Source organism: Lissotriton helveticus, chromosome 7 (genome assembly GCF_964261635.1).
Source record: "Lissotriton helveticus chromosome 7, aLisHel1.1, whole genome shotgun sequence".
NCBI lineage: Eukaryota > Metazoa > Chordata > Amphibia > Caudata > Salamandridae > Lissotriton > Lissotriton helveticus.
Genome location: NC_136068.1, coordinates 1,401,823,160 through 1,401,967,338, shown reverse-complemented (window position 1 = coordinate 1,401,967,338; position 144,179 = coordinate 1,401,823,160). Strand labels below are relative to the sequence as shown.

The window sequence follows — 144,179 nt, the reverse complement described above, 5'->3', positions numbered from 1 at the left end:
CATATAGTGTGAGGCACCAGGGGGCCCGTAGAGACCCCTTTGTTTCCTCACAACCATGAAAAGTGTGGTGGTTAGGAAACTTGAAATGTGCTTGGCGGGGCCGCAGCGGCCCACCAAGCATATTGTGGCCTCAAGACCGATGTGCCACCGCCAGGGATCTCTGAATGTTTTGGACACTATAGGGGTGACATTTACCATTCCCAATCCAATCTAAGCCATTTCAGTGATGGTTTTGGACACTAAAGGGGTGATATTTACTATTTACAATGTTGAAAAACCTTCGAACACTAATCTAATCTAATCTACATTTAAGTAAATATAGAATTTCTTCTAAAACATAATAAACATTGCAAAATAAACACCTTCTTATAAAAATATTATTTTAAATCGAACATTTTAATTTTTGTAAAAATAAAACAAAAACAATTTGCAACTTTTATTACTTAATGCTATATCAAATTTATGAAAGTATGAAATAAATTACAAATATCAGTATAAAAATGTAAAAACATATTTCCAGTAAATTAGAAAATATTAAATTTCAAGTTACATCTTAAAATTAAAAAATTTCAAATCATAATTGAGACATCAAATTTTACATAAACATTAATACAAACATTTAGATAATCTCCCCACGCTTTTCTGCAGAAACCCAACATCCTGCTCCTGTAACATTATAAAACTTATAAAAATACAAAAAGAATATTTAGTAAATTAATTATGATGTTTATTTATTACATGCAACACTAATTAAATTAACCCTGGGCGTAGTTCATTTAGTAGCGCGACGCGTAGCTACGCAAAGTGCACTTCGCACTACTAGAGCTACGCGAACTGCGTAGTGCACTGTGCAAAATGCTGTTCGCACTGATTGCACAGTGCCGGATGCTTGTCTGCACTGTGCAATCAGTGCAAACCGCATCTTGCACAGTGCAAGCGGTCGTTTTCTGCCGCTCGAGTAAGTTTCTACTCGACCGGTAGCTTTCTCAACGCGGACTGGTATTTTCTCATCGCGAGCGGTCGCGAGCATACGCGATCACTCGTAATGAGAAACCTGACATCCCCGCGTTGAGAATTTTGCTGGGAGGTTTATTTTCCACACTCGCAATTGGCAACTCGATGTTGTTGATAGCGAACGAGGAAAAAGTTCAGCTGGGATGTCATTTTGCTCGCTGGCAGTCGCCAGCTTGACGTTGAGGACCGCGAGCAAGCTAAAAAATGACCGCTATGCCACACTACGCATGTTTGCACTGTGCTACATGCAATTCGTGTAGTGTGAAGTAGCGCAAACTTCGTAAATTACACGTGCGTAGCATAGTACGTCGCCCAGGGTTAAATTAAATACTACAAAAACATAATAAAATATTCATAAAAACAATAATATAAACAATGATAATATAGGAAACAATATGTTTTACAAATATATTAACAACTATTTTCTTACCTTCCATACTTTATATTTTGTCTAAACACTGCATTAAGAAGTCCCTTTGAAAAACTGAGTGGGAGAGGTTGCAGACATTGCTTAATCTACCCAGATAAGAAATATGTTCTTGGGAAGGATTACATTTTTGTTTTTTGATGGATGTTGTTAGACACCATTACTGGTTGCTCCTTGCTATGGAGGGTAAGGCAGTAAATAGTTAATAAATATTACTGATACTGATGGAAAGATGGGTACTGCTCAGCCTGAACAAGCCATTAAAGGATTGGAGGGTTTTGCATAGTCATAGTCAGTTTTCTTACACTGGTTGCAGAGGGTGTACTGTATTGCAGTAGGTAAGGTAAGTAAGTAACCTACTTTGCAATACATCACAATGAAGCTCACGAAGTGAAAGACAAAAGACTAGAGTGAGCGAAGACGATGTACTCTCTAGGAAAATTGTTTTGCAATGAGACAGTTATGGAGGACAGCCTTTGTCATCACTATGTTGGTTGAGCTTCCTATTTAATTAACAATGATGCCTCAATAACTAGTTCTGCAAAGACAGATATTCATGGGAAAAAGACATTTATTTGTACACAAAAAAACCTCTCATCTTCTTCTCTCACAACAGGCCCACCCCTCACTGTAAAATCACCCTAAAAATCCAGAAAAATAAAATAATATCTGTTGTCAATTCTCCTTCCCATCCTCTTCTCCCAAAACAGGCCTATCCTCCCAACCTAAAAACCCTGAAAGTCCAATAATGAAACAACCCTTTTGCCAACTATTCCCACTCCACCTCAACAACAATCCCACTGCCCTATAAAACTGATTTCCACAACCTCCATCCTCCTCATTGGTTACTGCTGACTCTACTTAATTTCTAATATATCTCAAGTGATTTGGTGGAGAACAACAGAGTCTGTGGTTGTTAGGGGTAGTTTCAGTGGCTCGGATCCATGGCAGCTGTCCCATTCTCCTTTTCCTCAAGGACCACCAGCCGACGGAATTTAACTGCAATTGCCTCCATTTTCTGGAGACACAGACGAGCAACTGTCTCCCATCAGTAGTGGGCCTTCAGATCAGGTCCTCCGGAAGGAGTCCCTAGATGATTCAAGGAAGAAGAATAGAGCATTCATTGTAGCACTCCATGCAAACACTTGCTTTTCACGTATTAGAGTAGCACAACATTGCTGGTCCCATAGGGCCATTACAAATTTTGATGTGATTCTTTGTCACAGAGCCAAGTTTTTCACATGAACGCTTCTAATAATGCTTCTAATAATGCTGGTATTTTTGCCGTTGTCCGCAGGTCATAACATCTGTCTTTGTGGTACTGAGGTTTAGATGGTTATTCATCTTCCATGTGTTTACAATTGTAGAAATCTCCCCAGATCATCCATTTAAAAAATGTGTGTCAAATACATAATTGTAAAATGTGAGGTTGAATCATTTAATCAGGTTTAGTAAGCAGGTGAATTAGATGTTGAATAATAGAGGGGATATGAATGACCCCAGAGGAGCTGATATGAAAGGTGGTATCAAAACTAATTTGCTATCACAGCTAAGAGGCCAATAATTCAATGAGCATTATCTGAACTCCCTTTTCATCTCATACATATGTTATGGCAAAGAAAATTGTTGTATGTAGAGATTGCACAACTGTACAGCACATTGAGTCATGTTGTTCTTAAGCCGGTAACTTCCATGGCATTCTTTATTCCTGATACATAGGGGGTTGTCACTGCCTAATCCTACTTTTTACTCAAATGCAATGTCCAATCAGGAAACTCCAGATTCCAATTAGGCATGCTGCTTTGATTAACGTTTAGTGCTGAAAGTAGGTATTTTCTTGCTTAGCCATCCTGTGTGCCTCTGCTAGTTTTGCGTATTGACTGTCAGGCTTTGGAGTGACAGGGGATGGGGATGTGCATTCCGTTCAGACATCCACTGGGGGGGCTGTCCTGCCTTTCCAGGGTGAGTCAGGGCTAGGCTTAACAGACCTGGGCTGCATTCAGAGTAAGGGGAGGAGATTTCTTTCACACCTGAATGGGCCTGGTCTGCCTTTGACAATGTTGTCTCCACCTCCTGCCAGCAAGCTGCACCAGAGAGGACCTAACTGTTTTTGGCTGGGCAAAGAGCTTCTCTGCCACCAGATAACAAAGAGATTTGTGCTATACAATTTGGAGCCCAGACCCCTGATCTTTAGATTACTTCTGGAATTCAAGAGGAACCTTTGCCAAGGAGAAGACCTGGAGAAACTGAGGAGAAGTACTGCCCATTTGCTGTGTGCTGTCTGGGGTTGGCTGCAATGGCTGTTTCTGCCAAGAAAAGGACAGGGACTTTTCTGAGTGCTGTGTCCGCTTAGTGCAAAAAAACTCAGCCGCACTATGCGGAGCTCCACAAGCAGCGGAGTGCGATAGAAAAATGCTGTTCGCAGTGATTGCACAGTGCCGGATGCTTGTGCAATCATTGTGAACGGGACCATGCACAGCGCAAGCGGTCCCTGCTTTCCTTTTCTGCCGCTCGAGTAGATTTTTACTAAAGCAGCATTCCAATTATTATCGCCTTGATACTGTCAAAAATTGATTATGCTGAAGCAATTTATCTAGGCCTCCCGAGTGACCAAAACAGTTGATACAAAACCAAGCTGCCAGGATCATCTATCAACAACCTAGGCACTGCCATACAAGGCCACTGATGAAGGAGCTTCCCTGGCTTCCAGTGGATTAGTGTTCAATGTTCAAAATAGGTTGTATCATTTTTTCAACGCGAACGTCAAGTTCTCAATGGGAGCTGTTGGGAGCATACGCGACCACTCGCAGTGAGAAACCTCCCCCCCTATGTTGAGAAATCTTGCTGGGATGTTGATTTTCCATGCTCGCACATGCCAACTTGATGTTAACGATCGCGAATGAGGAAAAATCTTGACGGGAGGTTGATTGTCCTCGCTCGCGGTCGCCAACTAGACGTTGACAACCGCGAGCGAGGAAAAAAACTCCGCCCCGCGTTTCGGAACTCCGCGAGCTCCGCGTAACACGAAGTGCAGAAAACTTTGCATACTCCGCGAGCGGAGTTCACCATCCAGGCTTATTCTGGCGGTTTCTCCTGCTGTTGGGAGCTGGAAAAGCAATGCAACTAAGCAAAGTGCAACACATCTGCACTTGTTTCTGACGCATCGCTGAAGAAGCAGATGTAGCACCTGCCCACGGATCGAGAAATCGCCGCACGCCGCATCGAGTGCACCGATCTATGAAGGCTAAGATCACCGCACCGATTCTGACACAGGTCCTGCTGTACAGCTGTAGGAACTATTGCATCATCCTGAAATCGTCACGCATCGCATTGAGACACCAGGTCTGTCACATCGCTGGGGGACGCAGTAAGAAATCGACACATCAACTCCCCCCATAGTAAGAAACCAACATATCACCTCCTCTCCGGTATGGAATCGATGCATCACCTCCCCTGTGCAACAGTAAGAAACCGACGCATCACACCTTCCGGAGCAAGGAACGATGCACCACCTTCCCTGTGTGTAAGGAACTACCGCATCACCTTCCCTTTTTGTTTGTGTATGTGATGAATCCAAGGTACTTTGTGTGAAAAGTGTTGCATCCACAAATTCCAGTGCTTTGTCCATTTCCTGGTCATTCTGCCTTTGAATTTTGAGCTGGAAAGATCACTCTTTTTGTCTGCTGCATCATTGCAATTGGATTTGAGGATTTTTTATTTGGATATTTTACAAGTAAGTGGTTGTTGTGTCTGTTTGATTGGGGGCATTGCAGTTTTTGCAACTGCAATTTAATTTTGGTAACTATCATTCCTTTTTTTTTAAATGTTGTAGGTAGTAGTAGTCATAGTAGGCCAGAGCTAGTCATGGCCTCATGGGTGTGTGCATGAGGAAGCAACTGTTCCTTTGGTGTTATTTTAATCTATTTAATTTTCAAGCATGATTTAGGGACTGGATGGCATTGGATTGAGTTGGGGAATGTGTTTTTGGGGTGGACTTTCTGTTGTTGGGCCTGGCCTTGTGGCTGGTGGCCATTTAGAAGCCTAGGCCTGCAAGCTTGTCTGGCCGTGCCTGCCAACAGGCCTGCTTTCATCCAGTAGGCTCAGAGCAGGTAGCCACAGCTTTATTAATCAAGAGTTTCTGTGTGTGGTCTGTTGAATTTAGACATCATTTAGGGCATGGATGGCACTGGATTGAGTTGGTAAGTGTGTTTTCTTTGGGTGGGCTTTCTGATGTTGGGCCTGGCCATGTGGCTGGTGGCCATTTTGAAGCCTAGGCCTGCAAGCTTGTCTGGCTTTGTCTGCCAACAGGCCTGCTTTCATCCAGTAGGCTCAGAGCAGGTAGCCTCAGATTTATTAATCAAGTGTTTCTGTGTGTGGTCTGTTGAATTTAGACATAATTTAGGGCATGAATGGCACTGGATTGAGGTGGGAAGTGTGTTTTTTGGGGTGGGCTTTCTGATGTTGTTGGGCCTGGCCATGTGGCTGGTGGTCATTTTGAAGCCTAAGCCTTCAAGCTTGTCTGGCCTTGTCTGCCAACAGCCCTGCTTTCATACAGTAGGCTCAGAGCAGGTAGCCACAGCTTTATTAATCAAGTGTTTCTGTGTGTGGTCTGTTGAATTTAGACATCATTTAGGGCATCGATGGCACTGGATTGAGGTGGGAAGTGTGTTTTTTGGGGGTGGGCTTTCTGATGTTGTTAGGCCTGGCCATGTGGCTGGTGGCCATTCTGAAGCCTAGGCCTGCAAGCTTGTCTGGCCTTGTCTGCTAACAGGCCTGCGTGCATCCAGTAGGTTCAGAGCAGGTAGCCACAGCTTTATTAATCAAGTGTTTCTGTGTGTGGTCTGTTGAATTTAGACATCATTTAGGGCATGGATGGCCCTGGATTGAGGTGTGAAGTGTGTTTTCTTAGGGTGGGATTTCTGATGTTGTTGGGCCTGGTCATTTGGCTGGTGGCCATATTGAAGCCTAGGCCTGCAAGCTTGTCTGGCCTTGTCTGCCAACAGCCCTGCTTTCATCCAGTAGGCTCAGAGCAGGTAGCCACAGCTTTATTAATCAAGTGTTTCTGTGTGTGGTCTGTTGAATTTAGACATCATTTAGGGCATGAATGGCACTGGATTGAGTAGGGAAGTGTGTTTATTTTGGGTGGGCTTTCTGATGTTGTTGGGCCTGGCCATGTGGCTGGTGGCCATTTTGAAGCTTAGGCCTGCAAGCTTGTCTGTCCTTGTCTCCCAACAGGCCTGCTTTCATCCAGTAGGCTCAGAGCAGGTAGCAACAGATTTATTAATCAAGTGTTTCTGTGTGTGGTCTGTTGCATTTAGACATCATTTAGGGCATGGATGGCACTGGATTGAGTTGGGAAGCGTGTTTTTTGGGGTGGGCTTTCTGATGTTGTTGGGCCTGGCCATGTGACTGGTGGCCATTTTGAAGCCTAGGCCTGCAAGCTTGTCTGGCCTTGTCTGCCAACAGGCCTACTTTGATCCAGTAGGCTCAGAGTCGGTAGCCACAGCTTTATTAATCAAGTGTTTCTGTGTGTAGTCTGTTGAATTTAGACATCATTTAGGGCATGGATGGCACTGGATTGAGGTGGGAAGTGTGTTTTCTGGGGGTGGACTTTCTGATGTTGTTGGGCGTGGCCATGTGGCTGGTGGCCATTTTGAAGCCTAGACCTGCAAGCTTGTCTGGCCTTGTCTGCCAACAGGCCTGCGTTCATCCAGTAGGCACAGAGCAGGTAGCCACAGCTTTATTAATCAAGTGTTTCTCTGTGTGGTCTGTTGAATTTAGACATCATTTAGGGTATGGATGGCACAGGATTGAGTTGGGTAGTGTGTATATTTTGTGGTGGCCTTTCTTTGTGTAGGGAGTAAGTAGTGTCCTGCTTTTGGCATATAGGCCTGCATGGTTTTCCTATTGGCTTAGTGCTTGCATCCATCTATCCCCTTTACCAGCAGCAGCTCCATGAATGATGTGACGCTCTAATAATGTAATGGCAAATAGGGTCCACCCCACTTCCATTACATTTTTCATTTAGTGGTTCCTTTTCTCTTTCCTATCCTTCCTGAGAGTGTAGTGTGTGTATACACAGTAGCATAACATAACCCTTGTTGACAAAGTCTCAGAAATGGCTAGACTATATCTTTTGTACAGTAGTAAGTAACTTAACCACACAACAACAAATGCAACATTTCACTGATGTTCTTCTCCTGGCTTATTTGCTTTTAGGTGCACAAAAAGCCAGAGGAGGAGGTGTCATCATCATCACCCGTTGTTCTGCTAGCCAGACAGAAGTCCTGCTGCGCATCACGTCCATGTGTGAACACAACTTGTTGTGCATCTGCGTCCTGCCTGACATCTGAAGAACATGTCCCCAAAGAAAGGTCCCAGGTCCAGTACCAAGAAAGTTGCTGGTGAGAAGAAGGGACAGAAAAAGGAAGTACCATTAAGCACGACTGGTGTGCCAGCCAATGTTTTTTTTGGGAGCAAAAAAGTTACGCCTACAGCAGCGTTGTCTGGGACCAAGCTGGGAGCAGCACCTCTGCACCAGAGGTAAAACCCCACCAACCTAGGCCCAAGCCCTTGAGTGTCTCAGAGGTAGCCAGTCTACTAACGAGCAGCGATGCTGAAATGTCATCATCGCAAAGTAGTACACAATCAATGCAGGCAACTCAGAAGATAAGTGTGCAGCAGCAACAACAACAGCAGCAGCAGCAGCTGCAGCAGTAGCAGCAGCTGCAGCAGCAGCAGTCACAACAACAGCAGCAGCCGCAAGAACAACAGCAGCAGCCGCAAGAACAACAGCAGCAGCAGCCGCATGAACAACTACAGGAGCAGCCACAAGAACAACAGCAGCAGCAGCCGCAAGAAAAACAACCGCAGCAGCCGCAAGAACAACAACACCAGCAGCCGTAAGAACAACAATAGCAGCCGCTGCAAGAACAACAGCAGCAGCCGCCAGAACAGACCACAATAGCAGTTGTTGCTCCTGAAATAGGGGCATTTCAGGAAATCGAGCTTCCTGCAGACAAAGTGGAGCAAACCATTGTTCTGGAAGATCTATTGTCTTCCAGACTACCAGCAAGGAAAAGGAGGCTTAGTCCATCATCTTCTTCTTCAAGCCCCGCTTCTGATGACCGTGATGCCACTTGGCAGCCAGCAGCTCAGTCTGAGAGTGATGCACGCCACAAGACAATGCTTCTGAAAAGGAAGGTTCCTAAAAACTTACAGTTATGGAGGTAGATGTAGAAGAGGGGGATGATGTTGATGAAGAGGATGAGCTAGTCATCACGCACATCACTCCCACCCCAAAGGGGATGGAGACCAACATTCTCACCCTATCCAGAAAGGCTGCTACTGAGCGGGATGTACCACGGATACCACCAATGCAGATTACACCACCACGACCTCCAGCTGCCATATTTTCCAAGGCCCGGCAGGGACCTACATCCCGCTCAACCATCTCAGAAGGTAGTAGTAGTGAAAGTCACAGTGTAGCTGCACAGAGCCACATTCCAAGCACACCCTCCAGTTTATTTGGAATTGAAAGTGGCACATCCAGAAGTGCCAAAAAGTTCTCCTCCCCAGTTAGGGACTTCTTTTCTGTTAGCACCAAGGAGGAGAACATTGCATTATTCTCAATTTGTCGCTCCGTTGTTCGGTGCGGTAAGATTGGTGTAAACTATGGTGCGAGTGTCCAAGCAAGTCATCTCAGAATACACCACACTATTGTGTGGGAGAATCACCTATTTAAGTTAAAAGAAAGTAGAAAAACTCAAGCCATTGAAGTTGGTCAGGAAGAATCAGGGGACGATAACATGGCTGTGGAAGGTGGAGCGGAAGGCATTTCTAGCCCTGTCCCCAGTAGTGTAGTGGTACCGCCCACATCCTCCTCAGTAACATCTGAGTGGCACCGCAGTAAGAGCCATACTCAGAGTCAGGCTGAGACACCAAGGCATCCGAGTACCGCAATGAGGCAAACTGCATCATTGAGCCTAAGTGGGTTAATGAAAACAAGAGCACCACAAAGGAAAGTAATCCAGCCTACCATTGATAGAGTGCATGCTTAGATTGGAGGGGCAGTTCCAACGCAACCACCCAACGGCACTGTTGTACAATGCAAAGCTCGCTAAAATGTTAGCACTGGACCCTCTCCCTTTTTCATTTGTGGAAGGGGTAGGTTTCCTTGAATTTGTGTCAGCCATCTGCCCTAAATGGAAGGTTCCCAGCCGTTCCTATTTCGCAAGAATTGCTGTTCCGGCACTACATCATGATGTGCTGGAATTGGTTGGACAAGCTTTGCAGCAGAGTGCTGTTCACAATATCCACCTGACTACAGACATGTGGAGCAGTTGTCAAGCCACAGATTACATGTGCATCACTGCACACTGGGTCTCTTTTGTGGGGGTTAGAGATAAGCTATCTGAACGAGGTGCTGTTGACAAAGCTGAAATTTTTAAAGCTACCCGGAAACATGCAACTGTAGCCATGTTCGCCATGGAGAAATCTCATACTGCTGTAAACATTTTGCAAGAGTTTCGCAGCAAGGTTTCTGAATGGCTGCGCCCAAGAGGGCTTTCTATTGGTTTTGTTGCCACAGATAATGGCAGTAATATACTTAAGGCCATGGATCTTGGTTCCTATTTCAGGGTTCCGTGTCTGGCGCACTGCATAAACATTAAGACTTTCTGAAAAAAGAACCCCAAGTCAGCAACTTACTGAGCATCTGCTGAAGAATATGCACTCATTTCAGCCATTCTCTTAACCGCATGCGTGCGGCATGATTTCCGCCCGTACGCTGGATTTTGCGGATTCACACTTTACATGACGAGCTGGGCTCATCATGAGCGTGCGAGGAGGCTACCTCATGACAAGCCCAGCTCGTCATGAGCGTCGAAGGGGTTAAAGCTCAGAAGCAGCTGAGGATCATTCAACGTGAATATAGGATGCCAGTCAAAGCACTCATCCAGGAGGTGGCAACACGTTGGAAATCAAAGTATTATCATCTGTTTGAGCAGTACATGCCACTCAAAGAATATGTCATGCAAAGAGGGGATGCTACTGTGAAAGGCATGACCCTTCAGATGGAGCAATGGGGCCTAGTTAAATGCCTGACTAAGATACCTTGTCCTTTTGAGGTCTTCACACGTGAAGTCAGCAAGGACGACTGTACAATGAGCCAAGCTATCCCATTATTGCAAATGCTAGAGCATCAGCTGAAGAAGGTGTCTGAAACATACAAAGGTGTATAGGACAAAAAGGAAGCTTTTGACTTGGTGGAGAGCTTAGCCCGTCGCTTAGCTGAAAATACAAGGATACAAAATAACATTTTGTCACAAGAACATTACATTTCTGCCACAATTCTGGATCCACGGACAAAATTGGGACTGAAGACATTCTTTCCTTTTCAGAGATTCATGTTGCCCACTACAAAACTTGGATAGCTGAGGCAGCGAGTATGTTGAAAAATTAATGGCTGTTAATTGAAAGCCCGCAAGATCAACCCACAAGAAGTGCTGCAGAAGGGCATGCAGCATCATGTGCAACTATGGAGGCTGAGGGCAGTGCGTTTGGATAACAACACTCACCATCACTATCGACAACAGCAACAATAACTGGATCATCATTAGGCCCAGTAGAATCGTTAGACGATTGGTATTTACAGTTAGGCATTAATAAGCGCAGTGCTGATGCACAGAGAAAAGAGCCTGAAAGGTTAGCAGCAGCACCCCTGAACTTTGAGCGGATGGTCCAGGCCTATCTGGACGACCCAACAGAGGTGTACATTGATCAAAACCCATTGCAGTATTCGTATAGGAAAAGGTCTGAATGGCCACTGCTCAGCAGGCTGGCGATATGCTATCTGGCTTGCCCAGTCGCAAGTGTCTCTTCCAAACGGGTTTTCAGTGCTGCTGGTTCCATTGTAACAGTGAGAAGGACCAGTCTCTCGCCAAAAAACGTAGAGAGGTTAACAATGATCAAAATGAATCAGCACTTCATACCACCGAATTACATAATACATGAAGCAAGAGAGGAAGATGAGGAGGACAGCGGAAGTAGTGTGTCCATGATGATTACCTACTACTGGCTGAACCACCAGAGTTTGAGGACGAGCTATACTTCCCTGACAATTTAGCTTGCATTTACTGTCTTCCTCCCTTTTTTCCTTTGTTTTGTGTATCTGTTGCTCCGGTTACAAACTTGTGAATCACAACAAATCCATTCAATTACCACTGTCTTCTACTCTTCTTATTTCAATATACAACTTTCAGGTGTCTGTATTTGACAGTACAGTCCTCCGAATCCAGCTCCTCCGCTCCATCATACTGAATCTCCCGCCTATAACCATTGCCCTCATGATGATTGGATGAGTGATTTTGCTGTTGTTTGTTGTGCATGAAGTTATGTCATTGTGCACTAATCATCTTTCTACAGTACACACTAAACGTAACTCAAGGTGAATTTACCGCATCTTGCAAATAAGAAATTTGTACTTCTACTGCAGCTTGATACAATCTTTTGATTGAATACAGGAAGGGGACTCAATCTGCGCACTGAGTATGACAACAGCACCGTCCATGATGATGATGGCGAAAAAGACGGCCCGTTAACTTGATGAGAAGGAACAAGTAATGAAAATGAATTGCATGCATTGGACACCTGACTCGAAGCGATTGTTGTTTTTTTTGTTTGTTTGTTGTGCACGAAGTGAAGTCAAAGTGTACTAGTAGTCTTACTGTACACACTAAAGAGTGACTCAAGTCAATAATAGTTCTACTCTTGTTGTGTATTAACATAATGTTACTTCTACTGCAGGCCGACATTCACAGTCAGTCAGTACAAGTAATGGAGATGATTGATGGAATAATAAGAAGCCAGGAGGACGTTTCACGAGTGGCATAAAAGCCTAAAGGTAAACACGTCAATAACAACCACAGCAGACCCAAATGTCTGTGTAGAAGTGGAGTCGAGTGTAGTGGTGGTATGACTGCGGTGCTTTTCATTCATTCATTTGATCTTTATTTCGGCACATTTTGGCCATAAAAGATGCATGCAAGAAACAATACATATTACACAGGGAAAAAATTTATACATGATAACCAATTGGGATAGCAGAAATACAATACAATTCATCCAGTTAAAAAGGCACATAAAATATTAAATTAAATTATAATTAAATTTAAAAAGTAACTTTTGTGTGGTTCCAAAAGAGAATGATCCAGTAAAGCAACTCATCAGTGTACCACAAGTAATCAGAACAAGCCTAACATCTACATGATAATACACCCAGACTGAACATTTATAGGTCCAAGCCCAAGTTCTTACGAGAAAAGCTTACTAGCAGTAAAAATCTGCTGACACAAAACACAGTAAGTCGACTAGTGTCCGTTTTAACGATCCTATATGCTTCCACATACGATCGTATACCTAAAGTATTACACAAAGGCTTGATCCATCGTCTCCTTGCTAAATCATATGTGGTACAGAAAACCAGTATATGGTTGTCATCCTCTCAAGAATTTAATCTGGCAACACATTCATTTTACACTTTTCGGTTGTCCTGTAGACCTTTCCCATCTTGCTAATGATACATTCATTTTAAGTATTCCATATCTAAATTTTAGATATAGACTTTTTGCAAGTGGGGGTCGTATCTCATCTAGGAATTCCTCAAAGTGTGGAGAAACTTTAAAAGCAAGAAAACTACTTGTGATGTAACCACATGAATGGTCATTGGGGGAATTATGAGATATGTAACCCCAAAATCTTGCCTTTACATGTTTTTTACAGCTTTGTGTCAAACACGACGGGTCTTCCCATAAGTGAGTGAGCCCTATTCTATAGAGCCAAGTTTGAACATGTTTCAACCAAGGATTAGAATTATAAACGTCAAGGTTCTTCACTTCTAAAAGACCATCTTTGTAATCTGCAAGTTCGGGAGTACCCCAAAGTCTCACCCAATATAGGAGTGGACGTAGTATTGCAAGGTGGTCTGTGCGTTTCATGCTTAAGTCTAAAAATAGCGATAAAAGTGGGGTGTGTTTGGGCAATCTCAAAATACTCCTATAAAAATTATTTTTGTTTTTCACAAAAAGATTCCCAGCATTCATACCCCGGATTTCTGCACCATATAGAGCACCAGACTGAGCCTTGAATTTAAACACCTCAAGTGCTGGTGAAATAGATTTATTTAGGCTCTCACCATGTCGCTTTATAATAGGTAGGTTGTTCTGAGTAAAAATGTTTTACTTTTTTCAATTTGTGTTCTCCATGAGTGAAAAAAGCGTGGGAGCCAACACGCACCCTTGGCGGACTCTCCGCTTTATAGGGACAGGTTTGGTTAGTTTCCCATTTGGACCCCAGCGCACTCTAGCAAAGTTGTTATTATGCAATCTTTTAATCTACTGGAGTAAACAAGCTGGTAATCCCAACGCAAACAAACAATCCCATAAACGATCACGCAAAACTAAATCAAAAGCTGCCCTTAGGTCAACAAAAGCTACGTAGATATGCCCCTTTAATAAAAAAACATATTTCCAACAAAGACAACAAAATCTAAAAACTTGGTCAATTGTACTAGTATTGCTTCTAAAACCTGCTTGGAACTTTGTAAAGATCTCATTCTCATCAATCCACAAATTCATACGAGTTAAAAGGTGCCTCGAAAATATTTTTTGTAAGATATCTAAAAGACAAATGGGACGATAGTTAGATGGATCATTTCTATCTCCCTTTTTAACAATTAAAATGATTTCTGCACCCCTCCAGCTATCAGGTAAATTTACACCAGTAACTAATATATTAAAAAGCTGGCTAATATATGGTGCCCAGACTCTTATCTCGTGCTTGTACAAATCCCCAGGTATTTTGTCTAGCCCTGGTGCTTTACCATTTTTTAATGAGCTAATAACTTGCTCAGTTTCTTCTAGGCTAAAAACTATGGTATTTGTACCTGATACAAGCCATGGGCAATCTTGAGTTGCTAACTCCATATTTTCTGGGTCTTCATATAGGTGGGTAAAGTGGTTAACCCAAGTTTGTTCGTCAATGAACACATCATCTGGTGTTTTACCTCCAAGTTTCTCATTTGCAACTAATTTCCAAAAACCCACATTATCCTTGGACTTTGCAGCTAGTAACATGTTCTCCCAACAATCCTCGTCCCAGTTAATTCTAGCGGTTTCCTGAATCCTCCTATATTCACGCCTTAACGTCCTTATCACATCCGGTGTTTTATTTTTAATTGCCGCTAAAAGTGAGGCCTTACATAATCAACAATCTTTGTTATACCAGGGTTTGGTCCCAACAGAATTAATTTTTTTTAACCGCTTTTTTTAGGCATTTTTGACACTTAGGGTACAAGAGATGTAAAAAACCCAGTATGCAAATCAATAAAGTCATTGCCCTCTACCGGTTGGTATAGGTGACTTGCAAATGTATCAGCAAAGAGTAAGTAAATACTTGATAATGCATCCCCATTTCCCAATAGGCTAGCCCATTGAAGTTAGCGCCTATTGTTACTCATTAATGGGGCATCGTGATTATTATTATCCAAGGTATAATGCTTCTTCACTGAACTAATGCTTGGAAACAGTCGATAGGCTATTGACAAAACTGGAGAATTGGATGGGAAACGGCCATTACAGGCCCTCAGTCCATGTACTGTTATTAATCTCATTATTTGGACTGCTAAAGTCGTGCATCGCACTCTGTCCATATAAGAAAGGGATGGAATATTATTAGCCCTATCCTCATCTCCAAAAGCATCACCAAACCCTATAATGGGCTCGAAATTACAGTTAAAATCTCCACCAATTATAATACTTGGTGTGTCTACACAATTGGTTAGGAAGTTATCTAATTTTTTCCAAAATTGCAGACTCTTTTGACAACCCACAAGGTCGGCTGTATACATTAAATAAAGAAAAACACCTACCATCCTTTAGTTTAACTACTAGCCCCAACATGTCAGCTGAATCAATATTTAATAGCGTAATGCTTACATCCAAAGACACTTTGACCCATACTGTAAGCCCCCCTGATGGCCTACCTCTGGCTGATGATACTGTCTCTATATTAAAAGTCCTTAATCCTACTCTGTATGGTATATCAAGGGCCCAAGTTTCCTGTAAAAGGCAGATATCACTGGAATCTATATAGTTGGACCAATCGGGATCACAAAGATTTTTGGTCAGACCCGCGATATTCCAGGATATCAATGTTAAATTGGGATGTATGTTTGGTGGTTTTACTACTATTGACATCCCCTCATTTAGAACTTCACAGCTACATGATCTTACAGTAGGAGATATTACTGAAGAGTGATAAACGGCATCCTCCAGGCTTAAGGTCAGAGCACTTCTTACATAGGTGTCTGCTCTCACATGGTTGGACCCAACTAAAGTCAGTTCTTGGGTGAATGGCTTCAAAACAGATATAAGTGCTGGTGATTCTCCCAAAAACCCAATGGTAATAGCAGATTCCAGATTTAATTTTAGACCTACTCCTGATGTCTCCATCAGCAACTGTTGTGAGTTTACAGTAGATTTATAGCCACTAACAGAGTTCACCTTGCATAAATTGACCTTATCCTTAGAATCTAAGACCAGGGACAAAGGTTTAGGTAGTCAATCAACCATCTCTAGGGATTACAAATCCTGAAATCTATTCGAGGTAATGATGGGCACTGAGGAATCCGCCCTGGAGCCCGACCCTTGAATTGGCGGGCGATAAAAGTAGCCCAAGGAGAGGGCGTGTATGTTAGTATGGGCCTTCTGAGTTTCATCTCGTACACTCAAGAGGTTCTTTTAATTAACTAACTTAAATTGTAAAATGCTATGTTTGGAATGGATATGTGCTTTGCCTTTGTCCAACTCTTTAAAAAAAAATACTCTAAACGGAGGATGTGCTAAGCAATGTGCCGTTAGGCCTGTCGCTGTGGGCCTGCTCTGTCCTGTTGTTGTTGAAGGTCAATGCTGGAAACAGACTAGAGTAGAAATGATGCATACATGCCGCTTTGGAAAGTGTTCTTGTGTTGCACTATGACTACACCATAACTTGTGCTGTCATTTCAACTTTGTTTCTCAATATCTCCTTTGTGTTTCCATCTACAAAACAGGCCGGGCCTTGCCCTGTACTTGGGAAAACATTACAATGCACACTTACCTTACCAATAAATCTAATTTTTTTCCAGGCGGGCAGTGGACGAGAGGACCAAGAGGAATGCCGAGATGCAAATCCAGTCCACATTTTTGACCAGGATAACACAGTAACAGTATCAACTTTCACCTTTTTTAAAATAATTTGATTCATTTTTTTGTCTCCGATCTTTACAACAGTGTGTTCTTCTTGTTTTTGTTATTATAATTAGGTTTGCTGTCTGTTTATTATTCATCCCTACCAATATTTAAAAATTCAATTTGCTATCTGTACAAGTATTAAGCCCAGAACAACAGAACAAGAAGTGTATGTAATCCAGGTCTCCTTATCAATCATCATCATGCATGCATTTCCTTTTTCTCCCTTAACATATTGATATGGTAGACTTCAAAGATTGTTGTTTGTTTGTCCATGCGTCCAGTTTTTCACTGTCAAATGTTCCCCAAACCCCCTTCCCATCCATTCAACAAACCATAACCCTCTTCCTCCGGGCTGTGTGACTAATTGAGGTGTGACTAAATTAAGTGTACACCAATAATTAATCACACGCTTGCTGGGGCGGATGTGGCGAAAGCAACAGTACTTCAATTTCAAGGCAGAGCGACGATCTTCTTCTGCTTGCCCACCCATGAGCAGTATATTTTAGAGGTGATTTTTATTTACCAATGGAACATATACCTCAGCATTGATTGGATTTGTTGGCATTCCTCATACACAGCACTAACTGTTCCGCTGTAGTCCTAGTCAAGTGACTCGACACCACTATAGTTTTTGTAACTCTGTCTAGTAGGCTATGCCCACCACCATTAGGTTTTGTTGTAAAATACTTAGCATATTATTGTTGCTCGGTAAGTTCTGTACCGTACTTCATTCTACTACTCCTTGAACAGTCTCTCAAAGGCGACTGACTGTCTCGTTTCCTTTTTTTGCAAATGCTGCTGCCCTGCCAGTGTCTACTACTACTACTACTACTACCACCACCATCCTAATCATGGCATGTTAGAATAGAAAAAGGAAACCATCTTCACCATGCACCCATCGCTGTGCCTAAGTTAAACATCAAGCAAAGGTAAGAGAAGTTTGGGGGAGGCATAATTAATAATGGACATGTTTTCAATGAATTCACACACCCCTTTGAGTGCAGATAAAGAAGGCATATACTAGAAGAGAGAGACAAAGTACTGGTAGGACAACTCAATCAGTGAGGGGTGTCGCATCTATCTGTTTGTGTCTTACACAGTCAGCCAATTATTTAAACCAAACATTGGCTATGGGCGGACCTGCACCAGCAAGGAAACAGTGTGATGAAAAACAGTAACCCCACCTACAAAACATTAACAACATTACATGTATAGTATAAATATTATATTTAATTTACCCTAACAAAAATAAACTATGGAAATGCACAAAAGCTGACCCACCCCCCTCCCTAACCCCAACCAATGTCCGTAAGAAACTGAAATCCAAATGTCCAAAAATCCCCAACGCCCAATTCCCACCCACCCAACCAAGAATTAAAAAAAGTGGCAGAACTAAGACAGGGACTGGCGGCGGGATTGGAGGACGACACGCATTTGCTCCTCTAAACAGCGGACACGGCGCTTGAGAGTGCGGCAGCAGGAGCAACAGTGGTCGGGGGCACCAGAGATGGTATTGCGGCTAGGGTGGAGGTTCTTCCTTCCAGCTACCCATGGTGCAAGGCTCCAGCACCAGTCTTCCTCAGCAGACCACACCCCAGAGAGAGCTCCTCTTCCTGTGCAAGTTTTTTTTAAAGAATTGGGGATGGAGCTGGAAGGAAGTCTCTGGTTGCCCTATCATAGAGCGACACATCATTTCTCTGCCCCTGCTCTATCCTTCCTGCCCAGGCCTCTGGGTTTATTCAAAATGGCTGCGTCCGGGGGTCTCATGCCACATACTCTCTGAGAGCCCCTTCCCCCCTCGCTGCCTTCTCCAGAGTGACTTGGTGCCTGGCACCAGATGTCAGCTGCTGACGGATGAGCCTGTAGCTCCACCCATCTTCTCTTCTTGGAGTGGAGGCCCTCACCCCTGGAACACTTGCCGTACAGGGCTGGACCTCTGAGGCTACAGCATGGAAAGGAAGGTCATTAATTCAGCCTGGCAGGATCAGCCCCCAGCCAGGCCCTGGTTGTGAGCTGACTCAAGAGAAACATGACATTTTTGGATGACCCAAAAGCAGTACATATATGACTTTGGACTCTGCAGAGTACTTCTTCTCATGTAAGTTACAGTGGACTTTAGTGAGGGTCTGGAATTTGTAGGCCTAGGAAAGTGTGCACATGCATGTACACATGTGTACCAAGACTGGTGCCCCGTACTCCAGCTGCAATGTAGAGGCCTAGTCAAGCCAGGTGGACACCAGTAAAATGCACATGCAGTCCCTTTCATCATGAGTTCACTGTGGTTTTAGTACGAACTTATGAGGTTCTCCACACAGTAAAAGCTCAACAAATAGGTGTTCAAAAGTGAAAAATCCAGGCGGTTCTGATGGTCAGACCTTCTAACACTATGTATGCCAGATTTTACACAAAGTACCTGTAGATTGCTTCAAAATTCACAAGGTCAAACAGCTGCAGGGATTGGAAGCATAAAGAAACAAAGAGATACATCAGTTCCTGAGATCTTGGGGAGGCGATGTGACAGTTCTGCTGCATGCAGGTGAAGTGATGCTTGGAGTCCGGTTTGTAGGGGGAAGTGATGTGTTGACTCCAAGACGGTTCTGGTCTACAGATGATGCATCTGTAAAACTTGCAGCACAGGTGTGATAGGTGGAAATCCGGGATGTGTTGGCAATTGATGCTGCACCGACAAGCGCTGCTGCGGTGTCTTCAGCCGCGATTCCACATTGCTTCGGTTCTTGCAGCAGAAACAGGCACTGCGTCTGCTCCGTAGCGGTGAGGTGCGACGATGCTTGGAGATCCTTCTGCACAGTGGTGCTGCATCGGGAAAAACAGTTGCAAGAAGAGTGATGCATTGGTTTCTTTAGTTCTTTGTGTTTCGTCCAGCGCCCAAAAGCAGGAACAACCTCCAGAGGCCCACAACTGGAATAGGCAATAAGACCTCCTGACAGGTCAAAACTCTCAGCAGCAAAGTTCAAGGAACTGTGGGTGAAGTCTTTGTGTCCCTGAGTCTTTAGGACATGAGGCCAGCACTCAAAGGCCCTTGGACATCTTCTTCAATCAGGTTGAAATAGAAGTTCCAGTCTTTATCCTCTCCTTGGCAGAAACAGCAACTTCAGGCCAACCCCACACAATACATAGCATAAGGGCAGTACTCCTCCTCACAGCTTTTCAGCTCTTCTCCTTGGCAAAAGTTCCTCTTGAGCCCATTCAGCTCAGCTCTGGGTCATCCAGGAAGGGCCAGCCAAACATCAACCGCCCTAGTGGCTGTCTACATTGAATGCACATCCCCAGGCCCTGTCACTACAAAACCAGACAGGCAATAAACAAACAGGCAGAGGCACACAGAATATTTAGACAAGAAAATGCCTACTTTCTAAAAGTGACATTTTCAAACACACAATTTTAAAACCATACTTACTAAAATATGTGTTATTAAATTCTGAGTTCAGAGAGCCTAAATTTTATTTGTCTAACTTGTCCCAATGGGAAGTTATAAAAGTAATATGCTACAAAGTATGTCCCATATATGGGATAGATAGCCTTTCAATAGTGAAAAATAAAATTGGCAGTCTTTCACTATCAGGACTTGACACACATACCAGTAGATGTCCTAACTTTCACATGCACTGCACCCTGCCCATGGGGTACCTTGGGCCTACCATAGCGGTGTCCTACATGTAAGAAAAGAGAAGGGTAGGGCCTGGCAAGTGGGTGCACTTCCCAAATCGACATGGCAGTTAACAAACTGCGCACATACACTGCAGTAGTAGGTCTGAGATACCTTTTCAGGGCTAATCGTGTGGGCTGTGCAATCAGTGCTGCAGGCCCACTAGTAGCATTTGGTTTACAGACCATGGCACACTCAGTGCACTTTACTGGGGACTTACTAATAAATCAAGTATGCCAATTAGGGAGAACCATTTGTAATACAATTTACCCAGGGAGCACTTGCACTTTAACACTGATCAGCATTGGTAATGTGGCTAAAGCATCCAAGCCAGCAAAAATATAATCCAGTACAGTATCAAAAAAACAGGAGGTAGAGACAAAAAGTCAAGGGAAACCACGCCTATGATGCCAAGTCTAACACCACCTTTTGCACAACCTGCCTGTAACCATGAGTCGTGTATGCCAATGTCGAAGCATGCTTGAAGACCATGCAATTTTGACTGTTGCTTTTGATTACATATAATTGAAGTATCAATCATTTGTCATAACCTTATAGTAAAATTTATTGTGGAACCTTCCCAACATCCCCTGTAAAATGACATTTAAATTCTATTTAGTTTTCACCAATATTACATCCCTAAACTGTTTAAAACACATTGTTCACCACTAATTTCTCACAATGTTCTATATGCTCCAAGATTTCTGTAATGTTCTTTTAAATTAGTGGTGAGTTAAATTAAAACATAATTTATGAAGTTAGTCAGAATTAGGAAACTCTACACTTTATGAAGATGAAGTTTCCTAAATGTACATAAGGTAAGGCATATCCTTTTGATCCTTTGAGGTGTGATAATTTCCTGATTCAGAATATCCATGGTCGGACCTCTGCAGCAAAAACATTTTCGGTGTGGAGGATGGGCATCCACCACTTCAAGTAAGAGGTGTGGAAGGGAGAGCTCTGAGCTGAGGCCGGCTTTTTTCTTGTTTTAAGAACTTGATACGTTTAAACAGTTTAAAAAAAATACACAAAGTTGAGAGTCAGCCTAATTTACACCCATCTAATTTAATTGCCCTCTAACTGATAGGGGTTAAAGTTACTTTGTGGAAAGTTAACTCAGTGTGCTTTAATGTGTACCTTTGAAAAATCCCCATATTCCTTCATATAGACTCACACGGTGTGCACCTGAATACTGAAACCAGAATATCGATGGCACAGAAATATACAGCATGTCAGCATTTCAAATCCAAAATATCAACAGGTAACTTGTAGTCTTTCTATATCTTCCTCCACATATATGTACCAATGTAATGTACATATCTTCAAGGTATGTGGATGTTGAGTTAGGAATAGTAAATCTACACTTACCTATGTGCACTACCATTTCGGTATTCTTGTAGCACGGTATTCAGGCGGCCAATATTTAGTAGTACAACAGTATTTGGAAAAGAATGCACCTTTAAAGTCCATCTTTAATGTTTGGTAAAAGCTGAGGGCCATGTCCCCAAAAATATTCTTCTAGCTATGGCTCTGCTTTGCACTCCAAAGTTAATCCCATCGTCCAGCGCGTACCTTCCCTTAAACACCTCTGTAAACATGTGCGCCTTCTGGCTTCGTGATGTGTAATTGGCTCCCTGGGAGTGTAGAAAGGAGCAGCTGGATGGCAGCTGGCCTCAAGCGCCTTATTTGTCTGAACATCCTTCCTGTAATCTCTCTTCATCTGCGATGCCGGCCGGCATTGCCTCGATTCACACCTGCATTTAATACAGGGATCAAACAGTGCTGTCAAAATGTACAAACCTCGCCCTTGTTAAGGCTTGCACAAATCCAGGGGTCATGTTAAGTTTTGAAACTCTGTCGTCACGCCTGCGACTTCACCAGGGCATCATCTTTCTATTTTGAAATGCTATTTGCAGGTGCCTGAAATACATGCCACACTGTAGCGTTGGGCATTACCAGCAATTTCACTTTCACGGAAAAGCAAAAAAAATACAGATAATTTCAAAACTGGCGGATTCGCTTTTTGAGTTACCTATAACCTCTTATTTTCCGTCGAAATTAGCTCTGCGAAAACTATATTGATTGGTTCCTCTCGCAGCTATTGCCATTCCACATATTTTCAGACATAAAAGGCAGTGGCTACAGTAGAGCCATTTGTTGAGTTGTGCTATAAATTTTGCACCTAGACTGTGTGCATGTCAGGTTTTTTAATGTGTGAGGAGCCCTTTTTCTGTGTGGAATGTTCCAGGAGTGTCTACCTCTGACATTTTGCTATAGAAAGTGCACACATCTAGCTATATTGCACATATCTTGGCAGTTTTTGTGAAGCGATGAGGTTTCCCAGAAGGGCCTTAATGCAGAGCTGCGTAATCAAGTAGTGGCCGAATGGCTGGTCTGACAGGTCAGTGCATGGGCGGCTTCTGTGGCTGTTTGTCATCCTGTTTTATGGGCTGCTGGGCTGGTTTTTACTCTTGATATTACTGATAATGCTACAAACAGGCATGCAGCGCCCATTGGGCTGAAAGGGCTTTAGGCCCCACGACCCAAACCCCGTCCCCCTCAGCCTCCCATCTCCACCGTCGTGCTCTGTAGCCTGGGCTGCTGCAGCCTCCAGAACACAGGATCCCTTCAGCATATGTGTACGCTGGACTATTGTACATTGGAGGTAATCCAAACACTTTTTTTCTAATTTCATCATTACCCCCTCCCGACCCCCCCGACCCCACCCCAAGGTGTTCGCCATGTCTCAGCCAATTTGCAAGGGGTCAAATACATGGTGGGGACAGAAGAAAGGCCTCCATTAATATATTTCTCACCTCTCCCCATCAACAAATACACTGCAGCTTTACTTTTTGAGAGGAGAAACAACATACATACCTTTGCTTTGAAAGGTAATTGAGCAAGACAGTTATATTGTTATATTGTCATTTCTGAAGTGCTTTCACAATGCTTGTGAGGCCAAAGGAGCTACTACATCAGAAACAATTTAAGAATAATTTTACATTTCAATTAAAATTAAAATATTAATGATATTAGAATATAAATGTTAATGAACGTTTTTTGTTAGTGCCTTGAAACCACTTCTAAAATAAGGCACTATTAACACAGAATCTTAAAGAAAACGTTGCATTCTGTCATGAGGTTCTAGGAATGATTGTAATAAATGGCCCAGCCCTCCACGTCCATCCGCTCTTCTCATTTCTTTTCATTGTTGCTTTCAGCACAGTTTATTGTGGGTGCAGTAGGTTTGGTTATACTGCGAAGTACATCTGGCATTTTCCTTCCACAGAGGCTGCTTTATCGGTAAAATGTGTATGCCCTTTAACAGCTTGAATCACTATCTTTGCGCCTGTGAAGGACAGAACCCTTCATCTCATACCAAAATATTCCAAACATAGGCCACAGTGCGCAACACCCTTCTATTCATCCATGCATTAGAATTAGACGGGAGCACCTATCTCTTCAAATTCATGCATAACAGCAGCACAACTAGAGGTGGGCAAGTCAATGAGAGCTGGAGCCAGACTAGAGTCTGAACACTGGCTCTGGCTCACCTAATTGTTCTGTTGGAACCTCAAGCCCATAACGAGCCAAGCTTTCATGCGGCTTCTGCCTGTCTTTCGCAGTAGCCAGGATGTGGTGTTACGGCCAGTGCTTCTGACTTTGAAACTGTGGAACCGGGTTTGAGTCTAGGCGTGTGAATGTGATCTTGTGCAATGTAACTGAAGGTCACCTAAAGCGCTCCAATGTAGTCTTTGGGTGGAGGTTACGAAGAGGTAAAAACCAAAGAAAAGACAAAGAGATACCAATTTACCTGCTGATTGTACAAAGTGAAACCAGAAAACCTGGATAAATCATGGCTTCACTGCTTAAATTGTGTGATATTAAGAAAATATTTTGGTTCACCAAAACACTTTTTTTCATTGTATCTTATAATAAATAGTTGTCTGTGCAGTGCTAAAATGTGATATAGCAATGTCAAACCTTCACTTTTTCATATTTTAGGATATTTGTTATGTGACATTGCAAACATTTTCATGGCTCAGTTCATGCATGGACTCTAAGATCTGAGCCAGGCTTTGGTTTAGCTCTGCTCAGCTCTCCCTGTAAATTTATTGGCCACTTCTAGCGACCACCCGTGGCATAGGCATAACTCTAAACATCAAGCACAGCATGTACACAACCCTTATAGGTCGCATGCCAAGCATACTCCATCCATAGCACTCTCACAGAGCAGCGAGCTTCAGTGTCTCATAAGGAGTATTAGGCCTTAAAGAAATACAATTAAAATTCAGTCCAATATAGTTGAACCCTACATCACTACTGGGCTGTAATAATGGCAACACAGACAGGAACAATTCTCTAAGATAACCTATTCCTATCTGCTATACCTTTATGGACTCAAGCCCTGATTTCAAGTTGTGTTTTAATTTCCATCAGAGTGCAAACAGACCTTTGAGCACCGATTGGATTCTTATTTGTATATCTATAACTATACTGTACCATTTTCCCTTGACAGACTTTGATGCGAAAAATCAGGCGAAATATGTCAGGAGATAATGCTCATAGATAAATAAATGCTAAACATTAATTTCTTGGTGCAATAAATGTTGATTCCACATGTTGGGCCTCATTCTGAAGTGAACTCAGAAAAGAAGGTAATATAATCACGCAGATAATAAGCTACACCAGGATAACATTGATTACGGGAAGCTTTAATTGTCACCCAAATTCTGCACAACTCAGAATCAGGGTTTATATCTCCAACTCTGTCTTTATGTTTGTATTATGGTGACATATTTAAGGTACACATCACTACAGATTTATATTTTATATGAGGGTTTACGGGCCACAGGGGCTGTTCTGAGAATGACCACAAACCCTGCCTCATGGTCTGGCAAAATTGTAATTAAAAAATAAATAAATAAAATGGGGGTTCCCTTTGGGGCCCTCCACCTGAACCAGCAGGTCAGGGGATGCAGTCCCATTCCGTTACCCTCCTTCATTCTTTCATGATGCCAGGATTGAGTCCCATGTCCTGTTATGACAGTTGCAATATTTTTGTTCAAGTTGCACCCATCAAGTCAGATAGTGTTGGGTTGGCAAACCCAGCTTTAGGATTGCAGACCCAAAATGGACAATGGGAGAAAAGACTACTTGTCAAATTGAATTTGGTTTACATTTTTTAATATGGATCTTTCAGATGTTTTGCGAACCCAGATTCATTGACTATCCATGAACAAACAGTCCAGATTAGTCTTTGTTCCAAATATTGAATGATAGGCTGGCTCAATGTGAGGCCTTCAAAATGAGTTTCCTAAGAATAATTTCTCAAAAAATACTGAATGGATTTGCACCATTAACAAATGTAATTCCTTAAGTAAACTTCTACTTTCATACCAAGTTTGGTGTAATTCCGTTCAACTGTTTTTGATATCCGTCAACATCTTCCTGTAAGAATTAAAATAAGAAACATTAATATTTGTACTTTTTTGGACCCCCTTCCATTTGATTTGTCCTCAATTGATGCACCAGCATGAAACTACAATGCCAAACCCCAATGGATATAGTTTTTTCTTTTTAAAATGGAAAGCTCATGAGAGATGCAGCAGATTTCAAATTACAAATGCTTTAAACTTGGAAACAAGTCTTGAATGGTCTCTTCACTGTGATTTCACCGTACAGCACGAACAACCCCTTGCATCCTGGTTTTGTTTATTTTTTTTAACACAAATAAATATGTAAACATTAGGTACTAGCTTCATAAACTATGCCAAATTTTGTTTTAGAGAAAATTACACACACTTTGGCATAGACGAATAGGTAATTTTGTAAGATTTAGAATCCTTTGGTTCTATACCTTTTTAAGATGGACACCATCACAGAATGTTGCATTCGTTTGTTTGAAGAAAGGGCATGGGCTATTACTGCAGTGAACACAGTTTGCTGGAGAGGAACAGACTATTACTTCAAATATGACTTAAATGGACCATACTATTAGTGTGCACGTGGGTTGAACTAAATGAAAGTAGGGGTGTTAATCAATACCTGTATTAGATCAGACTCTGCATTACAACTTTTTGCAAACATATTAGTTCACAAAAAGTGTGGCTGGGTTATTTAATGCATCAGCTGATGTAAAACTCATAATTAATCTCTATAAAATGTTGATGTAGAAAAAAGCAGCAAGTGTCTTCTTGGTCTCTTGAAAAAGAGAGTCAGTGGAGGTGGTTGATTTTTTTTATACATCTCCTAAGTGCGGCATTATTTGGCATTTATTGTTTTTCACTGGTTTTATGGTGCCCACCAACCCCCGGTGGATACAGCACAGGTGGATGATTTCAGAAGAAATTTGAGGAAAAGTGCAGTGTGCAGTTCATGTCTCTTCCTGACAATATCTAGCGCTAGTATACTGGATACACTGGACTCTGTTACCAAGCCATAAATGTCTATATTAGGCATACTGTAAGAAGTTTGTACAGTAACAGATGCCCATAGCCATGATTTATTGCCTTGTTGACTTTGCAGAAATGGACAGAATTGTTAAAATGGTGACACCACCCCATAGTCCCCCCAACACTGGAGTATACTTGTAGTAAAGGACAACAAATATCTGTGTCCCCTGTTATGTGGATTTGAAGGGCACATTATAAACTGGGTAAGAATATAGCCCCATCTAGTTCTGGTGGGGTTATTCGAAGAACCAGGCCTTCACCCTATTGCAAAACTCAAGAAAGGGCAGAGGCTCTAGGAGAATGCCCGGTCTCTGCATCTGTTTCTGTTTATGCATGGGATGTGTGCCAGTAGGAGGCTGGTTGACCAAACCTGTATGGGGGGGTTGTGGAAGGCGATGCAACTGTGTAAGTAGATGGGGCCAATGTTATGTAGTATCTTGAAAGAATGAGTAAGGACGAAGGATGAAGTGTAGTGTGGTGTAGGTACCATGTGGGAGCTTTAGGAGAGTCTGGCTGCCATTTTCTAGATACTTTGAAGTCCTATGGTGAGTTGCTTACTGATTGCTGCATAGATGGTGTTCTTGTTGTCTAGTTTGAAGGTGATTATGGCGTATATGACAGTCTTCTGGGTTTTGTTTGAGAGCCATTTAAAGATTGTGTCAGTATCAGTATGTTGTGGGCATGAAAGCAGGATTCAATGATGATGTTGACTAACACAATCATGTCCAGTTTGATGTCAAAGATGATCCCGAGGTACCTGGCATGGACGTGGTTCTAAACTTGAACACCCACTAGGTGATGTGTTCTTGCTGAAAATCACAACTTCTGTCTTGTCGGTGTTTAGCATGAAAAAGTTGATTTCATCCAGCTAGTGACTTTGGTAATGCAGGTTGTGAACGTTTTCCCTCTGTTGTGGGTAATGTGCGAGAGGGACGTTTTGAGTTGCATGTCATCCACGTAAGATAGGATGTTGCTGTTGTGGACATGGAGGACCCTAGGTAGAGGGATCATATAAGCACTGAAGAGGGTAGGGCTGAGGTACAAGCCTTGTGGACCTCTACACAGACATATTTGTGTGTCTCCAATGAGTATGTGGCTAGGCTGACAGCCTATGTTTTGCCTGTCAAGAAAGAGCAAATGTAGCGGAGAACAGGTCCTTGGATGCCAATCTCCTACAGGTGTCAGATAAGGATAGGATGGTAAACTGTGCCAAATGCTGTAGAGAGAGGTCCAGCAGGATGAAAGCCTGCCATGTCTCCTCTGTCCAGGAGCATCTGTATGTCTTCTATGGCGGTAATGAGCACTGTTTCTATGCTGAGGTCCTCTCTGGTAATAAGTAGCATGCATAGGTTCTCATTGTGTTCAGTGCAGAGCAGGTGGCAAATTGTGTAATAAATCAAGCAGTAATAGTGGGTTGTGGCTGTTGTCATTTGGTGAAGAAGCATTGTTCTGTGAGGAATTTCTCAGGTCTTTGGAGCAGGACCTCTGGGTAGACTGAGAGACAGCTTGGCTATGTGAATGCTGTATATACAATGTATATGTAACCAGGCGCAAGCCTCCGTTGCCTAAAGTAAGAACCACTTCATAGGGCAAACAAATGTTTCAATTGCTGGAATAGTTTCTTTGGAGAGGCAGTGCAGCATACCAGCAGCACTTCCCTTCTATAGGAATTGCATCACTGTGTCGTGCCTTTCTAACTCTTGTGCTGTCAAAATAAACCATGGGCTGTCAAATTCAGTATAACTCTGAGCATGATAGGTTACCAATACAAAAGCATTACACAAAGAAAATACACCTCTTTGTGCACAACACGTTCCAATGATTCAATGTTTACATCACATTTTTTCTGTAATTACTACAGACGTTTAAGAAACACCTTTACAAAGAATATAGTTACTCTCCCAGAAGGCGGTGTGAAGAAATGAGAAAAAATGACGCATTTTATCAAGCAAATTTCCCATCCAAGATTTAACACTAATATATTTTAGTGTTTTTCACACTGCATGTTCTGTGGGTCTTAGAAGAGAATTGAAAGTTGGTTGTTATAATGTACACTATTTCTGTTCTTTTCAGAGTGACGTAGACACAGAACAAAGCACCACCTTATTTATGGCTTACTGCAATGATGGAGTTCGATCATGCATTACATATAAAGACTGCTCAATGCGATGTGCTAACAACATCTATGTTTTTTTTTCAAAAGTTTTATATACCGCGAACTTGACCTGAAATCAGGTATCAGAGCGCTTTACATGAGCACCAGTTGCGTTACATGAGGACACATTCATTATTGTAAGGCACAGGAAGATTAAGTGATTTGCCCAGAATCACAGGATGTTGAGCGTCGTTTCCGAGACTCGAACACGGTTGCCCAGATTTGGGGTCGACCGCCCTAGCTCTTAGGCTACATCCTCTTACCATGTTCTGTTTTTGATACTACAGATTCAGGGCACGGCAAATAACATATTATAATATTGGCAATTGAGTGTTATTCAGTCTATTTCATGAGTAATGAACGATGAATCAGGAATCAAGCCTGTCACTTGACAGTCAGACTCCCCAACCAGGTGTGTTAACCCACTAAGCACAGTTTTTTTTAAACCTGCTCATGAGTGCAGCATCCTGATGAGAAGAATGGAAACATACCTTTGGCCAACAATCAGGCAAGAGTGCCTTTCTGGAAATGCAGAAATAAATATTTAATGAGCACATTATCTTGCTAGCAAGTAATTGCTGCGGTTTTGCTAAAAAGGCCCACCATTTTGAAATTACTTTACGAAAACTTGTTTACTGTGTTTGGTACTGAAATCTGTTCAAAATTCTTCTTACTTCATTTCGCTCAACCCCTCATTTAAAGTTCTGAATAAGTAGTCTATGAACGTTGTCAAATACACAAAATGATATTTGTTCTAACAGTATTGGCTTTGTCCAATATGTTTAAAATAAACAGGTTGTCACTATTTTGTTGTATTGGCTCTGAGCATAAGTCTGCTCCCAATTGTTTGAAGTAGTAGCTCCACCTCCATTGCTTGGTGTGTCAACCCCCCCAAAGTTCTGCTCTAGTTGTGCCTCTGACTACAATCATAGTCTGCAACAACCACAAATGTATCCTTTCTCCCACACCTTGTAAAACACTTATGAAGTGTGTCTTACACGTTCAAAATTGCAGCAAATTTGCAAACATGAGGTACTTTCTTAGCCATCTAAATCACGAATTGGGGCCACTTTCATTTTGGTTCCTGGTTCTATTTTCTGTCCCCGACCGACCCTGCCTTGATGTTGTTCACATGTAAAATATTTACTGTGAATGCCCATTACCATTGTCATCTTTTGAGCCTAAAAAGGTCACTGAAACTTCTTTGCAGCTGCTACCACTGGACAACACAGTCTTCAACTGGTCCTCAACCTGTCGCTTCTTCCTTCTTGTATGTGGTGCTCTGGAAATTGGCTTTTTGGCTTGTTTCAGCTGATTAATCATAGTGACATTATAACTTATGAGCTGGTGGCTTTTCTGTCAGATAAACTTTGCTGCACTTGATTGTGATTGATGGCTACAAAACTATCTGTTGTGCACAGCACAATCATTTTATTACATTGGTTAGGATTAGAAGAAGGTGGGAAATTTTCAGAAATTTAGCAATACTGCCTGTGAGACAGACTGAATTAAATGCTTTTGGTGAACTAACAGCAAATTTGATCATCTGCACACATCACCAACTTTTATCTTATTTTAAATGAAATGTATGTTTTTTACTCGAAAAGCAGATTGTTTAGAAGTTGTCACTTTTCAAATTGCCCCCTCCAATGTGAGATCACTCATCACTCCTTGCCTATCATATCTCTTCTGTTAATTGGTGTAAATCAATTAATCCATTGTGTTCACATCAAAATGATATAGTCAAAAAATATTCAAAGGACTTAAATTTTTCTTAGGCATGTGTATACAGCACCATACTGGGAAGGGTGGATAAGGAAAACCGTAAAAGGACATACTACACAGATTTATATTTACCTAGAATGGTGCGAGGATCAACCGCTGGCCAAGGGTTGGAAAGAAAAGGAGCTCCTGGGTGATCAGGAGCCAAAGGATCAGGACAGGTGCATGACAGGTCAGGTAACCTCTTCTAAGTGCAACACCAGCGGCACACCCCTCTCTGCAGCTGCTCTCATTCCCCTTGTAGATAGACAGAGTCTTCTCCCTCAGAAAATCTCCTGATTCTTCTTTCAGAGTGCTCGACCAGCCCTCTAAGCTCCGTGGCATTAGCGATCTCCTACAGCAGACGTTGGGTCAGTGACAGGTCTGTGACAAGTCCGACAATCTAACTAACTGAGCCTACCTTAGTTACACCATTTCCAAAGTATGTACCACCCCTCAATGTTGCAAATTTCGTGTTTTCCCTTCATTCGATTGGTCAGTGGGATGGGGAGAGGTCATCGCACCATACTAATGTGAAGTCATCTTCATTTAGATAATTTGTTCTATGTTCCCGCCCCTAAATTTACTTTCCCATGCTTTTATTCCACTCAGCAACATTCACATTATTTTCTTGTAAAATGTATATACTTTAAGCAAATCTTCTTCCCCTCTCCGGGTCAAGAGGTAAAGTTCCCAAGCGTTTTGGTGGTCAGAAAGTCCTTTGCAGCAGTTCAATGTCGCGGCTCAGAGTTTTTCATGAATCAAGTGCGCATATGTAGGGTTCAGACAAGATGGAGAATCCAATCACCCTCCAGGCCCAAATATGTGCTAATAGTAAAGTCAAAGAAAAACAGATTAGAATACGAAAATAAATGAATGCACTGTATACCACTTACTTCTACTCTAGTCCCATAACTTTATTTTAACTATGGCATTAATAGTTTATTAGAACATGCGAGGTTTAGTTTAAGCAAAAGCATATGCATTAGCATGTGAGGTTGAAAGCAGCCATTTTACGCTTTACTGCGCAGCTGCAAAGAATTCCCACCAAAAGCGAAAGACGTCATACTACGTAGATAAAGTAGACGCATGCGCAGAAGCGTTCCTACGTTTTCAGCAGTCCTTTTTAGACACTCTAATTACTGGTTACTAAAGCACATAAATAAACTTCCTCTATAAAAAGAAAATGTCGTGTGGTACAATTATTAGTCTTCACAAAACATGTTGGTTAATTTGTTACATGTTATTTCAAGAGGATTGAGTCCAAGCAAGTTTCTTTACGAATGAAACCTTGCTCCATCAATCCCCTCTTTGATGGAACTCTATGCCACCACTAATTACTGAACCAGATGCCAACTTTAGCAATTTCCCAATTTTATTTCCTCTATTACTTTGGAATTTCCTTTCTTTTCTCTTTTGAATTCTTTTCATTCTTTTGTAAATATCTCCTTTAATTTCTTCAAGCTGAATTTCATCATATTTTCGTTTCTTTCCTTTTTCATTTACTCCATACCATTTTCTATTTCTGCAGCATTTACACCAAATCATTATCATTAAGACTAATAATGTTATTGCCATTATAGGCATCAGAACTCGACCTACAATGTATCTCCCAACATTAGAAAACCAACTACCTACAGGAGAAAGACTATCATTTAGTCTCTTCCATGCACTATCAACTTTTAGCGGTTTCCATTCTTCTTTCAAATTCGTGATATTCCTGACATATCTCTCAATTTGAACACTTTTTTCAGGAATATAGGTGCAACAGTGTTGTGCCTTCAACATTTTACAGACTCCGCCCTCTTTTGCCAATAATATGTCAAGAGCAAGTCGATTTTGCAAAACCATAGATCTTATTGCAACTGATTCGGTGTTGATCATTAAGAATCCTCCAGCAGTGTCAGTCGATAAACGATCCACTACTGTAGACAATTTACAAATTCTTTGCATATTCAGAATTACTCCCACTGAAGGTATCAATGCACTAAATATATCTCCTACAATGTCTGAAAAACTATCTCTTTTCTTTCGTTGTAGTCCATTATTTTCTTCATTGCTTCCAGTGATTCCTTTTATATGATATACCATTGGGAATGCTATTCCGAAATAGCAACTCCCATAACAGTGATCAGGCAGCTTAAAATATGCCTTAATTCCACGAATATAATAGGCTCCAGGAAATACTGGATCAGTTTCCCCTTTAAGTCCCCAACCCCCAATTATCAGGAAATTGTGCTCACATTCACTGGAACCAATGAATACATTGTTATACTCTGTTTTCAACCTATGGAGACAGATTTGACCCTTCATTTCAAGGTCCAAGGACATAGCAGCATGAGTCTTGCCAGGTGCAATAAAATATTCCCTCTCAGTCCATTTAGGTATCTGAGGTTTCGGTTCAGTGGTCCTTCTATGGAAATCCTGTCTCCTTTTCTCTACTAAATTCTAAAATATATTTTCTTCTTCATACAACCTACATGTTAGATTATCCTTATGTGCTTCAGCTATATCTATTGTTTTCATTGTTGGAAAATATTCACCCATGAATTGTGAATCTCTACTGCTAAGGACAGGGTTCATATTCTTACGCAAAGGAATTGCTGAAAAAATCACATCCATGTTAGAATAATAATATTGTAACTTTCCAGTTCTATAAAATAAACTAGCTAAAACACTACATGAAATACCATAGGTCAATGATGATATGTCACTCCTTCTGCTACTGATGTCGGTAATTTCATAAATGCCTAACAATCACTAACTTCCATGATTTCTACATAATGTACTAACAAGTTAGCGAAAACATTCAAATCTGTCTCATTTCTATTTATACTGTGGTGTAATTCTGTCTCATATGGTGCTTTTAATTCTACTCTATCCAGCTTAATGTTAGCTACCTTTCCATGCTTACTAGTGTCATTCTGTTTATTTGCAGTCATTAGATAGGGAATGGCTATTGTCGGTCCTAACCATACTATGCACACTAAAAATGGACTACATATGCATATTCTACAGTTTCGTTTTGGTTTTCCAGCAGTTCTATTATCAGCCATTTTCTGACTAAGAAGAATGTATTCCCCTCTTTGTAACTTTTGTACAGAATACAAACTATGGGGGTCATTAGGATCTAGGGCGGATCGCCACCGCCCGCATGGTAGTGGCGATCCGCCCGAGATCAGTCCCCGCCCGCCACCCATTTCCCCCGCCATATTGCTATGCCGGGGACGACCACCGCGTTTCTGCCCGGTCAACAAGTTGACCGTGCGGAAAAGAGTTTAATATGGTGGCGGTGCCTAACCGCCAGCCATTTTACTATGCGGGCGGAAACATGCCTTTCCGTGGCGGCATTGCCGCCATGGAAAGGCATGCGGGAATTGCGTGCGGGGGCCCCTTGCGGGCCCCCAGGGACTCTGAGGGGTGGGGGTGCACATGGGGAATCCTATAGTACCCCCATGCATTTCAAAAGACAACATGGCAGGCACCGTGCGGTGCCTGTCACGTAGTGTATTGGAATGCACAACATGCATTTTTAGCATTGCGGTGGCCGCAATGTTAAATATGCGGGATGGGCCCGCCACTGTGGCGGGCACATCCTAATTGCCCCCACGGGACCCCTGCCCTTATGGAGGGCGGTCCCTCTTCACATTGTCCCCCCGCCATCCTAATGAGCCCCTATAACTTTAAATTTCTCAAGTTGGTCTCACTTCTTCATCAATTCGATCAGCACTCAATTCTTCATCACTGTCTCCACTTACTTCCAGATTCTTGAAGTCCTCAAGAATTACATATCTCCATTCAGGACCCCTGAATTCATTATTTAGTCATTGTAATCGCAAGCTTCTCCTTCTTGGCTTTTCAGTAGACTGTCCAGATTGGCTTGTTACCTCATTTACTTGGTCAGGTTCTTCATTTATTTTCTTAAGGCGATATTTCAGTCTTTTGATAATACAAGGCCAAGTATCACCTTTTCTGTGTCTTTTAGCTGGCATTGTGCTTTCAGTTTCTTTAATTGCTCTTTCATTTTCGCTGATTTATGGCACAATTTGATTAATTTCGTCTCTGAATTCCTCTCTATCTGACCTTGTCCAGGGCTTAGTATCTTTGCAGTTTCTGCCTGGATGCGTTCTTCTACACTATTCTGGCCCTGTTCAGGTATTTATTTGCTTTGAATTTGTTTACCTTCTTCTTCCTGAACTTGTTTTTCTTTACCTAACTGGTCCTGCTCAGGTCTTATAATTTCTTTATTGTCTTCTACCTGAACGTTTTCTCTAATACCTATCTTTCCCTCCTCAGACGCACAGGTATTGCTTCTATTTTCTTCAGTCTGAGTACATCTTTCTTTTCTTATTTGGTCCTCCTCAGATTTGATTTTAGTTTTAGTTTCTGTAATTTGAGTGTGTTCTTCTATACCTGTCTCGTCCTCACTATCACTCTGTCTGTCTAAGTAGGTGTTACTTCTTGTTCTTATGATGCTTTCAGGTGCTAGGTTGTTCTTGGTCAACTACTTCAGAATCTATTGCTTGTGATTCTTCAGCTGTGCAACCATCAGCCCTCTCAACCACTTGAGCTTCTTGTGATTCTGTTTCGTCAGGTGTTGGTATATGTTTTGTGTGACTGACATGTATCCAATTAGGCAATCATGTACATTTTATAGCTGTTGGTCTAGCCAATATAACCTGCTGTGGCTTTCCCAACCTTGGTGCTCGGCGCGATTCTCGAGTGTGCTCTTTCACTACTACCCAGTCACCAGGATTCAGCTCATGTGCATGGTTTGGCTGCTTGGCAACAGCGTCTTCCCCAACCTGGGGAGAGATAGAACGGACTTGGTCAGCCAACTCTTTGCAATATTCCAGTACCAAATCATCAGATATATTCAACAGCTTGTATCCTGGTATACGCGCTTGCCTCATTGCCCTTCCCATGAGGTTCTCATGGGGACTCACGCCTGTATTCTTGTCTGGGATTCTTCTGAGTCCCATCAGAACAAGACGTAAAGCATCAGGCCACTCCAGTGGGTTGGATGCACACACCTTTCCCAGTCTTGACTTAATTGTGCCATTTAGTTGTTCTACCACTCCAGAAGCCTCTGGACGGTATGCACAGTGCAATTTATGTTTGAATGCTTCACAAATTAATCAACTTATTTCATTATTAAAATGAGACCCTCGTTCTGACTCAATAGTTACTGGAAAACCAAACCTAGGAATCAGTTCTCTTAATAGGAGTTTGGCCACAGTTAAACTGTTATTTCTTCTGGTTGGGTATGCCTCCACCCACTTGGAAAATAAACAAACAATGACAAGGACACATTTTAATCCTCAACAAACAGGTAACTAAATGAAATCAATCTGATGTCTTATAAATGGCCCCTCTGCTTTCCCAATCCTCCCTGGACAGACTACAGTTTTCTAGCCTGGGTACATTTGTTGACAAATTAATCATCTCTGGCAAAGACTCTCTGCGACATTTCTGAACCTTGCATTAAACCAGTCTTGTCGGAAAAGTCTAATCATTGCATCTCTGCCTGTGTGTGTCTCCATGGTACATTCTAGCCATTGGTACACGCATAGAGTCAGGTAACACAGGTCTCCCATCTAAGTACATTATTACTCCACCATCAGTTCTTCTCTGACAACCTATTTTCTCCCATTCCTCCTTTCCTTTTGTTTCTGCTTCATTTGTAATTCTCTCACTTCTCCCCATGTTCCTATGCCCTCAAGTACCATAAGTTGGCAGCTGATTCCACATGTATCAATTTCCTTGTTTACTGCTATTTTGTATTTAACACATTGTTGAGCAACTTGGTCAGCATAATGATTACCAACTGTCACTTTATCATTTCCAGATTGGTGAGTTGCACACTTGACCATGGCCACTTCTTTTGGTAATTGAATTGCTCCAATTAATTCTTTTACAAAATGTCCATTTGAATAGGGGTTCCTGAAGAAGTCATGAAATCCCTTTGCATCCAGAGCTGGCCAAAGTCATGCACAACCCCGTAACCATACTGACTGTCATTATAAAATGGTTACTCTCCAATTTTTCGCAATTTTGCAAGCTTTGATTAAAGCTACCAATTCGGCTACTTGTGCAGACTTGACTCCTGGTAAACAGGATGCTTTGACTATTCCAGCCAATGTACACACAGTGTAAGCAGCACTCAATCAACCTTCCTCATGAAACATACACAAGCCATCTACAAACAGCTCATGTTCTGCATTCTTTCAAAGTTCTTCCTGTATGTTGGAACTTGGTTTGGTACTTAGTTCAGTAACATCAAGGCATTCATGTTCAACCTCATCTTTTACTTTCTCAAAAGGTGAATCAGGCAACCAGAGTTGCTGGGTTCAAGGCAGTACATCTGAATATCGTTACATTTTCTGCACCGAGTATAACTCGCTCATATTTAGTCAGCCGACTAGGAGTAAGATATTGAGTGCAAGTGTGCGTCATGAAAATCACAACTGTGTGTGGGACATACACTGTCACAGGGTGGCCCATTACAATGGATTCACTTTATTCCAGACTCAGGAATTTATCAGCTACCAGATTTTAAGCACCCTGGCAACGCAGATGCCACTGGGTCCAAAGTGGCAGAGAAATATGCCACAGGTCGTCTCACTACGCCATGGGTCTGTGTAAGTACTGAGAGAGCACAATTGTCTCTTGCATCACAGAATAATGCGAACTCTGTGAAATAATCAGGCATACCTAATGCAGGTGCTTCACACAAACAGTTTTGCAATTTTACCAAGGCTGTCATGCTCTCATCATCCCATGCGACTGGATCTCTTACTCTTTTCTTTGTCAATTGTATCAATGGTTTAGCTAGCACTGCAAATTTCACAATCCACTGCCTGCAATATCCTACAACTCCGAGAAACATCCTGATTTCTTTCTGAGTCTTAGGTAATTTCATATTTCTGATCATTTTGATTCTTTCCGAAGTCACTCTTCTGACCCCTCAACGAATTGCACCAAGACGGACTGTCTGGGCAACAACATAGATTCAAGACATTTTTTCAAAATGTGATTAAAGATTGATGGACTTTCGGTGTACTCTTGTGGAACACGATTCCAAACGTAAACATGCTGATCAAATTTGAACGAAAATAAAAACTGGCTGTCTGGATGCAATGGAATAGAGAAAATAGATCATAAACCATCCCGCACTCCATGGTATCTGATATAGGATCACTGCTGGTATCGGTACTATTGGCCAACATGGCACAACAATTTTATAAATTTTGCGTAAATTTTGGACCACCCTATATATTCCATTTGGTTTCTTTATGCCAATTATAGGTGATTTACAGGGACTTTTAATATGCCTTGCTCAACTAAAAGTTTGATTTCTGCTGCAACACCTGCTTTTATTTCTGGACTCATTTTGTATTGTCGGGTATTTGGATAGACTGCAACTTCTTTAACAGTTACTTTTACTGGGTCGACATTAGCCATCAATCCCACTTCTTCTCCAGTGAAATCCCACACATCAGGGTTTACTGTATTTTGGACCTCCTCTGGTAGCTCATCTGGTGTCATCTTTTAAACCGCAGTTCCTTGTCTAGCTAACGTGATCTTGTACACTCAGTCTTCATCAGGGGTCTGAATTGCAACACCATCCAGTGTGCAATATATTGTGCAATTCATTTTGCACAATAAATCCCTTCATAACAAGTTCACAGGACTGGAGTCGCAAAAAACAAACTCATGCATTTCTTTGAATTTGCCAAAACATACCTCCATTGGTTTGGTAATTGGGGTCCTAATCTGTTTATTAGAAACACCCACTACTTGGATCGCTTCTCCTGAGAGGGGTAGGTTTGGAACGTCTGCTATTTTCACAGTAGAATGGGTAACACCAGTGTCTAACAAGAAGGTGACATAATTTCCCTCAACCTTACCTTCAATGTATGGACCTGACTGATCTACCTGCAAGGATGGGCCAAGTACGCATTCCTCTTCCCCCCTCCCAGGCACCATCATAAAGTCTCTTTGTCAAAAAATGTGTCCTGCAAAAGAAACTATGGTGTTACCAACTTTTTCTTACCACTTTCCTCCCGGAATCCAGTGTCTACACTGTACTTGGCTTGACTCACAAAATCTGGCATTGGGGCAGGTGGCAATTGACTCTGTCTTACCTGTTGCGGTTGCCTCATTAACACCTCATTCTGCGTCTTCTGTGGATTTAAATTTTGAGTTTGGACATTTTTATTCTGTACAAGTTTACACTCCTTTTTCAAATACCCCAATTTTCCACACCCATGACTGGGAAACTTTTTCTTTGCCTCTTCTTTACTCATTCGCTCTCTGGGTTTGCCCGCACTACCTTCACCGTGTCCCTCACCTTTCCCTTGATAATTTGCCTGATTACTTAGCTGAAGATCTTGTTGCTTGTTATATGGCCCCCATTACTTTTTTTTCTAATTTCTTTTGTCTATTATTAATTTCATCTCCACAGTATTTTGCATACTTGAGGATCTCGTCGATAGGTTTTGCCTGCCAACACAGCTTATGCTCTTTAATCATTTGGGATATATCTGTCCTTAATCCAGTCACAAAACGACATACAAAATGTGTCATGTCTTTATGATCAATATTTTCTAACCCAATGTACTGTTTGAATACCTGTAAAAGGCGCTCATAATATGCATGTACAGATTCATCTTTTCTTGGGTTGTTCTGTCTAATTTTATCCAATCTGCCCGGTTTTCCCTTCTGTTCCCCTTGCTGCCCCATGCGGCTCTGCCTGTTCTGCCTTCTGTTCTTAGCTGCCCCTGTATTTATGTATTCTGTATTTTGCCTATGTGCCAGTCGTTTTTCCAGTATTTCTGTGCCCTTTTTTGCCTTCCGTGCCACTCATTTTTTGCCCCTTTTTGCCTTCTGTTCAACTCGTTTTTTGATCCTGTCTGCTTTCTGTGCCACTCGTTTTTCCCTCGTTTTTTGTGCCCTTCTGCCTTCTGTTCAACTCTTTTTTTGTGCCCTTCTGCCCTCTGTGCCACTTGTTTTTCCCTCGTTTTTTGTGCCCTTCTGCTTTCTGTTCCACTCATTTTTTGTGCCCTTCTGCCCTCTGTTCCACTCGTTTTTCCCTCATTTTTTGTGCCCTCCTGCCTTCTGTTTCACTCATTTTTTGTGCCCTCCCGCCCTCTGTTCCACTCGTTTTTTTGTGCCCCTCTGCCCTCTGTGCCACTCGTTTTTCTCTTGTTTCTGTGTCCCTTTTTCCTTCTCTTACCTTTGGTGTCCCTCACCGCCATCACTGCTGCGTCCCCTGCTGCCCTGCCCCCCTGACTGCCCACTGCCCATTCGCTGCCCCCGCCTCCCGCCTTCCAGATGCACCTCCCTCCCACTTCCCATATATGCCAGCCGCTGCGTGGCCACACCGCTGGTGCACCTAAGGCGCGCCTAAGGCAAACCCGTCTGCGCCTATCTGTGACCTTCTTCACCTGGACCATGCCCAGCGCCAGAACCCCTGGCCCCCGCACCTGCCACGATGAACACCACCACTATGGCACCAGCACTCTGCACGCTCTCAACTCCGGATGGAGCGACACCTGCTTCAAGGCCACCTCGAAACGCACACAAAGCCCCTTCACCTGCCGGAACTGCAGCTACACCAGCCTCAGACTCGATGAACCACCCACCAAGAAAGACCCTAACCACCTCCGATGCATACTACTGAACACCTGCTCTGCACGCAATTATGCCGTCAAGCTCTGGGACCTGCTCGACACAACATCTCCGGACGTCCCCTGCCTGAGAGAGACTTGGTTTAAAGACTCCTCCGCACCCGAAATTGCCGTAGCCATCCCAGATGGCTACAAGATCACCCACAGAGACCGCACCAACGGAGTTGGAGGAGGAATCACCATCATCCACAAGAACAGCATCAGGGTATCGACTAGCACCGGCAACACGCTCAGCACCGTCGTACAAATGCATTTCCAGGTCCACACAACCACTAACTCCACCTTCAGAGGCACCCTCGTCTACCGACCCCCCGGAACCCGCCCCCAGTTCAGCGACTCCATCGCCGACTGGATCAGCACGCACGCCCTGACCTCCACCGACTACATCCTCCTTGGAGAACTGAACTTCCACCTTGAGAACAACAATGACAACAAATCTACAACCCTTATCGACAACCTCGCCAACTTGGTCTGAAGCAACTTGTCACAACACCTGCGCGTCTCCATCAGCCACACCTCCGAACTCCTCTGGACCAACCACCGCTGCATCCACTTTGCCTTCCAGAAACCCATCACACACTACCGCACCCAACAGATCCCCCGCTGCTGCTGGAGCAAAATCACAGAAGACCAACTACACGCAAACATCGCTCTCAGCCCACCCACCGAACCCTCCAACACCGATGACGCTGCCCACAGCCTCAGGCGCTGGATCGAGGACTGCACCAACAACCTCACCCCACTGAAGAATCCCCCCCACAGAGACACCAGCAAGAGGGCCAGCTGGTTCACCCCAGAACTCTTAGCCTCTAAGCAAACCTGCCGGAAACTAGAGAAGAAATAGCACAGTGAACAAACTCCGGACAGCCACGCAGCACATAAGGACGCCATCCGCAACCACCACAACCTCATCAGGGTGGCCAAGAGGACCTCCTTCAAAGAGCTCCTCGACAACAACACACAAAATAGCAAGGAGATCTTCAACATCGTGAAGGAACTCTCCAACCCCAACTCCAACATCAACGACATCCCGCTGTCACAAGCCCTGTGTGACTCCCTCGCCACCTTCTTCCAATGCAAAATAGTAGACATCCACGACATCTTCAACACCCAGACAGGAGCCCCAACAGACAGCAACACAACAAACCCTCCGCACACCATGGACCACAACACCCTGCTAGCCTGGGCCAGCATGAGCATCAATGACACCATCAAGACCATGTGCACAATCCACTCCAGCTCTCCGTCAGATGCATTCCTGGACCACGTCTTCAACAGAGCAAGCAGCTCCATCACACCACACCTGCGCAACGTCATCAATCTCTCCCTTGAGACCGCTACCTTCCCAGAGATCTGGAAACACGCCGAGATCAACGACCTACTTAAAAAACCTAAGGCAGACCCAAGAGACCTCAAGAACTACTGGCCCATCTCTCTGCTCCCCTTCCCGGCCAAGATCATTGAGAAAACCATCAACAGACAGCTAACCCGATACCTTGAAGAAAACAGAATCCTGTACACTTCCTAGTCAGGGTTCTGCAGCAACCACAACACTGAGACTGCCCTCTTTGCCACCACTGAAGACATCAGGACCCTGCTGGACAATGGTGAGGCCGCAGCACTCATCCTCCTAGACCTCTCTGCTCCTTCGACACCGTCTGCCACCGCACACTATGCAGACGCCTCCAGGCCACAGGGATCCGAGACAAGGCTCTGGATTGGACCACCTCCTTCCTTTGCGGCAGAACCCAGAGCATCCACCTCCCCCCTTTCCATTCCAAAGCCTCCGAGATCATCTGTGTCATACCCCAGGGATACTCCCTCAGCCCGACGCTGTTCAACATTTACATGGCCCCGCTTGCATACGTAGCCCGACAGCACGACCTCAACATAATCTCCTACGCCAACGACACTCAGCTGATCCTCTCCGTCACCAAGGACCCCATCACCGCCAAAGCCAACCTCCACGAAGGAATGAAGGCCGTCGCCGACTGGATGAAGACCAGCCGTCTGAAGCTGAACTCGGACAAGACGGAGGTCCTCAACCTCGGCTTCAAGCCCTAGGCCTGGGACGACTCCTGGTGGCCCATGGCACTAGGGGCAGCCGCGACACCCACCGACCACGCACGCAACCTGGAAATCATCCTCGACTCAATGCTCTCAATGACCAAGCAAGTCAACTCTGTCTCCTCCTCCTGTTTCAACATCTTCTGCATGCTCCGCAAGATCTACAGATGGATCCCGACAGATACAAGAAAGACAGTCACTCAGGTCCTCGTCTGCAGCAGACTCGACTACGGAAACACCCTCTACGCAGGAGCCCCAACCAAGCTCATCAAACGACTACAACGCATCCAAAATGCCTCAGCACGACTGATCCTCGACGTACCATGCCACGGCCACATCACCCCCCACCAGAGAAACCTGCATTGGCTCCCCGTCAACAAAAGGATATCCTTCAAGGTCCTCACCCACGCACTCAAGGCACTCCACAAGACCGGCACAGCCTACCTCAACAGACGGCTCTCCTTCTACATCCAAAATTCTCTATTTCTCCTGTCCATCTTTCTATTACTTCATCACTATCCAACTTGTACCCTACTGTTACACCCCCAGGAGTAAGAATAGTAATTGTTACCCCCAGCACTATCCAACACTTACCCTACTGATACACCTCCCAGGAGTAAGAATAGTAATTTATACCCCTACACTATCCAACGCTTACCTTACTGTTACACCCCCCTGGAGTAAGAATAGTAATTCATACCCCCTGCACTATCCAACTCTTACCCTACTGTTACACCCCCCTGGAGTAAGAATAGTAATGTATACCACTTACACTATCCAACTCTTACCCTACTGTTACACCCACCTGAAGTATAAATAGTAATTTCTATCCCCTACACTATCCAACTCTTACCCTACTGTTACACCCCTCAGGAGTAAGAATATTAATTTGTATCCCCTACACTATCCAACACTTACCCTATGGTTATACCCCCCAGGAGTAAGAATAGTAATTTTTACCCCCTACACTATCCAACACTTCCCCTACTGTTACACCCCCCAGGAGTAAGAATAGTAATTTACTCCCCCTACACTGCCCAACTCTTACCTTACTGTTACACCCCCCAGTAGTAAGAATAGTAATTTATATCCCCTGCACTATACAACTCTTACCCTACTGTTACACCCCCCTGGAGTAAGAATAGTAATTTATACCCCCTACACTATACAACTCTTACCCTACTGTTACACCCCCCTGGAGTAAGAATAGTAATTTATACCCAGTACACTATCCAACACTTACTCTACTGTTACACCCCCCTGGAGTAAGAATAGTAATTTATACCCCCTACACTATCCAACACTTACTCTACTGTTACACCCCCCTGGAGTAAGAATAGTAATTTATACCGCCTACACTATCCAACTCTTACCCTACTGTTACACCCACCTGGAGTATGAATAGTATGTTTTACCCCCTACGCTATCCAACTCTTACTCTACTGTTACACCCCCCAGGAGTAAGAACATACATTTGTATCCCCTACACTATCCAACATTTACCCTACAGTTACACCCCCCCAGGAGTAAGAATAGTAATTTATACCCCCTACACTATACAACACTTACCCTACTGTTACAACCCCCTGGAGTAAGAATAGTAATTTATACCCCCTACACTATACAACACTTACCCTACTTTTACACCCCCAGGAGTAAGAAAAGTAATTTATACCTGCTACACTATCAAACTCTTACACGACTGTTACACCCCCCTTGAATAAGATTAGTAATTTACACCCCTACACTATCCAACTCTTACCCTACTGTTACACCCCCCTGGAGTATGAATAGTCATTTTTACCTCCTACACTATCCAACTCTTACCCTACTGTTACACCCCCCAGGAGTAAGAATAGTAATTTTACCCCCTACACTATCCAACTCTTACCCTACTTTTACACCCCCAGGAGTAAGAATAGTAATTTTTACCCCCAGCACTATCCAACACTTACCCTACTGTTACACCCCCCTGGAGTATGAATAGTAATTTTTACCTCCATCACTATCCAACTTGTACCATACTGTTACACCCCCAGGAGTAAGAATAGTAATTGTTACCCCCAGCACTATCCAACTCTTACCCTACTGTTACACCCCCCTGGAGTAAGAATAGTAATGTATACCCCCTACACTATCGAACTCTTACCTTACTGTTACACCCCCCTGGAGTAAGAATAGTAATTCATACCCCCTACACTATCCAACTCTTTCCCTACTGTTACACCCCCCTGGAGTAAGAATAGTAATGTATACCCCCTACACTATCCAACTCTTACCCTACTGTTACACCCACCTGGAGTATAAATAGTAATTTCTATCCCCTACACTATCCAACTCTTACCCTACTGTTACACCCCTCAGGAGTAAGAATATTAATTTTTATCCCCTACACTATCCAACACTTACCCTATGGTTATACCCCCCAGGAGTAAGAATAGTAATTTTTAGCCCCTACACTATCCAACACTTCCCCTACTGTTATACCCCCCAGGAGTAAGAATAGTAATTTACTCCCCCTACACTGTCCAACTCTTACCTTACTGTTACACCCCCAGTAGTAAGAATAGTAATTTATATCCCCTGCACTATACAACACTTACCCTACTGTTACACCCCCCTGGAGTAAGAATAGTAATTTATACCCCCTACACTATACAACTCTTACCCTACTGTTACACCCCCCTGGAGTAAGAATAGTAATTTATACCCAGTACACTATCCAACACTTACTCTACTGTTACACCCCCCTGGAGTTAGAATAGTAATTTATACCCCCTACACTATCCAACACTTACTCTACTGTTACACCCCCCTGGAGTAAGAATAGTGATTTATACCCCCTACACTATCCAACTCTTACCCTACTGTTACACCCACCTGGAGTATGAATAGTATGTTTTACCCCCTACGCTATCCAACTCTTACTCTACTGTTACACCCCCCAGGAGTAAGAACATACATTTGTATCCCCTACACTACCCAACACTTACCCTACAGTTACACCCCCCCGGATTAAGAATAGTAATTTATACCCCTACACTATACAACACTTACCCTACTGTTACAACCCCCTGGAGTAAGAATAGTAATTTATACCCCCTACACTATACAACACTTACCCTACTATTACAACCCCCAGGAGTAAGAATAGTAATTTGTACCCCCTACACTATCCAACTCTTACCCTACTGTTATACTCCCCAGGAATAAGAATAGTAATTTGTACCCCCTACACTATCCAACTCTTACCCTACTGTTACACCCCCCTGGAGTATGAATAGTCATTTTTACCTCCTACACTATCCAACTCTTACCCTACTGTTACACCCCCCAGGAGTAAGAATAGTAATTTGTACCCTCTACACTATCCAACTCTTACCCTACTGTTACACCCCCCTGAAGTAAGAATAGTAATTTATACCCCCTACACTATCCAACTCTTACCCTACTGTTACACCCCCCTGGAGTGAGAATATTAATTTGTATCCCCTACACTATCCAACACTTTCCCTATGGTTACACCCCCCAGGAGTAAGAATAGTAAGTTATACCCCCCTACACTATCCAACTTATACCCTGCTGTTACACCCCCAGAAGTATGAATAGTAATATTTACCCCCTACACTATCCAACACTTCCCCTACTGTTACACCCCCTAGGAGTAAGAATAGTAATTTACTCCCCCTATACTGTCCAACTCTTACCTTACTGTTACACCCCCAGTAGTAAGAATAGTAATTTATACCCCCTACACTATACAACTCTTACCATACTGTTACACCCCCCTGGAGTAAGAATAGTAATATATACCCCCTACACTATCCAACTCTTACTCTACTGTTACACCCCCCTGGAGTAAGAATAGTAATTTATACCCCCTACACTATCGAACTCTTACCCTACTGTTAAACCCACCTGGAGTATGAATAGTAAGTTTTACCCCCTACACTATCCAACTCTTACTCTACTGTTACACCCCCCAGGAGTAAGAACATAAATTTGTATCCCCTACACTATCCAACACTTACTCTACTGTTACACCCCCCCGGAGTAAGAATAGTAATTTATACCCCCTATACTATACAACACTTACCCTACTGTTACATCCCCCAGGAGTAAGAATAGTAATTTTTACCCCTACACTATCCAACGCTTACTCTACTTTTACACCCCCAGGAGTAAGAAAAATAATGTATACCCGCTACACTATCCAACTCTTACACAACTGTTACACCCCCCTTGAATAAGAATAGTAATTTTTACCCCTACACTATCCAACTCTTACTCTACTTTTACACCCCCAGGAGTAAGAAAAGTAATTTATACCCGCTACACTATCCAACACTTACACAACTGTTACACCCCCCTTGAATAAGAAAAGTAATTTATACCCCTACACTATCCAAATCTAACCCTACTGTTACCCCCTGGAGTATGAATAGTAAGTTTTACCTCTTACACTATCCAACTTTAACCCTACTTTTACACCCCCCAGGAGTAAGAATAGTAATTTTTACCCCCGACACTATCCAACACTTTCCCTACTGTTACACCGCCCTGGAGTAAGAATAGTAATTTATACCCCCTACACTATCCAAATCTTACCCTACTGTTACATCCCCCTGGAATAAGAATAGTAATTTATATCCCTACACTATCCAATTCTTACCCTACTGTTACATCCCCCTGGAGTAAGAATAGTAATTTATACCCCCTACACTATCCAACTCTTACCCTACTGTTACACCCCCCTGGAGTATGAATAGTAATTTTTACCCCCTACACTATCCAACTCTTACCCTACTGTTACACCCCCCAGGAGTAAGCATATTAATTTGTATGCCCTACACTATCCAACACTTACCCTACGGTTACAAACCCCAGGAGTAAGAATAGTAATTTATACCCCCTACACTATCCAACTAGCACCCTACTGTTACACCCCCCAGGAGTAAGAATAGTAATTTTTACCCCTACACTATCCAACACTTCCCCTACTGTTACACCCACCTGGAGTATGAATAGTATGTTTTACCCCCTACGCTATCCAACTCTTACTCTACTGTTACACCCCCCAGGAGTAAGAACATACATTTGTATCCCCTACACTACCCAACACTTACCCTACAGTTACACCCCCCGGAGTAAGAATTGTAATTTATACCCCTACACTCTACAACACTTACCCTACTGTTACAGCCCCCTGGAGTAAGAATAGTAATTTATACCCCCTACACTATACAACACTTACCCTACTATTACAACCCCCAGGAGTAAGAATAGTAATTTGTACCCCCTACACTATCCAACTCTTACCCTACTGTTATACTCCCCAGGAATAAGAATAGTAATTTGTACCCCCTACACTATCCAACTCTTACCCTACTTTTACACCCCCAGGAGTAAGAAAAGTAATTTATACCTGCTACACTATCCAACTCTTACACGACTGTTACACCCCCCTTGAATAAGATTAGTAATTTAAACCCCTACACTATCCAACTCTTACCCTACTGTTACACCCCCCTGGAGTATGAATAGTCATTTTTACCTCCTACACTATCCAACTCTTACCCTACTGTTACACCCCCCAGGAGTAAGAATAGTAATATTACCCCCTACACTATCCAACTCTTACCCTACTTTTACACCCCCAGGAGTAAGAATAGTAATTTTTACCCCCAGCACTATCCAACACTTACCCTACTGTTACACCCCCCTGGAGTATGAATAGTAATTTTTACCTCCATCACTATCCAACTTGTACCATACTGTTACACCCCCAGGAGTAAGAATAGTAATTGTTACCCCCAGCACTATCCAACACTTACCCTACTGATACACCTCCCAGGAGTAAGAATAGTAATTTATACCCCTACACTATCCAACTCTTAACTTACTGTTACACCCCCTGGAGTAAGAATAGTAATTCATACCCCCTACACTATCCAACTCTAACCCTACTGTTACACCCCCCTGGAGTAAGAATAGTAATGTATACCCCCTACACTATCCAACTCTTACCCTACTGTTACACCCACCTGGAGTATAAATAGTAATTTCTATCCCCTACACTATCCAACTCTTACCCTACTGTTACACCCCTCAGGAGTAAGAATATTAATTTTTATCCCCTACACTATCCAACACTTACCCTATGGTTATACCCACCAGGAGTAAGAATAGTAATTTTTACCCCCTACACTATCCAACACTTCCCCTACTGTTACACCCCCCAGGAGTAAGAATAGTAATTTACTCCCCCTACACTGTCCAACTCTTACCTTACTGTTACACCCCCCAGTAGTAAGAATAGTAATTTATATCCCCTGCACTATACAACACTTACCCTACTGTTACACCCCCCTGGAGTAAGAATAGTAATTTATACCCCCTACACTATACAACTCTTACCCTACTGTTACACCCCCCTGGAGTAAGAATAGTAATTTATACCCAGTACACTATCCAACACTTACTCTACTGTTACACCCCCCTGGAGTAAGAATAGTAATTTATACCCCCTACACTATCCAACACTTACTCTACTGTTACACCCCCCTGGAGTAAGAATAGTAATTTATACCCCCTACACTATCCAACTCTTACCCTACTGTTACACCCACCTGGAGTATGAATAGTATGTTTTACCCCCTACGCTATCCAACTCTTACTCTACTGTTACACCCCCCAGGAGTAAGAACATACATTTGTATCCCCTACACTACCCAACACTTACCCTACAGTTACACCCCCCCGGAGTAAGATTAGTAATTTATACCCCTACACTATACAACACTTACCCTACTGTTACAACCCCCTGGAGTAAGAATAGTAATTTATACCCCCTACACTATACAACACTTACCCTACTATTACAACCCCCAGGAGTAAGAATAGTAATTTGTACCCCCTACACTATCCAACTCTTACCCTACTGTTATACTCACCAGGAATAAGAATAGTAATTTGTACCCCCTACACTATCCAACTCTTACCCTACTGTTACACCCCCCTGGAGTATGAATAGTCATTTTTACCTCCTACACTATCCAACTCTTACCCTACTGTTACATCCCCCAGGAGTAAGAATAGTAATTTACTGCCCCTACACTATCCAACTCTTACCTTACTGTTACACCCCCCAGTAGTAAGAATAATAAGAATCTGGCTTTGCTGGCGGTGCCAAACTCTCATGGAAGATTTGGATGGTAAAATAGGAAGATACAGAAATGTCAAGATTGGGCCATACCTCTGTGAAACCTGCAGAGCTGGGGAAGAGCCAGTAACCTGAAAGGTGAGACAATCTGAACACTTTTAAGGGACCCTGGGATAACCAAGGGAGTTTGCAAAGTCCAACAGGGCAAGGCAAGTCAGTGTGTTTGAAGGTGCATATGCAAGCAGTAGACATAACTTTCTAACAACGAAATAAACATTCTGGACAATATAAAACATAAATAAACATATAAAAGTGCATACAAATACAAAAAAAAATTAGACCATTCATGCACACACGGGTAAAACCTCAGAAAAAGCTGTGTTAGAACCTTACCACGAATACAACTGCAGGCATCTTATGAGCCAATACAGACAAGGCTCTGGATTGGACCACCTCCTTCCTTTGCGGCAGAACCCAGAGCATCCACCTCCCCCCTTTCCATTCCAAAGCGTCCGAGATCATCTGTGTCATACCCTTGGGATCCTCCCTCAGCCCGACGCTGTTTAACATTTACATGGCCCCGCTTGCATACGTAGCCCGACAGCACGACCTCAACATAATCTCCTACGCCAACGACACTCAGCTGATCTTCTCCGTCACCAAGGACCCCATCACCGCCAAAGCCAACCTCCACGAAGGAATGAAGGCCGTCGCCGACTGGATGAAGACCAGCCGTCTGAAGCTGAACTCGGACAAGACGGAGGTCCTCAACTTCGGCTTCAACCCCTAGGCCTGGGACGACTCCTGGTGGCCCATGGCACTAGGGGCAGCCGCGACACCCACCGACCACGCACGCAACCTGGAAATCATCCTCGACTCAAAGCTCTCAATGACCAAGCAAGTCAACTCTGTTTCCTCCTCCTGTTTCTACATCTTCTGCATGCTCCGCAAGATCTACAGATGGAACCCGACAGATACAAGAAAGACCGTCACTCAGGCCCTCGTCTGCAGCAGACTCGACTACGGAAACACCCTCTACGCAGGAGCCCCAAACAAGCTTATCAAACGACTACAAAGCATCCAAAATGCCTCAGCACGACTGATCCTCGACATACCATGCCACGGCCACATCACCCCCCACCTGAGAAACCTGCATTGGCTCCCCGTCAACAAAAGGATATCCTTCAAGCTCCTCACCCACGCACTCAAGGCACTCCACAAGACCGGCACAGCCTACCTCAACAGACGGCTCTCCTTCTACATCCAAAATTCTCTATTTCTCCTGTCCATCTTTCTATTACTTCTGAGGTTACTAAAGTAGCACTTTTCGTTCCGGTGGAAGTTTCAATCTGTACTTCTCTAGAGCATCGGGGGGTAACTTTCCTGAATGAATCATTGACTCTCTTATGGGCAGATCTATTAAAGAAATTATGGACTCACACTCACTTGCTTGGTCATCAACTATTATATTTTCCTTTATGGGTAACGTGATAGTAGTAATTAGAATAGGAAACAACCATTACAACGCAACTTTTACAATGCACCACCATTACAACGCAACTTTTACAATGCAAGAGGTATTACAACGCATGCTATTACAACACATGCCATTACAACGCAGATGTTGTTACAACGCATGCCTTTCCAACGTAAGTATTGGTAAGTATTTTTTTTTAAATTAAATTAATTTAATACCCCACCTGTATTTATACCTCTACACTATCCAACTCTTACCCTACTGTTACACCCCCCCAGGAGTAAGAATAGTAATTTGTACCCCCTACACTATCCAACTCTTACCCTACTGTTACACCTAACAGGAGTAAGAATAGTAATTTTACCCCCTACACTATCCAACTCTTACCCTACTTTTACACCCCCAGGAGTAAGAATAGTAATTTTTACCCCCAGCACTATCCAACACTTACCCTACTGATACACCTCCCAGGAGTAAGAATAGTAATTTATACCCCTACATTATCCAACTCTTACCTTACTGTTACACCCCCCTGGAGTAAGAATAGTAATTCATACCCCCTACACCATCCAAATCTTACCCTACTGTTACACCCCCCTGGAGTAAGAATAGTAATGTATACCCCCTACACTATCGAACTCTTACCCTACTGTTACACCCACCTGGAGTATAAATAGTAATTTCTACCCCCTACACTATCCAACTCTTACCCTACTGTTACACCCCTCAGGAGTAAGAATATTAATTTTTATCCCCTACACTATCCAACACTTACCCTATGGTTATACCCCCAGGAGTAAGAATAGTAATTTTTACCCGTACACTATCCAACACTTCCCCTACTGTTACACCCCCCAGGAGTAAGAATAGTAATTTACTCCCCCTACACTGTCCAACTCTTACCTTACTGTTACACCCCCCAGTTGTAAGAATAGTAATTTATATCCCATGCACTATACAACTCTTACCCTACTGTTACACCCCCCTGGAGTAAGAATAGTAATTTATACCCCCTACACTATACAACTCTTACCCTACTGTTACACCCCCTGGAGTAAGAATAGTAATTTATACCCAGTACACTATCCAACACTTACTCTACTGTTACACCCCCCTGGAGTAAGAATAGTAATTTATACCCCCTACACTATCCAACACTTACTCTACTGTTACACCCCCCTGGAGTAAGAATAGTAATTTATACCCCCTACACTATCCAACTCTTACCCTACTGTTACACCCACCTGGAGTATGACTAGTATGTTTTACCCGCTACGCTATCCAACTCTTACTCTACTGTTACACCCCCCAGGAGTAAGAACATACATTTGTATCCCCTACACTATCCAACACTTACCCTACAGTTACACCCCCCAGGAGTAAGAATAGTAATTTATACCCCCTACACTATACAACACTTACCCTACTGTTACAACCACCTGGAGTAAGAATAGTAATTTATACCCCCTACACTATACAACACTTACCCTACTATTACAACCCCCAGGAGTAAGAATAGTAATTTATACCCCCTACACTATCAAACTCTTACCCTACGGTTACACCCCCAGGAGTAAGAATAGTAATTTGTACCCCCTACACTATCCAACTCTTACCCTACTGTTATACTCCCCAGGAATAAGAATAGTAATTTGTACCCCCTACACTATCCAACTCTTACCCTACTTTTACACCCCCAAGAGTAAGAAAAGTAATTTATACCTGCTACACTATCCAACTCTTACACGACTGTTACACCCCCCTTGAATAAGATTAGTAATTTATACCCCTACACTATCCAACTCTTACCCTCCTGTTACACCCCCCTGGAGTATGAATAGTCATTTTTACCTCCTACACTATCCAACTCTTACCCTACTGTTACACCCCCCAGGAGTAAGAATAGTAATTTGTACCCTCTACACTATCCAACTCTTACCCTACTGTTACACCCCCCTGGAGTAAGAATAGTAATTTATACCCCCTACACTATCCAACTCTTACCCCACTGTTACACCCCCCTGGAGTGAGAATATTAATTTGTATCCCCTACACTATCCAACACTTTCCCTATGGTTACACCCCCCAGGATTAAGAATAGTAACTTATACCCCCCTACACTATCCAACTTATACCCTGCTGTTACACCCCCTAGAAGTATGAATAGTAATATTTACCCCCTACACTATCCAACACTTCCCCTACTGTTACACCCCCTAGGAGTAAGAATATTAATTTACTCCCCCTACACTGTCCAACTCTTACCTTACTGTTCCACTCCCAGTAGTAAGAATAGTAATTTATACCCCCTACACTATACAACTCTTACACTACTGTTACACCCCCCTGGAGTAAGAATAGTAATGTATACCCCCTACACTATCCAACTCTTACTCTACTGTTACACCCCCCTGGAGTAAGAATAGTAATTTATACCCCCTACACTATCCAACTCTTACCCTACTGTTAAACCCACCTGGAGTATGAATAGTAAGTTTTACCCCCTACACTCTCCAACTCTTACTCTACTGTTACACCCCCCAGGAGTAAGAACATAAATTTGTATCCCCTACACTATCCAACACTTACCCTACGGTTACACCCCCCGGAGTAAGAATAGTAATTTATACCCCCTACACTATGCAACACTTACCCTACTGTTACAACCCCCTGGACTAAGAATAGTAATTTATACCCCCTATACTATACAACACTTACCCTACTGTTACACGCCCCAGGAGTAAGAATAGTAATTTTTACCCCTACACTATCCAACACTTTCCCTATGGTTACACCCCCCAGGATTAAGAATAGTAACTTATACCCCCCTACACTATCCAACTTATACCCTGCTGTTACACCCCCTAGAAGTATGAATAGTAATATTTACCCCCTACACTATCCAACACTTCCCCTACTGTTACACCCCCTAGGAGTAAGAATATTAATTTACTCCCCCTACACTGTCCAACTCTTACCTTACTGTTCCACTCCCAGTAGTAAGAATAGTAATGTATACCCCCTACACTATACAACTCTTACACTACTGTTACACCCCCCTGGAGTAAGAATAGTAATGTATACCCCCTACACTATCCAACTCTTACTCTACTGTTACACCTCCCTGGAGTAAGAATAGTAATTTATACCCCCTACACTATCCAACTCTTACCCTACTGTTAAACCCACCTGGAGTATGAATAGTAAGTTTTACCCCCTACACTCTCCAACTCTTACTCTACTGTTACACCCCCCAGGAGTAAGAACATAAATTTGTATCCCCTACACTATCCAACACTTACCCTACGGTTACACCCCCCCGGAGTAAGAATAGTAATTTATACCCCCTACACTATACAACACTTACCCTACTGTTACAACCCCCTGGACTAAGAATAGTAATTTATACCCCCTATACTATACAACACTTACCCTACTGTTACACGCCCCAGGAGTAAGAATAGTAATTTTTACCCCTACACTATCCAACTCTTACTCTACTTTTACACCCCCAGGAGTAAGAAAAATAATTTATACCCGCTACACTATCCAACTCTTACACAACTGTTACACCCCCCCTTGAATAAGAATAGTAATTTTTACCCCTACACTATCCAACTCTTACTCTACTTTTACACCCCCAGGAGTAAGAATAGTAATTTTTACCCCTACACTATCCAACTCTAACCCTACTGTTACCCCCTGGAGTATGAATAGTCATTTTTACCTCTTACACTATCCAACTCTAACCCTACTTTTACACCCCCCAGGAGTAAGAATAGTAATTTTTACCCCTGACACTATCCAACACTTTCCCTACTGTTATACTCCCCTGGAGTAAGAATAGTAATTTATACCCCTACACTATCCAAATCTTACCCTACTGTTACATCCCCCTGGAATAAGAATAGTAATTTATATCCCTACACTATCCAACTCTTAACCTACTGTTACACCCCCCTGGAGTAAGAATAGTAATTTATACCCCCTACACTATCCAACTCTTACCCTACTGTTACACCTCCCTGGAGTATGAATAGTAATTTTTACCCCCTACACTATCCAACTCTTACCCTACTGTTACACCCCCCAGGAGTAAACATATTAATTTGTATGCCCTACACTATCCAACACTTACCCTACGGTTCCAACCCCCAGGAGTAAGAATAGTAATTTATACCCCCTACACTATCCAACTAGCACCCTACTGTTACACCCCCCAGGAGTAAGAATAGTAATTTTTACCCCTACACTATCCAACACTTCCCATACTGTTACATCCCTCAGGAGTAAGAATAGTAATTTACTGCCCCTACACTATCCAACTCTTACCTTACTGTTACACCCCCCAGTAGTAAGAATAATAAGAATCTGGCTTTGCTGGCGGTGCCAAACTCTCATGGAAGATTTGGACGGTAAAATAGGAAGATACAGAAATGTCAAGATTGGGCCATACCTCTGTGAAACCTGCAGATCTGGGGAGAGCCAGTAAACTGAAAGGCGAGACAATCTGAACACTTTTAAGGGACCCTGGGATAACCAAGGGAGCTTGCAAAGTCCAACAGGGCAAGGCAAGTCAGTGTGTTTGAAGGTGCATATGCAAGCAGTAAACATAACTTTCTAACAACGAAATAAACATTCTGGACAATATAAAACATAAATAAACATATAAAAGTGCATACAAATACAAAAAAAATGAGACCATTCATGCACACACGGGTAAAACCCCAGAAAAAGCCACGTTAGAACCTTACCACGAATACAACTGCAGGCATCTTATGAGCCAATACAGAAAACTCAGCTATCCCTTAATGATTCACCTTCACTCTAATTTTAAAGTATGAGAGTAAAGGGATGTCACAAAGGCCTTTCCAAGGAGTGTTTCACATTCTGACCCCCTAACTTTAGTTTACCTGCCATCCAGTTTCCTCTGGGTTGTACCTAGTCACAAGTAACTTAGCATCACTGCTAGAGCAAAGCCTTATGGGAGTTTGGACATAACCCTCTTTAATAAGCTTCCATATATAGCAAATGCAATTACAATATACCTGGATCTCAAATGAATGTTGGTCATTGATTGCCAGTCAGCCTCATTGGTTGACATTTTTAGGGTTGGGGTTACACAAGACCTTTTGATTTGACTAAAAAAAATTATATAATACACTTACCAACACTGGGTTTCAGCCAACCCTCTTCATCTATAGTCTATAGCTGTGTCATTCACATTTTTCTTCCGATCACCACAACATAAAGCACAGGGCAATTGGGCAGGCCCTCCTCTGCCATATGCTAAATTCACTGCGAATGATGGCATTCTGCTCTTTTACAATAGTACATTGACCGAAAGTGCTTCCCCTCTATAACAGGGACTAATACGACAACATGTGCTATTTGAGACTAAAAAATGTTACTTTTAGCCAACGTTTATTTTTTACATTGACGAGGACAAGTAGCTCCTCAAAAATAACACTATACAAAAACCAGGCCAAAAATAGTAATTAACAAAGCCAAAATCTGGCAGCCTAGTCCATACAGTCAGGCCAGGTAAAACGGTGTGTTGTGGTCCCACCGCCACCTACTAGCAGGACCACTCTTCTGTTTCCATGTAGGGAAAACCAAATGCCCCATATCCATCTCTCCACTATGCCCAAAGTCCAGCACCCTAACTGAGGGAACGTGCAGGTCAAAATTCTCCAATATGCGGATGACCTTGTTATCATTGATCACACTAGGACAGGCCTACAGAAAGCCTTAGAAGCGCTGCATAGATTTAATCAAAAGAATAACCTGCTGCTAAATCAGGAGAAGACCAGTATAATAATATTTGGGAAGTACCATTGAAACAAGACATCTCAATGGCGCCTAAGTGACCTGCAAATCAAAACTTGCAAAAGCTATAATTATTTGGGTCTCAGGCTTTCGGAAGGGGCTAAACCGTCAGCACATTTGAAACATTTAAGAAGCAAAGGGGCTGGTATCATCTGCAGCCTGAGAAGTCTCAATCAAAGACTACACAGCGTGTCTGCTGTGCCTATCTTGAAAGTCTTAAAAGCAAAAGTAGTGCCCTCCAACAACTACGGCCACCTAATCTTCCCTGGTGCCCTTACTAACTTCCTCATGAGCCACCAAATCTCAGTATACAAGAAAGTATTAGGTATCCCATGACAGGCTAGGAGAGCAAGAGTAAGGCTGGAGCAGGGTCTTACTTGTCCGGACATTACCTGCTTAGGGGACACTTTAAAATACTGTATTAGCATCCTGCGAGATCCAGCAACATCTTTGAAAGCGCAAATTGAAACAATCTTCGAAGAAAGTGGATCCCCATGGCAGGTGCAGTTGACAGCAGCCACAAACTTTTTAGAATTTGATGAGCAAAACTTGGACAAATCAAACAGTCCAGTAGCTGCATGGAAAAGAGCAGTGAACAGACAGGCTAATCAATCAATCAATCAATCAATCATTTGTAAAGCGCACTGCCTACCCGTGAGGGTCTCAAGGTGCTGGGGAGGGGGCGCTACTGATCGAACAGCCAGGTCTTGAGTATCCTCCTGAAGGTCAGCAGGTCTTGGGTCTGTTCTAGACTCAGTGGGAGGGTGTTCCATGTTTTGGCGGCAAGGTGGGAGAAGGATCTCCCACCGGTGGTTGTTCTTCTAATGCACGGGACGGTGGCGAGTGAGAGGTCAGCGGAGAGTAGCTGGTGGTTGGGGATGTAGAAGGAAAGCCGTCTGTTGAGGTAGGCTGGGTCGGGCTTGTGGAGTACCTTGTGTGTGTGATTTAGGAGCTTGAAGGATATCCTCTTGTTGATTGGGAGCCTGTGCAGGTTTCTCAGGTGGGGGTGATGTGGCCGTGGCGTGGTACATCGAGGATCAGTGGTGCCGTGGCGTTTTGGATGCGTTGTTGTCGTTTGATGAGCTTAGTCGGGGCTCCCACGTAGAGGGCATTTCCGTAGTCGAGTCTGCTGCTGACTAGGGCCTGGGTGACTGTCTTTCTTGTATCTGTTGGGATCCATCTGTAGATCTTGCGGAGCATGCGGAGGGTGTTGAAGCAGGAGGAGGAGACGGCGTTGACTTGCTTGGTCATTGAGAGCATTAAGTCGAGGATGATTCCCAGGTTGCGTGCATGGTCGGTGGGTGTCGGGGCTGCCCCCAGTGCTGTCGGCCACTAGGAAACGTCCCAGGTTAAAGGGTTGGAGCCGAGGATGAGGTCCTCTGTCTTGTCCGAGTTCAGCTTCAGACGGCTGGTCTTCAACCAGTCGGCGACTGCCTTCATTCCTTCATGAAGGTTGGATTTGCGGTGATGGGGTCCTTGGTGACGGAGAGGATCAGCTGAGAGTTGTTGGCGTAGGAGATTATGTTGAGGTCGTGCTGTGGGGCTACGTGTGCGAGCGGAGCCATGTAAATGTTGAACAGGGTCGGGCTGAGGGAGGATCCCTGGGGTATGCCTCTAAGGAAATATCACATGAAAGAGATCTGGAAAGCTTACACCATCAATCCATTTTCTCATCACTGGACAACTCCTACAAAGTGGGAAAACCACAGCCTTATTTCGAGCAAGCACTGACAGTCCCAGCCGAAACAATATCACCTACATAAGACTTCTTGCATTGTCCATTGTGGATTTTAATCAAGGTTGGGCCTGGCAGCACAATCTAGCCACATGTCGACTCTGTAATTAGCATCAGGAATCCTGGCTCCATCTGCTGTGCTGTTGTCCTAAGTTAGCCAGCGAGAGGCACCGGCTAGTTCTTCCTATCTGCAGAGCCCAGGGCCCTGTATGATGCAGAGAAGTCTCAGACTTGTGTTTCTCTTCTAGTTCAGCTCAAATAGTTGTGTGGCTGGGGAAATTTATAGAATCAATTCGAGCCACACTGTCGCTGAAAATAGAGCCCAAAAAGAAACCAGTCCGCTAGCAAGCAAGAGAGTCTCAAACAAACCTCCCTTTTAAGTCTAATGCACTTGTACTTTATAACCAGATTGTGATATTAGTTTTAAAGTTGTATGCCGTACCAGGTTGTAGTAACATGAGTGGGATTTTAACTCTCTTTCTTTTAATATTGATAGTACATTGTAATGATTTTAAGTAATTGAACAATAAAAGCTTAATCTACATACCTTTGCCTAGTCCTTTGAAGGTCAAGCAGGATTTGGGAGTGGACACCAAATGCCAGACCCCTCGATCAGATAGGAAGGGGCAACAAGTAACAACTGAATTCCTGTGGCAACCTAAATACCACAGGGTAGGGAGAAAAATACATTTGTGTACTTTTTGGGTGACGAGTGAAAGAAATTATCATTAGACTTTCTTGGCCTTCAACCAACTCTTTGTCAATACTTTAGATGGACCAGCCAGCAGATTTTCTGGTTTCCTTGTAAGCCATTCCTGCCTCTGTTGTGATGTCAATACGGGAATACCAATGAGTTAGGAGAAATTTGGTGTTCACAGCCGCTCAAAACCGCAAATCTGTGGCTATAAATATCAAGTTATTATTTAAACTCGTCTGTCATGTGGTTCTATCCTGAAAGAGAAAAGGGCAGGAACGTGGTTTGGTGAGTTAAACCCTTGCTGCTGACAGCTGCTGTGCTCTGTACATCATATGATTACTTTCCTGATAGTGTAGGTGACTGAGGTTCGCGCTTTGTAACTTGTTCTCCTAACCAGTTGCTCGTCCTCTTTTTTTCCGATTGCTGACCCCTAGATTCCGGGGTGCTGGAGCTCCAAATTTCCGGGATGCTCCTGTGTAGCACGGCCCACTAAATTTACCATCAAATTACTGTTAGGAAATCTTCTTTTCTGATTTCTACTCTCTCAGCAGGCTGGTACTCCCTATAGCAGAGCTCCTCAAATCGCCAGTGTGTTGTGTAGATGGGAATTGTGCTCTCTATATTGCAGCAGAGTTACATTATTCTATGCAACACTCAATATATCTACCAGATTCATTGTGACTGAAGCATCAAGGGTTGTCAGTCACAGGCAGATTGTACTTTAACATAATCAAAATCTAATTTGCTCAGTTCTAGGGCACTCAGTTTCAGCTATGCCCCAAAGATCTATACATTTTTACAGATGCGTATACGGAGCATTCTAGTCACATTAGCATGGCAGTGCTTCATGTATAAAAACATACACAGCAGATTAAAGTAACAACAGAATACAAGAGAAGAGCCTCAATAGACCCCAGTGAAACGAATACAGTTGCATTAACAAAATCAAGCTTCAGGGATCTACATATTTTTCTGTTTGATATGCCATTGAAGATCTAGTTCGGATAGGTATAGTTTGGAGACAAGGCTCGACATTACAGGCATGCCATTATCCAATCTCATTTGCGAGCTGCCTGTTTCTAAAGATGCTGAAGTCTCTCTTCCTCCACACAGGTACAATCTCCAGATGACAGGAGGTCAAGGAAAAAAGTGGAGAGAAGATTGCGCTTTTTCAGAGTGAGACTACCTGTCTCATATTCTGAGAGCTAAGGACACACCCTTACTCGAATTGAGCCTCTCAGAGCTTCAATGCTGCTTGAAGCAATCAGTGCTCCGCATATGCCCTCGCTGCTTGCTTCCAGAGATGTTGCAGTCTCTTCTCTTTATTCCTTGAAGTGCACCAACAAGATGCCAGGGAGCCAAAAGGCTGTGAGGAGACAAGTCTACTGTTTCTCAGGCAAACCAGCCCCAGATGTTTCTAGTGTTAAAGACATACCCACATACAACATTAATTGTATTTTTAAGGCAGCTAAGCCACGTGCAACAGTAAATGGGCTGTACTTGCCCTCACCATTGGTTCCTGGAGTATCTAATGTGGTTGACTATCCCTTCCATTTTCCCCATCAAGCCCTATCACGTGATGCTGGGAAGCAGATGAGAGACTGAGAGGGAGGAGAGGAACATGGACCAACACTTTTCAGAATATTCAAGGGATATGGACACACCCTGACTGACTGACTCTCTCACTGACTGTCTTACTCTCTCACTCTCTCTCTCACTGACTGTCTTACTCTCTCACTCTCTCTCTCACTCACTGACTGACTCTCTCTCTCTCTCAGAGACTGACTGACTGACTCTCTCACTCTCTCTCAGAGACTGACTGACTGAGTCTCTCACTGACTGACTGACTGACTGACTCTCACTTACTGACTCTCTCACTGACTGACCAACTGACTCTCTCACTGACTGACTGGCTGACTTTCTCATGCTTTCTCACTGACTGACTCTCTCACTCTCTGACTGATTGACTGACTCTCTCACTCCTTACTAACTGACTGACTGACTAACTGACTAACTGACTGACTCTTTCACACTGATTGACTCTCTCACTGACTGACTCTCTCAATGACTGACTGACTCTCTGACTCTCTCTCTCTAATTTAATGATTCTCTCACTCTCTCTTCCACTGACTGACTCTCTCTCTCTCTCACTGACTGACTCTCTCTCTCTCTGACTCTCTGACTCTCTCTCTCACTGACTGACTCTAAGACTCTCTCACTGACTGACTCTCTCTCACTGACTGACTCTTACTCTCTCTCACTGACTGACTCTCTCACTGACTGACTCACTCTTTCTCACTGACTGACTGACTCTCTCACTGACTGACTCTCACTCTCTCGCTCACTGACTAACTCACTGACTGACTGGCTCACTGACTCTCTCGTTAACTAACGGACTCTCTCACTGACTGTTATACAGATACTATTTCCCAACCTTCACCGTTCTGCAACCAATGCCCCCCATAACAAAAAAAAACATAACAAGCAACCATTGGGACAGGCAGATAGAAGTTGCCAACATTGAACTCAAGACATTATTTATTGTTAATACTTTTTTAATATGGTCATTCAGTTGTACATAATGCTTACTTGGTCATGTATAAGGCAACATAAATGCTTCTGACACTTCTTTAGTATAACTTTTCAGCATGCTACAGAAGTCTTTACAGCACAGCTTAAAGACATAAGCAATGTTCAATATTTCTGGCTAAACACTTATAAGGTCCCAAAGGCTTTACATATTGGCTATGCCAATGCTTGCTTTAGAAGCAGCTGAACTAAAGAAACGGAAATTCCGGCCAAGGAAATACCACGCATTCACAATGCAATATGTCTTGTATTTGCGAGAGTTTGAGCTATTGGCATTGTAAATGAAAACGCCTTTTATTTTTCTGTTTTGAAACACAACACATAAATAAAAGGCATTGCCATTTACAATCCCAATAGCTTAAACTCTCGTGAATGCAAGACTTATTGCATTGCAAATGCTTGAGTATCTTGGGGCCAGAGGCGTAACGATAATTGAGAGGGCCCCCCTGCCAGGTATGTGGAGGGGCCCCCTCCAGACTCATAAGAGGAGCTCTCAGGCCGAAGTGCAGTGCTGAGGGGGTCCCCTTGAGCTTGAGGGCCCCCCGCACTGCGGGGGATGCGTGGGCCTGTGTTACGCCCCTGCTTGGGGCTAGTAGTCAGAGCTTACCTCAAGATGGACAAATTGACTCTCTTCAGTGCCTTCCAGGGACCCTGGCTCAGTGTCCCTATAGGGACGGTGCTCGGGACTCAGCTGCTTCTGTGTGTTCATCTCCCGGTAGGGCCAAGGTGCATTTCTTGAGTTGGGTAGAGTTCCACAGTTAACGCAGACCAGAGGAATAAAATCTTTTTTGGTAGGATACCTACCAATTATTACTAAACACCTGCGTTTGAGCCTCACGAGCATATTGGCAGGGGCAACTGAGGGGTACCTTTTCCCACATCATTGGTGGGTGTCTGTCATCCGCCGAGTAGTCTGCTCGAGTAGCAGAGGAGCCCCCGCCATCAGCCGGAGCCAAGGAGCGCTCTACCAGTGTTGGGTAAGCGGCGCCGTGTTTATCAACTGCATATTACTTACTCACAAATTGCCTTTGTCCAGAGCTCTCCGCTTTCTCACATCAATGCGTGCGCCACAGACAGTCCATGTTTTTCTTTGCATTCGGTGCCCTGTAATCCTGTTCATTTTCCTATAAAATCAGGTCTGTCAGGCACAGAATTCAGAAAAAAAACATGGGCTTATTGAGCTGCTCTTGCGTGGACTTTGGACTCTTGCGGGCTCAAAGTTTTCCTGGCAGAAGTTGCAGGTGTGTTCAGTGAGATATACTGTGTTAGTTACTCTCTGATAACATGTTTTTACACCGATGTTGATACCGCACTTATGCCTTGTGTGCTACGTACACAATGAAACTACATTTACCTAGAGGTGGGTGACCCACTGAAAGGTCGAGCCAGATGTCTCAGCTCGAGGATGTCTGGGAACCTCGAGCCCAAAACATGCATTTTTTGGAGGATGTGATGCAGCTTAGTGGCTGCACCCAGGTGTGTTTCTAGGATTGTTGGGGCCGTGTCAAAAAGGGAATGTGCGATGCCCCTTTAATTACATGTACTGTGACACGTTCTGGGCTGTCTACATCTCAGTAGATGACCAAAAGGGAGTAATCCGAAGTATGAGGAGAACACTTTTAATAACAGTAACAAAATGATGCACGGAAAACACAGTATGCAACAGTGCAAATAATATTGAGAAAATAAAGTTAAACAGTAACAAAAGAACATGACTAGACTTCATAGCTCAACTGTACATAACTTTGTCACTTAGCCCATATCAAAATCTTTAAAACGTTCTGGAACAGAAACCTACCTCATAGATAGTTCTTGCCTTTGCTAGAGTTTGAACTATTGCAGGAGCACTTTGGTACGCCGTGAGGGGAACGGCTTAACATACCTGCATTTTTCCCTTTCCCTGCCGTGAGGGCAACGGCATCTTCACTCCATCTCGTGCCGTGAGGGAAACGGCTGCAGGGTGACCACGCCGGACCCACTGCCAGCGGGCGGACTACAAATCCCAGAAGCCCCGGGGTCCGGCGCAACGCTAGTGATGCCATCAACGCGCCCGGAGGCGCATTGATAGCCGGGAACGCCTCCCGGCCCGCGGGACGCGCGTGGGCGGTGCCGGGCTAAGCCCGGGCAAAGGGCAGGCAGTCTGTGCACTCCGGGCAGACCGAGGCAGGGCAGGGCCACCCCCCCTGGTTGTGTCTACTGAGAAGTAAGCATTTGGAGATATAATCATGACTGTACTTTGTAGTTTTAATATTATGATTGTATCATATTAAGACAGGAAGTACTTTTAAAGTTTTTGCTTAGTATCTTTATATCGATCTTACACTAACCCCAACAAACTGTGGTTCTACTGGTCAAATCTCTTCGAGGTTTTGTTCATTTATCAATAATGGCCAAGAACAAATCAACCATGGATAACTACCTAGTAAAAATGGTGAGCAAAATCAATAATGACAGAAGGAAATCACTGGGTCTGGAAGATCCTCCCTTGATACTTACTACATCCCTTGGTGTTGGAAGTGATCTAACTGTGGCCTCTTCTCCTAATTTTGATGTTCCTACTGATATTCCTCCAATGGAGATTCCGAGAGTATTAGTTGTAGATCAGGATATATTGGCCAGGATTTACAAGATGACTCCATGGATGTATCAACACGGTGCTCTCCAGTAAAGAGAGCGGTAAGACAATGTAGGAAAACACAGTCTAAGCGGGGAGGAACATATCATAAGAAAAAACCTGATATAGTACAGAGGAGTACCACTGGTCACAAGGGAACAATAACTATTACCAGTGATACAACCATGAACTCTGACCTTCTGGAGCAAATAGCCAAGATGCTTGAGGCTAAATTAGAAATTGTTGTTAAGCCTTTAATGACAAAAATAGATCTTTTGACAGCCGAAGTTTCTAGATTGGGTGGTATTTTAACTAAAACAACTAGAGATGAGAGTCTGAAACCAAGAGAAAGGGACACTTTACCTAATAATGCTGTGCAAAAACCACTGTCGGGAAGGGTAAGTACGGCTAAAACTAGTGAGATGGGCCGTTCGGATGGTCAGACTATACAGACTAATGTGGTACCAACAAAGATAGTGGGGTCACCAGTCCAACCGAGGAATGTACGCCCAATCAACCTCCCACCAGATTGTGAACCATACATTGTCGTACTTTCTAATGTCCTACCCTTAGATACCACACAGCCCAATACTAGTCAGGAATCCCATGAGTCGCTCAAGTACAAAACCGTTTCGTGGCTGAATAAGAATTGTGGGTTTCCGATAAATTATTCAGACCAGATACTAACAACGAGACGGGTACCCCTGATTGGTAATGCCAGGAAAACTTGTAGGGGTGAATGTATTGTTATCAACTTTAGACATCCCCAACACGTTGCGAATGTGCTACTTAGAGCAGCATCATTGAAAATGTGTGAGAACAGTGTGGGTATGCATCCTCTGGGATACTTCTATAGTCATTTATCCAAGGGTTCTTTGCGTAACACAAGAAACGGGCATTCTAATATAGGCCCAATCTTTGAGATCCCAACACAAAACAGATACCATGCATTAAGTAGTTTGGACCAGAATGATTGACTGTCGTCGGTTGGTAGTAAAGGTTTGGGGGAGTCCTCCAATATTCATGTGGGGAAGTTATATATAAATAATCTAGAGTTTGAACTATCACAGATAGCGTCGTCTATTCCTATTAATAATGATAGCCCTAGATTAGTTCCTGTTTTAATGGCTGCGGCTGTGGCGAGCGATCAGATTCCTAAATGTGCTGGGGATAATAATGGCAGCACAGCAGATGTAGGGTTATGCTGAACCAGTAGTACTGTGTTTGAGGGTAATACCAATGGAAACATTCCAATGCAAGGAATAAGTATTGTAACTTTTCCTTCAGATAGTGTATCTACACAAGATACATTGTTGAAAGCAGCCCCACTCAGTCCCAAATGAAATATACCTGTAAGATTAATATCATGGAATGTAGCAGGGTTAGCGAGAAATCTACGGAACTTGGTCTGGTGTACCTACACAGAGGATTATGATGTTATTCTCCTCCAGGAGACTTGGGCCTTAGATATTCCGCACAGGCTTGGGTACCAAACATTTTACTGTGTCGCAATTTCGTCAGTAAGACGGAAAGCGTCGGGGGGGCTGGTGATCTGGGTAAGAGTTAATTTAGAAATAGAAGTTACTCAACTGTCTATTCCTTCCCCGGATTTATTGGGAATAAAGATGGTGACAAGAAAAAAGGAATCTGTATATTTAATAAATATATATAATAGACCACATCCACATAACAAGGAATCAAAGGTAGTAGAGCTACTGGATTCCTTTCTAGATACATTAGGATCAAATGCATTAGTGGTAGTAGGGGGGGACTTCAACTGTAAATCTGAACCAATGTTGGGCCTCGATAACCTACTTGACGATCAGGATATAGCAAATGAAATCCCGATTTTGGATTCCACTGGGTTAGTTAAATGCACTGTAGCAGCAACTCAAATTTTACAGTTGACTGTGGGGCATGACTTAAGGACATGTAATGGCCGCTTTCAGTCTGATAGACCAGCTGCCCCAACCTTTTCAAAAGGTAATTGTAAGCCACACATAGATTTTATATTGGTCTCTCTGATTCTATGGTACCTAGCTATTGATTTTAAAATAGATACCAGGACAGAGAGTGACCATCTTCCACTTCAACTATGGTTAAACCCCCAACCCTTTAAATCTAAATCTGCTGAAGAGATCGTATTGAATGACTCTTCCGGGGAACTGCAAGTATCAAATAATAGACGCGCCCTGAGATGGCCTTACATCCTGGCTAAAGACTCTACGATGCTAAATATTTATAATACTTTTTCTGATACCATTGCATCTTACCAGAAGCCCTTATTAGGCACTCAGGGTGTGTTAGATTTACATTATCAACTGGTAGATGCTTTACCTCCCTTTTTGAGTAAAATTTGTAAAAGGGATAAGAATCCAAATGATAATCATTTAGAGCTAGTTAATCCTTGGTACAATAAAGAATGTCGTCTAGCGAAGTCCCACTTGATTCAGGCTGTTAAGACTAAAAAATCCCAGTGCATAAGAGAAAGTAGGTATGCATATAACAAAACCCTAACTCAGGCAAAAAAAGCGTGGGATGATGCATTATGGGATGATCTCCTAACTGCAGCTAAATTGAGAGATCAGAGTACCTTTTGGAGCATAATATCGAAGGGGAATAGAAAGGGTAGATCACCAAAGGACATTTACTTAGACGAAAAAACTTGGTGTGACCACTTTACCAAGCTCTATTCATATGGTGAAGAAGTGTTGCCCATACAAGTTCAAGAGAGCAACCTAGCATCGAGTATTGTCCCTCTACATTTTAGTTTAGAGGAGACAATGCAGGCATTACAGGCAATTAAAGCAGGTAAAGCCCCAGGACCTGATAAGATCCCCGGCGATCTATTAAAGCATGATGTGGAAGTATGGGGGCCTTATATTAATTTTTTATGTAACTCCATAGTGGCTGGTACACTGATTCCCGATAGTTGGAAAGGGGCAGAAATTGTAAGCATTTTTAAAAAAGGGGATCGTTATGACCCGGGCAATTATCGCCCAATTAGTTTAATTGATCTTTTACAGAAGGTTTTTGCCAGACATATTTTAAACAGACTTTTAAAATGGATAGAGGAGACCCAGACATTGACCAAATACCAAGCAGGGTTTAGGTCAAAAATCAGCACGGTGGATCAAGTATTTAGATTCACGTGCCTTTGTTGGAAATATGTTACCATAAGAAAGGAGAGCCTGTATGTGGCGTTTATAGACTTGAGGTCCGCTTTCGACCTCGTCCCACGTAATCTTCTGTGGTGCACATTAAAAAATATGGGGGTCCCTGGCGAGTTACTTCAAGAACTTATTAAACTACACACAGGGAACTATGCCAAAGTCAGATGGGGAATGGGAGGTGAAGTATCAAAGCCCATCCCTGTGAGTCGTGGCGTACGCGAAGGCTGTGTGCTGGCGCCTACACTCTTCTCATTATATGTTAATGACATACCTGCATATTTGAGAGACTGTGTTCATGACTCCCCGCAACTGGGGGATGAGGCAATTACGGCACTTCTTTTTGCCGATGATACAATCCTCATCTCTCAGAGTCCAAAGGGTCTCCAAAATCTTGTGAATAAATTCTATGGATACTGTGTCTAGAAGGGGTTAGAAATAAATTTGTCTAAAACGAAATATATGTCCATAAACCCACAAAAGTCTTCCAGGAAGAATTTGGCCTTAAATACTCAAAAACTGGAGTACGTTGAGAGTTTTAATTACCTAGGTATTATGTTGGACAGTGCCCTTCCATGGAAGGAGCATCTAGTAAAAAGTAGATTATCCTTTAAACAAAATTCGATGCCTATACTAAAAGTACACGGCGCAAGTCATTCTAAAGCAGTCACGCCGGCACTTGAAGTATTTAAGGCAAAGGCCCAATCAGCGGCACTTTATGGTGCTGAGGTTTGGGGCCATTGTTGCAAAAGCAATTTTGAACGGGAAGAGAATCACTTCATACGCAGGTTGTTAAATATTCCAACTAGAACTCCTTTAGTTCCAGTGTTCATGGATATTGACCTTAAACGGACAGATTATCATGCTATCTTAAGGCCTTTGTTGTACTGGGTAAGGCTCTGGATTACTCCGGAGCTGGGTAATTATAAAAGTGGTCTGTTAAAAGTTATTCAGATTGATGAGTACAAGAAAATTCCATGGTTAAAACATATTTCTTTTTGGTGTACTAGGTTAGGGTTATCCCATTATTGGGAAGAGCCCCAAAATATGACACCTCCATGTAAAAAACTTCTAAAGTCCACTTTTTGGTCTTATGTGAATGGTGAGCTATTCCATAGTTCATCAATTGGTACATTAACTCAGAAATTCCTGAATGTAAAGGACAATGTTGGATTTGAATCTTTTATGGACGAGATAGGACCACCACTTGCAAAAACGCTATATTTGCAATTCAGATATAGGGTGCTCAAGACGAATGCAAATACTTGTGGGTGGGGGGGCAAAAATGATAGTGGCTTTTGTATTCTCTGCTCTCAAAAGGCAAAAGAAGATGACGTCCACCTAATGTTCTTTTGTCCGGTCTATAAGTCACCTAGAGACCGTTGGATCAGACCCCTCTGTAAAAACATGGGGGTTAGATCCTATAAAGAAGCAGAACGTATAATTAAGTCTAATACCTCTCAGCCGATAGTGTTTTGCATAAGTAGGTTTCTATTCAATGTGTATTTAATTAGAAAACGGCTTGGTTACAAGCTGTAATGTAACATTGAGGACCGTAGCTTCCTCTACTCTACACAAGTCATCATAGATAGGATTGTTTTTATGTTTCTAATGTGTTTTAAAGGTTTTAAATCTGGCTTTTAGTATAAATAATATTTGTTTTATATAAATTATGAAATGAGATCGTGATTTAAATATGGTATTGTAAAATCTTGTTATGAATTAATTGTTGACTGCCCCTCTTTTCATCTATTGTATTCTGATTTTGTGACTAACTGCTGCTATAATACATTGTATATAATTGTTGCAAATGCTTTTCTTTTTTGTAGTCCATAAAGTTGATACAACAACAACAAATGACAATGCCTTTTATTTATGTGTTTTGAAATCCAGCAAGTGGCGCATAAATACACACTTTGTACTTATAGTCATTGCTTACAAGAAGCAAGGCTGGCTGTAACTGCACCTCTTTTACTACCAGCCCTGTTTCTTGTAAGCAAGGACTATAAGTACAAAGTGTGTGTATACTCACTACTTGTACGTTTTCAAAACACATACATAAACTGTATTATCATTTACAATGCCAATAACTCAAACTCACCCATGTGATACCTATTGTATTGCAAATGCCTGTTTTTACTGATGAGACATCACTGTACAAAAGCTACCTGTTCTATCTTCCCCTTCGAAAGGTTGCTGATCCAACCTCCACAAACTTGCCATAGACATGAAACCATGAAGAAAGCAATGGATGGACAGAAAAAGGAATAAGAGAAATAGGTAGACCTTTGTTGCACTTGCTACCAGCTTTGTCTGATAGATCTCCACAATTCACTGTGCATCCTTTGAGCGAGGTAATATGACATTAAACTAATTATGTACATTTATGGAAAGCGTAATATGGAAGAATAACTTTGTGAGTTCGGGGTTTGTAAGACAAACAAGAAGGGAATCCTTGAAGGAGGGAAGATGGGTTGGTAACATTTCAGACATCTTTTTAAATATTTAGTAGAAGGGTGGGGACATTTTAGAAGGTTACCAGGAAGCCAGATATTTTTCAGAGAAATTTACATATTGTGTATATGGTTCCTCGATTACTTCTCTCCCTCTGTAAACAAGGTAGGCCGTGGTAAAGAATGACAGGGTGGATGATTAACAAATATGAAATTGGAGATGAGATAGGCACAAAGAAATTATTTTTGGCAATGGGTTCAATGTGACATCACAGATAATTTGAACTTTACTGTATTTTTCATCACATTACATGGAAAGCTTAAGTTCGAAGCAACCCATTGTTGATTCCTACTTGTAGAAATTCCATCTTTGTACGTGGTTTCCCCAGTTTATTTACCTGGCTAACTCGTGTTTTTGACCTGTCTGTATATCTGTCCTTTTTGTAAGGCAGCAGTAAAACGTATGCAATGAGTGCTAGCTACCTCAAATACCAAATGTAAGGCCACAGCAAAGGTAAATATAAAGACAGGCACCCCCGCTTTACTTGCAGGTAAACTCACTGTCTCTGGTGCATCTAGGCACACCCATAGCAAGGACATCATCAGACTACAGACTAAGAGCAAAAAGGCCAAAACAAGGCAGCAGCCTCTTTGCTGTTTTACTGCTGTTCTTACCTGCCACGTCCAGAGGCTGCTGACTTCAGAGCGACTGCTTGGGACTGTTTTTGGGGCAGCGCTGTGCCCGAGTGCTGCCCGAGTGCCGCCATAGTTCCTTGGCTGCTGTGTACTACATCCCCCATCGTCCTTCGTGGGAAAATTCCGCGCACCACGCCTGGAAGCACCAGGAGGCGCTCATTGGGAGGACAGGGCTCCCGCAGCACCGGCCGCGCCCGGGTAAAGCCCGGGCCAAGGGCGGTCCCATCCGTGCCCGTCAGAGCCTGGCAGAGGCTCAGACTATTATCTATACGGTACTGTGCTGGTATATCTAACTTTTGGCAATGCCTCCCGTGTGTGCTGGTTTTGGCAAACGTAAGGTGGGGGGTGGGGGTGGGTTGGGGGTGGTGGAACTGCTTGATGCCTTTCTTTCAAGAGCTGAAATCGAATTGATTCACGAGATTCAGTTAACTGAGCGCAGGCTTTCCCTAGAACCTTTGTCGCCTTCGCTCAGTGTCTGTCCTGCCCATGCCCGCTCTAGCACACGCTGATATCCTCCCCGCCCCTCTGCCCTCCCTTTCAAGTCTGCTTAGTCAGGGCCCTGGTACTTCATCACCATGTATTTCAACCAGCCCAGAGAATAGTTTAGGTACCTCAATAGTTTCGACTAGGGGAGGTTTGCTCAATATGCTGAAAATGGGGAGCCGCCATTAAAGAAAAGGAAACGTCGGGGACCCACCAAGGCTACCCCACAACCTACTTGTGGGGCTAAACGGAAGGTAGTCGCAAGGGTGAATGAAGGTAGCAGACAAACCCCCATGGTACCAGTTGACACGGCCAGCTCATCTACATCCACAGAGGAAATACTCCTTACACGTATAGTGCAGGGGATCTCTAAACTGCTAGACCCTTTGATGCAAAAATTGGGCCAAATAGAGGAGAGACTCACAAAATTATAGCAGGTCTTGCCTCTCCCCACATCAATCTGTGCAGGTGCTTGGTTGGTTGTTGGGGGCCAGCACCACTCAGAGGGTAGGGGGGAGGATAGGGGGATATCACCAAGGCCTGGACACCGACCAAACTAGCCCATATCGCCAATCCCTGTGCACCTCTGACCCAGGGTAGCATCACTACTCAGGGGATGCAGCGAGATATAAGAGAAATACACATACTCACACACTTCCCCAATCGATTGCATATTGAAGGGGCACAGAGCGCACCTAGCCGCTCACATTTACCGCCGGAAGCAGCCCCCTACACTGTAGTTTTAGGTATTGTTCCCAGGCTTATCCCACAGGCAAATGAGGATTGGTCCACCCTGAGAAATAGGGCTCTCCATCTACTGAGTATAAGGACGGGGATTAGGGATCGAATATTTCATGGATTTGAAATGGCTGTAGAATACCCTGGGTAGGGAAGTCCGCAAAGTCACTCGGGGGTGACTGTGTGGTACTAAGCTTCTGGACACCTGGCCTAGTCCATCAAGTTTTGGAGAGAGCTGGGGATCTTGAGTTTGGGGACAATATCTCCGTTCTCCCCTTGGGCTATTTCTATTGACCCTATAATATCCCCCTGTATGGTTGGGAGGAGCAGGTTTTCACATACATCTGGCCACTCTGTGCATCCAGTCTCCCTTATTAACCGCTTTGACGTCCTCACCTCTTTAGAAGATAGTGATTGACTAACTAAATACAACTTTTTTGCTCCAAATGGGTCGACTATGCCCAGGGAGCCTGAGGCCACTGGTAACTGCACCCCACATGCCTGCCTCCATCTTCCACACTAGGAATACGTGTTGATATGGCAGAGGAAGATGCCCCATGTAACAATTGAAGGCCCCCCGGAGGAGGTTGCCTCCCGCAAGGGAAACATAGAATGGCAGGGTGGGATGACTTGGGCGATATCCACTCAGTAGGTCCAGCTGCATCCGACTACCAATATGGTCCCGATGTGATGGTGGGTAATATACCTCCCCCCTCACCTCCCTTGTGGCAGCCTGCATCAAGGACAGGCTACGTCTGTTATGACAGTAGGCGTTTGCAATATTGCAGGGCTTAGGCAGAAAATAGTATCCCATGATTGGCCGGGGTTTAGAGATCAGTTTGATCTTTTGGTCTTTCAAGAAATTTGGGCTACTGACCCGGTCTTTCACCCGGGTTTTTGAAATGTTTCCAAACATGCCCAACGGGGTCCGAAAGGCAGACCCATAGGTGGCCTTACATTCTGGGTGAGACCTTAACAGGGGTGGAGGTATGAGATGGTGTCCATTGATAGTCCAGACATAATGGTTTTACGGTTAGGCATGGATCATGACTGGATCACATTGATAATTAATATTTATGCCAGAGGGCAACCTGGAGGGAGGCGTTTGGATACAGTTGCACTTTTAGATAGCTTTATAGATAGCCAGAGGGGTGGGTGTTCTTTGATTATTTGGGGGGATTTTCACTGCACTTTTGAACCGCTGCATCAGGAGGACGGTAATTTAACCTCCGATGAGGATCTGCAGTGGCATATTCCTTCCCTAGATTTATGTCCTATAAAAGAATGAACTGAAGTTGCCCTGCAGCTTAAGGGGCTATGCCTGGAGAGGAGGGTGCAAGCAGTGAATGGGAGGTCTCATTCAGATAGGGAAAGTGCCCACACATTTAATAATGGGCTGAGGAGTAGCTGTATTGACTTTATTATGCTTAATATCGAATCACGGCATTCCCTTCTCGACATGAAGGTCCAGAAACATACTGAAAGTGACCATGACCCCCTAATTATGACAATTAAGGTCCCATGTATGTCAAAGATCCCGAACAAGACTGAGGTAGACATACGATCTGAAATCCTGCTTTTTAATGATACGAGGCAGGTCAGATGTCCTGGTTTATTGCGAAAGAATGGGACCTGGGTGCTATGAAGGCTCTGGTAGCCCATTCAATACTGTGCCTCCAAAGCTGTTCCTCACAGGAAGATATAAACCAGATTATCCCCCAGGTTCATAATGATCTGTTTACAAACCTCAAAACCTTCTTTATCAAGTCCAGTAAAAAGAAGGCAAAGGATGGGGTTCAGAGAGCCTCTTGGTATAATACAACTTGTAGAGAGGCGTACCGAGTATTGGCAAAGGCGATTAGGTTGAAGGTTTTGGGGAACATTAAGCATGCCAGGGCCAATTATAAAAGAACCCACATGAAGCAAAAAAGGAGTGGGACAATAACCGCTGGAAAGGTCTGCTTTTGGGTAGCAATGACAACAATATGGCCAATTTTTGGCAGCTAGTGAAGCAGGGAAGTGGTGGGCCATCTAATTCAACTATAAACTTTGTCCCTCCGGATGAGTGGGCCGAATATTTTAAGGTCCAATTCTCCTCACCCAATGACAGCCTGGATGCTTTTAAAATTTCCACACCGATACCCACTCTGGTATTTAAGGAAACGGAGGTAGCGACAGTCCTCTCCCTGGCCTGAGTGATAGGGCTCCAGGCCTTGATTGTGTTCCTGAGGATTTATTTACCCATGAAAAAGCTAATTTGCTGACTTACATTACTTATCTAGCAAATGCGATTGCTAGTGGTGGGAGTCTTCCTACTACCTGGTCTGGTGCTGTTATAGTTCCGGTGTCTAAGAAGGGGGACATACATTACCTGGCAACTACAGGCCCATTAGCCTCATTGACTCTATCAAGAAAATAGTGGCGAGGCTAGTACTGAGTCGAGTACAGCAGTGGATAACGGAATTTAATATATTATCACCTATGCAGGCAGGTTTCGGAGCTCGCACCAGCACAATCAAATAAGTGCTTAGATTTGTAATGATATTCTGGTGGGTTGTTACCTTAGGTGGGGGTACTCTATATGCGGCCTTCATCGACTTAAAGTCTGCATTTGACCTTGTCCCTCGAAATAAAACGTGGCGAGTTTTTTGGGAGGTGGCGATGCCCATGGAGCTGTTAACTATGATAGTTAAATTGCATGATCATAACTATGCCCAGGTCCGATGGGGTGCACACGGAGAATTTATATATAGATTCCCGGTAACTAAGGGTGTGCGCCAGGGTTGCGTCCTTGCCCCTACCCTGTTCTCACTATTCATCGACAGGGTGGTCCAGTATTACTCCACATGCCCCACCGATGCTCCAACTTTGGGGGCCTAAAAACACCCCTGCTCATGTTTGCGGACGACACATTGATTCTATCTAAGACCCAATCTGGCTGATAGGCAGCGCTGTTCAGATTCGAGGAGTTCTGCCGCGATCATGAGTTGGGAGTCAACGTGGACAAAACAAAGTTTATGGTGCTCCACTCCCAACAGGTTAAGAGGGGCAAGGTCCATATGAATAATGTTCTCTTAGAGAAGACTGAGATATTTACTTATCTGGGGGTAACTTTAAGCAGGAAATTGCATTGGAAGCCTCAAATCTATGTGCTTTCTCTGAAACATGCGCATCTGGCAGGCGCTCTTTCAAAAGAGCATAGGATTTCCTTCACTAAACCCCTAGCTCCCGCACTAAAAATATATAATTCCAAGGTTGCGAGTGCAATCTTATATGGCATGGAACTGTCGGGCCAGGAAGATATTACACCCATAATCACAGCCCAAAATAAATGTATGCGGGCACTGACAGGTCTGCCGCAACCCACCCCTATGGTGCCCCTAATTTTGGACTTAGGATGTTTTAGTATCGAGGATCTGGCCCGATTCAGGCCGATAGCACTCTGGAGAAGACTGTGAGCCTTACCTGAGCTGTTCTTGTATGCTAAATCCCTATTGGATTTTAGGGGAGTTGGGTGCCTAAGTAAGATCAAGTGGCTTCGGCATATAAAAAATCCTTTGATAGATATGGGGATGGGCACACTGTGGGAGAACCCAGTAACGTCCCCCCTGCCGTCAAAAAAAGAGCATAAAGCAGCTTACATGGACATGGTGAAGTCCAAAAGGTTTTCCTCTACTACCAGGCCTACCTTGACTAGGGATTTTCTGTCACTGAAACATGAGGCTGGCTTCGAACAGTATTGGGACACTATCTTAAAACCTGTGGATAGGAAGCTTTACCACCAGTTCAAGATAGGTTCCCTTCCTACCAGAGTTTTTTCTGGGATATGGCTTAAACCGATGTCTAATCTGTGCCCACTGTGTTTATACCAGCCAGAACCAGTTGCCCATATCCTATTTGTATGTCCAGCCTACAAGCCACCAAGGTTGAAATGGCTTAAACCCATTTGTTCAAACTTCGGTACAAGAGATTCTGCAGTTGCTCTAAGGTTTCTACAGACCTGTACACAGGAACCCATTGTGATTGCTATGGCAAAATTCTGGTGTTGGGTGTGGGTGATACGGGCAAACAAAATTAAGGGCTTATCATCCTAAGTAGTCCACTTGGTTTTATTCTTCCCGTACCTTCCATGAAATTGTAAATGGGCTGAGGTTTTATTCAATATTTTTAATTGATGTTTTAACAGTCATAAGTGCTTTTAATTAATGGTTTAATGCTCTTTTAGGTAATGTATTGTGCTGATTTGTTTTTGTGTAATTTTGATATTGCTAACATTTATGAAATAATAGTTTGTATTTGCTTATTCTTTTGATAGTATGTCTTTTATAGTTTTATAATCGAAATAAAGACTGATGAAACTGACACTGAAACATGTATGTGCCCAGGATCTAGAAGTACATCACTGTATCCATCAGTACTACCTCAAAATTGCTCACATTTAGGAAAGAGTTGTAGCTTTCATCACTCACTTCTTAAGCACACAATGGGTCATATTTACAAGCCCCTATCGCCCCACAACGTCACTTTTAGTGACGTGTGGTGGCGATGGGGTGACGTTGTGGTGGTGATAGGGCCTTCACCTTATATACAACGCTGCCTTGTAAATAAGGCACCCTTTCACGCTGTGCTTAGCGTGAAGGGGAAGGGCAGAGGGTGTAGTGTTGGGCGTTCTACTTCAACACTGAATTTCACGGTCCCCCCTATTTACAAGGGTGGCGTAAATAGGAGGCAGCACCAAAATTAAGAGCAGGGGAAACCTGGTTTTAAACAGGTGAAACGAGGAGAAAGGCTTTATTTGTCCTTGTTTTTGCTGTTTCCATGTGTGCTGCACTGTGCAGCACACTTAGAACAGCAAATTGCCATTGATTGTTTATGTGCAGGAAGGTGACCCGTCCTGCACATTGAAGAACTGGGTTTTTCAGAACCGGTACTGAACCGGTAACCCAGCGGTGCCAGGGACAACACCCTAAGACTTCGGGTCCTTCCTGTTTCAGACTACAGAAACGCAGAGTCTTCTAGGTGAAGTCAAAGATCGAGTTTATTGGCTGCAACCAAGTAACAGGCGTCCTAGAAGTACAACACGGTGTATATTCTCAGGAGACTGCTCAATCTTACAAAGCCAGCCTTCTCTTTTTATACAAAATATTATGCTTCAGGCAAACATTCTTTGTTTTACAGTTGATCATTCACATATTTTCACTACAAAGAAAAAGCAGTCATGATGACAATCCCACATTTCAGTTTGTTCAGCCCACAATCAATTACCCGGCAAGGCCCAGTATTTTCATCAGATATCGACGGACCCCCAATAAAAACGGGCACCTCCTCCTCGTAAAGCAAGTCATAAAGAAAGAAACAGAGGCAGATGTGTGTAAGAATAGGAAGGGTTTGTGTGCGATGAAAGGTTTATGGCATGTTGTGCCTTGATACTATCTCGACCGGCCACTGGGAGAGGAACTGCCCAAACAGGTTCGGCCTTGGGCAGTGGAGTCAGCTTGCCCAGGTCGCAGAGAAGTCAGCAAAGGTGTACGTGTCCTTCAGAATCATGTTTTGGCCTTAGTCACCGGCCTATGTGAGGGCAATCACAAAATGGCTGCTCTTTACAAAATGGAACCCAAGGGTTCAGAACGAAAACTACGTTTTCAGGGTGAAATCGCCACTCGAATATGACGAAAATGCTTGTGCATAGTATACTGGCCATTTTCGGTCTGCTGATATCAAAATCGTCATGATACGACAATGTTTATAACATAGGTCTAAAATTTTCAGTACCACAGACCCTCCTTTTGCCCTTACATAGGCAATAACCTATACTCATGCTAATCTGAGTCCTGGTCTGTATTCCTAAAATCATTGAGATGTTGCTGTAGCATCATCCTATTACTTAGCTCGTCCCTCGATACAGGTTTCCTTGCACACGATGTAGCACAGAGGCCACATATAGCAGGAGCACACTGTATGCATAGACAGAACAGGAAAAGAATGGCTAAGATCATCCCAATGACCATCAGAATTTTCCATCCCCAGGCGGATATCAGTTCCCAGAACCATCCCATCAACGACCAATCTCCTTTATCCACATGAATAGATTCGGAAATCTTATGTAGTTTGGAGATGGCCTGGTACCATGTTGGAGCGTTATCTGGAATAAAAACACAGCAACTCGATTGGATCACCTTACATACCCCACCTCGGTCTGCAAGTATGACGTCTAACCCGACCCTGTTCTGAAGGGTCATAAGACGATCCGACTGGAGCTCAGCAGTCACGTTACTAAGGGCACCGGCAGTTTCATCTACGGTGGATTCAACCACCCTCGTCAATTGCCTTATGTTCCTGCTGTTAGCCATGGGTCCCCAAAACGGCAGAAAACCCTTAAAGAAGTCTCCCAATTCTTGTCCTGCAGTGTCCTCTTCACTGAAGACACCTCTAACTATCCTTGCCTTGTGATAATCTGCCGCCGCTGTGTAGGTGGGAGGCAACAGGAACGAAACAAAGCATGTGCCCGAAAAGTCAGGGGGCAACCAGGTATAGGCTCTATCATGGTAGATGAAATAGGTACCCTTAGCTGCTAAGAACAAAGGGGGAATCTGGGACGCAAAAACATATGTTTCAGTGCAGATACTCTTCCCTAACTGAGCTCTGGGATTCTTGCCATTACCTTGCAGACATAGGTGACCCTGATGGGGTACAATCCAAATCGGGGAAGATCTCTTAGCTTGCTGTTTCTCACTCAGAGTAACTCCATATCCGGTCACGTTCCATCCTATATAAACTAGTGTCTCATCTCTCGGGATAGTCTCATAGGATATATATTCTTTAATCATATCTACTATACCCTTGACTAGAGCACTATTCCTAGGATTGACATTTGTAGAACGCAGGGGGTAGATTTCATGTGCATGGATGAACATTGTTCTGTATGCCCACACAGAACCATTATGGCTGAATGGCAGGACCAGATAAGGGATACCTTTATCCGTTGTGTGAAGCATAAGACCACACACCCAACAGTTAGTTGTGTTCATTACTAGTTGGTGTTGGTGCAAAAGCTGAACGAAGGAGTTATTAATAAACTCTAATCTCCTAGCGGATTCATGTTCAGGAAAAGGGTGGAAAGAATGCGAGGAGACAGTAGGAGGAGGCATGGGCAGTGTAGTGGGTGCAAATGTCACTCGAAAAGAGAATAAAACATATCCTATAAAAAACATCATAACACTGAACAACATGAAAATGCATAGTATCAAAAAACGTTTCTTGGTCATCATTCTGCAAATTGTAGTCTTAAAGTTCATTTGTTTGGCAGGTCTCTCCATCTCTAAAAACTCCATCCTCTCTAAAATGCTGCTCGCGATGGTAGGCTGTTCTATGCTAAGGGATGCTTCTGTCAGTCCAGGGCAACTCCCTTAGACCAACCAGAACCGTCAACCTAACGTCTTCGGCTGCACCCCAAAGACTTTGGGCAACCGCGACCCTACAGCTGAACCCGGATGGTGGTTCGAAAAACAAAAATAAAAATGTTTCTCAGATGGGAGAGCTGCACTTTCAATACTTAGGCAAAGAAAAGGAAGCTTTTATTAGTTCATAGTTCTCGGCCTCAGATTATAGCGTTTCTTTCCAGGTACTGTCTGGTCCCGGAACAAGAGTTCAGGTTCTGTAATGTCCAATCGAATTGACGGTGTCACAGCTTCTTGCAAAAGATTGTCACTTTCTTGTTCGGAAATTGTTCCTTTTATGCGTGCATCACTGAAAGGTAGAAAACGAGGCACAGTTTCAGTTTCAGAGTCAGCTACACCCTCCTGGACCAACCGGTCGTACGGCAGAGGCAAAGGGACCCTCTTGCAGTGTACGCCGTGGATCCAGTTCTTTTTCCCTTCCACTCGCACAGCTGATCTGGTTGATAGCAGGACTAGGTGGGTGCCTGTCCAGCGGGGCTGATCATTCTTTGTCCACTGGAAATTCTTCACCAAAACCCAGGATCCAGGAGTAATCGGATGTCCTGGAGCTTCAGAGACCTGAGGCAGAGTATCGTGAACCTGTTTGTGTAAAACACGCAATTTAGCCGTCAATTCGCACAAATAGTCAAGCAGTACAGGGTGTTCGATCTCGCTGAATTTTGTCGGCCTTGGCCCTCCCCATATGTTGGCCGGACGGCCGAACACAATTTCATACGAACTAAGTCCCACTCGCGAATGCACAGTCATTCTTGTTGATAGGAGTGCCAAAGGCAGAGCGTCAGGCCATTTAAGGCCAGAGCTCGCTTGGATTTTGGCCAATTTTAGTTTTAACGTGCCATTGTAGCACTCTACTAGTCCAGCTGATTAGGGGTGATTTGCAGCGTGGAATTTCTGTTGGATGCCTAGCCCTTCACATACTTTCTTCATCACTCGACCCAAAAATTCACTCCCATTGTCACTCCAGACCATTCTCGGCATTCCAAACCTAGGGAAAAACTCTTTGGCAAGGGCTTTAGCTGTGGATAAGGCAGTGTTGTCCTTTAAGGGATATGCTTCTACCCATCTTGAAAAGGCACAAACAACAACGAGTACGTATTTCAAATTGTTGCACCTTTCCATGTGGATGAAATCTAGCTGCAAAACCTCGAACGGATACGTTGGAGGCGCAAAATGACCAGCTGGAGTTGGGGTTCCCCTACCAGGATTGTATTTCAGACACACCATGCAATTCTTGACCAATGACCACATTCTCTGCACACTTAGGAATTCCAGCATTTTGCCATACTGGAGCCAACAATTTACAAATCCCTTTCACACTGATGTGAGCCATTCCATGAGCCATTGTAACCACTGCAAGCACATACGCATCGGGTAACAACCATCTCTGATGTTCTGAATATTCAACCCAACAGCCATGCGCATCCAATTTACCCGTACTTTCTCTCCACACACTCAACTCTTTCTCTGTAGCTTCAGCTTGAATAGATTTCACACTTTCTATCGTGTCTTCACACATTCCCACGTCACCAATCCATCTTGCAGGGCCCGCAACATACATTCGACTCATCACATCCCTTGCTGTTTCTTTTGCGACTTCATCAGCAAATGCATTTCCACGACCAACATCATCAGTCACCTTCTTGTGTGCACTGCATTTTACAATCGCGACTTGCAATGGCAAAGTAAGTGATTCAAGAAGCTCTTTCACCAATTGACCATGCTGAATCTTAGTTCCATGCGAAGTCAGGAACCCACGTTCTTTCCACAATCGTCCAAAACTGTGAGCCACACCGAATGCATACTGGCTGTCAGTATATATGGTCACTTTCATTCCTTTCGACAACACACACGCTCTCGTAAGTGCAATCAACTCTGCTGCTTGAGCTGAATTATGTGGGATACCTGCAGCTTCAACAATCGTATGCAAAGTCGTAACAGCATATGCCGCAGTCGTATCTCCATTCGGAAGCTTGAAGCATGAACCATCCACCCATAAGGTACCATCACACTTTGCAAGAGGAGTGTCACTAAGATCTATTCTCCCTTTTGTTTCTTCTTCTGTTCTGAGGAAACAATCATGCTGTTCAGAAGTATCTAACTCTGTTTCAATCGGCAACAACGTAGCTGGGTTAAGCGTGTTGCATCTTTTTATGTGCACATGACTCGCTAACAGTGTCAACTCGTAACCTGACAACCGAGCACTCGTTAAGTGCTGTGTCTTGGTCCTGTTTAACAACGTGTCCACTGCATTTGGAACCATCACAATCAATGTATTATTCATGACTAAACCTGCAGACTGTCGAATAGAAACTGCTGCTGCTGCTGTGGCTCTCAAACAGCTTGGCAATGCTTTAGCTACCGGGTCCAAAGTTGACGAACAATATGCACATGGACGCTGTTTGCCTCCGAACAATTGTGTCAACACTGACAATGCACAACCTTCTTTCTCATGGACATACAATGTAAAGGGCTTATTGTAGTCGGGGGTACCCAACACAGAAGCCGAACATAATGCATCGCGCAATTTGGAAAAACTTTTCTGACACTCTTCAGACCATGGGAGGGGATGCGGTGTATCTTTACAAGTTAATGCCACCAAAGGTTTGGCCAACAAAGAAAAATTCGGTATCCATTGTCTGCAATATGATGTAATACCCAAGAAAGCACGCACTTCTCTCTGTGTCCTAGGCACACTCAATTTTGCTATTGCCTGAATTCTTTCTGGGGTCAGTTTCCTTCCCTCCTTCGATAAGAGATGACCTAAGTAGGTCACTTCTTGTCGACAATATTGCAATTTGGAAAGAGACACTTTGTGATGTAACTCAGACAAGTGATGCAACAAAGACAACGTGGCTTCTTTACAGATTTTCTCCGTATCTGCAGCAACAAGCAGATCATCAACGTACTGGATAAGGGTAGCGCCATCAGGTAAAACAATTGTGTCAAGTTGTGTTTTTAAAGCTTGACTATATATCGATGGACTTTCACAGTAGCCCTGGGGAGCGCGTTTGAAGCGGAAGCTTCGACCTCCTAAACTGAAGCCGAAAATATCCCTACTCTCCTCGGCAATCGGGATGCTGAAGAACGCATTCTTCAAGTCAATCACCGAGAACCAAGTCGCGGAAGCTGGAATCATAGTCAATAGGGCAGTGATATCAGGGACAACTGAAAATTGTGGCACAACGATTTTATTCACCTCTCTAAGATCAATCACGAATCTGTAAACGGGTGGCTGAGAAGGATCGGTACGCTTTCAAACAGGCAGAACAGGACTATTGCAAACGTTTCCTCTTGTCTCTTCAATTACATCTTTTTCAATCAAATCGTAAATGATCGCTAGCAACGCTTTTTCACCTTCACTAGATATTTTATATTGGGCAATTCGTGGCATTTTAACATTGGCTTTCAATGTCACCACATATGGCGGTATTTCCAAAAGACCCACATCATTAGGACCAGTAGCCCAAAGAATATCAGGAAGAAGCGACAATTCTGTCGGAAGTTTATCCTTTGACAAATACATTGGGGAGACCACTTTCTTACCTAGTGTAAGTTGCAATCCTGAAGGAGAACAATGCAATGTCGCATACAATCTTTTCAACAGATCTACTCCCAACAAATTTTCACCACAACTTGTTGTCAGAATAAGGGGTGCTTCTAATTCACAAGGTCCAACAGAAAGAGACATAGGACTAGAAATCGGGTTCCTAACCGGGGCGCCAGAAAAACCTACTGAAACATTCATTTCGCCAGACAAAGGTGCGCCAGGGAGTTTAGAGTGCATAATAGAACTCTTTGTAGCACCAGTATCCAACAGAAAAGGTTCTGACACACCTGATGTACTCACCTCAACATAAGGTCCACTCTGATCTACTGGAACTGAAACAACTCCCGCTCTTTGTCTATGGCTGTCCTAGCAATCATTACCTTCCATATTATCATCTTCTGCATAGTAGTCATCAGCATAGTACTGAGGCGTCCTACCAGACGCGTTATTCTGCTGATCAAAATTATTCATTGAATTCTGAGTTGGAAATGAGCGCGCGTTCTGGGGGAAATTTCCACGTCCTCTACCTCTAGGCGCTTGTGGAGTACCTCGACCTCTTGCGCTAGAAACACCATTCATATGCTGTAGTAGAGCAGGGCAACTACTTTTAAAATGGCCCTCCTCTTTACAATATGCACACTGATTAGGGCCTACAGAAAAGCGTTGTTGAGGATATTCGGTCTTTTGCATGTTTCTCTGAAACTGCTGAGGCTGCTAATAGTTACACTGACCACCACGAGGCGGGTACGCCTGCTGTAAAAGAACCTTCGTTTTTAACTCTCTCGTTTTCTTGTCTGCTCTATCCTTCTCATCTTTATCTCGATTTTCGTAGTACTGGGCAGTAGCCAATATCTGTGCTGAAGTTGAAATGGCCCACGAGCTTTCTGAATCTTTAACTTCTTACACAACTCGGGGAGCAAATTATGCACGAACTTGTCAACGAACAATCGTTGACCACCTTCTGTACTCATATCTTGACCACTGTGGTCGATAAACGTCTCTTCAAACCTAGTGAAGAAATCAGACACTGTTTCATCTTTCTTCTGCTTACACGCAGACAACTTGTCCCAATTCACCCTCATAGCAGGCATCAAAGTCTTCATGTAAGTAATTATCCTACCAGGGAGCTCTGCCACTAAAGGTTCGGGTTTAGCACCACCAACTTGTCGGTCATTCGCAGCACTAATATTAGCCCATGTGTCACCTAACTCTTGATCATGATCCGCATGACGAATTTTTCCCCATAAAGGCTGTGGCACAACATTTCCAAACAACATGTCTATATCCGCTAAATTCATAATGCAAGAGCCTGCAGTCTGTGACAATTCCTTGTAATACCCTGCAGGATTTTTACGGGGATCAGGTAATGTCTGTTTAAGGGCCAATACTTCAGCGTGCTTCCATGGAACATGTACCCAAACACGCTGAAAGTGAGGCTGAACAGGTGGATTAGCTGCTAGATCCCCTTCTCTCCAAACTGGGGGAACTTCTCTCTGGGGATACTGTTTCGCTTTCCTTTTAACGGAGGAATCATGTTCAAATAATGACCGGGAAACACCCTCATTCCTAAATGACAATAATGTCGCAACTGATTTCTTAACATCTGAACCCACAATCGTGTCTTTCCCAAACTCGTACCGTACATGACATAACTCAGGCGGATTGGGCTCCAAATCATTTTCCTCTAAATCCTCACAAAGGAAAGTACACATTTTTTCAAAAACGTATCTCTGTTTCGGCTCTTCCCACTGATGGAAGACATCCATAACAGAATCTAGCTCATATCTTATGGGGTCTGTAACCCATTTGTGTGCCAAATAATTCAATGTTTCCCGCTCTCTAGAGTCGGGCAGTTGACTACGCAACTGTTTCCTTGTTGAAACAGGGGTCATACTTGCTGCCCCAAAAAGAGGATACAGAAGACTAGTAACAGTGTTAGTCATTCTCTGCCGAACAGAAGGAGAAGTTGACGAAAGAACAGGAGTAAAAGCAGAGTGAGGCAAGGCAGATGCAGATGCAGACGCAGTAACAGTAAGAATATCAAAAGAGGTAGTCGATGCAGGAGGCAAAGTTGTAAGAAGTACAGGAGGAGCAGGTAGCAAAGTCAGCGGTTCTTGAGGATGCTGAGCCGTAGCAGTAGGAGCCAGCTGAAGAGGAGCTGGCGGTTGTGGAAGAACCTGGGGCACAACAACCGGAGGTTGCACAACTAAAGGTTGCGGAGGTGCAGTAGCACTCTGCGCATAGGGGGGTGGCGAACTCCATAAGTGAGACATTAAAGGATCTTTCTCAAGTTCTTTTGCTGCATCTTGCTGAAGAGGCGGCAAAACTGGATTGCATTTATCGATCGCCATTTTACGTTGCCTGTGCAACTGTTCACTCGCTTGTTCTTCCTCATCATCTTTATATTGCATAGCAGCCTGCATTATCGAAATATCCTTTTCTCTTTTATTCTTTTTAGCTAATTTAATTTCTTTCTGTTTGGCTTCCTTTCGCCATAGGCGGAAAGAGTCAAACATCGCCGACCGGGCTTTCTTCTTAAAAAGTTTAACCTCTAGATTATCTAATATCTCTGTGTCAAAACTACCATATTGGGGCCATTTTAAAACACCATCCTTTCTGGTGTATCGGATCCATACTTCATTATACGTGATGGGGCCTACGCCATGTTTCACATATAGTTCATAGGTTGGAGTTCCAACCGGAGGAACCGGACACGAGTTTTCCAATCGGGAATCCCTATTACAACCAAGACAAAACAAGTTTCCAAGCCTGCTAAGACCAGGCATCTTCGCTCACTAGTCTAGCTTCAAACTTCAAAGGATTATCGATTACGATAGTCTCGTGAATACACGAGTCCCTCGGCTTTGGTACTTGCAGGTTCCAAATCAAAGATCCCAAGGGGATACCTAAACTAAAGACTGGGAGACGCTCCACTTATACTTAACTGAGGTATCGATGACGTCACCAGAAGACTCGTCTATCGTTTCGCTCTACCAATCATCAAGGGTCCAAAACAGGGCGATAGTCAGGGCAGCAGTCCTTCGTAGCCGTCGGGAAGCGGGGAACCTCGCAGCAAAGACTTTCGGACCACGTCGACATGCAAGGGTCGATGAAGTGGCGGCCTTCCTCCAGAATTTTCACACGAAGCTCCTCACGAACCTCTGGCTTGGACCGGTACCGCTGATATCGCCCAACGTTGGGCGCCAACTGAAGTACTGGGTTTTTCAGAACCGGTACTGAACCGGTAACCCAGCGGTGCCAGGGACAACACCTTAAGACTTCGGGTCCTTCCTGTTTCAGACTACAGAAACACAGAGTCTTCTAGGTGAAGTCAAAGATCGAGTTTATTGGCTGCAACCAAGTAACAGGCGTCCTAGAAGTACAACACGGTGTATATTCTCAGGAGACTGCTCAATCTTACAAAGCCAGCCTTCTCTTTTTATACAAAATATTATGCTTCAGGCAATTATTATTTGTTTTACAGTTGATCATTCACATATTTTCACTACAAAGAAAAAGCAAAGTCATGATGACAATCCCACATTTCAGTTTGTTCACCCCACAATCAATTACCCGGCAAGGCCCAGTATTTTCATCAGATATCGACGGACCCCCAATAAAAACAAGCACCTCCTCCTCGTAAAGCAAGTCATAAAGAAAGAAACAGAGGCAGATGTGTGTAAGATTAGGAAGGGTTTGTGTGCGATGAAAGGTTTATGGCATGTTGTGCCTTGATACTATCTCGACCGGCCACTGGGAGAGGAACTGCCCAAACAGGTTCGGCCTTGGGCAGTGGAGTCAGCTTGCCCAGGTCGCAGAGAAGTCAGCAAAGGTGTACGTGTCCTTCAGAATCATGTTTTGGCCTTAGTCACCGGCCTATGTGAGGGCAATCACACAATGGCTGCTCTTTACAAAATGGAACCCAAGGGTTCAGAACGAAAACTAAGTTTTCAGGGTGAAATCGCCACTCGAATATGACGAAAATGCTTGTGCATAGTATAATGGCCATTTTCGGTCTGCTGATATCAAAATCGTCATGATACGACAATGTTTATAACATAGGTCCAAAATTTTCAGTACCACAACATTACCAATAAAAAAAATTACTTTTTGCAACTTTTATGTGTGCTGCATTAAGCAGCATACATAAAAGTTACAAAACATCAGTTAAAGGTTGTTTATATGCAGAAAGGGAGTCCTTCCTGCACATAAACAATCTCCTCCTCAACGCAGACACCCTTGTACTATGGTGCAAGGGTGCCTGTGTTGGCGCTAGGCCGCTAAGTTTAGCTCCAGCACATGGGGAAACACAGGGCTGTACCATATTGTTGTGAATATGGTGCAGCCCTGCGTTTCTGAAGTGGCAAAGTGCGGCTTTAAGCCAAGAAAGGCTAAAACTGCACCCAGTCACTTCGTTGTAAATATGCCCCAATGTGACATAAACAATGAAACAACTGCACAGCATCTGAGGCTAAACATAGAGATTTAACGTGAAAGCTGCATCCATTTTGCCCTTTTAATACAACATTCAACACTATATAAGTCAGCAATCAGTAGACCTTAGAAAAGTTAGTGATAGCAGAAATTCAAGATTTAAGCTGTTCACACACTTATATAAAGTGATATTTCAAGTGCGCGATATCAGCCGCTGGATTCTAGACACCAGGAATACCGGTGCTGAAAGGGCTAGCATAAAGTTAAGAGAATGCTTTTACTAAGAGGTTGATGTCATACGCACACAAAATCCCACTATGGTGTCTGCCAAGTGTGCAGACTCACATTTATGACCACAGACTTTGAGAGGCAGCTTGGACTCGGACGTTGGGAGTCTTATATCCTGGCGGTTTACTGGCAGTATTTGAGTAGATATGACCGGGGAACGATATATGTGTGGGGCATCTCATGACTCATGCAAATGCACATGGGGAGCACAGGAATTGGATCTGGATACACACAAGAGGCACTTAGTAAGATAGTGACAGGTGGGTGATATCCTCATGCGGTGACCACTTTTCAGGTCTCACTAGCATCTGCCTTTTATGCTCCACTGGCACCAATACAGTCCCAGTGGGGACAATGCACGGGTAAAGCGCTCACAGACAATGAATAGTCTAGTATCCAGGTATATTCCAAGATAATTATGAGAAGTCAGATGTTTAGGTTTAACCAGATAAACTCTCTACACCAAATGTACCTGTTTCCTGGGTCCTCTGGTATTTGGCCTAGATATCAGGACCCACAAGAGAACTTTCATCACATGCTATGAGTGTGGACAAATACAAGCTTATTGATCACAGGAGATGGGCCTGATTGAGGAGATACAAGGGAAGACCGTGCCCCTGATCCACTTGTGTGTCTGTGGGCCTGGTGAAGAGAAGTAAAAGATGTGCTTCTCTGAGTAGGCACTTACCAGAAGGATGTTGCACTCTGTAGCACGTCCACAGGTGAGGAAGCCAAAGACCTCCCTAAGAAGTACCTGCATATAGGTTTGTCAAAGCCAATCATCCGGGGAGGGGGAGGTGTTCCCTCTAGATAAATCTACGTAAAGAAGTATCAATTAATTGCAGGATTCCAACTGGTATTTTGAAGGGTATTATACAAAATAGGTAGTTTAACATTGGCGTTGTGACCCTTTTGATGGTTTGAACTCCAGATGGAAAGTTGCAGTGCAAACCATTTGGCAAAGTCCATTTTCGTCTTTTCCATAAATGCCAGTACATAATCTTTGACCAATGTAGGGAAAGGCTCTGCTCAAAAAACTCCCAGGTATTTCAGACCACTTTGATTCAGTTTGTTATGTTGGGAATCAATGGCATAGCCTCAGTTCCATCCCAGTTGATTTCATAGCCAGAGAAGTGGGAGAACTCATCAATAAGTGTAAATTAGCACTGGTATAGAAGATCGAGGTTTTCTTATTGTTAGAAATATATTGTCTGCATAAAGGATGACCGTATTGCAATGACAAGAGGCTTACCAGGGCTAAGAGGAAGATCAAGGGAGGTAATGGACAGGCTCATGCTCCTCTGTATATAGATTGGATCGGACGAAAAGTGATTGGTGTTGATTTGAGCCGTTGGGGCAGTATAAAGCCATTGCACAAAATTCATGAGTTTGTGGCCGATGTCGAAGCGTTGCATTGTGCGAAAGAGGTAGGACCTCTCTGTCAAAGGCTTTCTCAGCATCCACAGAGAGAAGCAGCTTGTCCTCTTTCTTATCCCTAGTTTGCCACAGCAAATGTGCTAAAATACTCATATGATTTCAGGAAGAATGATGCAGTACAAAGCCAACCTGGTTCTCATGTACCAAAATGGGGATCACTTTGCGCAGCCTCATTGCCAGAATTTTTGCTAAAATCTTCATATCACAGTGCAAAAGGGATATAGTTCGATAACTCATTCAAGAGAGAACACCTTTATCTGGTTTAGGGACCAAAGAGATGTATGCTTTAATGAATTCCCCATGCAGAGACCCTATAATATCCATGGCTTCTTTAAACATTCCTGATAAGATTGGTACTATTTTTGTCTGTGTGGTTTTAAAAAAAGTTCCAGAGGGATTCTGTCTTACCCGGGTTCCTTTCTCATAGCCATGGACTTTATAGCTTCTCTGTTTTCCTCTTTTGTAATGTGTTGCTGAGGTTTTCCTTAATAAAGCTCTGGCAGCCTTGGCAACTGTGTATGGGCCATGAAGCCTCCTCTCTGGTGCCATCATCTGTTGATTTAGATGTGTAGAAGGATTTGTAAAAGGTTGCAAATTCACATACTATGCTGAGCGGCTGAGGTAGACGTTTTCCTTCAGAAATGCGGATGGCTGATACAGGGACTTGGGCTTCCCATTACTGATGCTGCATGGCTACAGCTTTTTCACCATCTTCATGTCTTCTGTTAAATTCCCAACAGAGCTTTCTCCACAATAAGAGTGAAAGCACTGATGTTATGTTGCTACAAGTACTCAAAGTTTAAGGTACTGAGCTAAGGTGTTGAGCCTACTTAAAAACGATAAGCTAGGTTGCCTGACTTATCAGACGCCCATGAATCACAGCTCTAGTGAAAATATTAAAACATTTTCTCTAAGCTTGTAGAGTTCTGACTGACAGTAGCTTACAGCCTTGGAACCCACAAATATTTTCAGTCAAAAGGTTAATAAACCACAAGAATGAGAAAAAGCACCAATTTGTGGCCCACAATAACATGATTTCGATGGTGATTGTCTTACTTTGAGATTTTTACAGCATGGTTTTAGGCTTCAATGGGATCAAGAATTCAAGGGACCTAACCTAGTGGGGCACTGCTTAGATTTTGACTTAAAAAAATACTAAAAGTCAGAAGATTGCCCTTTCCAGAACTTGCTATATTGATGGCCCGTTACATAGGGCGACTAGGACCTGGGCTACTGACCCGCAATGGATCACATTCGAGTTTTGGTTTATAGCAGTTTTCTGCTGATTTGTAAAATAATTTTACAACGATTGGTCTACTACATTCGGATGTATGATGTTACAACACGATCAAAATGATCGCTGTATATCACAGCACATCTTTTACAACGCAAGTCGTTACCACGACTTGCGCTTTAGGGTGCTGGACTTAGGAATAGTAAGATTTACTATTCCAACTCCAGCCTACGTTGAGGTACTGGGTTTTTAGGAACCGGTACCGAACCGGTAACCCAGCGGTGCCAGGGGATGAACACACCAAAGACCTCGGGTTCTCCTGAGTCAGACCCACAGAAACTTCAGAGTCTTCTAGGTGAAGTCAAAGATTAGTTTATTGGCTGCAACCAAGGTGACAGGGTCCTAGAAGTACAATGCCAGTATATTCAGGAGACTGCACACTTTCACAAAGTTAGGCTTCTCTTCTTATACATAACATTTGCCCTTTGGCGAAACATTCCTTGGGTGCGCGGTATTTCATTTATGGTTACTGATTACAAAAAGAAAGCAGAGTCATGATGACATGTACATATTTCACGTCGTGATACCCATAACAAATCATCCGGCAAGGCCCAACATTTCATCAGATATCGCTGGACCCCTAATAAAGATGGTCACCTCCCCACCATAAAATAAGTGAGGAAAAGGAGTGAAGAAAGATGTGAGCGAGATATGGCAGGTGTGCGTGCTGAAATGGCTTTATGGCCGGTTAGGCCTAGATACTATCTTGCTTGGCCACTGGGAGGGAACTGACCTAACGAGTTCGGCCTGGGGCAATGGTTCTAACTTGTACTGGGGTCAGGAAGAAGTCGATTAAGGAGTACGTGTCCTTGTGGAATCAAATTCGACTGGATTAAGGCCTATGTAGAGGGCAACATGCAACTAAGGGTTCAGAAGGTAAATGACGATTTCGAGGTGAAATCGTCACTCGAATATGCCGAAAAATACATGTACTTGATGTACTCGTCATTCTCGGTCTTTTGATACCAAATTCGTCCTATTTAGACGAAGTTTTTATTCTCGAGTCCGGTACTATTACGGATCCATATTTTTCAGAACCACAGACCCTCCTTTTGCCCTTACATAGGCAATTAATCTATCCTCATGTTAATCTGAGTCCGGATCTATATTCATAAAGTCATTGAGGTGTTGCTGCAACATCATTCTAGTGCTGAGTTTGTGTCTTGACACAGGCTTCCTTACACATGATGTAGCACAGAGGCCACATATTGCAGGAGCACACTGTATGCATAGACAGAACAGGAAAAGAATGGCTAAGACCATCCCAATGACCATCAGAATTTTCCATCCCCAGGCAGATATCAGCCCCCAGAACCATCCCATTAATGACCAATCTCCTTTGTCCACATGGATAGATTCGGAAATCTTATGTAGTTTGGAGATGGCCCTGTACACTGTTGGAGCATTATCCGGAATAAAAATGCAACAACTGGACTGGATCAATTTGCATACCCCACCCCGGTCCGCAAGTATTACATCCAAAGCGACCCGGTTCTGAAGGGTCATCAGTCGATCTGACTGGAGCTCAGCAGTCAGGTTACTAAGGGCACCGGCAGTTTCAATCACGGTGGACTCAACTACCCTTGTCAATTGCCTTATGTTTCTGCTGTTAACCATGGCTCCCCAGAACGGCAGAATACCCATTGCAAAGTCACCAAATTCTTGACCCGCCGTGTCTTCTTTACTCAAAACACCTCTAACTACCCTTGTCCGATGGTAATCCGCCGCTGCTGTGTAGGTGGGAGGTAACAGGAATGAAACAAAACATGAGCCTGAGAAGTCAGGGGCAACCATGTATAGGCTCTATCGTGGCAGATGAAATAAGTACCCTTTGCGGCTAAAAAGGCAGGGGAAGTCTGAGATCCAAAAACATACGTTTCTGTGCAGACACTCTTCCCTAGCTGAGCTCTGGGATTCCTACCAATACCTTGCAGACACAGGTGACCTTGATGGGGTACGATCCAGATAGGGGACGATCTCTTGGCTTGCTGTTTCTCACTTAGTGTAGTGCCATATCCGGTCACATTCCAACCTACATATGCAAGTATCTCATCGTCTGGGGTATCTTCGTAAGAAGTCACTTCCTTGATCATGTCAACTATACCCTTCACTAGAGCGCTAGTCTTGAGGTTGTCTTTTACAGAACGTAGGGGTTGGATTTCTCGTGCATATATGAACATTGTCCTATATGCCCATACTGACCCATTGTGACTAAATGGCAGGACCAAATAGGGGATACCTCTATCCGTGGTGTGGGGCATGAGACCACACACCCAACAGTTGGTTGTGTTCATCACAAGTTGGTGTTGGTGTAATAGCTGAATGAAGGAGTTATTAATGAACTCTAATCTCCTATTTGATTCGTGGTCAGGCAAAGAGTGGAAAGAATGAGAGGAAACAGTAGGGGGAGGTATGGGCGATGTAGTAGGCGTGAATGTCACATGAAAAGAGAATAAAGCATAGCTTATCAAAAACACCATTACGCTAAATATCATAAAAATACACATCATTATAAAAATTTTCTTTCTCATTGTTTTCAAAAGTCTCTGCTTAAAGTTCATTTGTCTGGCAGTTCTCTCCACATCAGGAAACTCCATCCTCTCTAAGGTGCTGCCCGCGGCGGTAGGTTGTTTCTGCTAAAGGATGCTTCCGTCAGTCTAGGGTGGCTCCCTTCGACCAACTGGAACCGGCAACCTATTGTTGTCAGCTGCACCCAAAAGTCTTTAGTCAACCGCGACCCTAGCAGCGGAACCCGGATGGCGGTTCGAAAAAACCCCAAAAATAAGCAAGTTACCTAGATGGGAGAATCTGCATTTTCAAAATAGCATTTTGGAAGGAAAAAACTCATGATTTTATTAGTCCACAGGTTTTTCTCTCGGATCAAAAAATGAATCACTTTTACTTTAGTCTGTTTTTCTCGGTCGGAAATTATAGCGTCTTTTCCCGGGTGCTGTCTGGTCCGGAAATAGTAGCTCAGGTTCCACAGAGTTCAATTGTTCTGATGGCGGCGTAGTTTCTTGAAAAATGTTCTTACTGTCACAATCGCGTTTAGCTTCTTCTACGCGTTCATCAGTTGTGCGCTTTGAGTCAGTGCCTCCTGTCCGGACCCATTGGTCATGTGGCAGAGGGAAGGGTATTTTCTTACAATGGATCCCGTGGACCCAATTGGCCTTCCCCTCCACTTTAACAGTTGACCTTGTAGACAGGAGGACGAGGTGCGGTCCGGTCCATCTGGGCTGGTCGTTTCTTGTTCTCTGGAAATTCTTGACCAGAACCCAGGAGCCAGGGTCAATGGAGTGACCCGGTGTCTCGGAAACCGGAGGCAAGGTGTTGTGGACCTGTTGATATAAAACACGCAATTTAGCCGTCAATTCATACAGATAGTTGAGCAAAATGGGGTGTTGCAGCTCGCTAAACTTCGTGGGCCCAGGCACTCCCCATATGTTGGCTGGCCGACCAAAGACTATTTCATAGGGGCTGAGTTTCATTCGCGAATGCACAGTCATTCTGGTGGATAGGAGTGCTAAGGGTAGAGCGTCGGGCCATTTAAGACCCGTGCTCGCTTGGATTTTGGCCAATTTAAGTTTAAGCGTGCCATTGTAACATTCCACTAATCCAGCTGATTGGGGGTGATTTGCAGCGTGGAACTTCTGACTAATGCCTAGCCCTTCACACACTCGTTTCATCACACGACCCACAAATTCACTTCCGTTGTCCGACCAGACCATTCTAGGCATTCCGAACCTGGGGAAGAACTCTTTCACAAGGGCTTTCGCTGTGGACAAGGCAGTAATGTCCCTTAGGGGATAGGCTTCTACCCACCTTGAGAAGGCGCAAACAACCACGAGCACATATTTTAAGTTGTTGCACCTCTCCATGTGTATGAGATCTAGCTGCAAAACCTCGAACGGATACGTAGGAGGTGCGAAATGACCAGCTGGAGTTGGAGTTCCCCTACCAGGATTGTGCTTCAGACATACCATGCAATTCTTGACAACATTTTCTGCACACTTGGGAATCCCTGAATTCTTCCACACTGGGGCCAACAACTCGCAAATCCCTTTCGCGCTGATATGGGCCATCCCATGAGCCATTGTAACCACTGCAGGCACATACGCATCGGGTAACATCCATCTTTGTTGCTCTGTTGATTCAATCCAACAACCATTTACATCCATTCTCCCTGTACTTTCTTTCCACATGCTTAACTCTTTCTCCGTGGCCTCAGCTTGGATGGACTTCACACTTTCTATCGTGTCTTCACACATTCCAACATCACCAGTCCATCTTTCTGGGCTCGCAACATACATTCGGCTCATCACATTCTTTGCCGTTTCTTTAGCAGTTTCGTCAGCAAATGCATTTCCACGACCAACATCATCGATCACTTTCTTGTGTGCACTACATTTTACAACTGCTACTTTCAGGGGCAACGTCAGCGATTCAAGAAGCTCATTCACCAACTGACCATGCTGAATCTTAGCTCCATGCGAAGTCAGGAACCCACGTTCTCTCCACAATCGACCAAAACTGTGAGCCACTCCAAAAGCATACTGACTGTCGGTATAGACAGTCACTTTCATTCCTTTTGATAACACACATGCTCTCGTCAGTGCCACGAGTTCGGCGGCTTGAGCCGAACCATGTGGTATTCGCGCAGTTTCAACGATTGTGTGCAGAGTTGTGACAGCATACGCTGTAGTCACGTTACCATTTGGGAGTTTAAAGCATGAACCATCCACCCATAATGTACCATCACTTTCGGCGAGAGGAGTATCGGATAGATCAACTCTCCCTTTGGTCTCCTCCTCCGTCCTGAGGAAACAATCGTGCTTTTCTGAAGCATCCGATTCCTCAGCAATTGGTAACAATGTGGCTATGTTCAGAGTACCGCATCTTTTGATGTGCACATGGCTCGCTAGTAGCGTCAATTCATAACTGGACAGTCGAGCACTAGTTAAGTGCTGTGTCTTGGTCCTATTTAACAATGTATCTACTGCATGCGGAACCATCACAATTAGTGTATTATTCATTACTAGGCCTGCAGACTGTCGAATAGAAACAGCTGCTGCTGCTGTGGCCCTTAGACAACTTGGCAATGCTCGTGCTACTGGATCCAAAGTTGACGAAAAATAGGCGCATGGCCGTTGTCTATCTCCGTATAACTGAGTCAGCACAGACAATGCACAGCCCTCCTTCTCGTGGACATATAATGTGAAAGGCTTACTGTAGTTGGGGTTACCTAACACAGGGGCCGAACATAATGCTGTGCGTAATTCGAGAAAACTTTTCTGACACTCATCGGACCAAGGAATGGGATTGGGTGTATTTGTACACGTTAGTGCCAATAAGGGTTTGGCTAATAACGAAAAATTTGGAATCCACTGTCTACAGTACGATGTAATGCCCAAGAAAGCGCGTACTTCTCTCTGCGTTCTTGGCACATTTAATTTCGCTATTGCCTGAATCCTTTCTGGGGTCAGTTTCCTTCCCTCCTTCGATAAGAGATGACCTAAGTAGGTCACTTCTTGTCGGCAATATTGGAGCTTGGAAAGTGACACCTTGTGATGTAGATCACATAGATGACGCAGTAGTGCCAACGTGGCCATTTTACATATTTTCTCAGTATCCGCAGCTATGAGCAAATCGTCCACGTACTGTACTAGAGTGGAACCTTTGGGCAAAACCATTGCGTCAAGCTGACTTTTCAGAGCTTGACTGTATATTGAGGGGCTCTCACAGTAGCCTTGAGGAGCGCGTTTAAAGCGGAAACTGCGACCACCTAAACTAAAGGAAAAAATATCCCTGCTCTCCTCCGCAATCGGGATACTGAAGAAAGCATTCTTCAGGTCAATCACCGAAAACCATGATGCGGATGCTGGAATCATAGTCAATAATGTTGTAATGTCGGGGACAACTGGGAATTGTGGCACCACTATCTTATTTACCTCCCTAAGATCAATCACAAATCTGTACACAGGTGGCTGAGAAGGGTCAGTTCGTTTTAAAACAGGCAGAACAGGACTATTGCAAACATTGCCTCGTGTTTCCTCAATTACGTCTTTCTCAATCAACTCGTAAACAATCGCTAGCAAAGCTTTTTCGCCCTCATTGGATATTCTGTATTGGGGAATTCGTGGCATTTTGACATTCGACTTAAATGTTACAACATACGGTGGAATTTCTAAAAGACCTACATCATTCGGACCAGTAGCCCAAAGAATATCCGGAAGAAGTGTCAATTCTGTTGGAAGCGTATTTCTCGACAAATACATGGGAGAGACCACTTTCTTACCTAAAGTCAGTTGTACTCCTGAGGGAGAACAGTACAAAGTCGCATACAATCTTTTTAGCAAATCTAATCCTAGCAAATTTTCACCACAACCTGTTGTCAAAATAAGGGGTGCTTCGAATTCACAAGGACCAACAGAAAGAGATAAAGGGTCAGAAATCGGATTTCTAACCGGGGCGCCAGAAAAACCTACGGAAACGTTCATTTCGCCAGACAAAGGTGCGCCAGGGAGTTTGGAGTGCATAATAGAACTCTTTGTAGCACCAGTATCCAACAGAAAAGGTTCTGACACACCCGATGTAATCACCTCAACGTAAGGTCCACTCTGATCTACTGGAACTGAAACAACTCCCTCTCTTCGTCTAAGGCTGTCCTAGCAATCGTTATTCTCCCACTGCTCATTTTCTGTGTAATACTCATCGACGTAGTATTGAGCTGTCCTATCAGATACGTTATTTTGCTGGTCAAACCTGTTCATAGAGTTTTGTGGTGAAAGGGGACGTGTGTCCTGAGGGGTGTTTCCACGCCCTCTACCTCTGGGCGCTTGCTGACTACCACGACCTCGTACACCAGAAAACTCGCTTGTACGTTGCGGCAGGGCAGGACAGTCATATTTGTAATGGCCTTCTTGTTTGCAGTATAAACACTGATTGGGACCTACGCGGTTTTGATTGTAATCGAATCTCTGCAAGTTTCTCTGCGGCTGCTGAAAAGTGTTCCGGTAGTGATTCGGACCATTATTATTTCTATTACCACCACCACGTGGAGGATATGCTTGCTGTAGCAAAACCTTCATTTTGAGTTCTCTAGTTTTCTTCTCTACTTTATCTTTCTCATCCTTGTCTCTATTCTCGTAGTACTGTGCGGTAGCTAATATCTGGGCTGAAGATGAGACTGCCCAAGAACTTTCTGAATCTTTCAATTTTCTACACAAGTCTGGAAACAGATTGTGCACAAATTTATCGACGAACAATCTCTGACCACCTTCTGTGGTCATATCTTGACCGCTGTGATCAATGAATGTTTCTTCAAATCTGGTGAAGAAATCTGACACAGTTTCTTCTTTCTTTTGCTTGCATGCAGATAACTTATCCCAATTTACACGTATCGCAGGCATTATCGTCTTCATGTAATCTACTATTCTACCAGGTAGTTCCGCTATCAGGGGCTCAGGTTTTGCACCACCAACTTGTCGTGCATCTGCAACAGTAATATTAGCCCACGTGTCACCTAATTCCTGGTCATGATCTTCATGACGAATTTTTCCCCATAAAGGCTGTGGAACAACGTTCCCGAATAACATATCGATATCAGCTAAATTCATAATACATGACCCAGCAGTTTGCGACAATTCTTTATAGTACCCTGCAGGATTTTTACGCGGATCTGGCAGTGTTTGTTTGAGTGCTAAAACTTCTGCTCGCTTCCATGGAACATGTACCCATACGCGGTGAAAGTGGGGCAGGACAGGTGGGACAGCTGTCGCGTCACCCTCTCTCCACTGTGGGGGAACTTCTCTCATAGGGTATTGTCGTGCCTTTTTCTTACTAGATGCACTAGATTCTGATGGTGACCCAGAACTACTTCCCTTACTTCGATGTGATAATAGCATTTCAACTGCTTCTTCTACATCGGGACCTACAATCATACCCAGACTAAACTTAAACCTTATACGACACATCTCTTGTGGGAGGCAATCCTGATCATTGTCTTCTAAATCCTCGCAAAGAAAAACACACATCTGTTCGAACACATATCTCTGTGTCGCTGTTTCCCATTGATGGAAAACTTCCATGACAGACTGTAAATCATATTTCGCAGTGTCCATGACCCATTTCCGAGCTAAATTATTCAGGGAATCTCTCTCTTGATAATCGGGCAGTTGACTTCGCAACTGTCTTTTTCCTCTGTTAGGGGTCGTAGCAGGCGACCCGAAAAGTGGTAAAAGAAGATTAGTAACAGTACTGGCCATTTTTTGCCGAAGGGAAGGTGAAACGGAAGAACAAACAGATGAAAGAACGGGGTGAGGTAAAGCGGATGCAGAGATGGCAGAAGAGGTATGAGGAATAATAGATGTGGTACTAGGCAAAATCACAGAAGGGGCATTTGTAGAAAGTACAGTAGGCAAGATCGTAGAAAACACAGGAGCAACAGAAGTGGTCGGTGGGCCTAGAGGAGGCTGCACCGAAGAAGTAGGAGCCAGCTGAAGAACAGCTGGTGGGTGCTGTGGAAAAGCCAGAGGCGCAGCTTGTGCAACTAAAGGTTGCGGGGGTGCGGTAGCATTCTGCGCATAGGGCGGTGGCGAAGTTAACAATTGCGACATTAATTGGTCTTTTTCACGCTCTTTTGCTTTCCCTTGCTGAAGAGACGGCAAGACTGGATAGCACTTATCTATTGCCATTTTACGTTGCCTGTGCAGTTGTTCATTTATCTGCTCTTCCTCATTATCTTTAAACTGCACGGCAGCCTGCATTACTGAAAGTCCTTCTTCTCTCTTATTTTTCTTAGCTAATTTAATTTCTTTTTGTTTGGCTTCTTTGCGCCATATGCGGAAAGAGTCAAACATCGCCGGCCGGGCTTTCTTTTTGAAGAGTTTAACTTCAAGGTTGTCTAAGATTTCAGAATCAAAGCTACCATATTGGGGCCATTTTAAAACACCGTCTGTCCTAGTGTATGTAATCCATACCTCGTTGTAAACGATGGGGCCTACCCCATGTTTAACGTATAGCTCGTAAGTCGGAGTTCCAACTGGAGGAACCGGACATGAGTCCTCCAATCGGGAGTCCCTATTATTATTACCAAGACAAAACAAATTCTCGAGTCTAAGACTAGGCATCCTTCTTCTCTAGTCTAGTTCCAAAACTTCAAAGGAGTTATCGATTACGATATTGCTCGTGAAAACACGAGTCCTTCGGTTATGGTACTTGCAAGAACCAATAAAAACCTTTATGTATCTCTAAGATATCACAAAGTAAGTCCAACTAAGGACTGGGAGACGCTCCACTTATACTTAACTGAAAATTATCGATGGCTTCACCAGAAGACTCGTCTCAGCGTTTCGCTCTACCGAAAATGTCAAGGGTCCAACATCAGGGCGATAGCCAGGGCAGCAGTCCTTGTAGCCGTCGGGAAGCGGGGAACCTCGTAGTAAAGACCTTTGGACCACGTCGACATGCAGGGGTCGATGAGGTGGTGGGACCTCCTCCGGAATTTTCACACGAAGCTCCTCACGATCTTCAGGCTGATTGGTACCACTGGAATCGCTCCAACGCTGGGCGCCAAATGAGGTACTGGGTTTTTAGGAACCGGTACCGAACCGGTAACCCAGCGGTGCCAGGGGATCAACACACCAAAGACCTCGGGTTCTCCTGAGTCAGACCCACAGAAACTTCAGAGTCTTCTAGGTGAAGTCAAAGATTAGTTTATTGGCTGCAACCAAGGTGACAGGGTCCTAGAAGTACAATGCCAGTATATTCAGGAGACTGCACACTTTCACAAAGTTAGGCTTCTCTTCTTATACATAACATTTGCGCTTTGGCGAAACATTCCTTGGGTGCGCGGTATTTCATTTATGGTTACTGATTACAAAAAGAAAGCAGAGTCATGATGACATGTACATATTTCACGTCGTGATACCCATAACAAATCATCCGGCAAGGCCCAACATTTCATCAGATATCGCTGGACCCCTAATAAAGATGGTCACCTCCCCACGATAAAATAAGTGAGGAAAAGGAGTCAAGAAAGATGTGAGCGAGATATGGCAGGTGTGCGTGCTGAAATGGCTTTATGGCCGGTTAGGCCTAGATACTATCTTGCTTGGCCACTGGGAGGGAACTGACCTAACGAGTTCGGCCTGGGGCAATGGTTCTAACTTGTACTGGGGTCAGGAAGAAGTCGATTAAGGAGTACGTGTCCTTGTGGAATCAAATTCGACTGGATTAAGGCCTATGTAGAGGGCAACATGCAACTAAGGGTTCAGAAGGTAAATGACGATTTCGAGGTGAAATCGTCACTCGAATATGCCGAAAAATACATGTACTTGATGTACTCGTCATTCTCGGTCTTTTGATACCAAATTCGTCCTATTTAGACGAAGTTTTTATTCTCGAGTCCGGTACTATTACGGATCCATATTTTTCAGAACCACAACGTACAGTAGGGAAGGTGTTGGAATAGTAAATTTACTATTCCTTAGTCTAGAACGCCCTCCAGCGCAAGTCGTGGTAACGACTTGCGTTGTAAAAGATGCATCGTAATGGCCGTGTTTTGACCGCGTTGTGAAGGATGTTTACCCTACATTCTGTTTAAAAATTTTGGTGTCATTGCATCTACTTCTTTCATTTAACTAAATTAGTTTGGACATTTTACCTCATTTATTTCTCATCTATAATGTTGTTATGCTGTTGCTGCTCATGTATCTAGATCGAATGTTCGCTTTGGAAGGCATTGTTTTTGGTGTCTTATTGTATTTAGGGGTGGTGGCTGCCAGAGATGGGCATGCCAATGCCACCACCACCACAAAATTCTGCAATCTTTCTGCCCCCCTGGGAAGCAGATATGGGCGGTAACCTCAGATCTGCCTCCCCGGAGGGGCGAAATGCCCACTAAATGCCAGGGATTAATTTTTGTATTGTATTTAGGGGTGGGGGCTACCAATGCCCCTCCACAAAATACCACAGAGTTTCTGCCCCCCTTGGAGGCAGATGGGGCAATAGCCCCTGATCTGCTCCCTGGGGTGGGCAGAAAGTGCACTAGGCACCATGTATATCGGGTTGGGGCTGCCCAAAATAGGCATGCCAATGCCCCATGCCCCCCCAAAAAAATGTCCACAGTCTTTCTCCACACCAGGAGGCAGATGCTTTTATACATATGGGTGGGGTCCTCACCCACAAAAAAAATTGACACTGCCTTTCTGCCTCCCCTGGGAGGCAGATGGAGCAATAGCCCCCGATCTGCCCACCAGTGGGGCAGAAAGCACACTAGGCACCAGGATATTTTTTAATGTACATAGGGGTATGGGCTGTCCTAAATGGGCATGCCAATGCCCCCATCCCCAAATGAAATTCCACATTCTTCCACCCCAGGCGGCAGATAGGGGCAATAGCACCTGGCTTGCCCCGAGGGGGGACTGAAAGCCCAATAGACACCAGGGGCTGCTCATAATGGGCATGCCAATCCCAACCCTCCCAAAAATATTTGTCACAGTATTTCTGCCACCCGGGAGGCGGATGGGGGAAATAGCACCTTATCTGCCCCACCAGCGGGCAGAAAGCCCAATAGGCACCAGAGATTATGTTTTTCTTATACGTAATGGTGGGAGCTGCGCAGAATGGGCATGCAATGCCCCCATCTCACCATAAAAAATAGCAACAGTCTTTATGCCTCTCCAGGTGGCAGATAATGGCAATAGTCCCTAATCTGACCCCCCCGGGGGGCAGAAAGCCCCCTAGGCACCAGGGATTTTGTTTTTGTTTTTATACATAGGGGTTGGGGCTGCCGAACATGGGCATGCTAATGTTCCCACCCCAAAAAAGAATTTCTGCTCCCCCGGAAGGCAGATCAGGGCAAAAGCCTCTTATCTGCCCACCGGGAGGGGCCCGGCAGAAAGCCCACTGGGCACCAGGGATGTGTTTATGGGCTTCCCAGTGAGAAGCCTCATAGGCAAGGGTCACTTCCTTTGTTTTAGGCACCCATTTTGGCTGTTTCATTGATATTTTTTGTCTCATCTGCACCCAAGCGGTGGCAGAAAACCACTAGAAACCAGGGAGAGTTTGTGTGTGTGTGTAAACTGGAGTTTGGCTAACGGTCTGTGTGTACTGACTTTTGTTTGGCATTTTGATGGTGGTGTGTGGGGACCTGCACTAGGCCAATGGTGTGTGTGGACTTCCGCTTGATGACGGTGTGTGTAGAATGGCTCTTGCCTGGTAGTGTGAGTGAGTGGTGCTTGGCTATCAGGGTACGTGGACTGGTACTTGGCTGGCTGTGTACATGGATGGTGCTTGGCTGCAATACCAGACTGGCGGTAGTAGGCACAGGGCATTTTCCCAGTGGGTTGGAGAGGTGGGGACCAGTTTTCTTGCTGTGGGTGGCGGTTTTTGTCACTGGGGGATGTTTCTTCAGCAGTTCTGCAATATCGGGCCCCAGTAACAAAAGCAGGAACAGTGCATTTTACTAGCATGCCCCCGTCCCAGAGCCGATCGAGCAGCAATCTGCTGGAGCTGGTTGCTATTCCCAGTCTTGCCCTGCTTGACTGCCAGTGTGCAGTGATGGCGCTTGGCTGATGGAGTCCGTGGATAGGCACTTGCCCCTCCACACGAGTAAGGTATCATTTTTATTGAAAAGACTGGGGGGAATGCTGAGTAGTAGGAAATTTGTGCCGTGCGGTAGTCCCACAATTTTCTCCGCAGATATTAGAGAAAAATGTGACTTTTTAGCTAAATTTGAGGTTTGCAGCAGATTCTCGGAAAGAAAATGTTGAAAGATCAACGCAAGTCATACCTTACTGGACTCCCACAGGTGTCTAGTTTTCAGATATGTCTGGGGTTTTGAGGTTCCTGGTCTGCAAGACCAGGACCAAAAACACAGGTGCCCACCTATCTATCACAGAACAACCTGGTTTTTCAAGAGGGTCACCTGCGCTTTTGGTCCCGGGCTCAGCGGTTATCTAGGGAAAACTACCAAACCCAGACGTTTCTGAAAACTAGACATCCAGGGGAGTCGACGAAGGTGTGGCTTGCATGGATCTCCCAACATTTCTCTACCCAGAATCCCCTGAAAACCTCAAATGTAGCTGAAAAAATGAAATTTTCCATGTATCACTGTGTTGGATCAGTTCCAGCACAAATGTCCTACCACACAGTGTGTGGTATATGCGGGTTTGGTATTTTCCTCAAATGGCCGCCAGGCCCGGGGCCAAAATCCTAGGTATCCCTTCTGCAAAACCAGGCCGTTTTGTGATAGGTAATTTTGATGTCTCCACAATATGATTTGAGCCCTTGCCTGTTGTGGGTACTTTGCCCACCCACTCTAGTGAGGTACCATTTTTACCGGCAGACCTTGGGAAACGTGGAGTGTTAGGACATTTGTACCAGATCAGTGATTCCACAACTTTCCCACACAGAAATTTGAGAAAAATTTGATTTTTTTCAACTAAATTTGATGTTTGCAGGGGAATTTGGGGAGAAAAACTTTGGGGGGGGGGGTCATACCTCCCTAGACTCCCCCCAGTGCCTAGTTTCCAAAAATGTATTGGTTTGGTAAGTTTCCCTAGATGGCTGCCGAGCCTGGGTCAAAAACCCAGGTGCCCCCTTTCAAAACAGGTCGGTTTGTGAAAAATAATTTTGATGTCTCACAATATGTTTTGGACCCATCCCTGCCACAGGCACTAGGCCCACCCACACAAGTGAGGTACAATCCTTATTGGAAGACTTTGAAAAATGCAGAGTGAGTGGAAGGTTGTGGATCCACATTGATTCCAGAACTTTCCATCACAGAAATATGAGGAAAATTAGATTTTTCTTTACTAAGTTTGAGATTTGCAAAGGATTCTGGGTAACAGAACCTGGTGACAGACACACAAGGCACCCATCCTGGATTCCCCTGCTTGTCTTGTTTTAAAAAATATATAGGTTTGCTAGGTTTCCCTAGGTGCCGGGTGAGCTGGGGTTCAAAATCCACAGCTAGGCACTTTTCAAACAAAGGATCAGTTTTCACTGTAAAAATACGGTGCGTCAATATTGCGTTTTGAGCCGTTTCCTGTCATCGGCAGTAGGCCTACCCACACAAATGAGATATCATTTGTATCGAAAGATTTTGGGGAATGTGGGATGGGTTAAAAGTTTGTGGATCCATGCAGATTCCAGAACTTTCCATCATAGAAATGTGAGGGATTTGTGTTTTTTGTTACAAAGTTTGATTTTTTTAAGGGATTCTGTGTTACAGAACCTGGAGAGAGCCACACAAGTCACACCATTTTGGATTGCCCTAGTTGTCTAATTTTAAAAAATCTATTGTTTTTCTGGGTTTCCCTTGGGGCCGGCTGAGCTAGGGTTCAAAATCCACTGCTAGGCACATTGCAAAAAAAGGGTTAGTTTTAACTGGAAAATTGAATGTGTCTACATTGTGTTTTGGGCCATTTCCTGTTGCGGATACTATGCCTACCCACCCCGGTGAGGTAGGGTTTTTATTGGGTGATTCAATGGAACACAGAATAGTAGAACACATGTTATTACCAATTGACCTTTGTTACATTTCTGCGTTCCAAATGTAAGACAATTAGTAAAAAAAGAAGTCATTTTTAAAAATGACCTCTAATTCACATGCTTATATAGGTGTCCACAAATTTGAAGATGTTGAAAAAAACACTGCTTATAAACTCTATATTTTGTTCCCATTTGGGAAATATATTGGTTTCCCTGGTATCTGGTTTTTACAATTTATATTTTACCAAATGAATTGCAATATACCCGGTATACAATGAAAAACCATTGCATTACACAGCTCACTTATTGGCTCAGGGTTCCTATGGTTCTTAGTAAATTTACAAGTTCTATATATCCACACAACCTGAAGAGTACAGCGGATGTAACGGTATGTTGCTTTAAAATAAATCTGTCATACTTAGAAGTTACAGGTTATAATGTTTGCACAAATGGCTGTTTTTTTAACTCAATTTCAATATTTTCTACTGTTAGTTCCTATGAAAAAACTTGAAGGATCTACACAGATGACCCCTTGATTAATTCAGAATTTTGTCTAGTTTTCAGAAATGTATAGCGTTCTGTGATCCCTTATTGGTCCTTTATTGGTTTATGGGGTCAACCGAGCGGTCCGCCACAGCAGGGTCAGATTCATCATCTCTGTGCCTGGCAGACTTACGCAGATCAAAATGAAGCTTTGTCTGAGTCTTATCAGTTTTCCCCATGACTCCAGTAGCCAAGAGCTCCCGTAGAGGATCTACAGAGCACCAAAGGCCCCAAGCCCGATGGATCTCCGGGGTAATGGGCACAGATGGAAGAAGCAACAACTTGTGAGCGCTCCCGGGTGGGGTCACAAAGTGATATTGCCAATGGCAAGTACGACCCCTCAGAGTTTGGGGAAAGGACAAAAGTCTATCCCTGTCAGTGCCACACATAAAACAAAGTACGGTGACCATGATCCTCAAAGGCACAGAGTCTGATCACGTAAAGCCAAGGTGCGACACAGGTGCCGCGTACCACGTAGAGGCCAGGATTATAAGCAGTGTAATTAATGTGGATATTCCAGCAGGCCTCACCAGAATTGCCTCAGTGTGATCTCCAGCACCTCTAAAAGTTCGAGATCAGGCACACTGCACCCCCACAGGCCAGGCAGCTCACTCCGACCTCACCTTACGGGCTACAGCCACGATGGCAATATCACGGGTGGAGAGAGGACAGGGTAGCACCGATGTCCACCCGGGTAGCTTCAATCTCCAGGGCAGGGCAGCACAACAGGCAGTAGGAGCATTGCGCTCCAGGTCCCCGCTGATCACCTCACTGCAGCCGAAATGCGTAGGCCCAAGTCCACAGGCGCCGAGTCACACAAGGGTCCCGCCCGCTGAGAGCAGCGTCGCCGTTCGGGAATTCAAATGGGCCACCAATAGGAGCAGATGCAGCCTAAGCAGCTAGACAGGCAGTGGGAGGGCTCTGATCGATGAGGGCACAACCTCACACCACCGGTCACCCCGAACAGTCTCAGCCCATCTCCAGCAGGCCCGATGACGCCACTCGGCGGAACTCCGACTGAGGGACACCTAGTGGCCCCAAACTTCGGTCAATGGTGCACAAGCAGTTTAGCAGCAACAAACAGCAAGGATTAAGCCATCTGACGCCTCGATGGTGCCAAATACTGCAGGATATTGCGGGCAGCTGCTGGAGCTCGCTCAGGCTGCAGACATCTTAGACCCAGGCAAGCCACGCCTTCAATCAATGGAACATAGTTCAATACATATAAATCATTTACATTCTCACAAACCCATATCCCTAGATAACGTTTAGGCCATGCATTGCTTAGAAGACCAGGTTCTGGCAAAAGAATAGCCTGTGTACAGCTACATTATGAGATTTCAGTTTTTAACATATATGTCTTGTATCTATCAAGTTCTTGAAACTCTTGGAATATCCCAAAAACCTGCTCCTGAATGCTCTACACGAGGATAAAAATAGGGCAATGTCATTGGTGTATAGTGTAATTTCTGACATTCCATTTATAGGTGACCCCAAATTTTCATTAGTTCTGATGGCTATTGCCAATGGCTCTATGAACAATGCAAAAGGTATTGGTGATATGGGACAACCCTGCCGTGTGCCCCTTTTGACTTTACAAGTGCAAACAATGGATGTATGACGTTACAACGCATACTTTTACCACGCCTACCATTACCACGCAATTTTTACAACGCAGGATCCATTACAACGAATATCATTACCACGCATGTATTTACAACGCAGATACCTTTACAACGCATACAATTACAACGTAAGTATTGGTAAGTATATAATATTTTTTAAAATGTGATTTAATTAAAATTAATATAATGTGTAATTTAATTTAATTTAAATAATTTAATTTAATTTGATTTAATGTAATTTAATTTAATTAATTTAATTTAATTTAATATTTTTTAAAATGTAATTTAATTAAAATTAATATATTGTAATGTAATTTAATTTAAATAATTTAATTTAATTTAATTTAATTTAATTTAATTTAATTTAATTAATTTAATTGAATTTAATTTAATATTTTTTAAAATGTAATTTAATTAAAATTAATATAATGTAATTTAATTTAATTTAAATAATTTAATTTAATTTAATGTAATGTAATTTAATTTAATTAATTTAATTTAATTTAATTTAATATTTTTTTTAATGTAATTTAATTAAAATTAATATAATGTAATTTAATTTAATTTAAATAATTTAATTTAATTTAATTTAATGTAATTTTATTTAATTAATTTAATTTAATTTAATTTATTCAATTTAATTTAATGTAATTTAAATGTAATTATATTTAATTTATACCCTGTACCTTTTTACCCAAAAACCCAAAACTGACCCTGAACCCAAAAAATACCCCTTTACCCAAAAACCCAAAACTGACCCTGAACCCTAAAAATACCCCTTTACCCAAAATCTCAAAACTGACCCTAAACCCTAAAAATACCCCTTTACCCAAAAACCAAAACTGACCCTGAACCCTAAAAATACCCCTTTGCCCAAAAACTGACCCTGAACCCTAAAAATACCCCTTTACCCAAAAACTCAAAACTGACCCTAAACCCTTAAAATACCCCTTTACCCAAAAACTGAAAACTGACCCTGAACCCTAAAAATACCCCTTTACCCAAAAACTGAAAACTGACCCTGAACCCTAAAATTACCCCTTTACCCCAAAACTGAAAACTGACCCTGAACCCTAAAAATACCCCTTTACCCAAAAACTCAAAACTGACCCTGAACCCTAAAAATACCCCTTTACCCAAAAACTGAAAACTGACCCTGAACCCTAAAAATACCCCTTTAGCCAAAAACTGAAAACCGACCCTGAACCCTAAAAATACCCCTTTACCCAAAAACTGAAAACTGACCCTGAACCCTAAAAATACCCCTTTACCCAAAAACTGAAAACTGACCCTGAACCCTAAAAATACCCCTTTACCCAAAAACTGAAAACTGACCCTGAACCCTTAAAAATACCCCTTTACCCAAAAACCCAAAACTGACCCTGAACCCTAAAAATACCCTTTTACCCAAAAACCCAAAACTGACCCTGAACCCTAAAAATACCCATTTACCCAAAAACGCAAACTTATAATATTTTTAATAAAATAATATACTTACCAATACTTACGTTGTAATGGTATGCGTTGTAAAGGTACCTGCGTTGTAAATACATACGTGGTAATGGTATGCGTTGTAATGGATCCTGCGTTGTAAAAAATGCGTGGTAATGGTAGGTCGTTGTAAAAGTTGCGTGGTAAAGGTTGTATACCGCAAACAATCCTTGAATAAAGAACTACTTCAGTGGAGGCGCCTTCATACAAACATTCAACTAAATTTACAGAAAGCCCAAATTCCCTCAGAATTGTAAAGAGGCTCTCCGAACATACTAGATTGAATGCCTTTTCAGCATTTAAGAACATACCCTGGGGCGGCACTTATTTTTGTGTCGTGAAATCTAAGGCTTCAATTAACAAAAAAATGTATTTGCAGATAACGGCCTTCCTGTCACAAACCCACCATTGATCAGGGTGAACAATGGAACAGATAACTCTACCCATACAGTTAGCTAAAAGGTTTGGGGAAGACCTTATAGTCCACATCAAGTAGACTAATCAGCCTATAGGAGTTAATATTTTCCTTTTTTTCTCCTTCTTTAAGACACTTTCTACCACCGCTAAAGGAAGGCGTAAGCTCACTATCTTTCAGGATGTAATTTGTCAGTTTTCAAATCTCAACATTCAAAAACGTTTTTATAATTCTGAAGGAATACCATCTTCCCCTGCTGATTTAACATTAGCTAATGCATTTAACACTCTCTCTACCTCTTCTAATGTGAAATTAGCTTTTAGTTCATTTGCCTGATTGTTGTCCGATTTAGGGATTTGCAGCTTATTTAAAAATTGCTTTAACAGTGTTGTATCAATCTGTTGCGCAGACTATATATATTTTCGTAATGCTTAATAAAGGGACTCTGTAACTATTGGGGAACTGTCAAGTGGCTCTTAGTTTCTATCCACTAACGATGTAATCCTATTGCTTTCTTGTCATTCTCTAGACTGCCAAGCCAACAATCTGCTCGCGTATTCACATTCTTCGCGTATATGTTTTGAAGATATACGGAATTGGCAGTGAAGCATTGCACTTAATATTATTGCTGCATGCACATTCTAGCCTGTCTAAATAGCTCTTTATTTGCCGCTGGCTTAACTTGTATGTACATTACGCTTGTCTGGTGTAACTCAGTCTCCAACTTCATTCTTTGCAAAGATAGCACTTTCCGTTTTTGAATCCCGTTGGTGGTAATATATCTTTGAATTGTTGCCTTGAACGCCTCCCAGATGTTCTCTATTTGAGCAGTGCCAGTATTTGTCCCAAAATGATTATCAACCTCATTATATACTTCCACACACCATTCCTCACCCTCTAAGTTAACTTTATCAACAGTCCTTCTTCCAGCTTGCCTCTCTATCCTGATTCCGGTAATTTCCACTTTAATAATAGCATGATCTGCTAAACCATTTTGTATCTTCTCGTACTTCATTAGATTCAAACTGTGTGAGGAAAGAAAATAATATAATTTCGAGTAAAAGTTGCATTTAGCTGAGAAACATAAAAATTCAAGATTTGTAGTAAGTTTAAATCCCCACCTATAACCATCAAACCTGGGATGTTAACTAAGGCCTGGTTCAGCTCCCCGAGGAGAAAGGGTTATCCAATATCAGTGCATATATTGTAGGCAAGATGAGCCTTGTCTTGTTTAGTATCCCACTAACAAGAACCCTTCTCCCTTCTGAATCGGTCTGAATAAAAATTCCTTGAAAACGTAGGTGCTTGCAAATATAGATCTCTATGCGCCGTCCTGGCATTTGATACACATTAAAAACTGGCCCACTGCTTAAGGAATTTGTGATTGCCGTCTTTTTATTCAAAAAGTGTGTTTCTCGAATGAAGTATGAACACAATGTCAGGGTTGTGTCCTCTCAGCCACATATCTTTTGCCTTTGCTTTATGTTTGTTATTAAGACCACTGGGGTTTAGCGATATTATTTTCTGTATCTCTTTATCCATCTTAATAACTAAAGATGCATATCAAGAGAGAGAAGAAGTTCTATGTATAAGAACTACCAATATTTTTTCCCCCATCTGGGCAAAGTGCATTCAAGAAGAAAGTGACGTATGCATAAACCCAAATATCCTAGCGGTGTGCATTTTATTAGGTCTGAAAAGTGTGTGTGTGTGTGTGTGTGTGTGTGTGTATATATATGTATATATATATATATATATATATATATATATATATATATATATATATATATATATATATATATATATATATATATATATAAATATCTATCAAAAAACACCCACTCCAACAGGAAACAGGTAGAGGCCACTCGGGGGATGACTTTGAAGAATCTTTAATTTGATTCAAACACCGTGTGCATGATGCATTTCTGCCTTTACGGCCTTCCTTAGATGCTGCTGTATTACCAAGAGGCACTCCTCCCCCACCTTTAAATCACCTGAGTCACTGCCATTGGCGTCAGTCCGCTGACCAAAGGTCAAGTAAGTACAACCTTGCTGTAGTTTTGCCACAACTACAGTTCCCAGAATGCTGTAGGCTTGGGTGAGTGTTGCTAGGCAGTGGCTTAATATGCTGGTAAGGTGCAGGGTTTATCAATCTGAAGTCTTAGCACAAATTAAATCGCCGATTCTTCTCTGGTCCCACTTGACGTTCTAGCCTCGTAGTACGTGTGCCGGCTGGATCGTTAAAACGGAATTACAGTGAACCCGTTCTCCATATCAGTGATATGCTGTATCTCGCAGCTGTCCAGGGTGCAGGCGTGTGCTTCGGGGCGGGCCGGAGTCTGATTAATCCCTTGAATCAACGAGGAGCTGCACGCAGCGGGTGCCAGTGAAGCTCCGGCCTCTTTGCAGAACGGGGCCTCTCACGCGTCTCTGGCCGACGCGAAAATATCCAAAAACACCCACACCAACAGGAAACAGGTAGAGGCCACTCGGGGGATGACTTTGAAGAATCTTTAATTTGATTCAAACAGCCTGTGCATGATGCATTTCTGCCTTTACGGCTTTCCTCAGATGCTGCTGTATTACCAAGAGTCACTCCTCCCCCACCTTTGAATCACAAGAGTCACTGCCATTGGCGGCAGTCCGCTGACCAATGGTCAAGTAAGTACAACCTTGCTATAGTTCTGCCACAACTACAGTTCCCAGAATGCTGTAGGCTTGGGTGAGTGTTGCTAGGCAGTGGCTTAATATGTTGGTAAGGTGCAGGGTTTATCAATCTGGAGTCTTAGCACAAATTAAATCGCCGATTCTTCTCTGGTCCCCCTTGACGTTCTAGCCTCGTAGTACGTGTGTCGGCTGGATCGTGAAAATGGCATTACAGTGAACCCGTTTTCCATATCAGTGGTATGCTGTATCTCGCAGCCGTCCAGGGTGCAGGCATGTGCTTCGGGGGGGGCCGGAGTCTGATCAACCCTTTGAATCAACGAGGAGCTGCACGCAGCTGGTGCCAGTGAAGCTCCGGCCTCTTTGCAGAACGGGGCCTCTCATGCGTCTCTGGCCGACGCGAAAATATCCAAAAACACCCACTCCAACAGGAAACAGGCAGAGGCCATTCGGGGGATGACTTTGAAGAATCTTTAATTTGATTCAAACAGCGTGTGCATGATGCATTTCTGCCTTTACGGCTTTCCTCAGATGCTGCTGTATTACCAAGAGTCACTCCTCCCACACCTTTGAATCACCAGAGTCACTGCCATTGGCGGCAGTCCACTGACCAATGGTCAAGTAAGTACAACCTTGCTGTAGTTCTGCCACAACTACAGTTACCAGAATGCTGTAGGATTGGGTGAGTGTTGCTAGGCAGTGGCTTAATATGCTGGCAAGGTGCAGGGTTTATCAATCTGGAGTCTTAGCACAAATTAAATCGCCGATTCTTCTCTGGTCCCCCTTGACGTTCTAGCCTCGTAGTACATGTGCCGGCTGGATCGTGAAAATGGCATTACAGTGAACCCGTTCTCCATATCAGTGATATGCTGTATCTCGCAGCCGTCCAGGGTGCAGGCGTGTGCTTCGGGGCGGGCCGGAGTCTGATCAATCCCTTGAATCAACGAGGAGATGCACGCAGCGGGTGCCAGTGAAGCTCCGGCCTCTTTGCAGAACGGGGCCTCTCACGCGTCTCTGGCCGACGCGAAAATATCCACAAACACCCACTCCAACAGGAAACAGGTAGAGGCCACTCGGGGGATGACTTTGAAGAATCTTTAATTTGATTCAAACAGCCTGTGCATGATGCATTTCTGCCTTTACGCCCTTCCCCAGATGCTGCTGTATTACCAAGAGTCACTCCTCCCCCACCTTTGAATCACCAGAGTCACTGCCATTGGCGGCAGTCCGCTGACCAATGGTCAAGTAAGTACAACCTTGCTATAGTTCTGCCACAACTACAGTTCCCAGAATGCTGTAGGCTTGGGTGAGTGTTGCTAGGCAGTGGCCTAATATGCTGGTAAGGTGCAGGGTTTATCAATCTGGAGTCTTAGCACAAATTAAATCGCCGATTCTTCTCTGGTCCCCCTTGACGTTCTAGCCTCGTAGTACGTGTGTCGGCTGGATCGTGAAAATGGCATTACAGTGAACCCGTTTTCCATATCAGTGGTATGCTGTATCTCGCAGCCGTCCAGGGTGCAGGCGTGTGCTTCGGGGGGGGCCGGAGTCTGAACAACCCTTTGAATCAACGAGGAGCTGCACGCAGCTGGTGCCAGTGAAGCTCCGGCCTCTTTGCAGAACGGGGCCTCACATGCGTCTCTGACCGACGCGAAAATATCCAAAAACACCCACTCCAACAGGAAACAGGTAGAGGCCATTCGGGGGATGACTTTGAAGAATCTTTAATTTGATTCAAACAGCGTGTGCATGATGCATTTCTGCCTTTACGGCTTTCCTCAGATGCTGCTGTATTACCAAGAGTCACTCCTCCCACACCTTTGAATCACCAGAGTCACTGCCATTGGCGGCAGTCCACTGACCAATGGTCAAGTAAGTACAACCTTGCTGTAGTTCTGCCACAACTACAGTTACCAGAATGCTGTAGGCTTGGGTGAGTGTTGCTAGGCAGTGGCTTAATATGCTGGTAAGGTGCAGGGTTTATCAATCTGGAGTCTTAGCACAAATTAAATCGCCTATTCTTCTCTGGTCCCCCTTGACGTTCTAGCCTCGTAGTACATGTGCCGGCTGGATCGTGAAAATGGCATTACAGTGAACCCGTTCTCCATATCAGTGATATGCTGTATCTCGCAGCCGTCCAGGGTGCAGGCGTGTGCTTCGGGGTGGGCCGGAGTCTGATCAATCCCTTGAATCAACGAGGAGCTGCACGCAGCGGGTGCCAGTGAAGCTCCGGCCTCTTTGCAGAACGGGGCCTCTCACGCGTCTCTGGCCGACGCGAAAATATCCAAAAACACCTACTCCAACAGGAAACAGGTAGAGGCCATTCGGGGGATGACTTTGAAGAATCTTTAATTTGATTCAAACAGCGTGTGCATGATGCATTTCTGCCTTTACGGCTTTCCTCAGATGCTGCTTTATTACCAAGAGTCACTCCTCCCCCACCTTTGAATCACCAGAGTCACTGCCATTGGCGGCAGTCCACTGACCAATGGTCAAGTAAGTACAACCTTGCAGTAGTTCTACCACAACTACAGTTCCCAGAATGCTGTAGGCTTGGGTGAGCGTTGCTAGGCAGTGGCTTAATATGCTGGTAAGGTGCAGGGTTTATCAATCTGGAGGCTTAGCACAAATTAAATCGCCGATTCTTCTCTGGTCCCCCTTGACGTTCTAGCCTCGTAGTACGTGTGCCGGCTGGATCGTGAAAATGGCATTACAGTGAACCCGTTTTCCATATCAGTGGTATGCTGTATCTCGCAGCCATCCAGGGTGCAGGCGTGTGCTTCGGGGGGGGGGGCCGGAGTCTGATCAACCCTTTGAATCAACGAGGAGCTGCACGCAGCTGGTGCCAGTGAAGCTCCGGCCTCTTTGCTGAACGGGGCCTCTCATGCATCTCTGGCCGACGCGAAAATATCCAAAAACACCCACTCCAACAGGAAAAAGGTAGAGGCCACTCCGGGGATGACTTTGAAGAATCGTTCATTTGATTCAAACAGCGTGTGCATGATGCATTTCTGCCTGTACGGCTTTCCTCAGATGCTGCTGTATTACCAGGAGTCACTCCTCCCCCACCTTTGAATCACCAGAGTCACTGCCATTGGCGGCAGTCCACTGACCAATGGTCAAGTAAGTACAACCTTGCTATAGTTCTGCCACAACTACAGTTCCCAGAATGCTGTAGGCTTGGGTGAGTGTTGCTAGGCAGTGGCCTAATATGCTGGTAAGGTGCAGGGTTTATCAATCTGGAGTCTTAGCACAAATTAAATCGCCGATTCTTCTCTGGTCCCCCTTGACGTTCTAGCCTCGTAGTACATGTGCCGGCTGGATCGTGAAAATGGCATTACAGTGAACCCGTTCTCCATATCAGTGATATGCTGTATCTCGCAGCCGTCCAGGGTGCAGGCGTGTGCTTCGGGGCGGGCCGGAGTCTGATCAATCCCTTGAATCAACGAGGAGATGCACGCAGCGGGTGCCAGTGAAGCTCCGGCCTCTTTGCAGAACGGGGCCTCTCACGCGTCTCTGGCCGACGCGAAAATATCCACAAACACCCACTCCAACAGGAAACAGGTAGAGGCCACTCGGGGGATGACTTTGAAGAATCTTTAATTTGATTCAAACAGCCTGTGCATGATGCATTTCTGCCTTTACGCCCTTCCCCAGATGCTGCTGTATTACCAAGAGTCACTCCTCCCCCACCTTTGAATCACCAGAGTCACTGCCATTGGCGGCAGTCCGCTGACCAATGGTCAAGTAAGTACAACCTTGCTATAGTTCTGCCACAACTACAGTTCCCAGAATGCTGTAGGCTTGGGTGAGTGTTGCTAGGCAGTGGCCTAATATGCTGGTAAGGTGCAGGGTTTATCAATCTGGAGTCTTAGCACAAATTAAATCGCCGATTCTTCTCTGGTCCCCCTTGACGTTCTAGCCTCGTAGTACGTGTGTCGGCTGGATCGTGAAAATGGCATTACAGTGAACCCGTTTTCCATATCAGTGGTATGCTGTATCTCGCAGCCGTCCAGGGTGCAGGCGTGTGCTTCGGGGGGGGCCGGAGTCTGAACAACCCTTTGAATCAACGAGGAGCTGCACGCAGCTGGTGCCAGTGAAGCTCCGGCCTCTTTGCAGAACGGGGCCTCACATGCGTCTCTGACCGACGCGAAAATATCCAAAAACACCCACTCCAACAGGAAACAGGTAGAGGCCATTCGGGGGATGACTTTGAAGAATCTTTAATTTGATTCAAACAGCGTGTGCATGATGCATTTCTGCCTTTACGGCTTTCCTCAGATGCTGCTGTATTACCAAGAGTCACTCCTCCCACACCTTTGAATCACCAGAGTCACTGCCATTGGCGGCAGTCCACTGACCAATGGTCAAGTAAGTACAACCTTGCTGTAGTTCTGCCACAACTACAGTTACCAGAATGCTGTAGGCTTGGGTGAGTGTTGCTAGGCAGTGGCTTAATATGCTGGTAAGGTGCAGGGTTTATCAATCTGGAGTCTTAGCACAAATTAAATCGCCTATTCTTCTCTGGTCCCCCTTGACGTTCTAGCCTCGTAGTACATGTGCCGGCTGGATCGTGAAAATGGCATTACAGTGAACCCGTTCTCCATATCAGTGATATGCTGTATCTCGCAGCCGTCCAGGGTGCAGGCGTGTGCTTCGGGGTGGGCCGGAGTCTGATCAATCCCTTGAATCAACGAGGAGCTGCACGCAGCGGGTGCCAGTGAAGCTCCGGCCTCTTTGCAGAACGGGGCCTCTCACGCGTCTCTGGCCGACGCGAAAATATCCAAAAACACCTACTCCAACAGGAAACAGGTAGAGGCCATTCGGGGGATGACTTTGAAGAATCTTTAATTTGATTCAAACAGTGTGTGCATGATGCATTTCTGCCTTTACGGCTTTCCTCAGATGCTGCTTTATTACCAAGAGTCACTCCTCCCCCACCTTTGAATCACCAGAGTCACTGCCATTGGCGGCAGTCCACTGACCAATGGTCAAGTAAGTACAACCTTGCAGTAGTTCTACCACAACTACAGTTCCCAGAATGCTGTAGGCTTGGGTGAGCGTTGCTAGGCAGTGGCTTAATATGCTGGTAAGGTGCAGGGTTTATCAATCTGGAGGCTTAGCACAAATTAAATCGCCGATTCTTCTCTGGTCCCCCTTGACGTTCTAGCCTCGTAGTACGTGTGCCGGCTGGATCGTGAAAATGGCATTACAGTGAACCCGTTTTCCATATCAGTGGTATGCTGTATCTCGCAGCCATCCAGGGTGCAGGCGTGTGCTTCGGGGGGGGGGGCCGGAGTCTGATCAACCCTTTGAATCAACGAGGAGCTGCACGCAGCTGGTGCCAGTGAAGCTCCGGCCTCTTTGCTGAACGGGGCCTCTCATGCATCTCTGGCCGACGCGAAAATATCCAAAAACACCCACTCCAACAGGAAAAAGGTAGAGGCCACTCCGGGGATGACTTTGAAGAATCGTTCATTTGATTCAAACAGCGTGTGCATGATGCATTTCTGCCTGTACGGCTTTCCTCAGATGCTGCTGTATTACCAGGAGTCACTCCTCCCCCACCTTTGAATCACCAGAGTCACTGCCATTGGCGGCAGTCCACTGACCAATGATCAAGTAAGTACAACCTTGCTGTAGTTCTGCCACAACTACAGTTCCCAGAATGCCGTAGGCTTGGGTGAGTGTTGCTAGGCAGTGGCTTAATATGCTGGTAAGGTGCAGGGTTTATCAATCTGGAGTCTTAGCACAAATTAAATCGCCGATTCTTCGCTGGTCCCCCTTGACGTTCTAGCCTCAAAGTACGTGTGCCGGCTGGATCGTGAAAACGGAATTACAGTGAACCCGTTCCACATATCAGTGATATGCTGTATCTCGCAGCCGTCCAGGGTGCAGGCGTGTGCTTCGGGGCGGGCCGGAGTCTGATCAATCCCTTGAATCAACGAGGAGATGCACGCAGCGGGTGCCAGTGAAGCTCCGGCCTCTTTGCAGAACGGGGCCTCTCACGCGTCTCTGGCCGACGCGTAAATATCCACAAACACCCACTCCAACAGGAATTAGGTAGAGGCCACTCGCGGGATGACTTTGAAGAATCTTTAATTTGATTCAAACAGCCTGTGCATGATGCATTTCTGCCTTTACGGCCTTCCTGAGATGCTGCTGTATTACCAAGAGTCACTCCTCCCCCACCTTTGAATCACCAGAGTCACTGCCATTGGCGGCAGTCCGCTGACCAATTGTCAAGTAAGTACAACCTTGCTGTAGTTCTGCCACAACTACAGCTCCCAGAACGCTGTTGGCTTGGGTGAGTGTTGCTAGGTTTTGGCTTAATATGCCTGTAAGGTGCAGGGTTTGTCAATCTGGGTCTTAGCAAAATTAACTCGCCGATTCTTCTCTGGTCCCCCTTGACGTTCTAGCCTCGTAGTACGTGTGCCGGCTGGATCGTGAAAACGGAATTACAGTGTACCCGTTCTCAATTTCAGTGATATGCTGTATCTCGCAGCCGTCCAGGGTGCAGGGGTGTGCTTCGGGGCGGGACGGTATCTGATCAATCCCTTGAATCAACGAGGAGCTGCACGCAGCGGGTGCCAGTGAAGCTCCGGCCTTTTTGCAGAATGGGGCCTCTCACGGGTCTCTGGCTGAGGCGAAAATATCCAAAAACACCCACTCCAACAGGAAACAGGTAGAGGCCACTCAGGGGATGACTTTGAAGAATCTTTAATTTGATTCAAACAGCGTGTGCATGATGCATTTCTGCCTTTATGGCCTTCCTCAGATGCTGCTGTATTACCAAGAGTCACTCCTCCCCCACCTTTGAATCACCAGAGACACTGCAATTGGCGGCAGTCCGCTGACCCATGGTCAAGTAAGTACAACCTTGCTGTAGTTCTGCCACAACTACAGTTCCCAGAATGCCGTAGGCTAGGGTGAGTGTTGCTAGGCAGTGGCTTAATATGCTGGTAAGGTGCAGAGTTTATCAATCTGGAGTCTTAGCACAAATTAAATCGCCGATTCTTCTCTGGTCCCCCTTGACGTTCTAGCCTCGTAGTACGTGTGCCGGCTGGATCGTGAAAATGGCATTACAGTGAACTCGTTCTCCATATCAGTGATATGCTGTATCTCGCAGCCATCCAGGGTGCAGGCGTATGCTTCGGGGCGGGCCGGAGTCTGATCAATCCCTTGAATCAACGAGGAGCTGCACGCAGCGGGTGCCAGTGAAGCTCCGGCCACTTTGCAGAACGGGGCCTCTCACGCGTCTCTGGCCGACGCGAAAATATCCAAAAACGCCCACTCCAACAGGAAACAGGTAGAGGCCACTCGGGGGATGACTTTGAAGAATCTTTAATTTGATTCAAACAGCCTGTGCATGATGCATTTCTGCCTTTACGGCCTTCCTCAGATGCTGCTGTATTACCAAGAGTCACTCCTCCCCCACCTTTGAATCACCAGAGTCACTGCCATTGGCGGTAGTCCGCTGACCAATGGTCAAGTAAGTACAACCTTGCTGTAGTTCTGCCACAACTACAGTTCCCAGAACGCTGTCGGCTTGGGTGAGTGTTGCTAAGCAGTGGCTTAATATGCTGGTAAGGTGCAGGGTTTATCAATCTGGAGTCTTAGCACAAATTAAATTGCCGATTCTACTCTGGTCCCCCTTGACGTTCTAGCCTCGTAGTGCTTGTGCCGGCTGGATCGTGAAAACGGAATTACAGTGAACTCGTTCTCCATATCAGTGATATGCTGTATCTCGCAGCCGTCCAGGGTGTAGGCGTGTGCGACGGGTTGGGCCGGAGTCTGATCAATCCCTTGAATCAACGAGGAGCTGCACGCAGCGGGTGCCAGTGAAGTTCCGGCCTTTTTGCAGAACGGGGCCTCTCACGCGTCTCTGGCTGATGCGAAAATATCCCAAAACACCCACTCCAACAGGAAACAGGTAGAGGCCACTCAGGGGATGACTTTGAAGAATCTTTAATTTGATTCAAACAGCGTGTGCATGATGCATTTCTGCCTTTACGGCCTTCCTCAGATGCTGCTGTATTACCAAGAGTCACTCCTCCCCCACCTTTGAATCACCAGAGTCACTGCCATTGGCGGCAGTCCGCTGACCAATGGTCAAGTAAGTACAACCTTGCTGTAGTTCTGCCACAACTACAGTTCCCAGAATGCCGTAGGGTTGGGTGAGTGTTGCTAGGCAGTGGCTTAATATGCTGGTAAGGTGCAGGGTTTATTAATCTGGAGTCTTAGCACAAATTAAATCGCCGATTCTTCTCTGGTCCCCCTTGACGTTCTAGCCTCGTAGTACGTGTGCCGGCTGGATCGTGAAAATGGCATCACAGTGAACCCGTTCTCCATATCAGTGATATGCCGTATCTCGCAGCCGTCCAGGGTGCAGACGTGTGCTTCGGGGCGGGCCGGAGTCTGATCAATCCCTTGAATCAACGAGGAGCTGCACGCAGCGGGTGCCAGTGAAGCTCCGGCCTCTTTGCAGAACGGGGCCTCTCACGCGTCTCTGGCCGACGCGATAATATCCAAAAACGCCCACTCCAACAGGAAACAGGAAGAGGCCACTCGGGGGATGACTTTGAAGAATCTTTAATTTGATTCAAACAGCCTGTGCATGATGTATTTCTGCCTTTACGGCCTTCATCAGATGCTGCTGTATTACCAAGAGTCACTCCTCCCCCACCTTTGAATCACCAGAGTCACTGCCATTGGCAGCAGTCCGCTGACCAATGGTCAAGTAAGAACAACCTTGCTGTAGTTCTGCCACAACTACAGTTCCCAGAACGCTGTAGGCTTGGGTGAGTGTTGCTAGGCAGTGGCTTAATATGCTGGTAAGGTGCAGGGTTTATCAATCTGGAGTCTTGGCACAAATTAAATCGCCGATTCTACTCTGGTCCCCCTTGACGTTCTAGCCTCGTAGTGCTTGTGCCGGCTGGATCGTGAAAACGGAATTACAGTGAACCCGTTCTCCATATCAGTGATATGCTGTATCTTGCAGCCGTCCAGGGTTTAGGCGTGTGCTACGGGGCGGGCCGGAGTCTGATCAATCCCTTGAATCAACGAGGAGCTGCACGCAGCGGGTGCCAGTGAAGCTCCGGCCTCTTTGCAGAACGGGGCCTCTCACGCGTCTCTGGCCGACGCGAAAATATCCAAAAACACCCACTCCAACAGGAAACAGGTTGAGGCCACTCAGGGGATGACTTTGAAGAATGTTTAATTAGATTCAAACAGAGTGTGCATGATGCATTTCTGCCTTTACGGCCTTCCTCAGATGCTGCTGTATTACCAAGAGTCACTCCTCCCCCACCTTTGAATCACCAGAGTCACTGCCATTGGAGGCAGTCCGCTGACCATTAGTCAAGTAAGTACAACGTTGCTGTAGTTCTGCCACAACTACAGTTCACAGAACGCTGTAGGCTTGGGTGAGTGTTGCTAGGCAGTGGCTTAATATGCTGGTAAGGTGCAGGGTTTATCAATCTGGAGTCTTAGCACAAATTAAATTGCTGATTCTTCTCTGGTCCCCCTTGACGTTCTAGCCTCGTAGTACATGTGCCGGCTGGATCGTGAAAATGGCATTACAGTGAACCCGTTCTCCATATCAGTGATATGCTGTATCTCGCAGCCGTCCAGGGTGCAGGCGTGTGCTTCGGGATGGGCCGGAGTCTGATCAATCCCTTGAGTCAACGAGGAGCTGCACGCAGCGGGTGCCAGTGAAGCTCCGGCCTCTTTGCAGAACGGGGCCTCTCACGCGTCTTTGGCCGACGCGAAAATATCCAAAAACACCCACTCCAACAGAAAACAGGTAGAGGCCATTCAGGGGATGACTTTGAAGAATCTTTAATTTGATTCAAACAGCGTGTGCATGATGCATTTCTGCCTTTACGGCTTTCCTCAGATGCTGCTGTATTACCAAGAGTCACTCCTCCTCCACCTTTGAATCACCAGAGTCACTGCCATTGGCGGCAGTCCACTGACCAATGGTCAAGTAAATACAACCTTGCTGTAGTTCTGCCACATCTACAGTTCCCAGAATGCTGTAGGCTTGGGTGAGTGTTGCTAGGCAGTGGCTTAATATACTGGTAAGGTGCAGCGCTTATCAATCTGGAGTCTTAGCACAAATTAAATCGCCGATTCTTCTCTGGTCCCCCTTGACATTCTAGCCTCGTAGTACGTGTGCCGGCTGGATCGTGAAAATGGCAATACAGTGAACCCGTTTTCCATATCAGTGGTATGCTGTATCTCGCAGCCGTCCTGGGTGCAGGCGTGTGCTTCGGGGGGGCCGGAGTCTGATCAATCCCTTGAATCAATGAGGAGCTGCACGCAGCGGGTGCCAGTGAAGCTCCGGCCTCTTTGCAGAACGGGGCCTCTCACGCGTCTCTGGCCGACGAGAAAATATCCAAAAACACCCACTCCAACAGGAAACAGGTAGAGGCTAAGCATGGGCGGATTTTGCGAATCTAGCGTACGTGAATTTGCGTATTTACGGATTCGCAATCCGCAAAATCCGCGAACTCTCGCGAATTTGCGGATTTTTGTGTTTTTTCGTGTTCGCAACGGTTCCTGCCAGTTCGCGAGGTTTGTGTACCATTTCGCAATTGCGAACTTACTTGTCGGCTCGCAACGGCCATGACTATTGTTTCTACGTCTGGTTCATCATCACAGGTTCACAGCACCCTCTGTTTCACCACTGCCACCCTCTGGTACACCCATGCCACCCTCTGGTACATCCTCACTGCCACCCTCTGGTTGGTTTATCACTGTAGATTATGGGGGTGAAAAAAAGCAAGCACACCTGCCCTGCTTCAACTGCCATGAATTAATTTGGGGTTGATTAATGTGTCACTGATTTTTAAACTTCCAGTCTGGCTGGCACCTGCTTCCTTCCTTATCTGTAATTTGCTTTCTGTTGCAGTGCAATTTTTTTTCACAGGACCTTTATGGCCTACTTGTAGCTATTCTATGAGCCTGCTGTGAGGGTCAGAGCAGGGTCATAGAATAGTTGCAAATAAGCAAAAGAACTCTGGAGGGGCCCCTCAGGAAGCACTAGAGTGAATGGTTACATACTAAGATTGAACTTTTGCACCTGCTGATTGCTTTCAGTTTTGCAAAAATCGTTTTTTTGCAATTTCGCGCGATTTGCGGAGCGCGAATCCGTGCGAGATCGATTTCGGAAGCTGCGAATTCGTGCGAATACACAATTTGTTTTTTTGCGGCGTGTTTGTTCGTGTAATTTTTTACGTGTTCGCAAGCCGCTTGTAGCGCAACGTTTGCGAAGTTACCCTAGCGGTCGTACATGGGCACGGCCATCTTGTTTGCGTGACGTAATTCCGTTTCCGGCCGCTATGTGTAATCTCGCAGACTGTGCGGCTCGCTAGTACAATTTTGCGTGTGATCGCGAGGAAAATCTCGCGCGAACTTACCCACGCGGTCGTGAACGGGCGCGGCCATCTTGTTTCTCATTCATTGCTATGGTTCTGGGCATGCTCTCTGTATCCTTTCTTAATCTCTGCCATCCTTTGCTTGTTTGAAGTTTTTTTATATCTATTTTACTTATTATCTATCCCTCTGTTTTTCTAGCTCTATTTTTTTGTGTTTTCTGCTACTTTTTGTTAATTTTAAACTACTTTTTTAAACGCTTTTCTTTTCTTCTTCCCTGTTCTATTTCTTCTTTCTTATTTTGCTTCCTTTCTGCCCAGACCATCCCAAAGGGAGCCGGGAAGAAGCCCGCAAAGGGGAAGGGTCCCGCACCCCGTGCCCGGCTCCCGTGCGGGCGTTTGAGGGGGGAGACAGTTAAAGCTCGGGAGATTTTTAGTGCGGAGGAGGTGGCCGCACTAGTCTTTCACATCCAGCGCCGCCTCCCCAAGACCATCATGGGAGGCGGCAAGATCGCTACCGGCTACGGGATCAGGGAGCGCCGAAAGCGGTGGGAGAAGGTGTGCCGGGCCATGTGTGAACACTCTGGGGTCCGGCGCACCTATAACCAGGCCACCCACCGCTGGACGGATCTCATGGACCGGGAACGCGACTTGCTGGACGTGCTCGGCGTAGAGATCCCCGGGCTTGGTGAGTAGTAGTAGCTATTTCTATCTATTTCATCACTACTCTGTTTTATCCCGCTCTGTGTGTTCTTATATTGCAAATTTTTGTTTTTTACCAAGAGCAATAATGCTGCCGATTACATTGTAGGTAAATTATATTTCAAAATCTTCTATGCATTTCAGGTGCACTGCTCTCCTTCTCAGTAGCCTTGCTACTATGCTTATTTGTTTTCTATTTTGTGTTCATTTCATTGGCCTGAAAAATTATGTATGAGTGCAGTGTAAAGAACTGCGTAATGCTAGACACTAAGGGTCAGATTTTCAATTACCGGCGCATCCCTGCAAAGTAGCAGGGATGCGCCAGTAATTGTGCGCCATGCCAACACCACCCATGGTGCGCCGTATTTACAATGTGGCGCACCATGGGCCCAAAACGTCACAGAAGCCTTACGCATCTGTGCCGTAAAGGCGGCGCATTGCTGGAATTGCGTGCCAACGATGGCGCAGCTCCAGCAATGCTCTGGGGTGCCCTATCTCCCCAATGCTGCATCAAGCCGTACGTCGGCTTCAAGCAGGCGCAGGGTTTGAGTCACGCATCATTGTCCTAAAAGTGACTGATTGACATCTTGTAGATTTCCCTCAGCCACTTTTAGGATTCGTTCCTGTGCAGGAACGCCCTCCCTTGCGCCGGAACGCCCCCTGGTGGCGCAGGTCTTTACAACGTGATGCATGTCCCATATGCGTCACTTTATTAATATACGCAGCACCATGGCGCCTCTTTTGTTCTGCCGCTGCGTCACAAAAGTCACGCAACAATGGAGCAAAAGAGCCGCAAGGGGCTTCTAAATCAGCCCCTACAGACTCAAGTCCAGTCCTTCCGTTAGACACATGGCTATAAGAAGAAATACTGGTGGTGGTCGGTGGATTGATAGTTTCAGTATTCACTGATCTGCAAGCACGATGGACTTTGTCTGTCACTTCGCGTGCTGCGGACTGCTGCCTGCCAGGCCTAGGCAAACCTTTTTAGTAGTTTGTTTAGTGAGTTACATAGGAACTTTCCAAGTCAACGGTCCGCAAATCAAGCAATACTAATAACGTAGTAGACCACATGAGATCGGTCAATATATCCCGTGGAATAGTTGTCTATTTGCTATTTCGCCAAAATATTTTGTTATTGTTCTTTTGAAATGTTTGATTTGGTTGACAAATATCATCCATGTTTTCTGGTCTTTCTTTCTTTCATGTTGTACATCAGCTCCCCCCAGGGGCAAGAGGACACAGGAGGAGGAGGAGGGTGCTAATCAGGATGCAGGCCAGGATTGGGCAGGCGAGGGCTCCTTTGCGGGCACCAGTAAGTTTTAATTTTAATATAGAGTACCTATTTTTTCCTAGCGTTCCTCATTCGATTTTTTCTAAATCGTCTTCGATCTTCTTGTAGACTGGATCTAAATTCTTATCCTGCCTCGACTATGACTCCCTGTGGTATTACTAGATTATTCTTATTAGTCTGTCTCTGTAGCTAACTAAGATTGCACATTTGGCAATTCCATTGGACTCCCATTCTAGTCAGCAATAGCTCTATGCACTGAGTGCAGTCCTCTGGGATTGTCCATAATGTCTTTTCAAGTCTTCTAAATGTTTATGCTTTGACAATTACCAACAATAAAAAGGTGAATGACCACCAAGAAAGAATAAGATACTACTTTACTTTTGGTTTGGATAGTAGGACAATCCATTCTACTACTGTTGCAGGGACAAATCTGCACAAACAGAACTATGGACACTAAATAATGCATTCCTTAGCTTATCAATTATAATAGGTGCTGTTAGACTTTCCACATACCTCAGTGATAACAGACTTTGTAGTTGAACCCCCAATCTCCTTACTGACTAGATAGTGTGGCAGAGTCATTTAGCTCCCAAAGTCACCGATGATTGATCCCCAATGATGATTAGATTATCCAACGCAGGACAAGAGTACGGAGTCAGAGTCAAGAAGTGTCAGAGGCACGGACTCATGCTTGCAAAAATTCCAAAACCTTTAGCTCATCCACTCTAGTCTGGAGGACCAAAAACCACCGAGTCTATTTAAGTTTAAAAGCTTTATTAAAAGTAAACACATTTATTAAAATCAACTTTGTCATAAAACTAAACGTTTAACTGAAAATGGAAAAGTGCTTAGTGCTGACGATTAATTGGACACATTTCTTGTGGTCGAGCCGAGCTCTCACCTGGTTTGAACTTGATCCTGCTCGTGTAAGCATGGGCGCAAAATCCGTTCCGCTCGCGGATTTTTCGGATTTTCGGTAAATCCGCAATCCGCGAACCTCGCGGATGTGGCGAAAATACGCAAATCCGTGCGCGGCGGATTTTTTGCTTGTGTTCGCACTGCTCGCGGGCCGCGGCGCGGGCAGCAACAATCTCGCACTCGCGAAATTACAAAAATTACAATTGGGGAGGGGTGAAGGAAGTGACCCAGTCTCCAACTTCCTCTTCCTGTCCAGCAAGCTCCTCCCATTGCTTAGTCCATTTCCTGGCCACTTTGAATTCGATCTTGACTGGGAAGGATTACTTTTTGTGGATGCTGCTGGAGATTTGGCTTTGAGGCCTTTTGGATTACTTTTTGATTAGAAATTTGATTTACAAGTAAGTTGATAAGTTGATGTTGTTTGTTTGTGGTGATTTTTGTGTGTGTTTTTTGACTTTTTGGGGTGGGTTTGGGGGCTGGCTATGTGTGGGAGGCCATTTTGAGGCATGGTCCTGCAGGTCCTGGCCATGTGCATGGGGTCAATCGGCCATTTTGAAGTCAGGCAGTGTGTTTTGTGCCCTATGCCCACCCAGTCTGCTCTGATTCCTTTCATTATGCCCAGGGGGCCTCTAACTTACCCGAAAATCGGATTTTTAAAAAAATGTTTGCCTGTGTTCGCACTGCTCGCGTCCCGCGCAGCAACAATCTCGCACTCGTGAAATTGTAAAAATTACAATTCTGCACATGAATTGAAAACTACCAGGCTTAGTTATGGGTGCATGCATGATACAACTGTTTTCTTTAATTTTAACATTATTCTGGCCAGGGCATGGATGGCATTGGATTGTTGTGATTTTTGTGTGTTTTACGACTTTTTGGGGTGGTGTTGGGGGCTTGCTATGTGGGTGGGGGCCAGTTTATTGCCTGGTCCCGTGTGGGTGGGGGTTTAGGGGCCATTTTTAAGCCAGTTTGTGTGCTTTGTGCCATAGGCCTGCACCCAGTGTGCTGTGATTTTATCATGCCCAGGGGGCCCAGAATCCGTCTGTTCGCGGATTTTGCTGGTTATTCGCCACGTTCGCGTCGTGAAGCAACAATCGCGCACTCGCGAAATTGCAGAAATTGCAATTTCGCACCAGAAAACCACCAGCAGGCAGCATAAACCTTCTGAAACTTGATGGATGGCATTGGATTGTGGTGATTTGATTGGTGTTGTGTTTTTTTACTTTTTGGAGTAGGGGTTGGGGGTTGGCTATGTTGGTGGGGGCCATTTTGAGGCATGGTCCTGGCCATGTGGATGAGGGTTAAGTGGCCATTTTGAAGGCAGGCAGTGAGCTTTGTGCCATAGGCCTGCACCCATTTTGCCTAGCTTTCACCCATTTAGCCCAGGGGGAGTCAGTGGTACATGAAACTATAACCCTCTCTGTGTGTGCTCTCTTGGAGCAATGTTAAATTCCTGTTTCCCAAAAATTTAGCAAATCCTAATTTTGAAATTTCCATATTGTGTGGTGTGCATGTGTGTATTCATAAATGCCTACTTGCAAACTATTTATTGAAGCGCTACATATGCAACATATCTTTACTGATGTTCCTCTGTCTTCGTTTGCTTTAAGGTGCACAAAATCAATAACTCCGCATCATCGTTGAGCATCAGTGCCAGGAAGAAGTCCTGCTGCGGCCTGTTGTTCCGACATCTGAAGAAGATGGCTCCAAAAAGAGGTGCCCGTAGCTCCTCTTGCAAGAAAAATGTCTCTACTAAGGAGAAGAAGAAGCAAGTGGCACCACTTACCAAGGAGACTGGTGGCTCGACCACTACATTTTGGGAAAAAAAAAAAGGCCCACCATGAGTGCTGCACAGGTAGCCAGTTTAGTAGTTCAATCACCAACGACCAGTGATGTTGGCTCATTGCAAGAAAGTAGCAGCACACCATCAACACAGGTTGTAACTCATCTCACAAGTACTATTCAACAACCAAAGCCGCAACAACAACTGCATGGGCTACTAGTACAAGCACAAGTACATGCGCAAGGAGCTGTCCGAGAAGGAGCTGTCCGAGAAGGAGCTGTCCGAGAAGGAGCTGTCCGAGAAGGAGCTGGCCGAGAAGGAGAAGGCCGAGAAGGAGAAGGCCGAGAAGGAGAAGGCCGAGAAGGAGAAGGCCGAGAAGGAGAAGGCCGAGAAAGAGAAGGCCGAGAAGGAGAAGGCCGAGAAGGAGAAGGCCGAGAAGGAGAAGGCCGAGAAGGAGAGGTCCATGGAGAGTTGCAAGTAGAGGTCAGTGAAGAGGCCCATGTAGCGGCGCATGGAGCGGTGCAAGTGCCCACAATGGTTGTTCTTCCAGAAGTAGGGGCACAGGAGGAAATTGACTTTGGAGCCGGGGTATCATGTCAGGAAGACGAAGGCATTCCTCCTGATGATTCATTTTCTCCCAGCTCCCCACCAAGGAAAAGATCAAGGAGTGTGTGTAGAAGTTCCTCTTCAAGCCCCGCTCCATCAAATGATGATCTGGATCTAGATTGGCAACCATCTCTGACGTCTGAGAGGGAGACACACCATGAGCAGCGAAATGTATCAAATGTTAAAAGGAAGGGCCCCGGAAAGCTCATACTTATGGATCCGAACGTCGGACTTGATGAAGTGGTGCATTCTGATGTTGTTGAACAGGATGACAGCAATGACCTAGTCATCACACACGTCATTCCAGCCACACCGGCCATGCAGCAGACAGACATTTATACCCTATCCCGACGTCATGCTGAGCGTGACCCTGGCGACGTGGCACTGGTAGCACCACCAACGCAGTCAAGTAGTACAACAAGTTCAACAAAACCTACAGCTCCCATATTTTCTCCCCAGAGGGGGACTCCATCCAGCTCGACTCCCTCAAGTAGGGTTGCTGCAATAATTGCACAACCCAGTAGATGTCTGCAAGGCTCATCCACCACTGCTTCATCTGGCATTGGCAGTATCATCTCGTGCGGCAAAACCAGAAGTTTCCAGTCCCCAGTTTGGAACTTTTTTAGTGTCCATGCAAAGTATGATAACATAGCCGTTTGTTGCATTTGTAAGACTGGAGTTAGCCGTGGTAAGACTGGTACCAACTATGGAACCGGAGGCCAGATAGGTCATCTTGAAAGAAGGCACGCTATCGAATGGTTTGGGCACCTAGCAAACATCAAGGGAAAGCAATCCCAAAGGGCAAGTGGCCAAAATATACCCATATTAGGTGTTTCATCTGAAGATGACGGGGAGGTAGAAGAAGCGTCAGACATTTGTCCGGTTGCACCCAGTACCCCTGGCAGCACCACACCCTCCGGAACACATAGGAGGCACACTGAGAGTCTGGGAGACACACCAATGCGAAAAATGTCAACACTGAGCAGAAGTGGGTCGAAAAAGGCATCAGCATCATCCAGTAAATTTGTCCAGCGCACCATTTCAGCCATGTTCTCCTCAGATGTGCAATTTCAACGCAACCACCCAATTGTACGCCTGTATAACACTAAGCTGGCTAAAATGCTAGCGGTGGACCTTCTCCCTTTTTCGTTTGTCAAAAATGTGGGTTTTCTTGAACTCGTGGCAACACTGGCCCCTAAATGGAAGGTTCCCAGCCGGTTCTATTTTGCCAGGGTTGCTGTTCCAGCACTACATAAAGAGGTGCTTGAGTTGGTTGGGGCAGCTTTGCAGAAGAGTGCTGTTCACACTATACACCTGACAACAGACATGTGGACCAGTTGCCAAGCCCTTGATTACATGTGCATCACTACACACTGGGTCTCTTTTTCAGGGGTTGCACAACAGATAAATGCAGGTGGTGACTTGGTCGAGATTTTTAAGGGTGCTCGTAAACATGCAACATTAGCCATGTTTGGCATGGAGAAAAGTCATACTGCAGTCAACATTTTGGATGACTTTAACAAAAAGGTCTCGCAATGGCTGCCCCCAAGAAATTGCAAGGTTGGTTATGTTTCAACTGATAATGGCAGCAATGTAGTTAGGGCCATGGAGGACGGTTACTATTTCAGAGTGCCGTGTTTGGCGCACTGTATGAACCTTGTCGTGCAAAAGTTCTTGAAAAAAGAACTTGCAGTCGACCAAATACTGACCATCTGCAGAAGAATATGCACACACTTCAACCATTCTTTTAAGGCCCGGAAGGAGCTGAGACGCCAGCAAAATGTACGTAGAATGCCAGTGAAAGCACTTATCCAGGAGGTGGCAACACGTTGGAACTCAACCTTCTACATGCTTGAGCGTCTGCATGAGCTGTTTCCAGTAGTCAATGAGTATTTCTACAACCTGGGTGGTGATACGACAGGAATGATGCTAGCGGTGGAGCAATGGCAGCTAGTTAAAAGCCTGACAGACATGCTTCGTCCTTTTGAGGTCTTCACGCGTGACGTCAGCAGGGAGGACTGTTCTTTGAGCAAAGCTATCCCATTGTTGCTGAAGCTCGAGCACCAAGTCAAGGTGGTGTCTTCAGAATTAAAAGATGCTGGAAAGAGCAGCCTTAGCCGAGCTACACTGGCTTCCTCTGAAACAACGGATAGCCTTCAAGGCTCTCTGACTGGTCTTCAAGGCTTTACATGGATCAGGCCCCAGATCCCTACAACAGATGTTTTCCTGGTACACCCCCACCAGGACTTTACGATCCGCTACAGCCTGCCTTGTGACGGTACCTAAATTCAACAAGGTAAGGACCGGGGGAAGATCCTTCAGAGTGGCTGCTGCTAAACTTTGGAACAGTCTGCCCGCAGACATTCGTCAAACTCCACAGCTTCTACCTTTTAGAAGACGAATCAAAACGTGGCTCTTCCCCTAGTTCTTCCCGCCACCTCTTTTTCCCCAAACAGTCCCCCATGCTTCCAACTCAGGTGTAAAACTCTCAGCACCAGGATACCTGCCAGGTGACAGCTGCGCTCTACAAATGTATTAAATAAAAAATAAAATAAATAAAGAATGAAGCATATGAGTTGGCGCAGAGATTATTACATCGCCTAGTTAGCAATAAACGGCTTGTAAATATCAAGAAACAACAGCACTACATTTGTGCTACTATTCTGGATCCACGTTACAAAAAGCCATTGTTTGGCAAAGTAATAATTCCTTTTGAAACATCAAATGTTACAGAGTACAAAGGTTGGCTAGCTCAGTCAGCCATTCGTTTTGAAAGAGAGCGGAAGGAAACTGTAGGAGAACTTGAAGACAGTACTACTAGTGAATCAGCAGGCCATCAGGCGTCCCAAAAAAACACTTCTGCATCTGTGCCTGTGGCTGAAGTGAGTAACTTTTCCTCTGAGCCGTTAACCACACCAGCAACCGTATCATCTGCACCAGGCCCAGGCGATATGTCTGAAGCGGATTGGCTAAGTGAGCTAGGGTTTCCTTGTCCCAGAAAGGACACAGAAGTGCAAAGTACAGGAATCCGGGAGAACATTGTTTCTATGGTGCAGGCCTATCTGGATGACTCCACAGCGGTCAATATTACTGAGGACCCATTGGCGTATTGGCATGGGAAAAGAAACATATGGCGAGAGCTCACCAACCTGGCTATCAATTACTTGTCTTGCCCACTCGCAAGCGTGTCTTCAGAACGTGTTTTTAGTTCTGCTGGTGGCATTGTGACTTGCAAAAGGTCCCGCCTCTTGCCCGCAAATGTGGAGCGACTCACCATGATAAAGATAAACCAGCACTTCATACCACCAGATTACAAAGTACGAGAATGCACGCAGGAAGAAGAGGACACTGACCTACCTGAGGAAAGTTCTCCTCAGTTACCAGAAGTACTACCGACTGAATTTGCAGAGTATGAGGACGAGTTCTGCTTCCCTGACAGCGAGTTCTGAAAATGAGTCAATAATTAATTAACTTTAACATTAGTCCTTATTCACTTTTATTCCTGTGTGTCTGTCTTTCTTTTTTTAGCAAGTGTTTGATCACATTCACAACAAAACTGTAATCACCCCATCACAAGCAACAACAAGCCCATCAGCAGAACTGTCTTGATTTTGATGCCGCAGCATTCCTCAGGTTCACAACAGTTAGTTGACAAGAACTCAGTCCTGGTCATCTATCCTCCTCCTCCAGACTCACCCTATCCATTTCCCGTAATGCTGATGCCTGGAATCTGCACAATGAAGAAACTTACGTTGACGAGTCCCCTAAAGAGGGACTGGAAGTAGTGAGTCCTCATTTAAATACATTTTGCTAAGTGTGACTTTTTTTCCCCGATTTGCTTTTTGGCTGTTTGGGGGGTGTCAAACTTGTTTGCGCTTGGGTTTACGGGTCTTGGCTGGGCCATTGCTGGCAAGGTCTATTAAGGGATGAAATTGGTTAGGCATTTACTTTGGAAAACATTTGGCCAATTACACGTGAACGTTTAGGCGTTATTATTGCTCGCTTGCCTGTCTTAGGGGTGCTGTCTGTGGGGCTTCCAGGATTTTGGGGTCTGTGAGCACCGCTGCCATATTTCTAATGTTGATTGCTTTTGTTTTGCAGAAAATCCACGCCGGGAAACTCCAGTTGGGGCCCTGCTGTAGAACGCCTTAGGACACTGTGAATTCCAGGTGGAGCCAGCCCTCAAACACAAATTACAGGTAAGATAAGCGTTTGGATGGGAGGTAGTATAATGGAGTATTCGGAGAGGCGAGAGAGTGACAGTGGTACTAGTAGTAAAGTCCTAGGGCTCTTGAATTAACAAACTCTGTGACAGGCATTTACTTTGGAAAACATTTGTCAATTACACGTGAACGTTTAGGTGTTATTATTGCTCGCTTGCCTGTCTTAGGGGTGCTGTCTGTGGGGCTTCTAGGATTTTGGGGTCTGTGAGCACCGCTGCCATATTTCTAATGTTGATTGCTTTTGTTTTGCAGAAAATCCACGCCGGGAAACTCCAGTTGGGGCCCTGCTGCAGAACGCCTTAGGACACTGTGAATTCCAGGTGGGCCAGCCCTCAAACACAAATTACAGGTAAGATAAGCGTTTGGATGGGAGGTAGTATAATGGAGTATTCAGAGAGGCGAGAGAGTGACAGTGGTACTAGTAGTAAAGTCCTAGGGCTCTTGAATTAACAAACTCTGTGACAGGCATTTACTTTGGAAAACATTTGGCCAATTACACGTGAACGTTTAGGCGTTATTATCTCTCGCTTGCCTGTCTTAGGGGTGCTGTCTGTGGGGCTTCTAGGATTTTGGGGTCTGTGAGCACCGCTGCCATATTTCTAATGTTGATTGCTTTTGTTTTGCAGAAAATCCACGCCGGGAAACTCCAGTTGGGGCCCTGCTGCAGAACGCCTTAGGACACTGTGAATTCCAGGTGGAGCCAGCCCTCAAACACAAATTACAGGTAAGATAAGCGTTTGGATGGGAGGTAGTATATTGGATTATTCGGAGAGGCGAGAGAGTGACAGTGGTACTAGTAGTAAAGTCCTAGGGCTCTTGAATTAACAAACTCTGTGACAGGCATTTACTTTAGAAAACATTTGGCCTATTACACGTCAACCAACACGATGACAGTGTTCAGTTAAATGAACTTACTGCAAAACCACCACCCACCAAGCTCAAAAGTAGTAAAAAAACAGATATGCTCAGATAAAGTTTGAAAAAGTATATTTTTATATCCCTAACAAAATAATCTCCCGCAAGACCCTCCCTAACCCCAACAAATAAATAGTCATTCAAAAGTCCCCAAAAAACCCAACTCCCAATTCCCACCCCCCAAAAGTCTCGGGGCAAGGGACACTCTAGGGATGCACAGTGTTGAGTTTGGCCTCCAGGGCATCATGCCTTAGGGACAGGGCATCGTACTTCTCCTGGAGGGTGGCGTGATCTAAGCGGAGGCCCTCCACCACATTCTGATAGTCTTTCCATTTCTGGACCTCCGCCTCTAGGTCGGACACTCTGCGGAGTGATCGGCGCAAGCGAGCCTTTACACTGCTGTGAGGTGCAGCCTTTGCTGCTTGGCGGTGGCGTCTGCCAGCACGGCTCCGTTTGGCTGGAGCACTGCGCTTACCGGCAGAACGTGGGGTCACGGAGGAGGATGCAGATGTTGATGCACTGGACTGCGTGTCGTCCCCCTCCAATTCCACCAGCCGCCGATATTGGGCAACAGTTGCTTCCAGCCTCCGTTGCCGGGCCAGTACAGCCAGCATACTCCTCGTCGGTTTTGAGGTTTTAGTATTACCAACTATATGAAGAAAGAAAGACATAATATGTAACCAATGCTCTTTAAGAATATGATTAACACAAAATAATTCAGCAGGAAGTTGTGTCACAGTACAACTAGCAACTAGCCAGCGCAGTACAAAACTATTCAGGCCAGTATCATGGGCGTCCGCAGGGAGGGGCAAGGGGGGGCGCTTGAATCACCATTTCCCTTCCCACAACTCACTATCCTTGGTTTGATGCTCTTTCATATGAAAGAGATCTGGCAGAAGCCCAGGCGATATGTCTGTTTCCCTCTCTCTCTCTCTCTCTGTCTCCCTCTTTATGTCTCCCTCTACCTCGCTGTCTCTCTCTCTCTGTCTCCCTTCCTCACCCTCCCTCTGGCTCCCTCCCTCTCTCTCTCTCCTTCTGTCTTCCTCTCTCTCTCTTTCTCTGCCTCTAGCTGTGTGTCGGTCCCAGCCTGCTGTAGTTACCATATTGTAATTTGTCACTGGGCCACCACTGGATACACATCATATCCTATCTAAGAGTCAGATAGTACCATGATCCAGCTTACCTGTACTCGCCACCGCCACTGTCTCCTTCCTCACAGTCTGTACTTCTTGGTCCGACTCCTCTTGCGCCGCCTCCTCCCCAGAGTGATCCTCGGACTCAGAGTCAATGATCACCACCACATCCGAGCTGGCCCCGCCACCAGATGTTCCACCTACAAAGTAGATTTAAGAATGTTAGATTACACCACTCACTAGTATTTGGTCTATGAATGAAGAAATGTGAAAACAGAAAAATTAATTGACTGTCTACTCTAGTCTAAAGTAAAAATGTCCCTCCTTCCAGGGAAGGCTGTTGTCTTGCTGCATTTTTTTGTCATAATTGATGAATGCTTGATTAATTTTAACACACACCATTTTTCTCTGAACAGACAGAAACTGGACTTCTAAGGACAAGAGCAACATCAACTTCAAACCAGGTGAAAGCTCGGCTCGACCACAAGAAATGTGTTCCATTACTCATCAACTCAGCACCAAGCACTTTTCCATTTCCAACGAACTTTATTTTAATATATGTGTTTACTTAAACTTTTAATAAAGCTTTTAAACTTGAATAGACTCTGTGGTTTTTGGTCCTCCAGACTAGAGTGACTAAGCGAAAGGTTTTGCAATTTTTGCAAGGAGGAGTCCGTGCCGCTGACACTACCAGGTTTATACAGTGTGCCAAACACGCCACTCTGAAATATTATTACTCTGGTCTTTGGTGTCCATAGTTCGGTTTGAGGAGAATTGTCCCTGCAACAGTAGTATTATTGATTTTGCTCCTATCTAAACACTATTTCGAAAAAATTAAATTAGGAACGCTTGGACAACAATAGGTCCTCTATATTTAAATGAAAACTTACTGGGGCCAGCAAAGGAGCACTCGCCGCCCTGGCCTGCATCCTCCTCCTTTGGAGCCACAGCATCCTCCTTTTCCGTCCGCTTGCCCCTGGGCGGACCTGACGTACAACATGAAAGAATGAACAGAAAACATTGATGATTGCTGCTTGCCGATGTCCTTGTCAACCAAATCAAACATTTAGAAAGAACAAGAACCAACTATTTCAGCCAAAAAGAGGGCTACAAAGGAAGGACTGCACCTGAGCCTCTACTCTAGGGGCAGATTTACAAGCCCCTTGCAGCTCTTTTGCTCCGTTCTTGCGTCAAAAGTGACGCAGCGCCACAACAAGAGAGGCGCCATGGTGTGGCGTATATTAACAACGTGACGCATTTGGAAAATGCATCCCATTCTAAAGCCCTGCGCCATAAGAGAGCGTTCCAGCGCAAGGGAGGGCGTTCCTGCGCAGGGACGCATGCTAAAAGTGGCTATGGGGAATATATAAAATTTCAATCAGTCATTTAGGACAATGATGCGTCACTGAAACCCTGCGCCTGCATGAAGCAGACTTACGGCTTGACGCAGCATTGCTGGAGCTGCGCCATCGTTGCAACGCAACTCCATCAATGAGCCGTCTTTACGGCACCGATGCGTAACGCTTCAGTGACGTTTTGGGACCATGGTGTGCCGCATTGTAAATACGGCGCACCATGGGTGGTGCTGGCGTGCCGCACACTTTGCAGGGATGCGCAGGTAATTGCTAATCTGACACTTAGGGGCATACTTACGAGTTCTGAGCTGGACACCTCCAGATGTGCACCACAACAAATGCGTAACGCAAAACTAACCTTGCGTCACGGCAGATGCGCCGCAATTACAATGCGGCAAACCCTGGCGCAAGGGTAGGCAGATGCGTGACGCATCTCGTGACGAAAGAGAGGCGCATCTCTAGAGTCGCGTCGCAGGCGCGATGCAACTATAGCAATGCTCAGGGCTGGCCAATACTCAACATACCGCATCAGTCCTTACGCCTGCTTCAAGCAAGCAGGCACAAAGAATTGACGTAGCAGCGTCGCGGAAGTGCCTGCGTTAAATCTTGTAGATTTCACGCAGGCACTTTTGCGAGGCACACAGCTGCCTGACCGCCACCCCCCACCCCCCACCCCCCCTGCGTGGGAACGCACCCATTGTGGCGCAGGCCCAGGCCTTAACGTGGCGCATCTCCTTAGATGCATCACGTTGTTCATGACTCGCAGGGATGCGCCACGTTTACGTCGCTGTGCGTCAGGTAAGGCAGCGTAAACGTGGCACAAGGGGCTTGTAAATCTGCCCCTTTGTGTCTAGCATTACGCAGTTCTGTAAAATACACTCATACATTACTCAGCCCAATTAAATGAACACAAAATAGAAAACAAATAAGCAGTGGCACCGCCACAGAGAAGGAGAACAGTGCACCTGAAATGCACAGAAGATTTTGAAATATTAATTTACCTCTCTTATCAATGTAATCAGCAGCATTATTGCTCTTTGTAAAAAAGTTAAAACAAACATTTGCAATATAACACACAGAGCAGGAGAAAAAACAGAGTAGTGAGTGATGAAAAAATTGCTACTACTACTCACCAAGCCCGGGGACCTCCACTCCCAGCAGGTCGAGCAGGTCGCGCTCCCGGTCCAGGATATCGGTCCAGCGGTGGGTCACCTGATTGTAGGTGCGCTGGACCCCCGTGAACTTAAAAAGGGCCCGACACACCTGCCCCCACCGCTTCCGTCGCTCCTGGCTGTTGGTATAACCAGCAGCGATCCTGCCGCCTGCCGCGATGGTCCTGGGGAGACGGCGCTGCACATAAAAAACGAGTGCGCCCACCTCCTCAGGGCTGAAGATCTCCCGGGGCACCACCATTTCTGCCCTCAAGCGGCCACACGGGAGCCGGGCACGGGCTGCGGTGCCCGTCTTGGGCAGCTTGACAGCTGTCTTCACCATGTTCTGGGCAGGTGAAAAAGACAAAATGAAAAAGAATAAGAGTAGGGAAGAAGGAAATAAAAGTTAAAAAAAGTAGTTGAAAAGTAAACAAAAGTAGCCTAAAACACAAAAATATAGATCTAGAAAACTAGAGGGATAGAAAAAAAGTTAAATAGATCAAAAAAATATTAAAACAAGCAAAGGATGGCAGAGATATACAGAGGATAGAAACACCATGCCCAGACACATAGGAATGAATGAAAAACAAGATGGCGGCCCGAACACGTGCGTGTAAGTAAGTTCGCACGCTATTTCTCTCGCGAACTCGTGCGAACTTGCATTCGCAAGGCGCTCATTGCGCGAGATTACACATAGCGGGCGGAAACGGAAATACGTCACGCAAACAAAATGGCGGCGCCCATACTCAACCTTGGGGTAACTCGCACGAGTTCGCGTCTTCCACGGTCGAGTTCGCACGACGCCGCGCCTCGCGAATAGGGCGAAATTACCGAAAAACGAGTTTTGCAAAAGCAAAACCAACGAGCAGGTGCAAAAGTTCGACCTCAACATTTGTAACCATTTACCTGTAGTACTTCCTGAAGGGGCCCTCCAGAATCCGGTTGCCTACTTGCAACTATTGTGTGACTCTGCTCTGACAGTCACAGAATAGTTACAAGTATGCCATTGCATCCTGATATTGCAACAAAAAGGAAAGGGAGCAGACAAGCAGGTGCCAGCCTTCATTAATGTCAGTTGGGGCAGAGCAGGTGTTGTTGTTTGCAAAACTTAGTGCAGGTGTACTTGGCTTTGCCACAATAATGTACACTCACTAGTCAATCAGAGGGTGCTGTGATGACACCGAGGGTGGCATGGGTGTGCCAGCCAGAGGGTGGCATGGGTGAACCAGAGTGCCAGTGTTGACAGAGGATGGCAGTGCTTTGCTTTGCCCCAATAATGTACACTGGTGAACCAGAGGGTGCTGTGATGACACAGAGGGTGACATGGGTGAGCCAGAGGGTGGCATGGGTGACCAAAGAGAGTGCCAGTGGTGACAGAGGGTGGCAGTGATGAAGAAAGCCTTGCAAACAGGCTGGGCACGTAGAAACAACAAGTTCGCAAAACTGGTGACCCGACAAGTAAGTTCGCAATTTGCGAAATTGTACAAAACCCTCGCGAACTTGCAGAAACCCGTGCGAACACACACCCCAAAAAAAATACGCAAATCCGCGAGAGTTCGCGGATTTTGTGGATTTTCGCAATCCGCAAATACGCAAATCCGCAAATTCGCGGATTGCGAATCCGCAAAATCCGCCCATGCTTATGCTCGTGTTCTTAGAAGTCAAGCTTCTGTCTGTTAGGAGAAAAAGTGGTGCGTGTTAAAAATAAAAAGCAAGCATTCATCAGTTGTGCCAAAAAGTGCAGCAAGACAACAGCCTTCCCTGGAAAAAGGGACATTTTTACTTTAGAGTAGACAGTCACAAATTATTACATTGTATTCTGTTTTTTGCACATTTCTTTATTCCTCCTAGACCAAATATTATATAGTAGTGAGTGGTGTATTCTAACTCTCTTAAATGTACTTTGTAGGTGGAACATCTGGTGGCGGGGCCAGCGCGGAGGTGGTGGTATTGGACGAGGGGAACAACTCTGGGGAGGAGGCGGTGCAAGTGCCGGACGTGCCTGTGAGTGTTCACACGGTGGTGGCGGGCAGAGGTAAGCTATATATTCCTTACTTATTGAGATTGAAGACTGCATAGTGTGCTTTCTACACGGGTGTATTATAAATCAACCAGGTAGTAGCCTCCTCTAAATGTACTTCGACTTAGCTGTGAAGTTTTTGGCGAGAAGAATCCCAATAAGATCTGAGATGAACTTGATGGATGGGATGAACGAAAAGCGAAAGAAGGGTGTAAGTAAGTGTGGAAGGACGAGAAATTTAATGATGACTGGCAAAGAAGAATGATATGTGTTTGCTTGGTCCCCGAGGTGGCTGGGAAGGAAAGAATATGGTATGGTGCATGGCTGGGTGAATGATGAAACAAGGATGGGTGGAAGGAGAACAGCCTGGGTGGGTGAAACAGAAACTGTATGTGTGCATATACTTTGAATGGATGGATGCCTGGATCATGGTATTATCTGACTCTTAGATAGCATATGTGTATCTAGAGAGAGTAGACGGTCACTGGATGAACTAAGTGTTACTTTGAAGAGCATGTAACACCGCACCCGCACGTCCGTTCCAGTGTAGGAAAGGCAAGGAAAAGAAGTTGTAATTTTGTCCAAATACTACCATGAATAGTAGCAGAAGTTTGTATTGCAGCTGCAAGCACAGCATATATCCGGTTATTACGGTGGACACTCCCTACCGCTCTTAATAACTTTAGTTTAGTAGTAGTACGTCATTCATGTGTGGGTGTATCACTGTTCACTCAATAATAAGCAAAGCACCTAAAGTCATCCCATATATCATCAAATACATCCCATGTGAAGTGATAGATAATCAGATTATTTAGCTTCTTCATTTTCCTTTTCTAGTACTCATTTGCACTGTAGAGTGAAAGCTAAATTAATTAAGCAGTAGCCCTTTTAACTGAGTATTCTCAGTGCCACCCGTAATAGAAAAGTAAGAGGTTCACCACCTGCATGTACTGGACCGGTACAGTAACGCAAGTCTGTCTCACTCATCATGGTGTGCGTCTGTTTTTCTCGGGTGCAAGTTCACTGCGCTGGCATTATGCCGGCTTGCATAAGATAACGTACCAATTTTCCTAAACAAGAGAGAAGAAGAAGAATAAGACTGGTGTACTGTCATAGTCGACTGTAATGGAAGTCCATAGTGCTCGTAGAATGTGTTCCTTAAACTCCCACTAATGTTAGAGCAAGGATGAAGAAGTGGGAGGTTAGATAGATACTGTCCTCAATAGTTATGTACTGTGCTTTCAATTTGCTACTTGTACTGTGACACAACTTTCTGCTCAATCATTTTGTGTTAATCTTAAGGAGCATTGGTTACAGACTATGTCTTTCTTTCTTCATATAGTTGCTCCTTCCAAATCAAACAGACCATCAAGGAGGGTGCAGGCTCGAATGGCCCGGCAACGGAGGCTGGATGCCACTGTCGCCGAATATCGGCGGCTGGTGGCCCTGGAGGAGGAGGAGACGTAGTCTACCGGTAATACAACAACATCCACTGGGACAGCTGCATCCTCCTCCGTGCCCCCACGGGCTGCCAGCCAGCGCAGTGCTCCTGCGGTACGGAGCCGGGCTACCAAAGCCAACCGCCACCGCTGAGCAGCAAAGACAGCAGCTGTCCCCCACAGGAGTTGCAAGGCACGCCAGCGCCGCTTATGCCTCAGAGTGTCCTACCTGGATCAGGAGGTGCATACCTATAAGAACTTGGTGGAGGGCCTCCGCTTCGACCATGCCACCCTCCGCAAGGAGTATGATGCCCTGGCCGCTAAAGTCAACAGCACCCTCCCGTAGTGTAGTGTCCCTTGTCCCTTTTTTAGAGACTTTTGGGGGGTGGGAATTGGGAGTTGGGTTGTTTTTGGGACTTTTGAAGGACAATCTTTGGGGTTAGGGAGGGTCTTGCGGGAGATTATTTTGTTAGGGCTACAAAAATATACTTTTTGAAACTTTATCTGACCATACCTGTTTTTTACTGCTTTTGAGTCTGGTGGGTGGGGGTTTAACAGTAAGTTTGTTTTCCTGAAGAGTCCTAGGACTTTAGTAGTACTACCGTCAATCTCTCGTCTATTCCTAATACTCCATTATACTACCTCCCACCAAACGCTTATCTTACCTGTAATTTGTGTTTGAAAGTAGGGCTAGGCCCAGGGCTGGCTCCACGGGAAATTGCGATTAAGGTTGGCAATCCTGGGCGGATGAAATGTCCTCATTGCGGTGGTACTAGTGGTGTGACACAGTGGCAGTTGCATGCCTTGGGAAAAAAAAAATGAAACCTGGTTTGTCCTTACTGTAGCATTACAACGGTACGATAGAGAATATAGCAGGTGACAGTACACTAGAACATTGCCACACAGAGCCTAACAAATGGTAAAGTATTGAAAGTATAACTAGTACTTGCGTTGAATTTCTTTGACATTGGCTACTACTACAAGAAATAGTACTGAAGCTGAGTAAGTCTAGAATATATCCTCTGATTCCTTCACCAGCCTGTTGCTATGACCTTATCCTCCCTAGCAAGTGTGTGGAATTATTGATGTCATTTAGTCACACATCAAGCAAAACCACACAGCCCGGGGGAAGAGGGTTAGGGTTTGGAAAATGGATGTGAATGGGGGTTTCTTTTTGGGTAGGTTTTGTTGAGAGAAAAAAAGAAAGCACAGCATGGACAAACAATAATTGAATAAAAAGAAATCTTTGGGTACAAAGCTAACCATAAATCTTTTAAGTGACATAAAGGAAGTGCATGCCCTACTGCCTGCATTGTTACTGAAAAGTAAGTAGTACTAGAATGCGACAGTACAGGGCTGCAGCGTTTTCACTTGCCTATCTCTGCACTCAGAGAAACACTTCTTACATTAAATTAGGTTTAAAAATTAGCCGAAGTAAAACCTATAGAATGGCTGTAGGGATCAATTTAGAAGCAGAGAGAGATCCAAGAAATGCAGTCACACTCATAGAAGAAAACAATGGATACTGTATCTGTATGTTGTTGTAGTTGTCCTGTTGAATTTGGTAAGTAAGTTGCATGCAGCAAACAATTCCTCTTATTAGCGGCACTCCTCCATTCCAGCTGACGCTTCGTCCATCAATGTTGGTGACCAGAAGACACCCTGTCCACTGCCTGCCTGGCGGATGCAGAATTGAGGCTCGCGAATGTGAAGCCTGACTCCATCCTTTTTTCCCCATTGCACAGACTGAAACCCGGCCTGTAATTATTGAACGAAAAACAGGAAGTGCTATTACAACACCACTGATAAATAAATATAAGGTATGTACGCTGTGTAGTGCAAAAAGTCACACTTTGATTTTCCTAATAGACAGTACAATATTTTTGAAAGTGCGTACTCTGTCTGAGTCACCTTTTGAAGGATAAATAAGTATGGGCAAATTAAGTTAGCGGATCTTTCCCCTCAAGCAAGGTGTACTGTAAACTGTGTTTTAGAACAAAATTAGACCTTCCCAGCAGTGCTCCCACCCAGACCCTTACTAAAGCCAGTCGCAAAAATGTAGAAGACCCCAATCAGATCTCAAAAAACGAGGCCTAGCAGAAAACTGGTGACAAAACGTACTTTGAAAGTAAAAGTTGGCCCAAATACCCCCTTACCCACCGTGGATTGTATTTCAAACCACTTGCAAGCAAGCAAAAGTATCCATAGCCAGCATCACTCCAAGACTCGAAACCCCCCCCACCCAAACACATGCAATAGAAATACTGCTAACCCTAACGAGCCCTAAGTTAAGAATAGTGGCAAAGGCTTTCTTTAACTATGCCAAATCCCCCCTTTCCCACCATACTACTGCTTTTGAGTCTGGTGGGTGGTGGTTTAACAGTAAGTTTGTTTTCCTGAAACTTAAGTCTGTGTCATTTTCTTCCTTTAAGTGTAAATGGCTAAATGTTTTCAACACTAAGTGCCTCTCACAGAGTAAGTGATCCCCCCTTTCCCAACATGGATTTTCTTCAAATCGCTTGCAACAAAAATTACACATTCCCACGAGTGCTCTAAAACCCCAGAACTCAGTTGCAAAAATCAAGAACACCCCGAAACACATGCAATCCTGCTGCTAAGGCTAACCCTAACGAACCCTAAGTTACAAAAAGTGCCAAAACCTTTTTCATCATGGATGTTGTTTAAACCAGTTTTATCCGGTATTAGACCTTCCCAGCAATGGCCCCAGAGCCGTCAACCCAGGCGAAAACAAGTAGAAAACCCCCAAACAGCCAAAAAGCAAAAGTACAAAAATGTGGACTTAGTCACTTTTCTGAAAATTTCCAAAATCACTCAGCGCGCGCTCTGCAGCTAGGCCCTAACTCCCCTCTGCCTCCATGGATTTCCTTCAAACCTCTTGCTATCGAAACTATCCATACCCAGTAGTGCTCCCAGACCCCGAAACCCACCCACAAACACCAGGAAGCCCCCCAAACAGGCCCCCGAACACGCTACATTGAGGGAAAAGTCAGAAAATGCAAAACCTTTTTCATCATGGATGTTGTTTAAACCAGTTTTATCCGGTATTAGACCTTCCCAGCAATGGCCCCAGAGCCGTCAACCCAGGCGAAAACAAGTAGAAGACCCCCAAACAGCCAAAAAGCAAAAGTACAGGTGATTAAAGTTTTAATTATATTAACTTGTGCAAAACAAAGAAAGACAGAAACACAGGAATAAAAGTGAAAGTACGAAAAAGAAAATTTCTGAATTCATTGGCTCATTTTCAGGCCTCGGTGTCAGGGAAGAAGAGTTCGTCCTCATACTCTGCGAATTCAGGCAGGAGTAGGTCAGTGTCACCTAACACAGAAGAAATTCCCTCATCTAAGTTGCTGTCCTCCTCGTCTTCTTCCGTCGTGCGATCTGG

At 44.5% G+C, this 144,179-nt stretch overlaps 1 long non-coding RNA gene across 1 annotated transcript; it reads left to right on the top strand.

Annotated features, from left to right (window-relative positions):
• Positions 1–71,121: 71,121 nt before the first annotated feature.
• LOC144767434 (uncharacterized) lies at positions 71,122–141,106 on the top strand. The gene is made up of 3 exons (XR_013598202.1): positions 71,122–71,222; positions 139,227–139,352; positions 140,680–141,106. It is a non-coding gene; the product is annotated as an uncharacterized LOC144767434 (long non-coding RNA).
• The last annotated feature ends 3,073 nt before the right edge of the window (positions 141,107–144,179 follow it).